General features: G+C 46.0%; 1 long non-coding RNA gene across 1 annotated transcript; it reads left to right on the forward strand.

Annotated features, from left to right (window-relative positions):
* Positions 1-6,652: 6,652 nt before the first annotated feature.
* LOC138504768 (uncharacterized) lies at positions 6,653-79,554 on the forward strand. Its single transcript, XR_011279957.1, has 3 exons — positions 6,653-6,934; positions 37,363-37,538; positions 79,011-79,554. It is a non-coding gene; the product is annotated as an uncharacterized lncRNA (long non-coding RNA).
* Positions 79,555-144,179: the final 64,625 nt, after the last annotated feature.

Genomic DNA, 144,179 nt, shown 5'->3' on the forward strand with positions numbered 1-144,179 from the left:
CAATTAAATGGAATGATGGTAGAGCAACCTCAAGAAAATGTGTGGAGCAAATACGCACACATTTTCCTATGCTCACAGCATGACAAACGCATAGACCTGTGTACTCTGGGTCGACACAGCCTACAGGCACAATCCCCCCCTGTCATATTTAGTTGGGATATGACAGCCAGGGGTACACGATGCACCTCCAGAAGGAGGAGGACCAAACCTTCCCCCTGCCATGTCCAGCCTGATTAACTAACAAAGGCTCCATGCATCCGCCCTGCTCTTTTGTTGGGTTCTGCAGTTGGTGGCAGCGATTCACATAGAGGGGAATTCAAACAAGCCCACATGGGGCATGGCTGCAGACGTTAACAAAGGAGACAGGAAACCCCAACAACATTTCATATGCAACTGTGTCAACCTGAAGCCAGTTCCGACCCTCAGTATCGATGTCAATGAACTGTCATGTCTGGCACTACCTGTTTACAGTAGTCCACCCCACAGGCAGGCCCCATTCGTAAGGTACAAGAATATGGTTTGCAGGAACAAGCAAGTCTGGTCTCGCCGCTGCTTCAAGGCTAGACCAGATGCTTTAATCAGTAACCACAGAGAGATTAATTGACCAGAGAGACTCTTTGATCCACAACAGACAAGAAGATGGGTGGGACTTAGTATCACATGTTTTCATCCCTTTATCTTTTCTGTTGCAAAGTACTCTGGTTATGACCTCACGCTTACAAGAGATTGTTCGTGGGGACCCTAGGATTGGCTCATTAAGGTTGGCTTAGCCCACACCAATCACTGTGGCCGATTTGGCTTTAAAACAGGGTTGAGCCCCTTTTGTTTGCAGATCATCTGAAGACTCTGCAAGGAGTAGCAAGAATAACTCATCATTGGATCCTGGCTGTAGTACAGTCTGCCTTACATCTTATGCTAGTGAAGGAAGGCCAGGAATTCTAAAGAGGGAAGCATGATCCGAATACAGAGGACCCTCCAACAGCTCCAGAACTGGTACGCAGCCAGCACATAACATGCCCTGCTAGGCTCTGCAGCAAGCTTCCTAGGTGGGAAGTGCCAGAAGGTCTCTGAACCCCTAAGCCAAGGACAAGGCAGCTGCCAGCAACACACTCCACAGCTTTGGGTCGTCTGCCCTAAAGGATGACAATAGCCCAGTGAAGAAGCTGGGAGACGTGCCTCAACGAGCATCTACCGATGTCCGCATTAAAAGAAATTTTCGAGCGAGTCGAGTTCCTCGAGCTGCAACAGACTACAATGCTGACCGTTGTTATGGTACAGTCACTTAAAAACATCCAAGACATCTCGGCCAGTGAATCAGAACCACCGACCAACACTGAGACAATGATTCCTCACCCTGGGCCGCTGTGTAGTCTCGCTTCGCCCACTGAACTGTCTTGCCGCCTAAAACCTGCATCTGGCTCCCGTCTTGATCTCTGTCACAGAAGCCTGTCAAGTGCATTGAAGCCGACACAGCCCTGTCGAGCACCAAGAACATCTACAGCACACTGTCATGCGCTATCCTAGCTGGCGCATATGGGATCGCTGGTGTGCTCACCGCCATTGATTTCCCCTCCACGTTCCTTTGCTAGCACCGCTCCACGCAGTTTAGTCTTTCCCAACATGGCCACCACTGGAAGGTTGATATCCACAACCTTCCTGACAGTCAGCGCATTGCAACCCTGCATCTCCTCCCACTTTTGTGTTTTCCTTTTGTTGCTCAGCTGAGCTCTGAATCCTTCTTCCTCTCTGCCGTACCTCTTACGGCACTGTTTTTCTCTCCTTTGCTCTTCGTGGGTCCCGCCATCCTCGTGAACCTGTGGCCGAGTTCTCTCTCTCTCTCTCTCTCTCTCTCTCTCTCTCTCGGTTCTTACGAGCCCTGGAGTGTCCCTGCCTATATCCCCGGCGGCTCCCCTGCTCGTTCTCACTCCCTCAGCTTCCCCTATCAGGATCTTCTCCTGCTGACATTTCCCTCAGAGTTCACCGACTCCCGCGCTTATGGTTTCTCCCGTATCACCATCTCCTGCTCATCCCAGGGTATTATTTCCCCTCCAGAGAGGATTCCCTCTGCCGTCCTGGCTCCGGGTCTCCTTTCAGTACAATCAGACCTGGAACCCATCCTCCTCCATTGGGGCAAACGCTGTGAAGACCACCTGTGGTTTCCTCTGGATTCTCTCCTGGACACCAGCCTTCAGGTTCTGGTAAGGATACAGCATTACTACGTCAAGGCAAAACTACCAGGGTGTTTTTGTTCCACTTCAGGCTTTTCCCCCTTTTTGGCCATCTCAGGAGCAGGGTCACTGGCCTGCTTGCCTTTCAAGCAACCACTGTGGTATCTTCTTGAGGTAGACCATACCTCCACAGAAAAAAAGACTACCCAAACTGAGGAAAGAAGAAGACAGCACCACTTCAGCCCAGCAGCTCAGGTGAGGAGGTGGGGGAGTGCACTGAATCAGAAAGTGAGTTTGATACACACGGTACATTGTGGTTACTGTCCCCCTGGTCCTTCCTGGAAGGCCTCTAGAGACATTTTAAGAACCATTGCTCCTTTTGTGCTGAAGCCAAGTAACCTTGAACTGTTGCGATTATTTCTCATACCGACTACCCTCCTGTCAGTATTGTGAAGGCATCATGAGGAGACACAGACAAATGAATGTAAAGTTTGGGTTACACAATTTTATTAACAAAAAGAAGTTCGAAAAAGGCCTACCTTGCCCTATGCTAAGGTGGGATTTCCCTACCTAAATAAACTAAGGATAGTCTGCGTCAGGAAGTCCAACGTTTTTCACAACACAGTTCTTTGTAATACTTTCCAGGTTTGGTTGTCTTTCACCAAGTTCACAAAGTACAGTTCCTTAATTTCAGTTCTTACCAACTTTCCTTTATATTCAATCACAAGCTTCTTTGCAGGTATTTTAAGTGCTTTCTCACAGATAGTGTCCTCAGTCTAGGCGCTTTTGTCGGACTACACGGTCCTCTCATTATTGGCCATGCAACAGAGACGCCTGTCTTGCCTCTTCTTCCTTATATGCTAGTTGCCACTGTCTCAGTTCTACAGTGGTGCCTGGTTTATTCTCATTTCACATCCTCATGATGCTTTATCATTGCTTGCTTTGCCACTATTACATTTTTGCACTTTCACATATTCGTACAGGTCTTGCCAAAGCTTTTTCTCTCAAAATGCCCAGTTCCTTAACAGCGTAAAATTCCACAAAATTACATTCATTCAGCTCAATATTCAACAGTACTTGCTTTCTTGCTTTCATTCAAATCGGTATTCAAACGTGTTTGCTTTCTTGCTTTCATTCATATTGGTATTTAAAAGTGCTTGTTTTCCTTTGGATCGGCATTCGTTTAAAGTTCAAATCAATGTAACATGCTTGCCTACCTCCCTGGTGTCCCCCTTCCTAGGTTGACTCACCGGTTTGTGCTTATCGCGCTCAAGCAAGACTTCCAGCCGCCACAAGTTCTCTCTCGTGCAGTGCCTTGCTCTGTTGCCGCAGCTGCTCTCCGTGGCTTTTCTCCCACCACTGATGCGTCTCTCGCAGCTTGGGCCTCACAATGAAGCTTTGCCTGGTCACGCTGGCTCCTGTTCTGTAGTTTGCCGCAGGCCTCCAACTTCTTTCAGTCTTAGTTCCCGCTGCATACAATCTGCATCGTCCTGGGGCTCTCAAGCACTTTGTCTACCACGCCGCTTTCCCAGAGAGGTCGGCGCTCCTCCAGCAGCAGGTAGTCCTGCTTCCACAGCGGACTCAATTTTCACCATTCTTGCTGCTTTTAAACTTCCACTAGGTTGTTTGGCCCAAAAAAGACTAGGCCGCTTTATTCTGCATTGCTCTTCCTTGCCTCCTCTTCATCCCAGTACATAACTGGTGCTTGTATGTGTGTGTGTGTCAATGAAGAGAGGATGTATTTCTCTAGTTGGTCTCTTCCTCGTCTCAGTACCTAACTGGTGTTTATTGTGAAATGATATACGGGAAAAGTAGAGAAGGGATTGACAATTGCCTATAAAGACTGGGGGTACATTGGACTCATGGTGAAAGGGAAATGAGGGATACCATGGGCCTCATTACGACTTTCGAGGTAGCCATGGTGCTACTAGTGCCATGGCTGCCTCCAAAATCGTGTCCGGGTTCCCTGAATGAGGAATTACCGGGCCATTCCAAGTTCGGAGGGCCCGGTAATTCCTCCTTCAGGGAACCCGGGCCTGGTCCTTCCCCATTCCCATTCGAGCCCCCATAGGGCTCAATGGGAATGGGGAGGGAGCTAACAACGGGCCCGTCAATTACGGGCCCGTTGTTAGCTCCCTGGTTCCCTCGAGGAACCCGCTATGGACGTCTGGAGCGGGTCCCGCGAGGGAACCTCGTAATAGTGCGGAGTGGGTTTAACGGCGCCGGCACCATTACCGGCGCCGTTAAACCCATTCCGCACTACTCATAATGAGGCCCCATGTCTCACCCAAGGGTGCCTCATCTCCACTCCCCAAGTCTCCCTCACCCAAGTAGTCATACCTCGCATATCCACCCCCAAGGTAAGGACCCAATAGCAATGGCCTTTCCCTGGCCTCCTGCGAGGAGGATATACTGGGTAAAGAAGTGAGGATTTTTATTTATTTTAATTTTATTGTATTGGACATATGTATGGTGACTATACACAAGTGTTTCCATGTGCCACAAGACAAGATGGTGGGTGGGGGAACATGGGAATCACGAAAGTAGAACAAAAACAAAAACGGTTACATTGGCCTTGCGACAACCCTACCGTGCAAGTGCTTGAAAAGGTGGTAAGTGCATGATGGGACGAGGTCAAGGGAGAAGTACAGAAGTGGGGTGCCCCCAGTGAAGGGTGGGCGGGAAGTGCTGGGTGGCCCAAGGTGGCAAGTGCCAGAGGGAGAGGGAGGATGAGTGCGATGGACAGGGACGACCAATTTGCGCTAGTGTAGGAAAGGGAGCCCAAGGACAAGTGCTGGCAAAGGATGCTGGGGGGACTGGTAGGGGTTGGTCTGACCCCTGTATGATTCTGAGGGGACCAGGACCCCATCACTGCGGTAGAGGCAGAGTTAGCATGGTAGGGGTGAGGGAAGGAAGAGGAGAAAAGAAAAGTCTTGAGAAGTTTCTGAAACTTTAGAAGATCTGCTTGAGTCTGAGGGGGAGGGAGGCTGTTCCAGATGAAGGAGCCAGCCGAGGAAAAGGATCTACCTCCCACTCTCTGCTTGGAGAAACGTTTGACCTGCAGAGAGTTGAAGCCAGAGGATCGAAGGAATTGCATTAAGGCAAAGATCATTGGCAGAGCACTATGCTTGAATAGCATTCAGGCAGTCTGATATGAGGGAGGAGGAGGAGGATGGCAGCCTGAAGGAGGGCTGTGTGTCGTCTGCATAACACTGGAAATTATGGGTGGGTGATGTGGGCTGGAGGGGCCAGGTAGATGTTGAAGAGCCATGGCGATATGCGTAGTGGAGGGGAGAAAATGACCCATTTGCACTTGGGAAGGTTTTTTGAAAGGAAGGAAGAAAGCCACGCCAGTGCCCTGTCCATGATGCCTAAGGTATCATGGAGGCGGTTTATGAGAATGGATTGGTCGACTGTGTCAAAGACAGAAGAAAGATCAAGGAGGATCAGAACAGAGGGAGTGTTAGAATCCAGGTTAGAGAGTAGGTCTTCACGGGTGTTCAGGAGAGTAGTTTCCATGCCTCTGGCTGCCCTGAAACTGGACTGGTGGTCATGGAGGCAGCCAGCCACTTTCTTGTGAAGATCAGTTGGGGGAAGACCAGCTTCTCCATGGGTTTGCCCAAAAAAGGGGTGATAGAGATAGGGTGATAGGAGCAAGAAGGATCAGCAGGCTGCCTTTATAGGAGAGGGTTCACAAGAGAGTGCTTAAGGGGTTGGGGAAGGAGCCAGTGGTGAATGAGTGGTTGCAGAGGTCAGCCAAGGCTGGGGCATAAGAGGTGATGTTGTCCTTGCAGGTTCTGGAGGAGCAGGGGAACACCTGGTTTGAGGAGACTTTCATAGAGCAGACAAATCTAGAAAACTCATCTGGTGCAATGGGAGAGAAATAGGAGAGTATGGAAGGAGCAGAGGAGGGCCAAAGGAGGTGAAAGAGGTGGTGGGGGGGCTGATGACATAGAGGACAGGATGTCCAGACTTTTGTAAGGAAAGGTGAGTGCCCAGTGCAGAGCAGAGGGTCTGAGCGGGAGGAGGACAGGAGGAGGCTGCGGTAGGATTGGCAAGTTCCTTGCGCATTTGAAACAGTTTAGCCGTGTTATTGGTGGCTCCAGAGATGCAGGGTTGGACATGAGCCTTTTTCTTGGAGCAGATGGAGAGACAAGGTATACATTGTTAATATCTAATGAATTTGTCTCGAAACACCTTATATTGAAAATTATTTATTGAAATTCATATACATCGAATATTTCTTATAGTGACCTTTCTATATCTTGAAATACTATAATTTCTAATATTAAAATAATATGATAACTTAGTTATCAATGTTAAAGTTACGTAAAGGTTTCTGTGGTGGCCATATCTTTTTTGGTCACTTGGTGTCGCTCTTTCATCCATTTTATTTCCATTAGGATGAATTGCATCCATTGCGGTCATTTTGGCTGTCTTTTGGCAGAGTTAAAGCAGCTTTCTGTGGCGTTCCTGTTTTTTCGGTTTTTGGATTGTTCTTTTGGATTTTTTTACTCCTGTTCTCGCATGTTTTTAACCTTTTTGGGATGGATTTCTTTTTTTATTTTTTTTTGCGAAGTTCATGCAATTGGACTTGGGTTTCTTTTTTTTCGATGGTTCTCATGGAGTGTGTCTTGGATCTGTTATGTTTCTTTAAACTTTTTTGTTTCTCAGATTATTGGTTTTTCGGTTCCCGCTGGATGGATTGCAGTATTTTGCATGTGTTTGTGGATTCCTGGGTTTCTCGTGTTTTCCAGTATGCAGTGGTAAGTCCATAGTCACTTTTCTAACATTTTATGTTGAAAGCAATACTGTTCAAGTATGCAATTTTTTCTAGAATCATGTTATCTTATGGGCAATTTACAATGTTTAAAATAACTCTGAACGTTCGGTATTCCCATCATTACTCTAGTCAAACATTCTTCCATAATAGGGTCATTTTCTCAGTTGTCTCTATGCTTTTTCAAAATTAGGCTTTTTCGTTAAACATGTTTCGGTATGTAAACTGCTTTCACTATGTTAATAGCAATTCGAAAAATGTGTTTTCGGTATATAATTTTCAGTAAAACAGTCATTCAATATATAATTTTCGATGTAAAGACATGTAACCGAGAGACGATATTGCCTTTGGAGTAGGCAGCAGGCCAGTTTGTCAGAGGATGAGCAAGATGCCTGCCACTTCTACTCAGCAGCTTTGCACTTGCGCTTCAAGGCGGCCAAGTACGAGTCATACCAAGATTTACATTTAGAGGCAGGCTTCATGTGGATCCTCATGACGGAGGCAAGAATCTCCATGGTGTTAGAGATAGAAAGGTGGAGGTTAGCTAGAACAGAGTCAGAAGGAGAGTCAAAGGAAGGGGGCAGAGGAGGGATGAAGGAAGAGGCAAATGCAGCAACTGACAAACGGTTCATTGGTGAATGACAGAGGAGACTGGCAGCGCAGGGGAGGCATCAGCGGACAGGAGAGGTTAAGATGGGAAGAGAGGAGAGGGTGATCAGATCAAGAGAGGGGTACGGAGAGGGGGATGTCTGTTGAGATGACAGCATTCGTGTCCGGCAGAGTGGGCTCGGGCCAGACGGAAGGATAGTGAGGAAAAGAATGTTGCAGAGGTCGCAAAAGAGAACAGTAGCCACATTGGGAGAGTTGAGACGGATGTTAAAGTCCCCAAGGAAGATAAGTTTGGGGTAGGAGGTAAGAAGAGAGGAGGACAGGTCGGCCCATTCGTAGAGAAAGAGGGAGGTCAGTCTGGGGGGCCTGTAGATGGTAGCGAGAGTAAGAGACAAGGTATGTGAGACAGAAAGCCTGCAGACTAGGCTTTCAAAGGATGAGTAGGTTTGAATGGGGATGATGGAGGCAGGAACCCACTCAAGGAAGATCAGGGCCACCCCACCACCAGACCGGGAGGGCCTGTGATTGGACAGGATATTTTAGCCCTCTGGGAGAAGAGTGTCAAAAGCAGTGACAGAGCTGGCCTTGAACCACATCTCGATGGGAGCAAGGACGTCAAGGTCAAGGTATTGAAGGAGGTGTCAGAGGAGTGTTTAATAGCAGAGCGTGAATTGAGGCTAGCTAAGTGAAGCTGGTTGCCCCCTTTAAAAGATTTGTGAGGTGGCACAGGGGTGGGGGGCCACCACTGGAGGGGAGGGTAGAGGGAGCATGAGGGATGGAGGGGTGGCATGGAAAGGGGGGAGTTGAAAGAGAGATGGAAGACGCCTTTCAAGAAGGAAGAGGTTGGGCTGACAGCACTGGACCATGATAGTGCCATTGTGATAGAGATGAATGGTGCATTTGGAAGATGCAAAGTGAGCCAAGAGCACTTCTCATCTGGTGCCACCAGTAATGGGTGAGGAGGAGAAAGGGGAGATAAAAGAGGCCATAAGGGGAGTCCATAAGTCAGAAGAGGGAACAGCAAAGAGACTGTCAGTGATAGTCTGTCTGGAGGAAGCATTGATGTAGGTGTTTGCAATGGGAAGACCAGGATTGGAACTAAGGAGTGCCATCTTAAGGATCTTTCTACCAGACTTCATGAGAGAGTGAGGATAGGTGATGGAGAAGCAGTTAGAAAACATAGGGGAGACAGAGAGCATCATGGGGGCAGAGACAGGTGGGGGGTGGGCTATCAGAGAATAGCAGGGGGGAGGTTCAGAAGCACTATGCAACGGTAGAATCTCACCAGGCAGACAATAACAATGAACACCCTGGAAATGCCCAGATTTACAAATCAATAAGAAATTGTAAAGCAACCTAAATTCGAATCATGCTAGGAATCACTAAAAGCAGTACAAAATGGTGAATGCACAGTTGGAAGCACGCCTAAATTCGAATTATACCGGGAAGCATTAAAAAGCAGCACAACATGGTGGATGAAAGGGGAAGGAGGCAAAACTCAATTTGAATTATACTAAAAGTACTAAAAGCAATACAAAAAGGTGGATGCACAGTTGGGAGCACTCCAGAGAATAGAAAAGAGCATAAAATATGTGTTTTATTGTTCATTTATAAGTAGGGCATTAAGATGCATTGTACAGAGGTGAAGAGATCAGTACAGAGGATGCCCTCAGATTTCTCACATACTCTTCCCTTATGTGGGTTGGATCTGGATGTTTCACAGGGAAACCGAGAAAGTCAACATTTCCTTGATCTCGACCCTTCCTGTGTTCCACTGTGAAACAGTATGGTTAGAGATCCAAGAAGCACTGCATAACTCTCGCATTTGCTTCCTTCTGTTTGCTAATCCACACTTATGGTGAATGGTCCGTGATGAGTCTAAACTTCCGCCCCAATAGATAGCATTTTAGGTGGAGAATGGCATATTTGATGGTAAGGGCTTCTAATTCTATAACAGAGTCGTTTTTGTCTCTTGGGAAAGGTTGTCTACTTATGTAGAGTATTGGATGTTGCAGGCCGTCGTTGTCTTGGGAAAGGACAGCTCCCAGTCCCGCTAGAGAGGCATCCATTTGAAAATCTGTCACTATAGAATGGAGCTTTGACAGAGGACTTCTTTCAGCGTGGTGTAACATTTTTGATCTTCTTCATTCCACCTGATCTTCTGGGGTCTGGCGTTTTTCAATTTATCAGTGAGTCTAGGGGTTTTGCTTGAAAAATTGGGGATGAAACAGAAATAATAGCTGATCAGTCCTAAGAAAGCACTAAGATCTTTTTTTGTTTTGGGTGTAGGGATTGTCTAGTACTGCTTTAACCTTCTCCTGTTGTGGCTGTACAGTGTCATTCCCCACAAAGAATCCTAAGTATTTGACTGCGTATTGAGACAGTTTACAATTCTTAGGATTATTTGGTAATCCATCTTCTTTCAAGATTTGCACAACTGTATAGAGGTGATAGACATGATCTTCCCAGGTCCTACTATGGAGCCCAATATCATCCATGTAGGCCCCACAGAAGTCAGAATATGGTTGTAAGACCTTGTCCATCAACCGTTGGAATGTTGCAGGGGCCTCATGTTATCCAAACGAGAGGACTTTAAAATGGAACAGACCTAAGGGTGTGGCAAAGGCAGTTTTCTCTTTACCATGGCCATATAGTGGAACCTGCCAATAGCCTTTTGTAAGGTGTATGTTATAGAGCTAGACAGCATTGCCAAGCCGATCAATGAGATCATCAATACAGGGCATCTGATAGGCATCAAATGCAGATATGGCATTGACTTTCCTGAAATCAATACAAAATCACCAACGTCCAATGGGTTTGGCCACTAATACAATGCAGTAAGGCCAGGGACTATGATATTAGCTTCAAGCATCTGTTGACTTCTTGGCTGATGGTCGCTTTCCTTGCCTCAGGTAATCTGTAAGGTTTTAGGTGTACCACTTTCACCACAGGGGTGCGGATGTGGTGGTATATTCCTTTCACTCTCCCTGGCTCCTCTTTGAAGACATCAGGAAACTGGAGGAGTAAATTATATGCATCTTATTTCTGGTTATTGCTAAATTCGTGAGAGATAAGCACCTTTCTATCAGAGTCATCAGGTAACAAACATGACAGAATAGTGGTAGTGGACTCTGTAGGTTTTTATCTTCTTTCTTTCAAAAGGTTGATATGGTATGCTTGGGTTTTCAATCTGTGATCGGGTTGGGCAATTTTGTAATTACAGGGTCCTGTCTGTTGTACTACTTCATAAAGCCCATACCATTTGGATATTAGTTTATTCTCAGAGGTTGGCAAAAACACTAACAACTTTTGTCCTACCAAGAAAGATCTTAAGGTGACCTTTCGATTATTGAGGTTTTCTGCTGTTCTTGCGCCTTGGCCATATGGGTTTGGACTAGAGATCTTGCTACAGTCATGTTTTCTTTAAGACTGTGGGCAGTTTGGGAGAGGGGAATTGGGACTTCCTCTCTTTCTTCTCAGGTCTCTCTCAACATATCCAGGATATCTCGGGGTTCCCATCTGTAGAGTAATTCAAATGGGGAGAATCCTGTAAAAGTCTGGGGGGTTCTTCCAAATAGCAAATAAAACCCAAGGTATCATCTGGTCCCAATTCCTTCCGTCTTGTTCCACTGGCGTCCGTAACATTATTTTCAGAGTCTTATTAAACCTTTCTACAAGGCCATCTGTCTGCAGGTGGTATACTGAAGTTCTTAAGGTGGTAATATATAATAGTTGTTTCACTTCTCCCATGTGTTTGCTCATAAATGTAGAGCCCTAATCCGTTAAGATGTCTTTGGGAACCCCTACTCTCGAAAAGAAGGGGAGTAAGTGTTTCAGAATTTGTTGGGTGGTGTTAGCTGTAAGGGGAAAGTCGTCTGGATATCATGTGGCATAATCTACTATTACAAGTATGTACTTGTTCCCTAACTTCGATTTCTACCAGGGGTCCTACAATGTCCATGCCAATTCTAGTAAACAGAAATTCAATGAATGAGAGTGGTTGTAAGGGCACAGGTGGTGGCATATTGGTGCTAGTCTTTTCGCAGATTTCACAAGATTGAACAAAAGTCTTGATGTCTGTGTGAATTTGGGGCTAATAGAATTTGTTCAGGATTTGTGCCAGTGTTTTTGTGTGCCCTAAGTGACCTGCTGTCAAATGGGAATGGGCTATTTCCAGGACAACCTGTTTATGACTGTTAGGTATAACTGTGTTCTCATCATGCCTTCTGAAGTGGTGTCGCCCCGGTACATCAACCTATGATTTAGAAAGAAAAAGGGTCCTCCTTTCTCACTGCCCTCTCATTCTGGTAGGATTTGTAGGAAGGATTCCGCTAACAGTGGGTCATTCCAAGAGTTTCTGGTTCTTCTTTCATGATCCTTCTGGTCTCAGGTTTTTGTGGGGTGTCAGTTATTTCATCAGCCTCCCCGAAACCTCGGGTACCTTGATCTGTTACTTCTTTCCCAGCCTCTTCTTTTACCCTAGGAAACATTGCTCTTTAGAATACCCCCTGTACAATTATATCTCTCTGACGGATCTGGAAGTAACACCTTTATATATTCCCTGAAGTCTGGGTCTATAACCCCTGATAACACATCAATTCCAAACTATCATGCTAGCCCCAACTTGGCAGTCAATCTGATGTATGTATGTGGGGTGGAATCAAGACCAGGTCAGTGGATATTAGTCTTATTACACCTGGGGGAATGATTTCTTCCCCACTGCTGCAAATATCAAACCCAATAGAGCCTTCTGTGGCTACTGAGGGGTCTGACGCTTTGGGACTTAGCTTCTCAAAACTTTGGGTTCCCCGACTTGAACCAGTTGAGCCGCATCCCACTCTGACACCATTTGTGAAGGCATCATGAAGTAGACACAGACAACTGAATTTAAGGTTTGGATTAGAAACTTATATTAACAGAAAAAAGGTTGAAAAAAGGCCTACCTTGCCTTATGCTGAGGTGGAATTTCCCTTCCTAAATAAACTAAGGATAGTCTACGTCAGGAAGTCCAAAGTAAAGGTATGTCTTTGTCCAAAACCTATGCTCGCTATGTGAGAAACTAGAAGGTGTCTCACCCACTAGTCACCGGGGATCTGTCATCCAGGTGGCCAGGACATGGCCATCACTTTTGAATCCAGTTCCTGGGGGTGGACCAGTGCGGGATGATTACCTGGGTGAGGGATCTTCGGGGAGTAGTAGTGGGACACCAGACGGGTAGACACAGTATCCCCTTCCCTGCAAAACCTTTACCCCATCCTACCCAGTAGGATATTTAGGAAATCTACCCCCCCCTTTTACAACACAAACACTTTCTCACTGACAGCCCACTTTAAGGGAAAACAGACTAACACCAGAGCCGTGTACCTGACATGTCCCAATACTACGGTCTGGCGAGGTCAGGAAATTATCGCAATCACTCACACCTGACTTCCATTACACTTCCCCACACGGATAAACGGCAGAGCACGAGAGCACACTCTGAGCGAGGCAAAGCACACAAGGAAATAGCAGTTTCGAGATGGCAGCAGAGCAAAAGGGGAAGGAGGCAAAACAGAAGGGGATTGCAAGGAGGGAAATTCCCTTGACCTTTTCGACAAGGAACCGTTACCTTCTCAAAAACCTGAGAGAAAGTGTAAGACCAGGAAATCAGGCTGAAGAATCCTGCATTGTGTGTCGGATATAACCAGGCCCCTCCCATGTCAGCAATCAAGGCATGGAGAATTTACAGTCACTGTGGTACTGTCCTTGGCGCCAGAAACAAAGTTGCTTCAGTAAAAGCAACGCAGCGTGTCAGATGGGGAGACTGATACAAGCCCGGTCCGTACAGAAGCCAAGGTTGCAGGCAGCAACATTGCATGGTACTGGAACTAGCATTGTTAAAACACGTGTGATAAGAGACGCAAATTAAGTTAAACTGCTGATTAGTGATTAAACTTTAAAGCAAGCTACAATGCCTTTGACAGAGTGGTCCTGCACCGTGTGGGTGCTCAATCGAAGTTCTTTGTAGGGTAGCCAGCTGAGAAGTAATAACAGTAGACACATTTGATCCGAGCCTGGCGTAGGGAGATCATTTGAAAGTGAACAAATAAATGTGAATCGAAGTGGTCCTGCGACGGGTCAAGCAAAATAATGCGCACAGTCCAAAGTCTTCGATCTTGGTGAAATAGAAAATGTTTCAAAAAGTATATCAATCTGGTCTCAGCCCAGCAGACAGAGACCAATTGAAGGTTCTGGAATAAAAGTGGGTCTGAGCCTGGCAGAGGGGAACCCGGGGTGAAGAGTAAATCACCTGAGAAGATTGTATGAGTGGAAATCCTGAGAAGGAAGGAACTTTAAGGTTTTGTTGTGTTGCATTAGGCCCTCTGGAATAAAAAAAACTTTGACTGACAAAGAGACTTTGGTACAGAAGACCCTGATACTGAGATTTGAACTGCATCCTCGTGCTAAAGAAGCCAGCGACTGTGCTAAGCTCAAAGTGTGCCTCCTTGTCCCCTGCTGAAAACGTGGGGAAGGGAAGCCAACAGCTTGAATATCCTGACATATTATTTCTTGAACACTTTTCTTTGGCATCATATTATTTCCCACACTATTTGTATTTAGAAGTAAGGATTGGCAATAGATTTATTAGTATAGGCCCTTTTGTTTTGAGAAGAAGACACCACTAGGGCTGAGTTATTATTATTTGATAGTTCTAACTTGCTCCCATCTTTAGATTTAGGATTAGACAGGCATTTTTCAAACCCAGTTGAAGTTCAATAAACACCCTTGAACTGTGATCACCTGTGTCTTTCTTACTATTTGATACCATGACTTCCTTACAGCCCTCACATCTATTTGTATACAATGTGTGGGGATATCATTGTCAAAATGAGAAGTGTTCAAATAAAAGTATAGAGCTTTTTCCAGCTCTTGGTTTGTAAAGGTTTTCCATTCCCCAGAGTTCAAATAGTTCGCAATGCAAATGGGTTCCCTCCCCAAGCTTTCAAGACTTTCACAACACAGTTCTTTGTAATAAGGTTTGGTTATCTTTCACCAGGTTTACAAAGTGCAGTTCCTTAATTTCAGTTTTCACCAACTTTCTTTTATATTCAATCACAAGCTTCTTTGTGGGCATATTAGGTGGCTTTCTCATAGGTAGGTGTCCTTGGTCTAGGTGCAGTTGTTGGGCCACGCGGTCCACCCACTACAGGTCACTAAACCTAGACACCTGTCTTGCATCTTCTTGCTTATATGCACGTTGCCACTGTCTCAGTTCTACAGTGGTGCCTGGTTTATTCTCATTTCACATCCTCATGATGCTTTATCATTGCTTACTTTGCCACTATTCAATTGTTGCACTTTCACATATTATTATAGCTCTTGCCAATGCTTGTTCCCTCAAAATGCACAGTTCCTTAGAAGTGTAAAATTCCACAATTTCATTCAGCTCAGTATTCAACAATACTAGCTTTTCATGTGATTCGGTATTCAAAAGTACTCATTGTCATTTGGATCAGCATTCATTTAAAGTTTGCATCAATGTAACATGCTTGTCTGCCTCCCTGGTGTCCCCTTCCTAGGTTGACTCACCGGTTGGTGCTTACAGAGATCCAGCGAGGATTCCGGCCGCCACGAGTTCTCTCTCTCTTGTTCGGCGTCTCAATCTGTCTCCAGAGCTGCTTTCCGTGACTTTTCTCCGGCCACCGATGCATCTCTCACAGCTCAGGCCTCACAATGAAGCTTTGCCTGGTCACGCCAGCTCTTGTTCCATAGTTTGACGCAGGCCTCCAGCTTCTTTCCGTCTAGCTTCCCGTTGCATACACTCTGCATCGTCCTGGGGTTCTCGGGCACTCTGTCTGCCATGCCGCTTTACCAGAGAGGTCTGCGCTCCTCCAGCAGTCCGTAGACCTGCTTCCACAGCTCTTGCTGCTTTTAAACTTCCCACCAGATTGATCCAAAAAGACTAGACTGCTAATTGTCGACTTGTTAGTTCTGCATTGCTCTTGCTAGCCTCCTCCTCATCCCAAAACATAACTGGTGTTCGTGTGTGTCAGTAAAGAAAGCATGTATTTCTCTAGTTGGTCTCTTCCTCATCCCAGTACCTAACTGGTGTTTATTGGGAAATGATTTATGGTAAAAGTAGGGAAGGGATTGACAGTAGTTTATAAAGGATGGGGGAACATTGGACTCAAGGTGAAAGGAAAATGGGGGATACCATGTCACACCCAAGGGTGCCTCATCTCCACTCCCCAAGTCTCCTCCACTCAAGTAGTCCTCCCTCACATATCCACCCCCGGGGTCAGGATCCAATAGCGATGGCCTTTCCCTGGCCACTTGGGAGAAGGATATATTGGGGAAAGAAGTGAGGACACCCTCAGATTCCTGACATTATCCAGAGGGCATCCCTTTTCCTTCTTTTCCTACACCCACGAAAACAACAATTGACTTAGATAGCCACACTGGGGTGGTAGCCCCTTACATCATATAATGTAATTTTCTAACAGTGATAGTATAACTACTAATTGAGCAGAAACATTGGGTTTTTCAAAAGAGGAAGCTACTAGAATTTGGAGAGACTGATTTGTAAGGAGATCAATCAGAAACTACATGCCTCTACTCTTATACAATATCACAAAGCACAACCGATACCGAGAGGGCTGAGGATTTCTCTACAACCAACATTGTGTAAGTATGACCGTGAGTTAATTAAACGTTGGAGGTTGATCTTGAATACATGTTCACTGGACCTTATTATTTTAATGACAGAGGAGTTTGCTAACTCTTACAGAAATCATAGTGTTCAGAGATAATTTGTCAAATCTGATGTCAAGAAGATATGAAATCGACTGTGGAGAATATAAATATGAGTCTTATCAAACGAATTGGGATCTAAAAAGATTAGGAAACTTCAGAAGAACACCTTAGGTTATAAACTAAATGTAGTTAATAAGTGGCAGGAGTATTATCAGCAGAGCGGTGGTTCTAGAGAACAGATTATAATACTGCGAAGAAATAAAGAAACGTCAATACAAAGTACATTATCTGAAGCTTCAAGGGTAGAATTAGAGGAGAATAATAGATTAACTGAAACAGATCAAATACAAGAGGGAATCACCTTGGTAGGGGGTATAGTACAACATATCAATATACAAGTAACTTATAACTTTTTCAGGCGAAAGAGAAGGACCAGGAGAGGGAAGAAGAAAATATCCACAGAAAAAGAGTTTGTCCTTTCAACAGAGAACCTAGTAATTAACATCTCAAGCTATGGGTTGTGTTATTATGTTTTGAAGTACAAACTTTACAAACAGGTTTAACATTTGTTCCACAATATTCTAGCACACTATTAAAAGAGGAAAATGACATTTTTTTTTAAATTATTGTATTTAATCTGTTTAGATTTTTACAAAGACGTTTTGGTCTTGAAGAGGAGTGTTTAGTGTTTTTACTATGCGTTCTCAACATTCTCGACATAGACCAAGAAAGTCAGGATTTTGCAAAAGAAAAGACTTCAGGCAGAGGAATAGTCCTGGTATCATCCTCGCCTTTTGGCTGAAATGGGTATTTCTGTATGCTACTCCAGTTGGATTTGGGAGGCCTTCTCCAAGGCAATGGTTAGAAGTTTGGTCGCCGCTATCAGCCATCTAGTTTGGGCTCCTGTAATAAGGCGATTCCACCAAATGTTTTCGTCGACGACGTAAGAGGTTATAAACAGGGGGCCGAGGAAAGCTTTTCTTTCTTGGTCTACTGTCGGGCAAACCATCAAGAGGTGCCTGATTGATTCTGTAGATTGTGGATCTTTACAAAGTCTACATGATTTTTCTTCGGACGCTGTACGAATTGCTAAGATTTCTTGGGTCGGTAGGAGGTTTAAGCGGGCTTTCAGTAGGCTTTTCATTAGCCGTTTACAGGGGTATTTTGTGCAGTATCCCATTGGCTCTTTGAGTTTGTTGAAGACTGGTGGTAGGTGGGCTAGAAGTTTATTCGAAACTGCTTTCTTCTTGGTTTTTATCCAATCGAGCCATTCCATTTTCGCTTTTATTCTTAATGGATTTTGGATTAGTTCTTCTTCAGAACACGATATCTCTTGCAGTGTGACCACATCAACACCCTTGCTCCAGCATCGGCCAATTTCTGCAATCACTTTTTTGCCACTGGAACCTTCCCTTCCCCCCTTAAGCACTCCCTTGTGCATCCTCTACTTAAGAAGCCCTGTACCGATCCTTCCTCCCCAGAAAACTATCCTCCGATCTCCATCACTCCTTTCCTGGGCAAACTCCTGGAAAAGCTGGCCATCTTCCAGCTTTATCTTCATACTGAATATGTTGTTTGTCTCCACGACCACCAGTCTGGCTTCAGAGCAGCCAGAAGCACAGAAACTGCTCTCCTGAAAACCCGTGAAGACTTGCTCTCTAATCTTGACTCTAACCTTCCTTCTGTCCTCGTTCTCCTTGATCTATCCTCTACCTTCAATGCAACAACTTGGGTATCTCTGGTCAATCCCTAGCCTGGTTGACTTCCTTTCTCACTGATCGACCCTCCCATGTCCAACTTGGGTCTTTCCTCTTTTCTATCTCTCTTTCTACTTGTGGTGTTCACGAGGGGTCTAACGTCTTGCCCTGGCTTTTCAACCACTATCTGGCACCTCTTGCCCACCGCATCTTCACCTGCTGCTCTAACTTTCCGTTGTATGTGGATGACACCCAGCTCTCCTACAGGCTCCCCACAGCCACTTCTGTTCCTTCTCTCATACCTGACTGCTTGTCTGCAATTCAAGAATGGTGTGCCTCCAACGATCTCTGCCTTAATGCCAGAGAGTCTAAAATCATCCTCATTGGGACACCTGCTCCCTTTCCTCTTTCACTCTGGCTGCCCATGCTGGGCCCTCTATCTGCTCCTTCCAGTGAGGCTAAGAACCTTGGGGTCATCTTCGAATCCACCCTCTCTTTCTCTCCTCACATTTCTGACGTCTCTAAGAAGTCACACTATCAGCTGCACCTCCTCAGAGGTATTCTTCATTTTCTCATTTTCCCCCAGAGGCTCACTGTCTCCAGTGCCCTGTGCCTCTCTAGGCTGGCCTACTGTAACGGATACTTTCTAAATCTACCTGCTTCTACTCTCCCCCTTTTACAACTTATTAAGAACAGGACTGCAAGAGTTGTCCTTGATCACAAGCCCAGGGATCATATCTACCCAGCACTGAAATCTCTCCACTGGCTCCCTGTGGTTGCAAGGATCAAGTTCAAGACCCTTTCCATCACCCACAAGGCTTTCTGGGGCCGGCCACCGCACTACCTCCAACTTTCTCTTCCTAAGCATCTTCCTTTTTTTCGAGCCCTCCGCTCATCCACCTCCAACTCTCTGAGGGTCAGACGCTTCTCCAGACAGAGAGTGGGGGGTAGATCTCTTAACTCTGCTGGGGCCTCCCTCTGGAACAGCCTCCCTGCCTCTCTCAGACTTGAGCAGGACCACCTCTGGTTCCAGAAGCAACTCAAGACCTTCCTTTTTTGCTTCCGCTTGCTCTCTCCCTCTCCCTTGCTGATGTCCCTGACTGCTCCACACACTGGTCATCTGGCCACCCACTGAACTTGGGGTCCAGGCTCCTGCATGTCCAGTTGCCACTTAGCGCCAGCACTTATGAGCTACCTGCACCCCCTAAAGACCCTTGGCCCCCTGGTACTTCTCCTCCCCCCACTCTTGCCCGATCTGAATGACAGAAGGCCTAGCAAGTTTTGTGGTGCTTTGCATATCAGCATTATTGAAAAGTACTGGTTCGGCTCATGAAATAATACACTGCCGAAATTTTAGCATGTTCTTGTGAAGCTAGAGAGGGCACGTTGGAGATGTGAGCTACTGGGTAAATAGGAGAGAGTGAAGCAGGTCGACTGAGCACAGATCCTAGCTTCTAAACTCGACCAACATATGTAAATCTGGGTAAATCACTTCACCTCATAGGGCCCAATGTTCTTGTTACCTGTCATAAAATGATTTGGGCGATTAATGCTGCACTTGGCATATGATTACAGCACTGGGGCTTGCATATGGGGACTAAACAATGCGAATGAAGCTTACCTTGGCATCAGATGGAACTGAGTATGTGAGGCTGTGCTTAGCACATTATAACAATGCCTGGCATATAAGGCAATATTTAGCATATTTAGTCTATGGGCCTCATTACGAGGAAGGCAGTACGGGGTTAACGGGACCCGTTAAGGACGCTTGGTTTTTTACGAAGCGTCCTTAGCGGGTCCCGCGAGCAGACCAGGATGCAAACAAAGGGCCCGTCATTAACGGGCCAGTTGTTTGAATCCTCCCCATTCCCATTGAGCCCTATGGGGGCTCGAATGGGAATGGGGATGTACAGGGTCTGGGGTCCTGGAATGGGGAAATACTGGGCCCTCCAAGGTCAGAATGGCCCGGTATTTCCCCATTCCAGGAACCCAGACCCGGTAGCCGGAATGGGGGTAGCCATGCCGCAAATAGCAGCATGGCTACCTCCTTCCTCGTAATGAGGCCCTATATCTGTTATGTGAGGCTTTGACAGATATGAGATAGCAGTGACCAGTCCAATGAGGCTGTACTGGCATAAGAAAGCAGTGTGCCTGGCCCATTATGGTTCTGCTGAGTTTTCTCTCAACACATCAAGACTGCACCCCTTACCTACTAAGGCAGTAGAGTTAGTATATGGTTAAAAATGAAAATAGCCTTTTATGCACTTGAATGTTATGTTACTTTAATAGTTGCATTTTATTTTTACTTTTTCACTTCTTGTGATGTCACCATGACCAAAGATCATATGACTTCATTTTCTGTGATCTCATCACGGCCAAAGGTCATCCGGAATGTGCTGTCGCTTCTTCTACACTTGGCATTTTGGTGAATTGACGACCCAGGTTAGAGATCATTTACACTACTCCACATCACCGCTTTCGGGGTCTCAAAGCTTGTCTGGAAATTGGTGCTCTATAAGCCTGCCTGGGGTATCCAGACCATACACAATCAATCGGCCTCATCCGTACCATTCAATACCCAAGAATGGCCAGCGGTAAACTGTTGAGCTGCTGCTGAGGATGTTTCACTGTAGAGAAATGCGCCTTCTTGACCCCTCAAAGATAACTGCGGATGGTGTCATGGTTGTCAGCTGCTGAGATGTCTGACTCTATGTGCGAAGAATCTGGCTGGTCTGCGCTGTGAGCATCTGCTGGCAATTAATCTCCCCCTTTCAGAAGCTCAAGAAGGACAGTTAGCAAAAAGGTGCCGGCCGTTTCAGGTGACACATGGTGCACTATTCTGAATGGATCACGGGTGGTGTCAGTGCTAAAGGTATTTCTCCATAGGGGCGTCTATGAGGATGAAGCAGTGGCAGGCAATAGAGGCCAGAGACCCAGTTCTCATCCTTATTGAGCAGTGTGAGATTTCCTTTAAATCACTGTCCCCGTTCCCCTGTAGTCACGCCCATAACGGTGGTGCATTGGACTGCCACATTAATGACATGTCCACATTCCACTGCCAATCATCCAGATACTGGCCGGACAGCTGTTGGTAGTTTTTGAAATGTACAAGAAATATATGTGTACCTGATACAATTTCGGAGACTGTTAATTTATTAGGAAATCAAAGTAGAGCTAAATTTTAAATATGTCTGATGTATGCTATTCGCTAATTGGGGAACAACTTACTGGTTATTGCGACTAATGTCTAATGGTAAAATAAAATGTGCACGAATGACCAAGGGACATCTTGCTTCAAGACATAGAGCGATGTGCAGGTGCTGCCCTAGCTAGTGTTTGATATTTTAGATGTGAACGTCCATGTCTGAATTTTCTTAAAAAAAGAAATAAATCTCATGATAGCTACCAGCTGCAAAGAAAGACATTGTGGCTCTTAAGTGGCAACATCAACATTTATTTTCGGTGGACATAACACATGGTAAAAGTGTTTTGGCATGTACGCAATGTCTAAGCCTGTTAGAGCTTCAAGGGCCAAACATGTTGGAGCATGTTGGTTTATGTCCTCATAACCCCTACCACCATTGTTCCTCTAACCTAAACAATGGAGTTAGGGAGCATTTCTCCCCTGGATCCACAGAGACAAGATGCAAACTATGGAATGGAATGTAACATATGCTCTGAGGCCTACGGCGTGTGGCGCATTATAATAATTAAAATAAATAAATAAAATAAATACATAGTTGAACCCACTCACAGAGGCTATGAAGCATTGTGTCAATCATTTCCACGTGATCAAGCGCTCAGTGCAGCGCGAAACGCGTTGTGTTGCAGGTCGTGCACCACAGCGTCCTGCCTCTGTCTGTCTTATGTTGCTGCCTGCTGTACTCAATATTTTTTGTATAACCTTCGCTTTTTTTAAAACATTAAAACAAATCCGTATCTACTACACAGTGTTTCTTTGTTTTTTCCGCCACTTTTGGAGTTTGCTACTTGCAATTGGCTCACGGGAGTGCGGTTCGCCTTCTCCTCCTTTCTCCGGATATATATATATATATATATATATATATATATATATATATATATATATATATATATATATATATAGCCATGGAATTCAACTCTTATTTTCACATTTAAAACCACGCGAAGGCCTTTGTGTTGCTCAGGACACCACATCCCATATATTTGTATTTTTGTATTTGTATTTTTTATGTGTAAGGCGATTTCGCCAAAGCGCTGCACATACAGTATTACAATGGTACAAAAAATAGAAGCATCACAGAGTACAACCAAAAGAAAGGGAGTTAGGACTTGGTGGAAAGGACATAGCTTTTGAGAGAAGTACAAAATAGAGAATATGAAGGAAAAGAGCAAATGTGTGATGGTAGAGCATTCCAGAACTTGGGGGAAAGAAGGCTGAAAGAACGAAAGAGAAATTGAGTGGAAGGGGGTTTAGGAACAGATAACAGGAACTGGGGCCGCAGAGGTCGAGAGAGGGCGCGCAGAGAAACCAAGGAGGAAAGGTAACCAGGTGCAAGCCCATGGACACAATTAAAAGTAATACAGAGGAAACAGAATTGGAATTGAGCTTCAACGGATAACCAAGGAAGAGAAAGGCAGGATAGGGGAATGGAGGAGCGAGGGGAAACACAACACAGGGTGCGAAAGGCAGAGTTAAAGATAGAGCGTAAGGGGGGCAGACATACACATTTCACCTAGGGTAGTATTTCCACCACAAAGAGAAAAGGCAGAGTTAAAGATAGAGCGTAAGGGGGGCAGACATACACATTTCACCTAGGGTAGTATTTCCACCACAAAGAGAAAAGGCAGAGTTAAAGATAGAGCGTAAGGGGGGCAGACATACACATTTCACCTAGGGTAGTATTTCCACCACAAAGAGAACATGTGCTATATCTTCTTTACATTTTTACATTGATTTCTATTAATTGTTCACAAGCATAATGATATAACATAATTTGGGCGGTGCACATTATATCATCCCCAACAGCTCCAAGTAGGTCAGTTGTATTCTGTACTACAGCTGTTGTGTTTACATAGTCCACCTACCTCACTCTCCCATACCCTGAGCTCTCTCTCTGGCGATTCCAGCAGTCCCTTCTTCCTCAAGGTACTTGACACACAAAAAAGTCGCTGAATTTGAGGTCCGTTTCTAGAGGTGGGAAAAAGGGAGAAGGCCTGGGGCACTGTTGAGGGTAAGTGGTACAGCAGGCAGTATGTTCATCTGCCCCCTAGAAGAGCAGGGAGCCGTCATAGTTGAGCACTACATGGACAGAGGTAGGAGACAAAGCCTGCCCTCATCCATCTACCTCCCACGATGCAGCAATGGCTTAGTATGCTGCCCAGAGGATCTTTAACAAGGCTCTCACCTCACAAATTCACATCACTTTGTAAAACTAAACATGCTTAAACAGTGTGATGGAGGGTTGGGCGGTTATGGTAAACTGAAAGGGGTCTTTTTTTGCTGGCTTAATCAAAAGGGCCCGAGATAGACTGCAGGAGTAGGCGGTTGATGGGGCAGGAGTGGGAGACCAAAGCAAATAGCTAAACAAAAGTGTAATATGAGGAGGGGAGGAATTGGCATACATTTATGGTCTTTTAGCAGGTGACTGGGCTCATTTTCATGTCTAAAGGAATGAGTGACTCTATGTCATCTGAACACCACTGGGGTTTCTTTTGAAAATCATTGGTTTCTGGTATTTTAATCCAGTTCAGACAAAAGACTACAAATCCCAGAATGCATTGATATGTTACACAAACAGCCAAGACTCTAAACATGTGCTCAGGTGAGATGGAGACACCTTGGCAAACTATGATTTTTAATGGGAGGAAAAAAGTTTTGAGTAAGCAGGGAAAATCAATGTTGTTACGCATTATGTGTATCAATGTCCCTTATGCTTAAGCAAAGGGGCCGGGAGTTGGAAACATTGAAGTTTGAAGGCTGAGGTGAGTGCGCAGGGGATTATTTCCCTTGTTTGGTTGTGTGTGTGATCTGTATTGACTGTGAAAACAAATGTAAGGGAAAGGTAGAAAACAATTATTGTAACAACAATAAATGACAAAGACAACTGTTTTGACGTGTGTAGTGAAATGTTTTTCTATCTTGCTACTCTAGGAATTGAAATGACATGAACATGTATATTCAGGATTTGTCCATGCTACTGACATTTGATAGGTTTTGGCAGGATATGTTAACATACAGCCTATTACAGGTATGGTCATCATACAGTAAGCAACTCGCATCATTGCCAAGTATTCACACAAATGGCAAGCGTTTGCCATCAGACAAGAGCAGCCGGCACAATTTACTAGGCATTTTCATATGTTGGCATTGTATTTGCATCATAGCATTAGAATTTGGTGATTTGTATGGAGCGGTAGATAGACCACGTCCAAGCTCTGTATTAATGTGCATTGTTATTACCCACTGGTACTCATAGTCGGTCCAAGCAGGGTTTCAAACTTGTTGCATGGAATTGTCCTATTCCCAAAACCTGTATACTTCACATGAGCTAATATCCATCGGGCATGCAACTATTTGCCAGAGGTGAGCATTATATGCCCAGGAACACGCACCATTATGCAGCTGTTGCCATCACATGCCTAACCCTCATGCCATTTTCTAGGTATTGCAACGCTTTACTCGGTTACTCTCATCATATACCAGGTGTTCCCATTAGATGCTCGTGCACTCACACCATTTGGCAGGTATTATTATACTTTGTCTAGGTACAGATCATATGGCAACATTGCTGCTCCATCTCATAGCCTACCTACGTCTCTGGGCCTCCACTATAGCACTTTGAAATAGCTTGAAGGAACTCTCTGTAACCTAACCTTACTTAATGGAGCTGTGAGCGGCCTCCTTTTGTACCGCTCCCTACCTCTTTCCATATATTTCACATCCATCTTCCAATCTTCTGCCCTAGCATCCGAAAAGGCCTATCAGCACTGCGTTCAACAACTGAAGAGAGCTAGAGGCTCTTGCTGCTCTTTCCATTGAGTCAAAATAGCGGGGAAATACCTCAGGAAACAGCACAAGATGCTTTTGCGGCAGCATCATCTAGGAGAGTGCTCTTCATTCAGACAAAGAACCAAAATATGAGTTAGAAAATGAATTCCTGTTTAAAATATTGCAGACATTTTCTACTTATTCATTTTAAGTGCAAGACAATAAAACAGTGTTTAAATTGCAATGCTTTTGTAGAGGGAGTGCAGTGTGGGTTAGCAGTACAGGAGGAGCAATTTGAGAGGGGGGCATATTCTGGTGTTTGTCCTGGGCACAATATTGTCTAGACACTACCCCAGTGGTACCCTACTCCCCCCGCCTTCTTCACTGCCTGCATCCTAACGAGATTAAGTCTCCCCACTTCACCTTGCAGTGGCTTGTGCACTCCAGTCAGTCCAAAGTGGGTCCAGGATCAAAGGGGCTGCAGTTACCACTCCCAGTTTATCAATCTGATTGTCCAATATCTTGTCAAAGGTTTCTATGGAATCCTTGGACAATGCTAGCTCTTTTGCATCAAAAGTCTAAGCGACTGGCAGTCCCCGTTACGTCTTTTCTGGGCCTCTCTCAGTGGGGTTCTTAAACCACTTAACATCACCATGAATCAGGCTTGCCACCTAATCGTAATCCACGATCTTCTTTGGCATGCGTTTAACGCTCTGGCCAGGGTGACAGACCTAGCATAGCCATCCATGATTTACTGCTCAAGCAGACATTCTGTATGCAAGCCAGGACACATTATGTCAGCAATGGGCCAGCTTCTTACAGCTCCACAACATGTTTACGTTTCCCTTTGACGTAGGTTTGCCACAATGTGCTATGCGCAAGAAACGTTGGGGGTGGCCCAGTAGTATGTCTTTGTAGGGTTCACCACTCTCCAGGTTTTTAATAAACCCATGTATCTCGAGTGTCTCACAAATGCCCCAGCCTGTCTCTCGGGACTGGTTCCACGGGGTCGTGTTCATGAGCAAACCCTGTCGGTTTCCCAAGTGGTACCCAGCCGATCGCCTAACTGAGTAGGAGGAACCAACCCGAGGAACACACTGGCTAGAGGTGGACACAGGCCCTACTGGAGAAAAAAACAAGAACAGAGTAAGGATGGGTATTGAGTGAAGACCCACTACAACAAAGTCCACCGAAATGGGATTACCTGCCTACCTTCCAAGAAGATGTTACAGGGAGAAGGCAAGGAGTCCGGAGAACTTGACCCGGAAAGCCAGTAAACCAACAAAGACGCAGGGACCTACTGGATGGCATGAGGGCTGAAATCAAGGTAAGAAAAGGGTCACCAAGGTGGTATGCATGAGTATTCCGATATTCCACCATAGAGGCTGCAGTGACTTAAAAAAGACATGTCCAAAGTTGACGGTAGCAATGGAGAGACAGAGGCAACCAGTAGAAGCGGGAATAGGGTGGTACACAGCAGTTCGGTAATAGGCTGGGGAGAGATGGAGGCACTCCATAGAACAGGCAATAGATCAGATCAGGTAAGCGACAAAGCCCTTCAATAATAAAGAATTAACACACTCGCACGCACAACTACACGGAGGACTTGCTGGAGACGTTGTTGAGCATGGCGTCTTACTCTGGCTCTCATTTCATCAGTTTGTTTTCCAGCGCCTCTCTCGCTGTTTCGAGTGTGTCGCGCTGCATGGGGCGATGATACGGTCATGTGACCATGAAGTATTCAGAGATATTAAGTCTTGTTTCCCAAACACCAAGGCAGGTGCGAGTGGCCACATAGCGGGACCGTCCTGTATTCGACTGCAGCTTGGGACCAGGGCAGTTTCTAGCCAACTTGGTGCCCGTGGCCAGGGCAAAACAGAGCAAAACATCAGAATGCGCCGCCCCCTCCCCTTCGACTGGCTCACTTCACTCCCAAACGACATATAGATGAAGATAGTTTCATTACATTGTAATTTGCATACTTCACAGAAGAATTCTAATGTGAAAACACAGCTGTTGCTGCCCAAGTACATGGTTTTTCTGTCACCTGCTCTTAGGGAAAGCCTTGCCTGAATGTAGTTTCAAACTGTCTTTACTAGCACACTGCAGTGTGATCAGCCTACGTAGGTCTGATAGGTCACTGACCACTGGCCCTGTGTTGCAGGTGTTCTGTTTGTATGACCTCATTATTTCCAAGGGGGAATATTAGACTAACCATATGAATTATTTTCTGATAGAAGGTTATCATTCCAAGATGGACAGTCTGGTACACTCTTATTGTACTCTTTCAAAATACATCTCGGAGAGTGAGAAAGGGGACAAATAGCACCAATGAGGATTCCTGTATGCTTTGCATTAAATCACAGAGCATTTCAGGACCATAAAAGTGATCAAGTCTGTGATAAAAGGATTGTATGTGTGAATCTCATCTGCATAACCGATGCATGGCTTGGTGCTCACATCACTGTTCACAATACTCACCGTAACATTACATTTGTTGTTATCATGAACCATACATGCTCATTTGGACAGCTTACTTTTTTGGATGCGAGTATTAAATGGCTGCAACATCAGCCACTCAAATGGGGTACAAGGGCTCTTTTGCTTCTTGTTTCTGAAACATTTTAGATGTGGAAGGGCTGGGTCTCACTGTGGGCATGCCCAACCCCAATACAGAAACATCTTTAGGGAATTATATCTATAGTCAGGACAGGATACCATAGAAGAGAGACCCAATAAACAATGCACAGAAAGGCTACACAGAAAGCATTGTACCTCTTACAAACTTGAGCCTGACCAGTAATAAGCTGATGAGGCGTTTTAAACAAAAAACGGCTTCTAATGCATGGTAAAGGGTCCACAGTTCCTCAGCCACTACCCCTCACTATTACGCATGCCTCAGGGGTTATTTCAGCAAAAAAAGAGCAGGGCCATGCTTTCTCTAACAGAGCTGGAATTAGCATTTCTCATTAGTGCTGGCCTGCAGCTAGTGAAAATCATAGTGTGGCAGTGTAGAAAGGGCGTTTGGACTACTGGATGTAATTTGAGGCAACTTCTTTGGTTGCTTTATGTGTTTAAGTGCGGGCACAGTATGGCATGCTCGTCAGAGCCACATACACAAAACATCCCAGTGTGCTCTTGTATGGACATTGGCCACATCAGACAACAACAGGTATATGTTCTGTTACATAAGGGAGCACCACATAGACACCATTAACCAACAGGGTGGCGACTTGTGTAGTGCACAAATCATTGCTGCAAACATATCACAGCATTGATTTGCCACGGTCTTTGCTCTGCACAGTGACACAATAAATCCTGCTTTCCTAATCAAGGTGCCAAATGACATCGCAGTGCCATCTGGTGTGCGCGCTACGCAGTGGCTTGTTTAGAAAATTAAAAGACCTTTGATGCTGAGCGGATGCTTTTAGTCCATGTCCCAAAGCAGCCACCAGAATACTTAAGCAAGAAAATAAACTTCCCAGAGATGCACCATATGTAACTAAAAAGTAATATAAAAAAGTTTTGTTGTGTCAAATAAAGAGATATGAGAATAAAGAAAATAGTTTTAAAATGTTCATGTGTGTCATTTTAATTCTCTTTGAAGAATGTATAGGTTTGGTCAGCTAACCGATACTTGTGCAGGCCTGGTGAATAAAAAATGCCCCATGTTCAGTTCTTAACACTGACATGTTGAGCGCACACTGTGTAAAAACAATGGCTCTTTAAGTGAGTCATCACTTATTAATTGCCTCACTTGAAAGGCTGTCAACACAAAGAATGAGGGGTACAGGGTGCATGACTCCAGAGCATCCCACACGCTGCGTTTGGAATATGCATTCCTTTGTTTGCATATTCTAACGCATTGCAGCCCGCAGAGAGCAGCCAGCCGCACATCACACAGGAGCACACACCGGCACAGCAGTGGGCCACTTACTGCGACCCCCTCCTGGGCTCTTTAGCTCTGCGCCCGGGTCGTCGCCTCCTCAGGCTGGGCCAAGAAATGGGGCTGACTGGGACCATGACAGTAGACCTCCTCAGAGCTGCAGTACTCAAGTAGCTCCTTAGTCTTCTCAATCTATTAGTAAGTGCACTTTACCCCACCCTGTCAACTAGCAAAATCAGCGATTGAGATAAGACACGTGGCGGTCTCTGCCTCTCAAGAGCCCCCCCCAATCTCCCTCAGCTCCCTATAAGTCTTCGATGCCCCACTTACCTGACGAGGGAGAAGGAGTGGAGGTGGCGGCTAATGGCGAGCCGGCAGCGGCAGCGCCGCTGAAGCCTCTGCAGTCTTTGCCGTTGCCGCGTCTCCTGGTGGGCGGAGACGCTCCCGGGACCTCTGCAGGGGAAGAGGCGAGTGCAGGTATGGGAGCTGAGGACAAGCCTGGGGGGGGGAGGGACAGAGGGAGGCCCGCTGTTGACTGTGGCTGGCGAGGCGTGCTCGCAGTGGGAGAGCCTAGCTGGCTCCGAAGAGGAGGACGAGGTGGGAGGGGTCAAAGCCCCAGCCGCAAGTACTGTTGACCGACTTAATGTAGTCAAAATGAAGTAAACAGCGATGTTAACACGGAAACCCCCCAAACAGCACAATTAACGCCTATAGTAAACTCAAGTTTAAAATCGTCATTAAATATTACTATAGAGGTTCATCCAGAAATGACAGGCCCTGATTTGAAGACCCCTGACAAAAAGATCCCTCTGGATGAATCTGTACCAGATGGAAAGAAGAACTCTCAAGAGGCAGAAAATGAGGAAACAGTGAACTTTGAAATGGGGTATAAAACCGGAGATAATAATCCCACCATAATCTGCTCCCCGCTTGCTTGCAAGGAACCACATTCGGTCTGCAGTGTGACACCGCCCACGAAAAACCCTTACAAAAACAAAGGGGTAGCAGAACAAAGATATTGTCAGTGACGAGGAAACCGACTCAGAAAAAGAACATAAGTGCACAAAATAAAAGAGTGGTGCGAAAAATCACACCTAGGCCAAAAATAAAGTTATGTTCTCCAAACTCTGTGGCCAGTTTTTTTCTAAAACCGTCGACCAAAGAAATACGCCAAACAGATGAACTGTCGGATGCTGACTTGTTGGAAGGTGACATCTCACCTGCAAACCACAGGCCTCAAGGATCAAGGTTTGTATGGTCAGGGATGAGAACGGACACCCCACGACCAGCTCTAAAAACAGGGATTCAATATTTTAAAGATCCAGAAATACTGGGGGGGAATGCCAGTTTGGGGTCTCCCGTGAAAAAAACAACAACTGGAGAACATAATGGAAAAAACAAGAGACATTTCCCCCAATAGTCAGAAGCAACTGGCAATAGGGGGTACTTCCATCCCACAGGTAGCCGTTGCAAATGACAGTGATAAGGAGGCCGCCCATAACACAACCAAGGAGAACACTGGGATAATCATATACGAAAATGATTTGTCTCAAGTTGAAAGTACCATAAGGGATATATCATACGAGACTCTGCCTCTGGAAAAGGATCTGAAAAATACACCAAAAGAAAAAGACCCATCTGGGTGAAAAAAATATAAGGGACACCTTATATGAAGCCTTGCCTGGGGAAAATGACCCAAACAACACACCAAAAAAACGATTATGGAAGGGGAACTCCTGCCAGAAAACTCATCGAAGAACAACGACTACGGACCAAGTGCCTCAACAGGCCCTCCGTCGTAGTCACCACCACGAAACAGAAGATCGTCAACCTGGTCAGTCAATGATGAGAAAGATACACCAATACGAAACAGAAGATCCTCAACCTTGATCCCTGATAACGAAAAAGAAACGGCAACAACAAAACAAGATATTTTCGCTGTAATGTCATCGATAACAATTGCCATGAATCCATTCTGCAAGCTATATGAATCCATTCACGATACTTTAAAGGATCAGTCAACTCTGGTAGCCATGCTCTACACGAAAATGAGCAATGTAGAAGGATATATCACGGCTTTGGATGCAAGGGGAGGAGGGCCCTGTACGGCGAACACCTCAACAAATCAGCTAAATGGAGAAATTAGGCAACAACACGACCCAGAAGTTGACGTTAATAAAGAAACATCCGGCAAATGGCTGCATGGTTTTGACTTTGGAAAAAGATGTCCTGAGTATGACGCCAATTGTAGGCGGAGGGGAAAGGGAGCCCCAAATCAAGACCCAAAGGGGGGAACCCCTAAAGACCCCTGAGCAGAGATACGATGAACCACTAAGTAAGGAACAAGTAACATACCCGCTCTTTGCAAACGAAAAAAGGCATATAAAAAAAGTAGGAAATAGAGTGGTAGCAATAGAAGCCCAACAAATGAACTCAGAGACGACAAAGAATGCAAAACACAACCAGAGCAAAGAAATGCAGACCAAGGAACAGTCGAGAAAGAGAACTGTGGTTTTGCGAGATCCAGAGCCTCCCAATTTGGAAAAAATAGATCAAGATGGTCCTCTAAACAATAAACGAATGGTGATTGAAGTCCAGGAAGACAGTATTGATCTTATGAACTTGTCGTGTACTCAGTCGAAACCCTGGACACAGAATCCTTACAAACGACGCAGCACCAGGGCACCCCGACTAAAGAGGCAAGAGAAAAATACAAGAAAATGTGGATAAAGAGCAAACAAGTCCATTTCTTACCCTGAAAGAAAGGCAGGAGAAATTATCAAGGGGCTCTACGAATAGTAAAACGGCCAAAACTCCTATAATAGGAAGAGAGAAAAGGCAGACAGATTCCAGAGAGAAAGCATTGGACTCTCGGGATATGAAACATAGGAGTAGATCAGCCCGTACAAAAAGAAACATGAAAACGCAGTTCTGGGAGGAAGTTCAATCTGTTAACAACCGAAAGAAAGAACAGAAGAGGAAATCCTTACCGGAACCAAGTCAAGAACGAGATCCAAGAAAGAAAAGAAACAACAATTCAGAAAACGGGAAAGACACTCACATCCCATATAGCAAAAAGATTGGTAGTGAAAGATCTTTCAAATTGGAACGTGCGGGTGACACCCGAGATAATCTGATTTTGAACAGGAAAAATATAATGGCTCTCATTAAGTGCATCCCTAATCTGAGACAGATCAACTCTGACAATATCAGATTTGTTGAATTTAGTTCCACAAGTAAAAGAGACTGTGTTTACTTACATATCCCATCCCCAATAATTAGGGCAATGATAATACTGGAACAGGAAAGCTTCCAAATGATGGGATATGACCTATGCGAGTGCCGTTCAAGAAGTGATAAGGCACAGCATGAAAAAAAAAATGTCTATGGGAATCACAAGAGAACACACAGTCAATAAAAGAGAATCTTCCGGCCCGTACCAACGAACCCTTAGCTAGAACAACTAAAATCCCGATCCATAAAGAGGCCGAGTCCACGAATGTGAAACGGACAGGCTCTTTAGAGAGGTTGGATAAAAGAGTAGAACAAACTACAGATGGAATGGAGGAAACTCCATACTTTGACCCATTGAATAACGGAAGATATCCAAAGGGACCTCTCCAGAGCCTAACAATTACATTTGCACAAGAAGACCCAGACAGGGACAACGAACAAACAACTACAAACGACCTCAAGGATGGGGAAAAAGGCGAACTTTCCAGATGGTCGTGGATTTCGAAAGCATTAACAAAGATGAGCTAGCCATGAATAGAAGAGAAGGACAGAAGTGAGGAAGTCCGAGGAGTTGGGGTCAAAGATGTGGGGAACGATACCATTGTAATGGGAAGTTGGAACACCAGAGGCTTCAGTCACTTATTGGAAATAAGCAATGTCAACCTAGGGGACTTTGACATCTTATGTCTCCAAGAGACATGGCTAATCAAAAAGCCATTTCTGGAGGGCTACGAAACTTACCTTTCCCCAGCGATACGCTCTGAAAGAGGCCGACCATCATCAGGTTTGTTGACAGCCAACAGATCGGGAGTGGGAATTCAATATATAAAAACCGTAACATCACACATCCACTTCCAAGTATCTGCCTTGAAATGGGCTAAGTTAACCTTGGAAAATAACAAAGATACTCTAAAGGATGAAACAGTGATTCTGATAAATACATATTGGAATCCAGCAGCAATCAAGAACGATGATTATCTGAAATTGGCTGATAACATAATGGAAAGAACATACCTGGAATGGGAACCGAAATTTATTATTCTATGTGGTGACCTCAACGCGGTTTGCCCCAAACTCAAAATTCATGAATGAACGACGAAAAAAGTGTCACTAAATATGATCCCAGGACATCTATGGATGGCGGCAATGTCTTCTTGGGACCTTCATAGTCTAGAAACATCAGCACCCAGTTGTGGTCCAACATTCCTGACATGGGAAAGAAATAATCAGAGTGCTAACTTAGACCATATATTTGTCTCAAACGAGATGTTTAAGATTGTTGCCGACTTTGAGGTGGTAAGAACAACTAATAGTGACCACAACCTTTTAAAGGTAAAATGGACTAACATGAGGAGCACCAGACCAACTATGGTTGCCGAGATTGAGGCATGTAAAGGAGGAACAAAACTGAGACTGTCTGCAAATGCAGTGGCAGAATTGACTGACACATACACCACCATCTGCAAGATAAAGCAGCAAAGGGGCTCGAAAAATGGCAAAGAAAATATTGACTATCAACCTTTGCTAAAAATCTATGAAAAGAAAAATAAACTTGGCCAAACCATGAGATAAAAATCCATGTACACGAATTCAACAAATGTATAGTGGAAGAGAGAAAAAAATTAAGGAAACTAAAACGACAAGCAAGTAAAACAAACACCCCTGAGTCCGCAAATCAGGTAAAAGTCACAGTGAGGACATATAAAAGCTGGCTACGACATCAAAGAGCGACTATTAACCAAGCAGACGCAGCTGCAATGCTAAAGACAGTCTGCAGCAGAAAAACAAGAGACTTCTGGACCCTGATCAGAACAACGTCAGGGACCCAAAATAACTCAATAAATAATTTTGTGGGAGAAGAAGTCTGGATGAAACATTTTACAAGCCTATTCGAGAAAGTAGGCCGCCATAATTCAGCAAACTCAGAGGTCCCAAACATGCCATGGGCGACAACATGGGATCTGGAGGACATTAAGAGAAAACTCATTCGATTAAACAACTCAAGGGCCCCCGGGCCGGACGGTATTACGAACGCAGATTTGAAAGAACACCAAGCAGAATGGGCAGATTTCATCCACGAGATAATAAAGAACTGCACTAAATTTAGATCCATACCCACCTCATGGACAACAGCAATCATTGTGCCAATTTATAAATACGGACCAAGAGAGGATCCAAAGAATTACTGCCCAAAAGCACTTCTTGATGTGGTTGGAAAGGTGTTTGGTTCACTACTTCTGGAACACTTTCAAAAATGGGCAAGATCTTCTTGTAATGAAGACCCACTCCAATCTGGGTTCGTGAAGGACGCAGGAACGGCTCCAAACATCTTACTGTTAAGTGCCTTAAAAAGCAAGATTCATGAAGGAAGCCCAAACATTCATCTGGCCTTTGTTGACCTGGTCCAGGCTTTGGACCAGGTCAACCGTGAAAATCTATGGGAAAAACTAAGAGCAAGAAGATGTCCGGAAGGTCTTCTGGAACCTATCAGGGCGCTTCATCAAGACACCTCTATCAGGGTACGACTAAATCGAGAAGGGCTGCTATCGGAACAAATTCCCATGGCCAGAGGAGTAAAGCAAGGGTGCCCCCTTGCTCCGAAACTTTTCAACTCATACCTTTGGGACATCAAAGAATGTGAAACGGAGATCCGCTCATTTCCACCACCAGTTGGCAGAACAAAAATCTCAAGACTGCTTTATGCGGATGATCTTATTTTATTGGACTATACTCCGATTGGCCTTCAGCGCCAATTAAATGAACTGGCATCTTATATAAAGAAGAACAATCTGGAAATTAATAAGGCCAAAACTAAAGTCATGACTATGGAGAAACAAAATACTCACACCGAGAATTTCAGATGGACCCTGGAGGGGGAGAAGATCGAACAGGTGAAGGAATTTAAATACCTGGGGGTAATCCTAAACAACAATAAACAAGAGTGCCCAATGCAAAACCATCTCTTGGGAAGAGCAAGGACGTTGGCAAGTCAGGCCAAAGCGATAGATGGAAGATTCTGTCAATTTACTACAATCCCCCTGATACAATTCTATAAGGGCAAGGTGGTTCCCTCCTTAATTTACGGGGCAGATGCTATGCTGATGATACTGTGAGATTTCTGGAAGCGCATAGAAGGTGTCTTCTGGCGAAGCACCCTGAATTTACCAGCATCAACGCTGGCAGCAACCATTCGCCAAGAATTGTGTCTGCAATCATTGGAGTCGATGGTTACCAGAAATACAATAATGCTATACAGGAAGATCATAATTAGCAACTGCCAAATGTAATGACCATGATCCACACATAACTCAAAGAGCAAAAAAGCAATTTACTGACGACCTGGGTGAAAGAAAATCTAAAAACTCTGGACGATATGGACCGTTCTGAGGAAGAACTAATCCAACATCCAAACAAAGTCAAACAAAAACTGTGGGAGCGAGACTGGATACAGACGACATCCTTGGAAAACAGAAGCAAATTAATAAGACATCAGCCACCAACGACAAGGAGCGTAAATGATCCACCAAACTATCTAAAAAAGTTCCCAAATAAGGTTCTGAGAAACATCTTCTTGAGATTTCGAATGAATCTCTTGCCAACAAACGAGATCAGAGCGATAAGAAAAATATCGCTGGATAACGGTTGCCACCTCTGTAAAAAGAAAGACCAGATTGAGACACTTCGGCATCTTTTATTGTCATGTACAAATTTGTCGAACCTGAGAAACACGCATTTGGGACATATATTCATAGAGTCGACAATATGTGGATTAGAGGATTGGTGGAACAGATTAATAGAGGGGGATAACACTTCATAGGTGATTGCAGTCTCCCAATTTTTTTTTAACTTGAAACTTCAAGACTGTGAATGAGATTTGACCGAGAGCCTGAGACCAAAAAAAAAAATTGAGGTATATCACCCGCCCCTGCCCGTCTTTCTTTCTTTTTAAATACCTTGTTTTAAATACCTTGTTTAACGTTAAGGAACTTTTAGTGGTATTGGACACACGAAAGATGAGAAAAGACAAAAAAGCTAATTTTCTTGTAAAGATTTCTTGTAAATTGAATCAAGTAAATAAAAATGTTTTTCAAAAAGTAAGTGCAGCTTGTCTCTGACATAACGCGTCGCAACCCCAGGATTTCACAAGCCTCAAATTCTTTGTTTCCCTGCACAGATATAAGAGCCGGTTTGACAAGGTGTCGAGTTTAGGTTTTGGCTTCTTTAAGTAAGGCAACGTTAAATAGGGGCTGGTTTTGCCAAATGTCTGGTAAAGTCAATTCCATTGCTACAAGGTTAACCACCCTGGTATTGGTTTAGGGACCTACATATTTCGGCATTCATTTCCTAGACACCAGTAGCAGAAGTTTCTGCTACTGGACACATCACTGGCCTTTGGAACTGAGGTATCCAAAGGGATATCTACAGGCAGCATGCAATGGTGATATTCATGACTAAAGATTAGGAAAACCCTTGTAGAGGTGTGCTGCATGTTGTTATATGTAAACTCAGCCAAAGGCAAAAGGAATGGCCATTTTATTTGATGCTGAAGATTAAAACACTGCAGATACTGTTCCAGTGTCTGATTTAAATGTTCTGTTGGCCATCATTCTGGGGTGGTAAGCGGAAGACAGCTGATGATCAATAGCCAAAAGTTGGGTGAGGCCCTTTCAGAACCATTCTACAGGTGGGATCCCTTGTCACATGCGCTGTGTAATTGTTTGTTTTAAGAGTTGAATGTCTGTGATATTAACAATTTCAGTGCAAGCCGCTCAGCAGAGGAGACAGGCCTGGCACGGCCTCTCTAGACTCCAGGTCTCCCGCATAACCACTGAGCAGGTTATTGTTACGGGGCTATTGCCATGATGGATTGTCTGAACCGAAGGACCCCACTGCAGTCATACCTACTGGCGACCGTACCAAATCCTTGATTGAGGGACCTCTGTCCACCATCTGAAATAGCGCCCTGCAACTTCGTTCATCAAGTAATACACTTTGCATACTGGATTGCCGTGATAAGGACCCAGGAGGGTCGAAACATGTGTCAGCTATAAGAATAAATATAGGCTGCTTAAAACCAACCAAAACTTTGTGTTGTCAATATCACAGACATTCCACTCTTAAAACAAACATTACCCAGCGCATGTTACAAGGGTTCCCACCTGTAGAATTGTTGGGCACCGTCCCACCAGAACCCCAACACACGCAGCAGGGTATCATATATTTCATCTGATCAGCGCAGTGATCCCCTTATTCTAGTGGCCTAATTTGCATTTTGTTCCTTTCAGAACCATGCCATGAACTGCGGTCCTCAGTCGGATACTGAGGCTGATGGTAAACCGAGAAACTGGAAGACTTTCTGCACAAATATGTTTGCTAGGACTGGTACGGATGATACTCATGAATTCGCCATGAAGTGCCCAGACATGGTGAAGCTATCCACAAGTACAAGAATGGTATTGAGGTGATTATTGGCTGGCAGATCAATTATGAAGTCTAGTGATATCATATGCCAGGCGGCGAATGTGGCACCAGTAGTGGTGTTAACAGTCCTTTGGGCTTATCCTGCTGCGTTTTGCTTTGAGCACACATGTTAAGATGGATTTCTGAACTCCGACCTGGTGGGCAGAGGTTTAGAAGGCCAGCCTAGTTTCTTGGAACAGGGTAGCCTTCTGGACAAGCCAGACAAATCAAGTTAGCATTGGCGGCAGTCAAGGCTAGGTCTCAGGAGGGGTGAGACTGATCGAAAGCCCACAATGATCACACACAGTAAACAACACCACAAATTATTCTCAGTCAGGTGAATATATCAAAAATACATATACCTTTATTAAAAGCATTTTAACTCAAACACAAAGTAAATCTCAGCAATATTAATCAAACTATCATAACACTAACTAGGAAACATATATACAGTAAACAGTGCCCTAAAGGAATATTACACAAGTAGAGATCCACAACCTGCAAAGAAAGGGGTCATACAGTGCGAATATATTTTAGGCAGTCCTTCAACAAATCAAACCCTAGCTAATAGGCAGTCCCGTCCCTAAGAAGTGTGGAGCCTTGTGCTCAAAAGTACATTCAGTGCCGGAGCACTCGATTGTGTGGTTAAGTTCAAAACGGGTCTTCTTCAGGAGGCTGTACTGGCTCAGGAAGGTGGGTGATGAAGAATAAGTTCCCACTATTGTCATTGGCCGTATTTAAACTGCATTCTGTTACCAAGCCTTTCTCCCCCTATACAGGACTCTCAGACCTAGGTGTGTTTTATTTAAATTGCATTGTGAAAGTATTTAAATTGCATTGTGAAACCTAGGCCTTTATCCTGCTATACTGGACTCTCAGACCCAGAGGCGTAGGAGACACATAAAATCTGGGGGGGACAGGGGACATCTTGGGGACTTTGCTTTATTTATTTATTTATTTATTTATTTATTTATTGTGTTTTAGACAAAGAACTCGACTTTTCACAAAATTAGAATTAAAATAGCGGTACGTATTAAATTACAAATATCACTGTATAAAACAAGAGAAAAGAAGAAAAGAAAACAGAAGAAAATTAAAGGACGCAGCAGCAAAGAACATGTCTTTGTATGTTGCATTTCTGGATTTTTCATCTGACTATGAGCTCATGGTAATAGAGAGGAAATAGCAATTACTTCCAGTGGGCCACAGCTAGGGCGCCAGCTCGTTAAGAGGCAGATCACCTGTAATTGGACTCCTGCCAATTAAAGGAGTTGAAGCCTTTTCTACCAACTGCAAGTTGCTACATTTTCGTGTGGGGCAAGGGGACGTGTGTGTCTCTTGGAATGGAAGGATGGGGGTTTCAAAGAAAGAGGAAATCTTGTTTGTACCTCTGAGTAAGCCCTGTAATGGGAGTAGAGGGACCAGGTGTGTGATGTTGCTGCTTTGACTTTCCTCGGGGGGGGGGGGCTGAGAGGGTACAGCAAACAAGGAGGATGAGCGATCGCAAGCCCACCCCCTTATAAGCACTCCCCAGGTCCGCGGCCGGATATGTCGGACACAGGGAATGCCTAGTAGGTGGGGTGTATGTGGACCCAGGGGGGTGGCCAGAGGGGCAGCCCGCTATGTGGACTGCCCCTCTAGCGCCCCTGCGAGGGCCTGGCCAGCCTCTCACGATGAGTCTGGTGCCTCTTATTCCATCTCATGCTGGCTTCAGACCCTAGCCTTTCTTTTCCTTTGTTATTCTGAATGCAGAGCTGGACTCTGTTCCTTTCTCGTTTAACATTTGCTGCAAAGCCTGATCTATTTGATTCTCTCATATGTTACTAGGACGGCAGAACATGGGTCCCCTGCCCTGTTACATTATTCAAAGAACCCCTCTGGCCTTTCTTTTTCTCTCACTGCTTGCTTGCTTAATACATACCTCCTTGCTTGAACACTCAACATATTCTTCCTAACACAGCAATGGCAGCTGCAGTCTGTCTTAAATTCTATTAGTTCCGTGTCTTGAATTGGCCTCTTATTTCCGCTTTTCTGTCTGCAGGGGAAAGGCATTTGCCAGTCACTGCCATGATGGTTCTACCAGGTCATAAGAGGGCAACAGCTAGCCAATATTGGAAGAACATGGGCATATTATGCCAGAGGCTGGCAACTGCCTTCCTAATGCCTACACAAGAGACACAACTCATGCCTTTGTTTCTAACAGTAATTCAGTGGATGAAGAAACGCGAGAACACACATATTGCTTATAAATGAAGGGGATGATGTCACACTTGATTAAGACATTTTGATCACGCCAGGAGCTAATTTCCAGCTGCAATTAAGCGATTACCTTTTAGATTTCTGGCTTTAAATAACGTTAGTATCACCTGGAAAGCACAGAGGTTGCTCAACAGGGTTCCTGGAGCATGAGGGGTACCCTACTCATGGACATGCATGATTGGAGGGCATTCCTGCCCTGGTTTGGAGCCTGGCCCCTACAGCCATGATGGGGTGAGCGGTATATTACATTTGGTTGTACGTACCCTTTGAGGGGGGGGCAGACATTGCCTCCTGCTTTAGCCCACTAACAGCTCTGCTTTGCAACTTTATCACACATACCTGTCAGGTGGCATGTAACTCAATGCTACTAATGTTATCAGCCTTAGAAGTCTGGAATCCCTTGCCACATCAACTAGGGTAGAGGCTTGCCACCCGAGACTTACCCATGTCTGAGTCGGCATCTGTTGCCCTGTGGGGAAGACACACACAGAAAGAGCAGGGCACAGTGCCCTTGTGGGTTCTTCACACTTCTTCCTTGGGGTGGGCACAATTAACTCCACAGAGAAAGTGGCTCATGCTGGGCAACATTCTGCCACTTTGACAATGTCACCCAAAGAGCGAAATTGGCCATTTGAAATACCTCTGTCGACTGCTTAACGCGAGATGGCAATTAAGGGCATTTGCCAACGCACTCAAGAAGCACAGGAGACGCTCTTACCAGCAACATGCCATGCTCACTCATTCTGATTACAAATTGCCATTTATCTGGGGACATGTTAAATGTATTTATTTATTTATTACATGTGTAGCATCACGCAAAAAAAAAAAAAGCATCAAGGAGCAAAGTAAACTGCATGGAGTGGACCATTTCCATTGGCGCACGTTTTTACTTTTCCGCCACAAAATGGAAGATTTTAGCATAAAAGGCAAGTGAAATCACATTGCTTTTCCACTTTGGAAGAGTGTAAATACCTCGCACAATTAGCGATTGCTGGCGGAATTGACAATGGCTTCCTCTGGACTCCGCCCACTTTTACCAGGTTTCATTTCCAAGCAGATCCCAGAGGAATCCCTTCCCTTATTTCCAGCATGAGAATCCATGCTGGCAGTAAGGCCGCATTTGTCTGGTGGAGTGGGAAATACAGGGGGTCCTGGTGTGTCCTCTCGGCTCCCGAACTCCACCCAGAAAATGCACCAAAATCTGGCCAATTAGAAAAAGTGACAGTAATAGTGTTTTCCACCACTTTTTCTGAACCAATTGACCTGGAAAATGCTGTGTTGCATCGGAAGCTGAATGCATTCACTCTGCCTATTATCCCACCGGAAGCTTAAGCCAGGTGCTGAACACAGGTGTTACATATTCCTTTGCACAATCTGCATTTGGAGCATTAACTAACTGAGCTACCTTACACATGATATCTCCTCTGGGGCTTTACTGTCTTAAACCCTTAACTGCCATGGGTATTCCCCCCAGTGCCAAGGCCTTTTTTGGTGATTTTTGTATGTTGCCATTCAATCCCTTTTAACTTCTTTGTTACATGAGATATCTCGGCCAAAGTTGGCCCCTTTTTTCCCCCACATGTAGGCAACCATAACCCCACCCAGGAATCCTAGTTTGCTGTAGGGGGGTGAGAGAAAATAACCAAAATGGAGAACATTTGTTTTTTTTCTTCAGAAAATGCCAATAAAATGTTGTACAGAGAAGCCTGTGGTGTTTTCCTTGTAAGAGCTAGGAACAAATGGTTTGCTGTGCTGGATTCGCCATTTTCCAGGCTTTCAAGAACAGATTGAGTGGAAACCAAAATAACATATTTTGATATATACATTTCTGAAAAATAGACAATATTCCAAGTTTAGAAAGGGGTGATTTGCGAAGGTCAGGCAACAACTATGTAGGGAAAGATTCCATAGTTTGGGGGTAAATCGGGAAAATGACAGAAAAAAACACAATTTCCGCACATTTCACACTGGTCACCCACCGAAACACGCAGCCAACAACACTGAGCGTACCTTCCCGTGTTCCCATAGGTTTCCCGACGAAAACGGTACCTCGCGTGTGGGTGCACCTACTTGGGTGCAAAGGAAAAAGCCCAAAACACTGGTAACCCCAAGTCTTTTTGCACAGCAGATTTTCAGGAAATTTGCTCATGTGGACAACCTACAGATTTGGGCCAAGGGTGTCGAAGCCACGAAGGAAATCAGGGACCCCCATACATTTCCGAAAAGAAGACACCCGTGGGAATCCACAGAGGTCTGACTTGTACGAATCGCCCCATAATTTATGACCCACAATCCCTGACAAAGTCTGAAATTTGGTGGAGAAAACACAATTTTCACTTTGTCTGGGATTGTGGGTAATACATTCTGGGGTGATTTGCGCAAGTTAGACCTCTGTGGATTCCCACGGGTGTCTTCTTTTCGGAAATGCATGGGGTACCCTGTTTTCCTTCGTGGCTTCGATACCCCAGGCCCAAATCTGTAGGTTGTCTCCCCAAACCCTTTGGGGGTTACCAGTGGTTTAGCCTTTTCCCTTTGCGCCCAGGTAGGTGCACCCACACATGTGAGGTACCGTTTATGTCGGGACACCTGTGGGAATGCAGGAAGGACATGTGGTGTTAGCTGCGTGTTTCGGTGGGAGGCAAGAGGGAAATGTCTGAAAATTGTAGTTTTTTCACCAAATTTCAGACTTTGCCGGTGATTGTGGGTAATACATTCTGGGGCGATTCACGCAGGTCAGACATCTGTGGATTTCCACGGGTGTCCTCTTTTTGGAAATGCATGGGGTTCCCTGTTTTCCTTGGTGGCTTCCACACTCTAGTCCCAAATCTGTATGTTGTCCACAAGAGCAAAATCTGCTCTGCCGAAACACTTGTTGTTACCAGTGGGTTAGCCTTTTCCATTTGCGCCCAGGTAGGTGCACCCACACATGTGAGGTACTGTTTTCGTCGGGTACTGTTTTCGCCCTCTCTCCCCCCACCTAAGTGGATGGAGGGCATCTCATGTACCCCTTTCTAGGGGCAGAAATCTGCCCCCAGGGAGGGCTACATAAAGTGCCCTCCATCCACTTAGGTGGGGGGAGAGAGGGCCACCCCCTTTGCAAAAATCCCTGGGGGCTAGTGGTCCCATCCGCACCCACCCCACCCAAAACTACGTTTTAAAAAAAGATCTTTTTTTTTTGTTAGCCCTCCTTCCCTGGGGGCAGATGATCACCCATCTGCCCCCAGGGTATTGCCCCCCATGCTTTGGGGGCCAGGGGGGATAGGGCAGCTTATATAGTAAGCAGCCCCTCCCCCCACTTCAAAAACAGATCCCTGCAGGACACACCAAACACATATTCTGGGGGGGATACATGATATTACATCCCCCCACTTAAAATTGTGGGGGGGATTTGTCCCCCCTGTCCCCCATATGTTCCACGCCCATGCTCAGACCTAGGTGTGTTCCATTTAAGTGCACTGTGAAAGTAGTGTTGTCTTTGGTTTTGCCCTCTTAGCAAAGCATTCATCTAGAAAACTGTTCTAATATTGTCTGAGCCCTTGTTGTTTTGTTTAATTGTCTTCTATTGTCTTGTCTCTCCTTGTCTCATCTAGTTGCACTCCTCCCTGTGTCCTTCCCTAATGTTCCCCCTGCCCCTACCCCCCTCTCGATCCCCCCTTCCTCTTCTCCCCTCTCCCCACCTACTCTACGGTGCTCTCTGTTTCTCCTACCTTTTCTAACTGCTTCTCTATCAACTATCCTGCTCTCCTCACTAAATCTGGTAGGAAGAACTTTAAAAAGGACATCCTGGTCTCCAATCCAGGCATCCCTATTGCTGACACCTATACCAGTGCTTCGTCCAGGCAAACCCTCACCGACATCCTCTTTGTGGTTCCCTCGCCAGTTCTATGGACTCTTCATATGGTCTCTGTGCTTTCTCCTTTCTCTTCTTCTCGCATTAATGGTGGCACACGGTGGGAGGCACTCCTGGCCACCTTCCACTCCTCTTAGGTCATCATTAATGTTTACCTGAATGGTACCGTCTTGGTCTAAGTCCCTCAGACCAACCTTCTCTGATAGACGCTTCCTGCGCCTCATCAATTTCCTTTCTTCTCCTGCTGTCCCCTCCCTTCCCTCCACAGCTTCCTCTCCTCCGCCTGCTGTCTCCTCCTTGGCTACCTTGCCCTCTCCTCCTTCCTCTTCTGCCCCCCCTCGGGCTTCTGGTATACCTCCGCAGGGCATACCTCTAATTTGTACCCCTCCCTGGAAGTCTTTCAAGGATGGCAACCTTCTCTATATTGCCACTCTAAACTCTCGCTCAGCTGTCAAACACTCCACTGACATCTGCCGCCTCCTTGAAGAGCTTGACTTCGATGTCCTCGGTCTCACTGAGACATGGTTCACGGCCAGCTCTGTCACAAGCTTTGACACTCTCCTACCTAATGGCTATAAGATCCTCTCTGCGCCCAGGCCCAAACGTTCCAGAGGGGGTGTAGGCCTGATCTTCCCAGAGTGGATTACCTCCTCTGTCATTCCTACGCAGGCCTACTCCTCTTTCGAATGCCTCGTCTGCAGGCTCTTTCTCTCTCCTAGCCATTCCCTTACTGTGGCTACCATATATCGGCCACCTTGTCAGATCTTCTCCTTCCTTTCTGAGTCGGCGGACCTCCCCTCTTCCCTTCTGGCCTTGACCACTGAACACCTCCTTCTTGGAAACTTTAACATCCACCTGGATGCTCCCTGTCCGTCCTCTGGACTCTTTCGCGACCTGTGAGACTCTCTCTCACTCTGTATCCTCCCCTCTGGCCTGACTCACTCTGCAGGGCACACTCTGGATGCTCTGATCTCTACAGACCTTCGCTTTTCTATCCCTCTCACCACTCCTTTCTCCTGGAGTGATCACTTTCTCCTTTCCTCCCAGCTCACTCGCTTTACCCGTCAGGCCAAGCCAACTCCAGCACTGCCACCTACATTCTCGGTTATTCGACCCATGAAGCATGTGTCAGTTGAGGCTTTCGCCACCACTTTCTCACCCCCCCTTCCCCCTTCATCTGACTCACACCTTGACACAGCCCTTTCTATGCTCCACTCTGCTATATCTGATACTCTTGATGTTCTTGCCCCTGTCATGAGGATCCGCCTGAAGCCCAAAGCCAAGTGCAACTCCTGCTACAACTCAGACCTCGTCACCCTTAAACGCAAGTGCAGGGTGGCTGAGAGGAAATGGCGTGCTTCCTGTACATCCTCTGACAAACTGGCCTGCAGCCTGCTCCAAAGGCAATACTGGCTCTCTGTCCACACCAGGAAGAGAGCCCTCATTCAAACCCGCATCTCTGCGGCATCCAACAATTCAGCCAAACTCTTTACAATCTGCAAGGAGCTGGCCAATCCTGCTGCAGTCTCTACCTCTCATGTACCCTCCCAGGCCCTCTGCACGGCCCTGGCTTCTCATTTTATCTCTAAAACTCAGGACATGCTGTCCTCTCTCTCTCTTCCTCTCCTCCTCCTTCCTCTACTCCCACCACTTCCTGTGTCCAACCCTCCCCCCTCCTTCTCTGCCTTTTCCCTGTTCTCCCCTGACAAGGTTTCTAGACAAGTCCGATCAATGAAAGTGATCACTTTCTCCTTTCCTCCCAGCTCACTCTCTCTACCCGTCAGGCCAAGCCAACTCCAGCACTGCCACCTACATTCTCGGTTATCCGACCCATGAAGCATGTGTCAGATGAGGCTTTTGCCGCCACTTTCTCACCCCCTCTTCCCCGTTCATCTGACTCACACCCTGACACAGCCTTTTGTATGCTCCACTCTGCTATATCTGATACTCTTGATGTTCTTGCCCGTCATGAGGATCCGCCTGAAGCCCAAAGCCAAGTGCAACTCCTGGTACAACTCAGACCTCGTCACCCTTAAACGCAAGTGCCGGGTGGCTGAGAGGAAGTGGCGTGCTTCCTGTACATCCTCTGACAAACTGGCCTGCAGCCTGCTCCAAAGGCAATACCGGCTCTCTGTCCGAACCAGGAAGAGACCCCTCATTCAAACCCGCATCTCTACGGCATCCAACAATTCGGCCAAACTGTTTAAAATCTGCAAGGAGCTGGCCAATCCTGCTGCAGTCTCTACCTCTCATGTACCCTCCCAGGCCCTCTGCACGGCCCTGGCTTCTCATTTTATCTCTAAAGCTCAGGACATGCTGTCCTCTCTCTCTCTTCCTGTCCTCCTCCTTCCTCTACTCCCACCACTTCCTGTGTCCAACCCTCCCCCCTCCTTCTCTGCCTTTCCCCTGTTCTCCCCTGACAAGGTTTCTAGACAAGTCTGATCGATGAAAGTCTCATCAAAACAGGTTCTCCCCTGTTCCTCTAAAACTATCAAGGACCACATTGACACCCTGGCTCCTGCTCTGGCTGACTTCTGCAACCACTCCTTCGCCACCAGAGTCTTCCCTTCCCCTCTGAAGCACTGCCTTGTGCACCCTCTTCTTAAGAAACCCTCAGCCGACCCCTCCTGCCCTGCTAACTACTGCTCAATCTCCTTCACTCCTTTCTTGGGCAAACTCCTGGAAAAGCTGGCCAACTCCCAGCTAAATCTTCACACTGAACCTGTTGGTTGACTTCATGACCATCAGGCTGGCTACAGAGCTGCCAGAAGCATGGAAACTGCTCTCCTGAACATCTATGAAGGCCTGCTCTCAAACCTTGACTCAAATACTCCCTGTGTCCTCATTTTACTTGATCTCTCTTCTGCCTTTGACACTTTTAACCATGCCATCCTGCTCAACCATCTCCGTGATAACCTTGGTATCACTGATCATGCCCTGACCTGGCTGACCTCTTTCCTCTACGATCGACCCTCCCAGGTCCAACATGGGTCCTTCCTCTCCTCTATCTCTATCTCTACCTGTAATGTTCCCCAGGGGTCTAACCTCTCTCCCTGGCTGTTCAATCAAAACCTGGCACTTCTTGCCCACCGGATTGCCGCTCTCTGCCTCAACTTCCAGTGCTATGCAGACGACACTCAGCTCATTCTCATGCTGCCTTCAGCCATCTCTTCTCCTTCTCTCATTTCCAACACTCATTCCACTATCCAGGAGTGGTGTGCCGCCAAAGATCTCTGCCTTAATGCCAGTAAGACTGAGATTCTCCTCATCGGCACACCTGCTCCCTCCTTTCCTATCGCTCTCTGGTTGGCCTCTCTGGACCCTCTTCCTTCTCTCACCTTTGAGGCTAAAAACGTCTGAGTCATCTTCAACTCCAATCTCTCCTTCTCCCCTCACATCTCCGACGTCTCTAAGAAGTCGCACTACCAGCTGCACCTTCAAAGAGGTATTCTTCCTTTCCTCTCCTTCCCCCAGAAGCTCACTGTCTCCAGAGCTCTGGTTCTCTCTAGGCTGGACTACTACAACAGCCTCTTTCTAAATCTGCCTGCTTCTACTATCTGCCCTCTGCAACTCATCCAGAACAGGACTGCGAGACAGGAGCTGTTCACAACCCAGCAATAGCCTGCTGTTTGCCATCAGCTAATTCTCTCACCCTTTTAACGCTGTGTTATCTATAATTGCGGCCTCTCTGTAATCCGGTCCTTCTGTAACTTTGGGATCCTTCTACTGTCACAGACCATCCTGTAAACTGGTCTCACATGCGATTTATTGTATTCTATGACAAGACGGAGGCGAGCAATATGCTTATCTCTTTAATTTGCCACCAACATAGCAATTCAACTTTTAATAAACTTTTACAAAATAAATGTTTCTTTGCTTCCATGAAAAAAGAAATCTTTAGTTTTAAAGTTTAGAGTCTTTGTAGAGGCTCTTCCCTGGTCTCCTACAAGTCCCATGAGCCTCCTGGTGCTCAGTAGTCCTTCCTCCACCAATCCGGAGTCTGACACCCCTATAAGGACTCTCCACACTAGGTCCTTTCCTCTTTCTTTTTGCTGCCAGCATACGGAGATAAGTGATTTATATTCTCTCAGTATGAACATATTTTTAGTGTATTTTCCTTTCATGAGAAAGTTATCTATATATAACGTGAGCGCAGCACATATTTATTTAAAAAAAAAAAAAAAAATAGTTATTTATACTTAAGTAAACTTCAGCATTATTACTTTGTAAGCGTTCTCGTCAAGCGGCGCTCCGCGTCCGCTTCAGTTCATTCTTAAGCGGTTCAGCTGACCCGCGTTTGTCATCCGCGTTCCCGTTAGTTCGAGAGCTGAGGAGGCGGAGCCGGAGCCGCAGGCGCTCTCGCCCGCGTTAGGCATCCGGCCCGCTCCTCAAGGCATCGCACGGCAGGCGTGCGTTAGGACCCTGAAGGAGTGGGAAGTTGTAAGCCTTCCCGTCGCTCCCCAAGCCCTTCCGGCATTCTTCTTTCATCGCGTACGCGAAGGGAGTGCTGCGTGTTATCTGTGCCCTATCTGCTTTCTACTGCAAAAAAAAATAAAAAAAATAAAAAAGGGAAATTAGACAGATTGCCAACCCAGACCCCCTACCCCAGGGGTGAATATTCTCGAGGACATAGACCAGGGCTACTCGCCCGATGACGAAGCAGAAGAGAATGATGAACCCTCAGGGCACACAGCAGCAGATGAAGTGATCCTTGATCAAGAGGAAGACACGAACGATATGTTCGACCCGGATACTATTAGGCATCCGAAATCTAAGGACTGGGTTCCTTACCCAAAGATAGCGCTTTACATAGCGCAGCATATACGCAAACCGCTCGACAGAGAAGTAAGGTCTCGCATGAGATCGGAATGCCCCTGCCCAGATCTCCCAGACAAGTTATCGGAAACCCAAGATTTAGCCCCAAAGATGGTTACTTTTGTGACAAAGTCTGCCAAAGATATCAGGAAAGGCGTAGACAGAGCCTGGCGAGGGTGCCAGGATAAAGTCCTTGATTTAGCAGGCCCATTGGCAAAAATTATGGACCTGGCGGAGCAAGCCAAAGACACGGGATCCCCCATTGATCCTCTAGTCCTAGCGAACTGGGCACAGAGGGCAATGTGCTTCCTGGGGAATGACAACTGCGCCCTCTCGTCAGAGAGGAGAAGAGGGGTGCTCCTGAAAATCGACTCAAAGCTAAGCGACTTATCGTCTTACGAAGCGGGCCAAGGAGCGAAAGGCCTCCTCTTTGGCGAGGCATTCGCGAAAGAAATGTCCCAATTTGTAGGAACGTATTCAGCCCTCGAAAAGGCCCAGAACTCCATCAAAAGAATCTTTCCCGGGCGAGTTTTTGCTGGGACCGGACGCCAGAGGGATCGGGCGTCCGGTCGATATTCCTATCATCGCAGACCCCAAGGAAACAGAGCACAATATTGGGAGGGAAGACAGCAAGATTCCTTCTTCCCCTCCCGGCCGAGGTTCCCAAGAGGTCGCAGACAAAGAGGAGCCTTCAAGCAGGCAGGCGCCACTGGCGGTGAGTACACCAAATGTGCAAGTGGGGTGCAGGACCCTGATATTTCTGAACGCTTGGCGCGCATTGTCCAGCGATGCTTGGGTTTTACAGGCCGTAGCAGGTTTGCGCATAGAGTTTCTAGGCGACCCCTTTCAAGCCCAAGAGCCGCAAGCTATTCACCTAGCAGCGCAGGAAGCAGCGCTTCTTCAGAACGAGCTAGTAAAGCTTCGCCAGAAAAATGCGATAGAGCGCGAGTCGCAGTCTTCCCCGGGGTTTATAAGCAACATGTTCCTCGTGCACAGAAAAGAAAAAGTGCGCCCGGTTATCAACCTAAAGAGCCTAAACGAGTGGTTAAAATACAATCACTTCAAGATGGAGGGAATCCATCTTCACAGAGACCTTCTGCGCGTGAGAGATTGGTTAGCACGTCTGGATCTGAAAGACGCATACCTCACAGTGCCCATAGCAGAAGACCACCGCCGATACCTTAGTTTCCGCTGGAACAAAGAGGTGTGGCATTTCAAATGCCTTCCCTTTGGCCTCGCTTCAGCCACATGGGCCTTCACCAAACTGATGAAGCCAGTGGCAGCGGCCATAAGAGAAAGAGGTATTCGGATCATAATTTATCTAGACGATATCCTTATCCTGAACCAGAGCAAGGACGCCCTGATCACCGATATTCGTTGGGTTTGCACCTTACTATCTTCCCTGGGGTGTCTAGTGAACCTCGACAAGTCTCAATTGCAGCCACTTCAAAGAGTGGAATTCCTACGTTTCACCATAGACACAGTAAAAGCAACTCTGGAACTTCCGAACCAGAAAGTAAAAGCAATAAGGAAGGAGATCAAGTCAGTCCTAGCGAAAAAGACCATCTCGCTACGGTACCTAGCCAGAATAGTGGGACTTCTAGCAGCTTCTATCCAAGCGATTTTCCCAGGGCCCCTACATTACAGAGCCCTCCCGAGTCTCAAGATCAGACACCTGCAAGGAGGTTTAGGATACCATCAGCTAGTTACCTTAGACAGCGAGGCAATTTCAGAGCTTCACTGGTGGCTGCAAAACATGGAAGCCTGGAACGGTCGAGCCATCTTCGGCGACGTTCCAGATATTACTATAGAATCCGACGCGAGCAGAGCCGGATGGGGAGCAAGGTGTGGTCAATTAGAAACAGGAGGGAAATGGTCAGAGATCGAGTTACAACTCCACATAAACTGTCTCGAGCTTCTAGCAGGCTCCTTTGCAGTCCAAACTTTCACCAAAGACAGGGTCAAATGCTCAGTGCTGCTGAAGATGGACAACATCTCCGCAGTACGATACATAAACAAACTAGGAGGTACCAGATCGAGAATGCTAGCGGAACTAGCGAAAGATTTCTGGCACTACTGCCTTCAACATCAGATAGCAGTAGCGGCGGAGTATCTTCCAGGAGCCCAAAACGAAGTGGCAGACTGGAACTCCAGGTACCTGACAGATTCCAGCGACTGGAAGCTGCTTCCCCAAGTTTTCCTCAAATTAGATCAATTATGGGGTCCATTACACACAGATCTGTTCGTATCCAGGCCGAATGCTCAGACAACCAAGTACTTCAGCTGGAGGATGGACCCGGGGGCAGCAGGGACAGATGCATTCCTCCAGTCATGGGCGGGAGCAGTGCACTACGCGTTTCCACCCTTCATAATGATCACGAGACTTCTACCGAAGGTTCGCAGAGACCAGGCAGAGCTAGTTCTAGTGGTCCCCCTTTGGAAATCTCAGCCCTGGTTCCCAGTAGCGATGGAACTTTCCTCGGATTTCCCAAGGAAGATTCCTCATCGGCCAGATCTCCTCCTCAGCCCAACCGGCCAGAGCCATCCTCTGATAGAGGTGGGCTCCCTGCAATTCATAGCCTGCCGAATTTCAGGGAGAGATGGGAACTGCCAGGAATTTCGCAGATCGCTGCGGACTGTATCAGAGATTCCTGGGCGCCTTCCACCTTCAGAAGCTATAGTTCGGCATGGCATGCCTGGGCTAGATGGTGCTCAACCTAACAGTTGGATCCAGTTTCTGCACCTATAGTACACGTCCTAAATTTCTTAGCAGGCAAATTTCTCGAAGGGTGCGCGTACAGGACCTTGGGAGTGTATAGGTCCGTGCTATCTGCAGGACATGCGAAAGTGGAAGGAGCACCAGTAGGTGAACACCCGGCAGTCCACAGGCTTTTGAGAGGAATCAAGATGAAGAGGCCGCCAGAGCCCAAGTATTCTTCTCTATGGGACGTCCGTGACGTTCTCAGATTGTTCTCTAGCTGGCCAGAAAACAGCCAACTGTCCAGATCCCAGCTTTCTGGGAAGTTAGCGATGTTACTCTGCCTAACAGCATGCAGGAGAGTTTCAGACGTGAAAGCCTTGGAGATAGATAGAAAGATCCTTTATCCGGAGGGTATAGCCTTTCCCATAGTGCAAAGGACTAAATCAGATTCCAGGGTGATCTCCTACCCTTATTTTCCAGAAAACTCAAAACTATGCGTAGCGAAATGCATTAAAGATTATGAGACCGCGACTATGCTGATTAGGCCGCAAGGCGTTACCCAATTACGAATAGCGCGCAGGAGACCTCACCATGCAGTGGCTACTGCGACAATTGCTAGATGGGTGAGGGAAGTTATGCAGTGGGCTGGCATAGATTTGACGATATTTGGAGCACATTCTGTTAGAGGCGCCATGGCTTCTAGAGCTTTCTCCGTAGGTGTGTCCTTGCAAGACATCATGAAAGCAGCAGATTGGTCTTCAGAATCCACCTTTACGACATTCTATTTTAAGCCAGTTTCAGAGATGGCTAGTAGGGTGGTTCAGAGCTTTGAACAAGCATAATGCTCGCCTCCAAGGAGGCGAGCATTATATCCCACCCAGATGAATGCGATAAAGTTATTATACTATTGAAAGTATTTGGTACCAGAGCTGTTTATCAGTACATCGCATTCCCTCCCTCATTGTTATTTCTCTGTTTCTCGTAGGAGACGAACAGAAGCCTGCATGAAGATGCCGGGATCTAAGTGAAAGCAAAATCAGTTGTCCCGTTGGACCTTATGGATAGCAAGCTGCGTCCTCAGTTGTCTCAAGGAGAAAGTTGATGTTGGACAGTTATACAGACTCAGTTGTTGCGGCAAGCAAAGAAAGAGGAAAGGACCTAGTGTGTAGAGTCCTTATAGGGGTGTCAGACTCCAGATTGGTGGAGGAAGGACTACTGAGCACCAGGAGGCTCATGGGACTTGTAGGAGACCAGGGAAGAGCCTCTACAAAGACTCTAAACTTTAAAACTAAAGATTTCTTTTTTCATGGAAGCAAAGAAACATTTATTTTGTAAAAGTTTATTAAAAGTTGAATTGCTATGTTGATGGCAAATTAAAGAGATAAGCATAATGCTCGCCTCCTTGTCTTTAATAGAATCAAGACTGACCGGTGCAGTTAGCATGGGCAATCTTCATTGTATCGTCCTCTGCTGTTCAACCTTCTGTAACCTATGTTGTTCCACAAGTTTAATGCGCCCAGTTACCCCAGGGTTTGGCTGCGCTATACAAAGAAACAAACTAAACTAAACTAAACTTACCCATTATGAATCCATCCAGTCGGGTGTTCCTTGCCTTTCTCATCTACCTGAGATAGTACATCACCTATCCCAGTGTCAGAGGCATATGTCTGCACAATAAAAGGTCTTTTGTAGTCAGGGGGCCTGAGAACAGGGACCTGGCACAAGGAGTCTTTTAAGCCATTGAAGGCCTTCCTACACTCCTCTGACCAAGAGACCTTCTTGGGTTTCTTAGGAGTTGTGAGAGCAGTCAGATGGGCAGCTATGGTACCATAGTCTGCCAGTGAGACCTAAAAATGCTCTCACCTGGGTTTGAGTAGTGGGGGTAGGCCAGTCTTGTACTGCTTGTACTCTACTGGGTTGAGGCTGAATCCTCCATCCACCTACTTCATGTTCAAGGTAGACCACTGAACCTTGACCAATCTGGCACTTGCTGGCCTTTATGGTCAAGTGGGCCTTCTGAAGGGGCTGCAGCACAATTCTGAGGTACTTGACATGATCCTCCCAGGTGGCACTGAAAACTGCAATATCATCCAGATTTGCAAAACAGAATTGATCCAACCCATTAAGGACATGATTCACAAGCATCTGAAAAGTGACAGGGTTATTCCTCAATCCAAATGGCATTACCCTGAACTGGTAAAGGTCATCTGGGTTTGAGATTGCTGTCTTCTCCTTGGCATGTTCTGCTAGGGCTATTTGCCAATAGCCTGCAGTGAGGTCAAATGTGCTGAGGTACTTGGAGGCACCCAAGGTATCCACCAGCTCATCAGTTCTAGGCGAGGGGTGTTCATCTGTCTTGGTGACAGCATTCAGAACCCTGTTGTCCACCCAGAACCTCAACTCAGAGGAACCTGCCTTTGGTACCAGAACCACAGGACTGGACAAAGGACTACTGGAGGATTCAATCACCCCAAGATCCAACATCTTGTTGACCTCTGTCTTGTTGTAAGATCTCACCTTATCTGACATCCTGTATCCCCTACTTTTAGTAGGTACACTATCTCCTGAGTCAATGTCATGTTTGCACCAATGTGTCAAACAAGGAGCTAGGGAAAACAAGGGGGATAATTGCCTCACCTCATCTTGCTGACCAGAAGTCAGGCGAGGGGCCACTTTGAAACCCTCAATGGAGCTGTCTGAAGGACTGCCTTGGAACAGGTCAGGAAGAGGTTCTGACTCCTCCTCCTCTACATCTGATGCCAAAAGCAGTGCAGCAATTTCAACCCTAGGGATGAAAGCCTTCAGCCTATTCACATGGAATACTTTTGGAACCTGACCAACCGTTCCAAGGTCCACTAAATAGTTTACCTCACCCAGTCGCTCCACTATTGAGTAAGGGCCTGATTATTTATCCTGCAAAGCTCTAGGCCTTATAGGGTTCATGATCAAGACTTGCTGGCCTGGTGTAAAGTTGACAAAGGAAGCCTTCTGGTCATACCAGTGTTTCACCAGAGTTTGCTCAGCCTTCAACTTATCACTGGCCTGAGCCATCAGGAGGACCATTCTCGTTCTTAGGCCTAGAACATAGTCCACTACATTGGTAGTCACGGGGGGAGTAGGCATCTCCCACCCCTCCTTGATTATAGCAAAGGGTCCCCGAACAGGGTGACCAAAAACAAGCTCAAAGGGGCTGAAGCCAACCCCCTCTTGAGGGACCTCTCTGTAGGCAAACAATAAGCATGGACGAAGGAGATCCCATGTTCTCCTCTGGGGCTCTTCCAGAGCCCCATTCATGCTTTTGAGGGTTCTATTGAACCTCTCAACTAAGCCATTGGTTTGAGGGTGATATCCTGAGGAAAACCTATAAGTAACCCCACACCCCTTCCACATGGCTTGCATGTACTTGGACATAAAGGTGCTGCCCCTTTCAGACACAAATTCTTTAGGGAAGACAACCCTAGTGAATATACAAAGCAAAGCTTTAGCAACTGACTTGGCAGTTACTGTTTTTAATGGGATGGCCTCAGGATACCTGGTGGCCTGGTCGACTAGCGCAGGATAAACCTATTGCCTGAGGATGTCTGAGGGTCAAAAGGACCAACAATGTTAAGCCCCACCCTTTCAAATGGTACCCCCACCACTGGAAGTGGTACCAATGAAGCCTGGATGGTTGTGCCACTTTTCTAAGATAACTGGCAGGTGGACAACTCCTGCAGTGACTTTCTACTTGGACCCCCATCTTGGGCTAGTAGAAGTGCATGGCTAACCCTTGCTTGGTTCTCTTAATGGCAAGGTGACCAGCAAGTGGGACCTCATGTGCCAGCTGCAAGAGGAAGGATCTTACATGAAGGGGAACCACCAACCTCCTATGGTCTCCTGCTGTAGACTCTGTGGGCTCACTGCAAAGGAGCCCACCTTTCCAATATATGCAAAGCTTCCCAGGAGGTTCACCCGCAAGCTGGGAGCAGGCCTTCCACTTAGGCCTTCCAAAGATGGACACTCACGTTGGCCCTTACTAAACTGAACCCTATCAGGACCACCTTCAACCAATAAACTTTGGAGTTCAGGGTGGTCTTGTGGAATGAGAATTTCAAGCAACACCTCTTCCCTGTCAGGTTCAGGTGTTCGGCCAACTACTTCCACTTCAGTGGTATGTGAGTTAGGGGGAATGCTTTCTTTCCCTCTCTTGTCTTTCTTGACTCCTTTAGCCTTGGGTTTCCCCTTTGGCTTAGGCTTTGCCTTGGTCTTGGCTAGGGCAGCCCTTGTTTTTCACCTTTTGCATGATCTCTCTGCTGTGTCACCCACAAGACCTACGTCTCTGAGATCATTCCCCAGCAGGACCTTACAAATTACTCTCAGTCGGGTGTATATATAAAAAATACATATACCTTTATTAAAGGCCTTTTAACTCAAACACAAAGTAAATCTCAGCAATATTAACCAAACTAACACAACACTAACTAGGAAATATATATACGGTTACCAGTGGCTTAAAGGAATATTACACAAGTAGAGATCCACAACCTGCAAAGAAAGGAGTCACACAGTGCGAATATATTTTAGGCAGTCCTTCAAAAAATAAAATCCTAACTAATCGTCAGTCCCGTCCCTAAGAAGTGTGGCGCCTTGCGCTCAAAAGTACATTCAGGGCGAGAGCACTCGATTGTAAGGCTAAGTTCAAAGCGGGTCTTCTTCAGGGAGCAGAACTTGCTCAGGAAGGTGAGTGAGGTGATGAAGAATAATTTTCCCACTATTCAAGAAGAGTGTCCACAAGAGGGCAGAGCGATTTCCAAGAATCGGGAATAGCTTGGTAGCACAGGCTACCTTCACAAAGAAGAGTGGCCCTCAGGGGACACTCGTGCGTAAATGTCTATGGATGCGCCAGGGGTCACCAATAAGGGATGCAAGTACTTACCGACCCTCGGTGCCCTCCAGACCAAACTTTGTCAGTCAAGTCCAGTTTGTTCGCAGGTTCAAATCCTGCAGTTGCGCGTCTCTGTGGTTTTCAGGGCCTGCATTCCGGGACCTCAGTCTGTGGCGGGACAGTGGCGATTTCTCCGTTTCTGATTAAGGGAACTGGCCAGTTCCACTGCAGCTCATCTTAGGTCACAGGGGGGCATAGCAACAAGTTACCCACCACGTTCATCACCACAACAGGGTGACACAGTGACCGCGTATGTTCCGGTTCAGGTGGACTCTCCTAATTCCAGACTACTGGCTCCTGAAAGGCTGGTTGGTGAACCTTCTGCTTCATCACGTGGAGACTACCTGTGCCCTCCTGAACTCCTTGGGCTTCCTCGACAACTAGACAAAGTCTCACCTACAGCCCTCTCACAGCCTTCAGTTTACCGGGGCCAGGTTCTGGATGACAAGGGGTCGAGTGCTGCTTCTGCTTGCAAGAGCTCAAAAGTTGAGGGACTGCCTGATTCTTCTTCTTTCACAGAAGGTGGCTATGGCCAGGGACTTCCTTCAGGCACTAGGGAACATGACGGCATGTGTGTTCCTTGTCCTTTGGGCCAGGCTTCATCTTCGTCCCTTGCTGCTCCACATCCACAGGTTCTGGAAGGAATGCTCTCTGGACTTCAATGCCCCGATTCCAGTGATTCCCTATGTGAGAAACCAAAGGGTGTCTCACCTGCTTGTCCCCGGGGATCTCTCTCTCTCAGGTGGCCAGGGCACGGCCATCGCCTTTGGATCCAGACCCTGGGGGTGAGGCAGCCGGTAGCTAGACGTGGTATTCCTCCCTGTCCCGTACACATGATCCCTCCAATTTCATAGGATTCTCTGGTGTCCCAATTCCCCCCCCACATTCCATACAAACACTGGGCCGAGGAAGAGACTGACTGAATGTAATAATGCTAACCCTTACACATCACATCGGATGTGTCACGCTAATTGAGTCAGGCAAAGTCAGGCACTTGACTCTAAGTGCATACATCTGATACCAATTAGCTCCCCTCATACGGATAAAAGGCGGAACATAGAGAAACACTCTGAGCAAGGTGGAACACGAGTAAGAGCAGAACTTCCAGGGCAAAGGGGAACTTACTGGAGCAGAACAACGGGCCGAGGGACGAGAGCCATGGGTGGAGAACCCCAGGAGTTCCCGGCAGGAGGTTGTTGCCTCCAGAAGGCTGCGAAAGGTACGTGGAGAAGGCTGATTCCCAAACAAGAAGGCTGCATTGTGTTTCAAGGATGCCAGCGACCCTCGCGGGTGACTGGCAGAGTTGGGGAGGCGAGACCAAGCCTGTGGTACTAACCTTGACTCGTAAACTGGAAGACAGTAAAGACAAGAAAGAAACGCACACAGCCGGTGAGTTGGCAAGAGACGTGAGAGACCGGAGTGCACTAAAGAAAGATTGAAGTGGCAACATTAAATCACACAATTGAAGGCTGCATGCATTTGGGTGAGATGTGAAGAAAGGTAGACCTGCGAATAAACCTTGAAGTAACGATAGCTGTAAAATCAGCGATACTGAGTAACGGAGTAGTCTGGCAAAAGGAAGCAGCCCGCTAAAAAAGTCTCTGTGAAAGGTGAAAAGTTTGTAGCGATAAAGTGAACGAACTGTAAAAGCGAAGTGATGGAAATTGACCCAGAGAAAAGGGGGAAGTAAAAGGTGAACATTGAACTTTGGTGCATAATACAGTGAACTACCCAGACCAGAAAGCACTGGGGCAAATAACATAGGAGCGTGAGTTGAAAGATAGAAAGTCGAAGTGGTCCTGCAGAGGTCTGTAGAAAAAAAGCCACGCACATTCGAAAATCTTTGACATCAGGAAACGGTCCGAGCCCGACTGAGGGAGAAAGAAGTTGTAATACGTTAGGAGAAGGGAACCCCTAAAGGAGGTGAATTAAGCTTGGGGAAGGGAACCCCTGCAAGTGTTTTGTTTTGCTTTTGAAAGGTCCGAGCCCGACTGAGAGAGGCCGATGTGAACTTTTGCTGTGAAAGGTCAGAGCTCGACTGAGGGAGATAGACGTGAACTTTTGCTGTGAAAGGTCCAAGCACGACTGAGGTAGACCAATGTGAACTTTTGCTTTAAGAGGTCTGAGCTCGACAGAGGGGGACCGATGTGAACATTTTGGTGAACTGTGTTTTGTAAATTGGAAAGTAAGACTTTAATGTGGAAGACCAGGCAAGCCTCGATCCACATCTTGAACTGCCTTTGCGTTAAGAGCCTGAGCCAGAGTGTGTCATCTCGTCTACAGGGACTGCCTTACTCTGTGCTGTCCAATGTGGGGAGGAAAGCTGACTCAGCCACATTTATTTTTATATTTGAACACTGACTTTCCTTTGCCTACATATTCTCCTTTTTACACTTTTTGTACAAGAAATAGGGCAGGCATTTGGTTTTTGTTAGTATAGGCCAGTTTGATTTGATAGACTCAACTAGGACTGTTTTATTTATTATTTGACGGTCCAGACTACTCCCATCTTATCTATAGGGCAAAGTAGGAGTTTCTCTAACTCCATTGAAACTTCAATAAAAGTTATACAAATTGTACCTTTTGTGTCAGTGACATACCATGCCTCCCTTACACCTCCCTCTGGGACATGCTCCAGTGGTGGCTCCATCTGCTCAATATGCTCAAGGCGTTTCCTCTCTGTCTGGCCTCTCCGATCATTGTTTACAAATATGCCAGCGTGTTAAGGTGGGGTGTGGTTTCTTTGGGACAGACTCACCTGGAACTGTGGTCCAACGAGGAGGTGTCCAGGTCTTCCAACTGGAGGAAACTTGTGGTGGCCTTCAGGGCTCTAAGGGCCTTTGCCCTGGTGTTGCAAGGGGAGGCGGTCTTCTTGCGATCAGACAATACTGCCACGGTAGCCTGTGTCAACCGTCCGGGGAGCTCCCGTTCACGGTCCTTGGGGACTCTGGATCTCCATCTGTGTATCTGGGCAGAGACTCACCTTCTGTCCTTATCAGCATGTCATGTCAGGTGTCGGTACAATGCGGTGGTGGACCACCTCAGCAGGGTGTTACCTTCAGAGGAATGGGAGCTGCAGGAGGTGGCCTTTTCGGAAGGTGTGCAGGGCGCTGGGGTCTCTGATTCTGGATCTGTTTGCCTCTCCCCTGTCCGCCAGGGTTCCCCAGTTCTTCTCCAGGTTCCCCTCCCTGGAGGCATTGGGGTGGATGCCCTGTCCTCCCCATGGCCAGTGGGGCTTCTATATGCACCCCCCCGCCTTCCCCTCATACAAAAGGTGTTCCTCCGGATCTGGGATTCTCAATAGGAGGTCATCTAGGTTGCTCCTCTTTGGGCCCGCTAGTGTTGGTTCACCCTCCTGCTAGACCTGGCAATTTACCCCATGTTGCTCTCTCAGGGGGTCTAGATCCGGTGCTCTGCCCACCAGGGGTGGTGGGGCCAAAGAACCTGGTCTAGGGGGCTTGGAAACTGAGAGGGCTTGCCTAGTTTATGTGGGTCTCTCTGCGAAGGTGGTGTCCTTCCTTCAACGGGCCCGGGGACATTCCACCTTGAAGGGCTAAGAGCATCACTGGGGGCACTTCATGTCATGGTGCCTGGCTCAGGGCTGTTCCTCTCCATTGAGCTCTGGGTCTCCCATCCTACAGTTACACCAGGAAGGCTTCAACATGGGTCTCTGTCTCCAACCTGAGTTCTCAGTTGCCATCTGCTCCTTTGGGGGTCCTGATGTGGGTGTTCACTCTTTGGTGGGGAGACTTCTGAAGTGTTCCCCTTGGCCGCCAGGACTATCTCTGCTTCTGGGTTGCCCCCCTAGGATCTCCCCTTGGTTCTGCGGGTGCTGCAGTCCTCTCCTTTTGAGCCATGGGAGGAGGTACATCTTAAGATTCAGACTCTTAAGACTGTCTTCCTGGTGGCTATCACCTCAGTGGGGAGGCTGGGTGAGATTGGCGCCCTAACCGGCGAAGCACCCTATCTGGTTGTCTCTTCTGATGACTTCTTCCTTAAGTGTCACCCTCCCTCCTTCCTAAGGTGGCTTCCAAGTTTCACGTCTCGCAGCAGATTGTCCTTCCTTCCTTTTTTTCCTCTCCCTCCTCCCAGGAGGAGGTCCGCTGGTCTACTCTGGATGTCAGGAGGGCTGTCCTGGTATTTCTGGAATGCAGTAAGGTCTTTTGTTCCTCCTCCAGCCTATTTGTCATGTTTGGTGGCGCTGCACCTTGGGGGGGAAGCTTCTATACCCACTATCAGTCGGTGGCTGCGGGATGCAATCTCTCTGGCTAATTGTCACAATCCCTTCCACGCACACACCTATACATCATGTGGTCCCCAAGGCGCTCCCCCGCCCCCGTCTCACTCATCCTTTTCTCCCTCCCCTCTCCGGGACTCATGTGGATACTCACACGCCTTGCGCGCGCGCCCGCGCCTGGTCCGTAACAGGACTGCTGTCAGGCTACGGCCGTTTCTTCACTGGCAGTTACCTTGGCGCCTAGGATCGCGAAGGACTAGCATTGAGCTTCCGCGTCGCGGGACTGTAAGGTCACGTGACGCTCTTGCCCGATCACGTGACTCAGCCGCGCATCACGTGATCAGAAGCGCGAGTACTTAAACACAGAAACCCAGGTACTCGTTGCTTCACAGCTGTGCTCTGCATCCTGTTTGGCGTTACGTACCTTTGGATCACTGACTCCTCACGGAATCGACCTGGCCTGCTCTACTGGACTCTTCTTGGATCTACCCTTTGGATTTGTTTGCATAGTGATATTTGGCTCTCGACCACGGACTGTTATTGGATTGCCTCCTGGATCTCCTTCTTGCACCTTGGCTCTTTGGACTTCTTGTCTCATAGCTCCACAGTTCCTGCTAACAGGCGAACAACTGAGGACTACTCCTCTTGGGGTACTTCAGTCCACGTGGGTCCCGAACCTCTCCACTAGGTTCACCACCTCTTCCTTGACCCTTATTGGTAAGACCTGTCTGTTTTTCCTAAACACTGTGGTTACTGTTTATTGCTTGGTACTTAATCCGCATTTTCTTGCAGCAGCGTGGGGTCCCAGAGGTTCGCGGTCCCGGACTTGAACATCTTCGCCTGTGGCCTCAATGGCTGCACAGAGAGTGACTTTAGGTTCTCTCTGTGCGCCATTTGGGGACGGAGGCCTCTTCTGCCTACACGACACAACACTTATTCTTCTGTGGGCTTTCCCTTCCTGTCTGGGGTGCAGGGTAGGTCCACTCAGGGGATGGCTTCCTCTTGGGCAGAGTCGCCCAATCCTAACACTCAAATTCACTCCTTCACCCACCTGCACATCACTATCCACCTTATCTACCGACTGCCTGGACCCACTCAAAATGTCCAGGCTAGCCTCCTTCACACTCTCCCAAGATAATCTAAAAGCCTCTTCTAAAATCATCCTGTTAGGTGACCTCAAGCTAGGCTTACTTGACCCAAGCGACACACAAGCCTCATTGGTAGCTTGTCAGTGTAGCACTAAGCCCACCCACTGCAAAGGACATACATTAGATTGGATCGCTGATCACAACTGCTAGGTCTCCTCCAGCATCACAACCCCATGCCCCTGGTCAGACCACTTCATCGTCCATTTCACCATCCCACAATCCACTAAACCTAAAATCACACCAAACCCACTACCTCCAGCCATGACAAGAAGCTATCGGAAACTCACCAGAGAAAATATCTTGCCCATTCTTAAAATCTCAGCCCTCAAACCCCCTTTCACTTCCAACCCTAACACAATAGTGGACACCTACACCTCCACCCTCTCAAACGCAGTGAACACCATAGCCCCTCTAGCCCATCAGAAATCCCAAAATGTCAGACACTCGAACTTCTGGTTCACCCCCAACCTACTAGAACTGCGCTCCCAGAACCGACAAGCCCAGCTAACGTGGCTTAAGTACCCAACTGACTCTCTTAAAAATGACTTCAGCATAATAGCTAGATGCTACAAAACTGCCATTATCGCAGCCAAATCTAATTCTTTCAACTCAAGAATCAGTAATGCAAAACCTGATTCGAAAGAAATCTTTAAAATATTCAGAGAACTCAAAGCTCCTGCCCCACCGCCCACATCACTTATCAAAGATGAGTCTTGGTGCGCAGATATCCAGGCAGACTTACTAGGTACAATTAACACCCTTAATTCAAAAATTATCGCTCAACAAACCCTTTTCAATGCCCACCCCATACCCTCCAATACCAGCTGCACTCTTCCCCCCTCTTCACCATCCCCTACATAGTCTGGCTTCAGCGATCTCTCTGAAAGCGAGTTCCTTAAACTGATTAATAGCCTCAAAGCCTCCAAATGTAAAGGCGACATTTGCCTGGTAACTCTCATCAAAGATTGCACGGACGTGCTAGCCCCAGTCATCACTGCCTTTATAAATGCATCCTTCGCTACGAGTACCGTCCCAGTCAGCCTCAAGGAATCATGGGTCCTCGCTTTTAATAAAAAAAACTACCCTTCAGCCGGCAACTGCATCTAATAACAGGCCAAACACCACAGACCCTTTCCTTTTAAAGATCCTAGACCACACAGCCTACCTGCAGGTTCAGCGCTATCTGGAAGACAACCACATTTTAGGAATGCACCAATCTGGCTTCCGCCCAGGTCACGGGACTGAATCTGCCCTGCTCGACCTAAAGAATCAACTTGACGAGATCAGGGACATAGGAATGTCTGCCCTGATCCTCCTCCTAGACCTATCTGCAGCATTTGACTTGGTCAACCACCAAATCCTTTGCCACCACCTGACCACAAACGCCAACTTCTCCCGACCTGTCACGGCCTGGATTGCCTCCTTCCTAGAAGGTAGGGTCATATGGGTTTTCTCAGAAACTGCAAACACATCACCCTCTCCCGTTCCCTGCAGCGTACCCCTGGGGTCCTGCATCGCCCCTACCCTTTACAATATATTGACTAGGCCTCTCTTCAACATCCTTGATTCACTTGGCATAGCCTACACTAATTATGCTGATGACATGCAAATCCTCCTCCCTCTCTCAGGCAATTACCTAGCTGACTCTACCACACTCAACATCATGTACTCAACCATACAGGCTTGGATGGCAGCCAACCGGTTTATAGTGATAATGTAGAAAGACAAAATGTAGAAAGTCAAAATGTCGAAAAATAAATGTAGAAAAAAAAATGTCGAATTTTATTTTATGACATTTTTTATTCGAAATGGGGGGGTTCCCCCAACCCCCCTTTTTTTTCTTTTTTTTTTTGTTTTACCTTTTTTTTTATTCCCGGACCCCGAAATAAATATATAATTTAAAAAAAGGGAATGTGACATTTTTTTTTTCTACATTTATTTTTCGACATTATTGTCATTCTACATTTTATTTTCGACATTTTGACTGACCACCCAGCCAACCACCTCTGCCTTAACAGAGATAAGACAGAAATAATAATTGTCTGCCTTCCAAATGCCATGAAATCAATGGAGAAACAGTACTCATCATTTACGATCGACAATTGCACTATTCTCGTCTCTTCAACTGTGAAAACCTTAGGAGTATACCTGGATGCTTCACTTACCAAGTCCAGGCAAGTAAGCGCCATTGCCTCCTCAGCAGCCTACCCCTCTAAGGTCCATAATGCAACAAGACTCTTCCTCACCAAAATAAACTGCCTCACAGTCGCCCGCGCCATAATTGGCTCGAAGATCGAGTAGTGTAATGTGTTTTTCACAGGCACCTCAGCAAGAAACATAAAAAGACTACAAGTGATCCAGAACAATGCATTGAGAGCAGCACTCCACACCCCTATAAGAGAACACATCACCAGAGCTAGAAGAGAAGCACACTGGCTGCCCATCCAGGAGCGCATTAGATTTAAAGCTCTCTCCATCACGCACAAGTGCTTATCAAACACAGCTCCCCCATACCTCACACACAGAATTACCAAGGCAAGCTCTTCCAGACCCACCTGGTCCCCATACACCGACCGCCTAGTCGTGCCTAAAATCAAAAGAAGCTCAGCAGGAGCAAGCTTCCCCTACCTTGCTGCAAAACTGTGGAATGACATCACCCCCCCTGCCCTCAGGGCTGAGAAATATTATTGGATCTTTCGCATAGCTCTCAAAACCCAGCTTTTCTCCTGACATACCACTCAGCTTTTAGTACTGTAAATATCATCAGCATTCCTCTCAACAACATGCCTGTCACTACTTTCTCTTCTGTGCAACTGTTCTTTTTTTCCTTTTTTCCTCATCATGGATGTAATCTGCTAACTGTATGACAAAGTATGCTTCCTGAATTGTACCGGCAACAGCGCCTCAATGCCTCAGGGTTGTTTTTGTGCTCTATAAATGAAATAAAGAAATCCAGGACATTTGTCGAGCTGCCACCTGGTCTGACCCCAACACATTTATTCATTACAATCGTTTAAACCGTCACCGTTAGGAAGCTGGGGCTTTCGGTGCTAGGGTTTTGAGTGTGGCATTTCTGTGAAATGCTTTTTGTTGCTACTGTCTTGGACTGTGTGCTTCAATAAATTGGTGTTGTTTGTGTTGCATATCCCAGTCTGGTCTGTGGTCTTTGTGATTTCTGTCCATTCTCTCTGGAGTTGGCATGCCTCATACTTGAGTACTGGGACAAAGAAGAGTGGATGTAGAGGTAATGCCTGGATTACTGTATTGCTTGCCAAGTGCACAGACAATTATTTATCACCAGTACATTTGCAGAGCACAGAAAATATTTTGAACGCAGGTAGACGGATCAATAACTCACAACCAGATACGCAGTTAGAAATAATGCACACTTATACGGCTATTTATTCATAGCTAAGAAGCAACAAGTGATAAAACAGAAAATAATCACAGAGAAGATAGAGAATTCAAAAGAAGATAAATCACTGTGGGCATAACTGAATCCCTCATCTCACCAGAAGCGGCTGAAAGACCCCGGTTACAGCCAGGCAGAGAGCACAACTGAGGTCTTTGTGTTTTTTCCCCCTGACCTCTCCAGAGCCTACCAATATATGCCCTCCTAAAAAGGGGTGGCAATTTCTCGAACCTTCTGGCATTAGCACTTACGCATTGTTGAGTGACCGTTGGTTGCCGGCCGGGTGAACCTACAGTAACCCCCAAGGAGCAAAGCTTCCCTCTTCTAAACACCATGGAAAAACAATTCCATAACTCATAGCAAGACACAACAAAACCAGCTTCCCAGCACACTGTCCTTGACCAAATTCTGCATACCAGGCTCAGCAACGGATAACATTGAAAGCAGATATTTTATCAAAGCAAGTGCAGTTTTCACTGAGGCATGGAATAAATATCCATTATTGCTCTGAGTGCCCCCAAAATGCACTGCGCAACAGCGTCATGTTTTAGCTCAAGCATAACAATTACTAACTGGTAATCTTCATTGCTCCTAGTCCTACTCGTCCTCGTCCCTGTACAAGTTTCCCATCTCACCCTCTCCCGTTGTGGAAAGGGACTTTCAGGCAGTGTTATTTACTCTTGTGGCTCGGGGGAGGTGGGCTATTATGCCCGGATGCAGGTGGAAAAGGGCGTGTGACCAAGGGAAATAAAAATAGAAAAGGTGTTCCTTTAGGAGGTGAACCATCTCATACTTGAGTACTGGGACGAGGAAGAGTAGGATTAGGAGTAATGAAAATTACTGGTAAGTAATCCATGCAACACCTGACAAGGCCGGAAAAAATAAGAGGATGTGAGGATAACAAAAGAGAAAACAAGAAAATACATCTAAAATCTATGTCAAGACTCGGAGGCTCTAATTATGCTCAGTTCTAATCTTTACTTCCCGAGCAGCCAACAATAAAACTCATTGAACAACAAACTGACAATTAACTACATTAACATGAGAACATGAGTGAATTTGTAGTTTGTGCTCATAGGTTTATTCCTCCACGTGATCTCTCTAGTCCAATCACGTTCCACAGTTCACAATAAACACCATCGACTTCCTTATTTACTCCTCTTTCTTTGCTGCTTGAGCAGCTGAGCTAAGTGAACTTTACAAATTCTTTATATAAGGCGTGATTGTGCACGGTGATATTGAATGAAATTAAGTAAGACGCGCAGCACAACGTCGGGCGCGCAGCACGGATGCTCTTGGCGAAACATATCCACATGTAGGACGCGAAAGGGCGAATGCTTCACCGCGAATGCTCCGGCGTTCTGAGCCTCGGTATGATTCAGTGCCGCACGGAAGTTCGCGCTAGGCGTGACGGGTCCTCAGAGGTCCCAGCGCCATAACAAATCTTCCATGGGTACAGTTCAGGGTTTTGAGAGCAGTTGTTATATAGCCGAGCACAGAATATAAAATATATATATATATATATATATATATATATATATATATATATATATATATATATATATATCTTTATATAAGCAAACAGAGCGGTCATGTAACGTTTCTACATTCCTCCGGATACCGGGGAAGGGGAAGTTCGCGCTAGGCGTGACGGGTCCTCAGAGGTCCCAGCGCCATAACAAATCTTCCATGGGTACAGTTCAGGGTTTTGAGAGCAGTTGTTATATAGCCAAGCACAGAATATAAAATATATATATATATATATCTTTATATAAGCAAACAGAGCGGTCATGTAACGTTTCTACATTCCTCCGGATACCAGGGGAAGGGGAACAAAGTTACAGCACGCCACCTAGTGGCTTCAGAAGCGCACCGCACAATCTTCTGATACAAGATGCAGGGGTAAACAGACAGGCACAGTCCCAAAAGAAACTGCAAAAAAGGGGCATTGAGACTGCCTGAGAACAAGCAATTACCCCAACGAGGAGATGAGGCTCTGTATACTGACGGGCACAGTCCCAAGCAATACTGTCAAAGCTGAAATTAGACCTGCCTAGCTACAAAGGAAAAGAGAAATTGACGGGGGTATCCCAGGCAAACTGCATAAGGATATTGCACAGGGCACAGGCTCTAACATGAACAGATACTCCAAGGAAGGTTCTGAAGGCCCACATGTGAGTGGCATGAGAATGAGTCAGGCAGTGCAAAAAGTCCTGAGTGCCAGCAGGGACCCCATGCGAGAAGAGAGGGGCATCATGGAAGACCTTGTGGCTTTATCTCAGGGCATGGCGGAACGGAGGAAAGCATACAGGAGCAAAGGGGGAAGAAAAAAAAAACCTGTTGGGTTATTAGCGCCCAGACGCCACCAGGTTTGCCACAGAAGAACAAAGGTGGAAAAAGAAAGGCACGGTCAAGAGCCAGATACGACCAGAATGGCTCAGAGGACACCTCTGAGAATGACTGCATGAGCAGCGAAAAGTTAGACGAGCAAATTAAATGAAATGATATTTTATTTATATCGCGCTCGTATACAAGTGTCAGCAGAGATTGCTAGAATCACAAACATCATCCTTGAGCGAGGGGCAAAAGCCCAGGGGCAAGAGAGGCAAACCTGTGAATGAGGAGCCTCAGGGTGACGAGTTTGACCCAGATGCCTTGGTGCACCCTAGGTCTATGGAATGGGACCCCCAGAAAACATTACGGCCTACTTAAAAAAGCGACGCAGAACCCCACTGGGTAAAGAGGCTAGGAGCAAGATGAGGACGGAATGTCCCAGAGTCCCGGACGGTGTGGCAGAGACACCTAAAATTGATGATCGGATGCTGACCTTCATGGGAATGTATGGCAAGGACGTCAAGAAAGGCATAGATCGTTCATGGAGGTCATGCCAGGACAAATTACTGGACGTGGTCGGCCCGATCACGAGAATATGGCAGCTGGCAGAAGAGGCTAAGTAAGGAGGCTATTGACCCAGAGATACTCTCCAGCTGGGCTCAAAGGGCAATATGTCTCCTGGGAAATGTGAATAGCTCCATAGCCACAGGGAGAAGATCTATTTGAATGAAAATAGATTCAAAGTTGGGGGAACTGGCGCCATCAGAAAAACGGCAGCAGCGGCCAAGGGCAAACTATTTGGTGAGATATTCATCAAAGATATGGCGAAGTTTGCCAGCACTTATGCTTCAATGGACAAGGCACAGGCCTACCTCAAGAAGATTTTTGGGAGGAAGTTTTTCGATGAGGCTGGAAGAGGCAAGGGATGCTCGGCCAGCCGGTATACATATAACAGGTCCTCTGGCCATAGAACACACTGGAGAGAGCAGGAAAACCGACAGTCCAACCCCTTCTTCCCTTGCAGGGGAAGAGGCAGAGGCAGAGGCTGGAGAGGCAGCGACAGGCAGCAGCAGCAAAATGGCACAGATGAGAAAAAAGGGAGTGCTGGCAGAGGTGTTAAAAGCAGGGATACCTTCGGTGGGAGGGAGAGTAGCACTGCACATGGAAACAAATTACTACTAGACAGAGAGGTAGAACCGCTAAAGCTAAAAAAGGCCATCAGCCCGGCCAACGGAAATCAAAAGGGATTTGTAAGCAACTTGTTTTTTTTTTTATTATTACTTGTATATAATCAAAGAAAAGATTTTTACAAGGATGCGACCTAAGAATGTGGGAAGCATCTAGAGATTTGGGGACAAAATCAGAGTGTGTCGTGTGCATTAGTGGTCTCCAATGTTCTTTGTGGCGCGGACATCAGGTGCTAGGAGCCTTGCCACTGGAAGTGAATGGCCAATGGAGCGCCTAGGTTGCAGCGTTGATTTTGTTGAAGGCAGCTTCCATTATTTTGGCCGTTGCAGCAGCCCAGCGGGATTTTTCCCCAGATATCAGGCGGTACCACCATGTTTGCTCATCGATCAGTACCGAGTCGAGCCATAGGGGAGATAGAAAGGCTGTCCGAACTTGAGTTAAGGCGGGGCAGTTTAGGAGAAGGTGGCGAACGGTCTCGGTAGAGTCCGGAAGTTTGCACAGTCTGCATGTAGTATCGGTCGCCAACCTTCTCATCGCTAAGATTTCCCGCGTATGGAGCAGATTTAAGCGCGCTCTTAGAAATATAGAGCGAAGCTTTTTGTCTGGGAATCTCAGACAATACGCCATGGGAAGTTTCAATTTATTGTACGTCGGTGGAAGATGATTAAGGAACTTGGTTGCCGCCGCTTTGTCAGAAGTGTTAATCCAGTCTTGTAGTTTCAATTTTTCACTGACTCTTTGTGGGTTTGAGATCAGGTCGTTTACTGTACAGTGCAAGTCTTCCAGTTTGGTTTTTTGAAGGTGAGTCCAATTTTGGACAGCCTTACAGTTCGATGACTCGAGTTCTTGGCCGATGATGTTGGAAATTGGCAGGTCGTCTTTAATAAGAGTCTTCCTGAAGAGGGCCAATGAGGCCCCACTGACGGAGGCACTTAGTGATAGAAGGCCCAGATCTCGTCTGATGGCTTCGATTGGAATGGCGGTGGGTAGGCCTAGGAGCGATTTCCAAATGTAGGCTTCCAAGGCCCGCCACAGTGTGGACGGAACAGTGAACATGGCGTCCATGCCATAGGTCAGGGTCGGTACCATTTTGCCTTTGTAGAAATTAATGGCCGGTACTAGCGAGAATTTGCCATACTTTCTGTCGATCGCTCTTAGTTGAGATGTAAGTTGTTTAGTTTTAGACCACAGACGTTGTTGCATTGTGAGTTCCTTCGAGGAGCCATCGAAGATCACACCTAGGTATTTGAAGTGCGAGACCACTTCAATATTGGTTTTACAGACTGACCAAGGTCGAGTTTTTTTCATGGAGCGGCCCGATCTGGAGAGGATCATGATTTTCGTTTTCGTCTGATTGATCTGAAGATTGTTGGTGGTCATGTAGGCTTCCAGATTGTCCAGCTGCCGCTGGAGGCCGATCGGGGTTTGATCGAAGAGAATCAGGTCATCCGCGTAGAGAAGGCGTGAGAGGGAACTGTTGCCAAACTTCGGCGGGAAGCTTCGGACCTGGGCTTCCGAGTCTTTGTAGTCCCCCAGGAAAGCCACGAACAGAGCAGGGGCTAGAGGGCAGCCTTGTTTAACTCCTCTGTGAGCGGGGATTTCTTTAGACAGTGCTCCCTGTCTGTTCAACCGGACACTGAGTGTATTGTTGGTATGGAGGGCTATTATTGGTAGTAGCACGTCTTTCGGACAGTTCCAGTTTTCCAGCTTTCTCCACAGTTTACATCTCTCAACTTTGTCGAATGCCTGAGAGAGGTCGATGAACGCCACGTAGACTGTGGGGGACCCTTGTTTTATTTTGGCTTTCAGAATGGTGAGTATGAGGATGTTTAATGCGGTGCCGCCGTTTTTCTTGAAGCCTAGTTGAAATGGGTCACTGCAGGGGGCCAGTTTCGCCCATCGATTGAAATGGTACAAGAGGAGTGACGCAAAAAGTTTACCCATTATGTCCAATAGGGCGATTGGGCGATAGTTTTGAGGCTCTTCCCTGCTTCCTTGCTTGAAAATTGGGATAATGATTGCTTTGGACCATGATGCTGGAATCTTTCTAGTGGACCGACAGTGGTCAAACAGAATACTGATGAAGCTGGACCATTCCAGGTGATGTTTCTTTAGGTCTATGTTCGTCAGGCCGTCTGGGCCCGGAGCTCGTGAAGATTTTAGTTTTAGGATGGCTGCACTTATGTCTGCTGGAGCTGACAGATCGATCCAAGGGGCGGCCGTAGTATCAAAAGACGTGTTAGTGGTAGAAGGCGGACTGGCGAAGAGATTGGTGAAAAATGTGACCCAGACTTGTTCCGGGACTGCGTTAATCATAGTTGAGGTTGTGATACCATGGGAGGCGTTTACCAGGGACCAGAAGTCCGCGGTTTTCTTTGACATTAAGACTCTCATCATTGATTCAGCGTTGTGCTGGTAAAGTGCGGCTCGGCGCGCTCTGATCCATGATTTGTAGATTTTATTTTCGTCTTTCCATCGGTCCCATGCAACCATGGTGTTATCAGCCTTGGCGCGTCTTCTGAGTAGTCTCAGTGCTTTTTTTCTTAGTGCTATTTGTTTATCATACTGATGAATATGGGCTTTTGGGGACGCCGGCCGTTGTTTCACATGATGCCTATGCTTGAGAAGCATAGGTAGGTAGTTCGGCCTTGGTGATGAAACGAGAACCGTTTCTGACTTAATGTCTGAGACGTACTGTTGAGTGATCATTTTGATGTTGGCCGATGACAAGCGGAGACGCGTTAGTTGGGGATTCGTTTCAATCGATGTCAGGTAACTCGGTGCAATGCGGCCGGATGAAGGCCAGGATACTGTTAGCATGTTATGGTCGCTTGGTAGAGTTTTGACTACGCGAAAATCTTGAATAATTGCACACAGTGCTTGGGAGGCGAAGATGTAATCTAGAGTGGCAGAAGACCGGTTTCTCTCCCACGTCGGTAGATGTGGGTGGCCTTCTAAAAGCCAGGCAGCGTTATGCAGGTTCCTTGATGTCATCAGAGTCATCCAAGCTTGGCCCCTGAGCTCCGCTGCTGTGGTGATGGTCGAGTTTCGGGGAATATTTTGTGGTTGAATGCATTTCGCATTGAGGTCCCCGCAGATAAGTAGGTAGGGGGTGTTCCATTCACTAAGAATCTCGTCGATTGCCTCAGCAATAGTTTGACAGAAGAGTGGCGTCGAGGACCTTTGTGGATTCCAATAAGTAGTAAGCAGAGCAAGCGGTAGGGCTGAGGACTGCTTTGCTTGTGGTGTCGGGAGTTCGTGTGCCGAGTTCCATTCAATTAAGACCGCCAGCACCTCGTAGGATCTTGCCGTTGTTTTGATAAGTTTTAGGTTTTGATCTGACCGTATCCCAATCAGAAGGCCAGCTGAGGGGCGGCCTAGTCGGCCTTTTACCGCTGGCGAGATCACAATGTCATAACCGTCCATAGATGGTTTTTCCTGGAGCCATGTTTCCTGGAGACAGAATATGTCAAATTGACCTAGATCTACGGTATTGTGATCCGTTAGGTGGGAGTGTCCTCTGGTGTTCCAAGAGGCCAGCGATAAGGCCTTTTGATAGAATTGGGTATCAGCTTCTTTTGGTAATTGCTATCTAGTGCGCTTTAATGATAGAGCGTCTTTTATCCATTCCCATGGGCCAGATGGAGTTGTCGAGTTTGTGCTAGCCGTCGGCGAAGATGGTTTCCGTTGCGCCCGGGGGCTGTAATTAAGCCGGCCTCTTCGCGGGGACTGGTCTCTCCAGCTGAGCTTTCTGTTCTCCCGACGTGATCTATGGGCTTGAGAATGGGGCGGGCGAGTCTTAGCAGGATCTTGTTTTCTAATATATTGGCTTTTCTGTGGTGACCGGTTTAGCTCGGGATGTTCACAGACTGGTCGTGTCGAGCGGGCAGGTGAGTCTAGGCGCGTTTTCGGGGTCCCGGGTGAAAGTATGAAGTGAGATTTCAGTTCAATTCTACGGTTATCATGTCGATTAGATGATGTGTAGGCGCTTGCCCTTCCTTTGTTATGGTGTGTTTCTCTGGTAGAGATCTTGGGATCCATAGTTGGTAATTCCGATAGCCACAAGCCTTGGGCTTTTAAGTCTTCACCGGCTTGGCGGCAGATGTCTTGTATTGCGGAGGCATAGATGTGGAGGTAGGCTTTCGCCTTATTGTCTTTGTGATAAGGCTCAATCCACTTAAAGTCAGCCGAGTTTAGGTTCTTTAGAGAGGGTAGGGACGATGTTATCCTTAAGACAGTACTTCTGTTCAAGATGATGTATTTGTCTTTGCTAGAAATTTGTTCTAGCTTGAAGAGGCGGGTGGGGTTGGCCCTCATATTGTCAGCATGTTTTGGTGCTTGCTGTCGGGCTGGGCAGGTGCCTGACGCAGGCGACTTCGTTGATCTGGTTCTTGGACTTGGTCTTCTTTGTGTGGCCGTCGCATGTCTTGGAGGGTCTGTATTGCCAACGCCCTGAGTGGGCTTGTGGGGACTCTGAATCGTCAATGGTTGGAGTTGGGGAACCTCTGAATGCTTGAGGGTGGTGGTAGACGGAGATGATTGTAAGAGGATGCCTTTGGAGGGGCCTACCTCAAGCACTGCTTGAGCGTCGTCAGATGATTCCATCAGTATGAGACTTGAGTTTAAGGGGACTTCTGTTAAGACCGAGGCCTTGGATGGGTCCGTTACGCAGCTCACTCGAATGGGCCCACGAGCTGGGGGGCCCGCGTCGGTGTGATGGTTGAGCGTCAACACTCCAAACTCATCCTTTCGTTGGGTCCGTTGGTGGGCTGGGACAGGAGATTGATCGGTCATAGCTAATTTTAGGACTTTCTTAGCTGTGGGCGTGTTTATGCTTGACGATGGTTGTAGCTTGTTCGCGAATATTGTGGCAGATTCGTTAAGATTTTTCGGGTGGGAAGTCTGCGTTGATTTGTGTAGTCGTATGGTTGGTGCAGAGCCTTTTTTCAAACAGGAGCGAGCTACGGCCATGGGCGACACAGAGCCTGCCTCCTGACTTGTTGTATGCATTAGGTCATACTTCAGGTCGATAGCTGTTATATATCCTTCTAAGAAGGTAAGCTTTGACTGGATGTTCGCCAAAATGGCCGTATTGTCCTTTGAGACGTCGCTTAACGTTTCATACAGCTTGCAGAATGGGGCCATAGCAATGGTTATGGCTGACATGATTGTAGTCAGATCCTTTCTGTTGTTAGGGGACTCTTTGTGGGGCGGTGAAGGAAGGTCCCATCTTCTTCCCGTCCTCAGTGGCGTGTCTCTAGTTCCTAAGGATGCGGGGTTCGCCAAGGAGTGTCTACGAGTGGGATTGGTGGATCCAAAATCCAGCGTAGACGATGGTCTTGAAGCTGGTGGTCTCGTTTCGAAGATGGGGTCGTCCCGACAGGCGAACTGGGATGCGGAGACTGGGTGACTGAACTTGGGCGAGGGAGGGGTTAAGACGGGCTTTGCCTGCAGGTGGGGGGGCGTTTCTCTGTGTGGCCCTGCTATAGGTTGTAGTAGGTCTAGAATGTCCGTAAAGCCCTGAAGTGGCAATCCGGTGGTATTTATTGGATCAGCGTTTGCGGATGCCACCCGCCCCGGGGTGGGTGGTGGTTGGGACCTCGCCAGCAGGTCAGAAGGTGTGACCGAAATGTCCACAGACGGGCAGTCAGAGCCCGGATGGGAATCAGTTGGTGCATCCAGTAAGGGTCCAAGGAGGTGAGTGCTCAGAGGCGGAGTTGGCCCGACTGAGGATAATTGAGGCTCGGTGGAAGCTGTGATTTTCCTGGATTTGGGCACTGGAGGGGTCTCGTCAAAAACTTCCAGGATTTCCGCGTCTGATAGTTCAGAGTCATTGGATAGTTTTCTTTTGCCTTGTGTCTTGAAAAAGTTCATCAGAGCGTTGGACAAACGCGGGGTGGAGAGGGCAAGTTTTGCGTAGCCCTTTTTCCTTTGTGTTTGCTGTGAAAAGACCTTTTTATTCTGATTGCTAGCTTTATGAGAGCCGGGCGCTGGATTTTGCTGTTTCTTTGTCGGAAGAGATTTGGAGGTTGTGGCTGCAACCGCCGTGGGCTTAAGTATCAATTTGCTTTTATTCCTATGTGGTAGTCTTTTTGCAGGATGGTTGGTGGAGAGTTTGGAGCTGGAGTTATCCAGTGTGTCAGGGGAGATGTCGGAGTCTAAATCCGGACTCTCCTCGGGGAGGGCAATCGCAAGTAAAGGGTCAATATGGGTGTGGGAATGCGTGGGATCGTAGGCCCTGTTTTCCGGAGCTCCCGTTGGGTCTAGAGGGGGCGCTGTGGTCACTGGCATCAGAGGTGGCGTAGACGTACTGGGTGACAGGTGTAGGGTAGTCTCTTCGGCGTCCATAGGTGTGGTTAGGTTCCGTGAGTGAGTAGCGTCACCCGTGCCAGGTGAGCCCGGTTGGGCTTCCTGAGCCAGGTGGATCTGGGCCGTGGTGGTCCGAAGAAACGGGCTCTTCCGCCGGTTGCAGGGATTCTCCAAGTCAGGAGAATTAATGGTCCGCAGTGTAGAGTTCGCCGCTTCTGCAGCGGGCAGGGCTGGTGCCCGTCTGCCCGTATCATCCCGGGTACTGGGCACTTCAAAGGTGGCCGCTGGCTTTAGGGTGATAACCGAAGATGTCGAGCAGCGGGCGTCGTGCACCGTCAGCGATGTGGCCACCCTCAGACCCCCTGGCGGAGGCCCTCCGGCTCCCGCACAGCCTGGGTCGCTCGCCGAAGCGGTGGGGGGGCGGCCATCATCGGTTGGTGCTGACGGGCCTTGTCGTTGGTCTTGGAGAAGACCATCAGTTAAGACTGAGGAAACCTTGTGGTTGAAAACTAGAGGCTGACTCGAGGGAAGTAGGGTCCTTTTCACGTGGCTCCTTAATAAGCGTTGATCTGGATCTTCCTCCATCTCAGATAAAGGATGCTGGAAAGGGACGGCAGGGGGGAGGGGGGGAAGGAGAAGGGGAAAAAGGAACGGAGAACGGGACGAAGGGCAGACACAGGACCGGGGAGGGACGAAAGGGAAGGGAAGGAACAGGTAGGGCGGGATGGGGTGGGATGGGGATGGGGATCGGGAGGATAAAGTGTCAGTGACAGCAGATAGCAAGATCGGTCGACTGAGCAAGACCAAGGGGGCTCAGAGCACGCTTTTAAGCTCCACACTCGCTACGGTATACTGTTTCTGTTGAGGACAGCTCAGTTCAGTTCAGATCAGATTAGGTTCAGACAAAAGGCGAGCCCCGGTAGGGGGGTAGGTGGCAGGTAGGTGACAGGGCAGGACAAAGAGAGAGTAACCGCTGGGCGGTAAGGGCACTGAACGCCTACCTCTGTGTCCTGGCAGTTCTCATGCAGCGCTCTTATGTCGGTGGGTCCGCCCGACAGCCCCAGCTCCCGGAGCGGACTGGAGCAGACTGGAACTCTGCCCGGAACTCTGCGCGCGCTCCGCGCGGAAGAAGGGTTTTTATGGAGGTTGGGCTTGTTTTCTCCAAAGCCCAGCCCCAGCCAGAAAGCAGAAAAGCAGAGGAAGCAGCACGCACGTCCTCTCGTGGTGTGGGATGGAGCAGACTGGAACTCTGCCCGGAACTCCGCGCGCGCTCCGCGCGGAAGAAGGGTTTTTATGGAGGTTGGGCTTGTTTTCTCCAAAGCCCAGCCCCAGCCAGAAAGCAGAAAAGCAGAGGAAGCAGCACGCACGTCCTCTCGTGGTGTGGGATGGAGCAGACTGGAACTCTGCCCGGAACTCCGCGCGCGCTCCGCGCGGAAGAAGGGTTTTTATGGAGGTTGGGCTTGTTTTCTCCAAAGCCCAGCCCCAGCCAGAAAGCAGAAAAGCAGAGGAAGCAGCACGCACGTCCTCTCGTGGTGTGGGATGGAGCAGACTGGAACTCTGCCCGGAACTTGTTCTAGGCGCAAGGACAGGCCAGTGATCAACCTCAGAGCACTGAATTCATTCTTGGTGTACAGACACTTCAAGATGGAAGGAATTTACCTACTGAGGGACATACTTCAAAAAGGGAACTGGCTAGCAAGGATAGACCTCAGGGATGCTTACCTGATGGTACCTATTCATCAGAGTCAAAAGAGGCTGCTACAGTTCCCCTGGAAGGGGCAGAGATGGGAATTTATAAGTTTACCTTTTGGACTAGCCTCAGCCCCTTGGTGCTTTACCAAGCTGATGAAGCCAGTGGTGGGGCACCTCAGGGAACAACGAATCAGATTAAGTATATACCAGGATGATATATGCATAATGTGCAAGAACAGGGAAATGACAGTGGAAAAGGTCAAGATTGCGACAGAATTGTTGCAGCAGCTAGGCTTTCTGATCAACTGGGAGAAATTGGAATTAGCCCCAGCCCAGTCAATGGAATTCTTGGGTTTCATTCTAGAAACAGTACAGGGCACCCTCAGTCTGACCCTAGAGAAGGTGAACTCTATCAAGAGAGAAATAAAGAACATGATGACAATGGAAATGATTTTCCTGAGAGAGATAGCCAGACTGGTAGGCTGGCTGTCATCCTCGAACCAAGCCATTTTTCCAGGCCCTCTGCATGACAGGGTGTTGCAGCAGTTGAAGATAGAACATATCAGGAAGGGATTATCCTACGAACAGAGGGTACCCATTTCTCAGGAAGCAAGAACAGAGCTAGAGTGGTGGTATCACCACATGGAGGCTTGGAATTACAGCGCGATATTTGGCTTCTCCACTGACATTGTAATAGAGTCAGACACCAGCCGCTGGGGCTGGGTAGCCAGGTGCAGTGACCAGTCAACCGGAGGGAGATGGTCGAACGAGGAACTATCCCTCCATGTCAATTGTCTCGAACTGTTAGCAGGATCCTTTAGAGTCCGCTGCTGGACTCGAGAAGGGGCGCCATCCTGCTCAAGATGGACAACGTCTCAGCAGTCAGGTACATACATTGACTGGGAGGGACAAGATCCAGATTGCTGGCGGAGATTGCCAAGGACTTTTGGCATCTATGTCTCCAGAGAGAAGTCAGCGTAACGGCGGAGCATCTGCCGGCAGATTAGAACCAGATTGCGGACTGGAACTCGAGACACTTGAGAGACTCCAGCGATCAGCAGCTGGAGGAGTCAGTTTTCCAGGAGATAATGCGTAGGAGATGTCCGTGTCGAACGGACCTGTTCGCTTCAAGGTTGCACAGGAAGCTCTCCAGGTATTTCAGCTGGAGACCCTACCCAGAAGCGGTAGCAACGGATGCCTCTCTCCAGGTCTGGGGACCAGTGATAAAATACGCATTCCCGCCATTTGCCATGATAGCACAAACTGTGGTTTCCAGACCTGTTGGAAATGGCTTGCGACATTCCAATTCTAGTGCCACACAGACAAGGCATTGTGCTGGGCCCAACAGGAGAGCGTCACCCACTGGTTCAATCAGGGAATCTGAATCTGATGGCCTGGGCGATTTCAGGAGCTCCTGGGCCAAGCTGGGTCTTTCAGGAACAGCTCAGGAATTCATCTGAGAATCATGGGCCCCCAGGACTGGGAAGGTTTATAGAGTGGCATGGCTTAAATGGAGTAATTGGTTCATGGAGAGGGAAGTGCATCCCGTACAAACAGATGTGATTCACATGGTGAATTTTTTGGCCAGTCGGCGCAAGCCAATGCATATAGAACAATTAATACTTACATATCGGCGATATCGGCCCGTCATGATTATGTAGAGGGGAAACATGTGGGAGAACACCCCTTGATTTGCAAATTACTGAAGTGATTTAAGTGTACGAGACCTCTGACTCTGAAATATTCCGCATTTGGGATGTGAGTGTGGTATTGAGAATGTTCGAGTCATGGCCGGACAATGTACAACTATCTAGGAAAGTGCTTTGGCCGAACCTGACTACGTTATTGTGTTTAATGTCCTGGAAGAGGGTGCCAGAGGTCAGGGCTTTGGAGGTGGACAGAAAGTCCTTTTCACCCACAGGGGTTACATTCTACATAGAGAAGAGGACGAAGACTGGTATTAGGACTGTAGAGTATGTGGCTTTTCCAGAAAGACCTAGGGTGTTCCCAGTCAGGTGCCTTAAGGCTTACGAGGTCATGGCAGAACAAGTCAGGCCCATAGGGGAATCTCAACTGTTAATATCGGTGAAGAAGCCTTTTAAATCATTGGCATCAGCCACGTTAGCAAGATGGGTGAAATGGTGCATGGGCCAAGCGGGCATTGATGTGGGTCAGTTCGGCGCTCACTCAACTAGAGGGGCATGGCATCTACGCCCTTTAAGCTAGGAGCACGCCTGGAGGACATTTTGAAGGCGGCAGACTGGTCAAATGAAACGACTTTTAAGAATGTTTATTTTAGACCAGTAGATCAGATGGCTTTGTTGGTGGTAAGTAAGCTTTAAACGAGCATAATCAGAGCCTCTGAGTGTTGACATAGAGTACAGATTTTTAACACATTAGCTATAGAAAGTCATGATTCTGTTAAAGACCCGGAGGCGACGGATTATTCCACCCATTCAATCGCTAGAGAGTGGTATGAATGATAACAAGATGTTTAACGGTGTATTGTTGATGATATTAAACATGTCACATATTATTTATTATATGCGATTGCCCACCCGTCTGGGAAGTGTAGTTTCATTGATGTTATATATGTTTTGACAGGTGCAGAGGCTAAACCAGCGGCTTCATGAGGAGGGATCAATGTTGTTGGAAAGAAATCAGACTTCTACCGGTTGGGGCGCAAGTTTCAGTTGTCGACCAGCTTCAGAAAGAGGAGGAAATAAGGAAGTTGATGGTGTTTATTGGGGACTGTGGAAAATGATTGGACTAGAGGAGGAATAAACCTATGAAGCACAAACCACAAATTCACTAATGTTCTCATGGTTAATGTAGTTCATTGTCAGTTTGTTGTTCAATTAGTTCAATTAGCATAAGCCTCTGAGTCTTAAACAGAATCATGACTTTGTATAACGAATGTGTTGAAAATCTTTATTCACCCTTGGTTTAAACGGGGTATTGGGAAGTGTGGCCTCGCTATCACTGTGTGCACTGGGAGGTGTCCTGAGTAGTAACTAAAATGATTTGTTAATAGCGCCATCAGCCCATTCAGCAAAATAAAATTCACGCATAATCAGCTACGCGCACCGCATTTTGTCTATCATGCATGTTAAATTTGCTACTATTGCCTATCATTAAAAACCTGCGATTACGCACGTGCATCACAGCTATTTCAGTTGGGAAGAAAAGATGTTTCTTAAATAAACGTCGCCTGACCTTTTAAAGTCTCATCCTTTCATAAGCTGCATCCTCAAAGGCCCCTCTCCACAGTCGTTTCTTGTTCGTATTCAAAAAGCCACACACAACCAGTGGCCTCAGTCTATTGTTGCAGGCGTGGTTGTGATGTCATGTCATTGAGATGTTATTATGCTCTGTGAAATGCGCATGTAAAATTAGCTCAGGGTGTCACCCCCATCGTCCAAAATTATTGGCGCTGCTACATTCTTCCAGCATTCAATGAGCAGCTTAGTTACGTGGGACGTCATGGGCAAAAACGTACGCGTCAGCAAAACACATGCTGTTCTCGATTCATTCAAGGCTAAATTATTCCTTCTTTTCAAGTGTTTTCTGAAAAGGCGAGAAGGGAGTTAAAAATGAGCATTCAAGGGTGGGAGACGTATGGCGTGTTTCACCCTCTGTGACGCCAGAATAATCCCATGGGCATCTTCTCCTCTGCATCAACCAGCCTTTGTTCTGCCAGGGTCTATGTTACTGCGGGTTACACAGATTTAACAAGGAATACAAAATGGAATGTATGCCTCGTGCAGTACAAGCTATAAGCAAAGGTTGGCTGGATAAATGGCCGTCAAATTAAGAAGCTTCCTGCGTTATTTTGACAACCTCTGTCAGTCTTCCATTTGTACGGCCATATTTGAAATGTGGAAATAAGCAAAATACAAGCCCCAAAATTAAAAGTTTTGCTGGCGAAAAAAGCAGATCTAGCAGAAGATACTAATAATGGCATAATGCTGCTTGGCAAACATGTAGATTACTAGTATCTAGCTACCAGATTTACTTTAAACAAAAGACCAACGGATTAAGCGGAGCACTGGGTATATCAGGTAACACCTACAAGTCCCTCTTGCTCGTCCCAGTACTCACTAGAGACCACCTCTCCCCAACAGAAACTTTTCGAACTTTTCCCTCTGACACTGCCCTTCCTTACCTGGAATTATTATAATTCGCCACACCCACAATCCTTTGTTAACATGTTTTTCTTGCCATGGACACATCACAGGAGCAGTGCTTTAAATGGGAAAAATGAAGTGCAGGTACTCACCAAACTACGAAGCCGAATATTCCGGGCAGCGCTTTTGGCGTCGGTCGTTTTGGCACGGCACCTTGGGCACAGGACCCTTTAGGTACACCCTGCTGCTTGCAGGCAATGCCCATTGAGATTAAATGATGTGCCAAGGAGCACCCACTTTGGTAAAGCAATGTATCTGAGATCCTTTCATACAAACTTCCAGTTTATATTAAATTATACTTTCTTTTTTGCTTATCAAACTAGCCGATATCAGAGCTGTAAACCAAGCTTTGGAAGGGGAGTTGTATTATTGCTCGCTTTCATTACCTAATAAGAAATTCGTTAGGTAACTGGAGCTGTGGGCGAGATTTCAGTTCAAAACGTTCCATCACAACTTACTTAAAAATGTGCATATTAGAATAGGCACTGCTAATAACAAAGAAACATCTTAAAATAGAAATGTCCCTGGCTTTCCAAATCAATCCCTGCTCCATCAAGGGACAGCCATTGTAAAAAGTGGAGCCTACTTAGCGAAACAGTGTTTTGCGCTTAGTGTGTTGAGAGCACAGTAGCGGCATGTTTGTCTCTCGTTTTGTTCTGCAAGATGGACCCTGAAGGAGACATTATGGGCATTGCGGGTGGTGTAGAAAGGAGGGAGGGCACCGCTGCTTCCCCCAACAAAGGCTGCAGAAGTTTAGTCCTTTAAGTTACGATATAGTGAAATGAAAAGCTTTCAGTTTCACATTGCAAGATAGTTGAGTACTGGTACTCCCTTTCAGGCATCGAGAAGTGCAGGTACTCAAATGTTCAAAAAAAGAAGTGCAGGTACTGAGTGCCAGGTCGGACCGTCCCATTTATAGCACTGGACAGGAGCTATCAAGGAGTGCAGCTACTCCCTCCTCACCGTTCCACTGCAGGGCTTTAGAAGAGCAATGATCCAGGCCTCGCCCAGATCCTATTTCGTGGGGGATAAGGGGTTGTCAGTGCAGGAGATTTCGCGAGGTCCCTGTGGTACTCAGGGCTTTGATTGAGCATGGAAAAGGGTCAGGCCCATGCAGCGGTGGGGGGCACAGTAGTAGCGTGGCAAGTCGATGTCCCGATGCAGAAATTGGTCTTTGCTTGGGACATAAGGTACGTCCCGGTGGAGTAAACCCACGTGGAGTTTGTTTATGTATGCCTTGCCGCCACTTTGGATCAGGGCCTAAGAGGCAAGTTGGAGTGGCGCGCATGGGCGGCCTCTGCGTATGAATAAAACAGAGCAGCCTGGTGCACTGGCACCGTTCCCAGGCTGCCACCTCTAGATAAAAGATTTGCTGAGGGAAGATGGGGGAAAAGGAAGGTGAAGTGTAAACATTTGGAGAACAGAGTCAAGAGTCCTCAGATGAGCACAAAAAGGAGAGGATAAGGAGACGTTTTAAAATGCTATAGTCACGTTCACATTCACAGAAGGAAATTAATAACATTGTCAGTCAGGTTATATGTGAACTGAATGCATGAAAAAGGCAAGCCTTCGTCTTTCTCATCTTAATCCTCCATAGACAATTCCTCATCTTTGGAGAGTTCCTTCTGCTTCAGGAGATGAATATAAGGTTTTCTGAAACTGTAGCTCCTGAGACTTCAAGAGATCTCAGGTTTCAACAATATAAGCATACCCACAAGAAGGGCCTTCCTTCCACTCATATCGGACACGAAGGACAACATCTTGAAAGAATTAAAACACCAATAGCATATTGTGATGCCACGGTTTATGATGAAACTCTACCCTTTGAAGGGGCAAGACTCAAGGCTTTTCAGTGCAAGACTATTGAGTCTGGTTGGCAGGTTTTTCATGGCGTCAAAGGAGGCTGCTGTTGTCTGTAGGCCGAAATACGAACACAGCCTTGAAGAAATCTCGGGTGTACATCTGGCAATGAGAGTGAATGGTTTGGTACTGGCAGGTTTTAAGAAGCTATTCAAGGCTATAGAAGAAGGGAATGATTGTGCTGCTATCTTATCAGGTGTAACTCCTTGCTGAACCGCCCAATGAGGGGGTTAGAGGAGCAGCAATGCCGATAGAAGCAGCATGCATTTCAGACAGACGCCGTATTCATTTAAGAGACTGGCCTCTAGAGGGTTCACAAAGGCCCTATCCCTTAAGATACCCTGTGTGTGAAATAAGCCGACTGCTGACTCTTTAGAGGACAAGGTCTATAAGGTCTTCCGAGATGATAAGCATGCGGACAAACTGAGGAAGAAGAGTAACCCCCCAGCAACACAGGCTGTTGGGATCCAGGAGCCATACTCAGTCATCGGGAAACAAGTCCAGGATGACCTACAAAGTCCATGGGTTTTGGCCTGGACAAGTAAGGCCAAAGTCTCTGCATAAAAGCCAGAAATCCTGACAGCTGCAGAGGGCCAGTGGGTGGAAGACACCAGCAATTTTGCAGGGTGAGGGAAAGTGATCTGCAAACATGTGGAAAATCAAACGATGGATCTATCTGCGAGACTTCTTACCCCCACAGGCCCAGTCAGGCATGATGCCTATTCCAAGAGGCAAAGTCAAGAAGGCAGCCATGAAGAAGGTTTCACAGAATTGCTTTAGAAGAAGGTTATTGTGAGAGTGCCCCTGGAAAGGCAGGGGTTTTATTCCATAGTCTTCCTTGTCCCAAATCCATTGAGCAAGTTCATATTGACATTAGACAGAAAATCATTCCGCTGGTGGAAAGGGGAGAGTGGTTGGCATCAGTCGATCTTCAGGATGCCTACAACCACATTGCAATATAACCCAGCCAGCAAGTCTTCCTCAGGTTTGCTATAGAGGGTAAACATTATCAGTTTCAAGTGTTAGCATTTGGTCAGAGGATATGCCCGGGATCTTTACACAGCTGGTGGCCCCTCTAATGGCCAGGATCATTCTTGAGGGAATCTTGGTTTTCCCGTATTTGGAGGTCTGCTTGTTCAAAGCTTCCCAGATAGGGCAGCAGTGGCTTACCTGCAGAGAATCGGTGAGTCTCTGGCAAAATGGTAGTTCTTAGTGAATTGGCAGAAAACTCTGTTATTTCCTTCCCAGGATTTGACTTTCATAGGAGCCCAGTCCTGTACCATGCAGGGGAATGTGTTCCTTTCGATGGACAGGCTAGTACTTCTGTAGATAGTATTAACCTGGGCCTTAGCAAAATAATAGGTATCTGTAAGCGAGCGCCTGATGGTACAGGGTCACATGGCTTCTTGTGTTTTTTTCCGGTGCCATGATCAAGACTGCTGCTGTGGCATCAGATGTCTCACATTCAAAGACACTAGCTACCAGAGACTCAGAAATATGTGGCCTTGATCCCCATATCCCCAGGTGTGAGGGAAGATCTGGTGTGGTGATTGAACATGGGAAATCTAAGGAGGTGTTTGGGTTGCGCCCACTTAAAGACCATTCGTAATACAGATGCCAGCAGTCTGGGATGGGGTGCCACACTGGGAGAAACATCTTATCAGTAGAGATGGTATTAGGAGGAGATATGTAGTTCCTTAAATTTGAGGGAGCTGGTGGTGGTTGTCAAAGCCCTGACGGTTTCATCATTAATGGCAAGCTGTCCTGGTCAGACAGACATTTCCACAGTGATGGCACATGTAAATCGCCAGGGATGCAAGATTAAGGGCATTGGAGGCCTTCGCCCAGGAGATAGGGATTTAGGCAGAGGGGCATCTGAGGTCCTTCGAGACAGCTCAGATCCTGGGGGCGAAGAGGGTGGAAGTCATGGGGAGACATAGGACATTGAATATGCCCAAGGAAATGTGCACAAGATCACACAGTGGGCGTGATACTTATCAAACAACATGCACTCAGGAACCAAGAAACACGCATGCTAACTCCAGGATGTGCAAGTGGAACGTGATACAAATATATGAGAAGGTATGTGGGGTAAGCGCTTAGAAGCTTCTTATGGTTACAAAGAAAGTCTGCAAGCTCCTCTCCCACAATTGCTGTTACATCTACTGTCAGTGCTAAACCCACATTCAGGACAAGCAAAGACAGGTCTGTAAGCTAGCACCCTTGATGGTATTGTATAAGGCAACTTAAAGATAATACTCACGAGCACAAGAAACTGGAATCCCAGCAAAGCCCACGAACCCCGTTGATCAAACAGGAACCCAGAAGGGCTATAACAGCAATGGGAGGAAAAGTTAATACATAAGACTCCTGACACGGGACAAGTAGGAATAGTGCTTGCAGAATAGCGAGGAAACCATAGGCATTCACACAGGAGCTGAACACAACAGCACATCACATCTAACACTCAGCAGGTAACAAAGAAAGAAGTGCAAAGGAAAACCAGGCACAGACTCCAAGAGAAAGTCAAGGCACAGGAGCAGGGAAACGAAATTGCAAGTGCAAAACCGCCACACTGCCTACCCAGGGAATGAAACAAAAGGGTGAGAAATAGGAAATCTCTCAATGAGGCGTGTCTAAAAGATCAATGTTATACTGCAGAACTGGGCAAGGTCAAAGGAATAAAGAACACAGACAAACGTTGCTGCACAGGAAAAAGAAAGCACTGGTAAGTGCTGACTGCAAAACAGAGGAAGACAGAAAGGGAATCCAGGAAGCAGAACATATTAATAAGCACACTAAATTTGAAATCCATGGTTCCAGGAACAAGAAATAAGAAACTAGGAACTAAAGCCTAAGCATAAAAAGCAGATACAAGGGACGGTCACAAACAGGAACACTGCAACAATGTCCAGTGCTGGACTGAAGCAAACTGAGACTTTTAAAGCTGGCTAACAATCACATGCCTCAGATGTGCTGTTTTCTAGCACCTGTCAGCCAGGTGCTCCTTATCCTCCACCCAACCTTGTCCTGAAAGGGCGGAGATGAAGCAGTTGGCCTGGCACTCTGGGAAGCATAGTTTTTTGATTGAAGCAGCATACTAGCTGCCAAAAACCTAGAATGGATCTGGAAGGGAGGCAAAATGGAAAATATAGACTTCGAGCTCCCAAATCACCACAGTACTGCCTAGCAAGGTTCGGAAGAACATGTAATAGAGAATAAACCCCAAATCAGGCCACAATATGGCGGGAACAAAAGCAAAGGGAGCAAATCGTGGCAGTAGAGGGAGACACGCTCAGCAGGGTTTTCCTACGGTCTCGGGAGGTAGCCATGTCATCGGTAACCTTTCAGGAAATATGTTGAAGTTTCAGGGCCCTGAGATAGACAAGTTTGTCTTCCCAGTATTGGTGAAAGCGGATCCCTTTTGCTCAAGATTCTAGACAGAATGGGAATGGGGAGTGGATACGATGCCTCTGGAGTCACCTCAAACATTGGTCTCTCCATCTCCTCCCATTCCCATGATCCCCAGAGGGGTCAGGAAGTTCAAGGACAGTAGGGCCTCAGGGATTTTGTGACTACGTTGATGGCCAAGGAGTGGTTGGTTTCCTGTGTTGCTTGAACTGCAGAGGCAGGAAGTGTGGAAGATTCCAAAGTAGCCATACCGAGGGACATCATTTTGGGGTCACCAGGGGTCACAGCTGCGACTCCTGTTGTCTCCCTTGCTACCCTGAAAAAGCTTTTCTTTTTAAAAAATTGTTTTTAAATGGAAACTCCTGGGCTGTGGCCAGCGCCCTGTGGCTCCTTGTTTCCGGAGTGGCTGGCTTTCTTGTTCAGGTGTAACACTTTGAGCAGTGACCCTAAATAAGAAAGAATAGGAATAACAAATAGTCTTTCTGGAATTCTATACAATAATTGCTAGACTCATTAAAGGTTTATTTCAGGCACACTTCAGGGTGCGAGGCACAGATTTTGTCTGATTTTGTCTGTTCTTAAACATTTCAAATTCACAATGCAGACAAAAACTATATGTATTTTGCTTTTCGTAACTTGCAGTTATAGCATGTTTTTTTCTGCCGTTATCTTTGTTGCGATCATCACAACACATTCCATCTCTGTGTCCTCTGTCATTTGACAAAATCCTGGTGCCTAAAAGCCTGTGTACAATGTAGAAATGTTTGACCATAGCACATCAAGTGGCCCTTGATTTCATTGTGCCACAATTAATACTTTGTTGCAATGTGTCTATCTTTCCCAACTCCCTGGCATGCTGTTCAGGATGTTTGTTTCCATGTATGAGGTAACAAGTGCCCAGAATACGGGATGCCATGCGAGTGAGCTGCTTTCCCTGCGCAACTCTAAATCCAGGCAGGCTTGACATGTGGCTAATTTTGCACCAGACCTGCAGATGAAATGGCCTACTGTTAAATCTCAGTTGCCAGTTTATTGGCATCCACTACAGAGCGTAATTTACTTTCTGACTTTGAGAACATTCAGACATGTAATTGGTCATTTTACTATAGCCGGTAAGATAGCTATAGCTGGTAAGATAGCTCACTAGGTTGAGCTGCTGCGATGTGTGTGTGATCTGCAGGTTGAAGGTTCAAATCCCGGCAAGGCCCTCTCAGCCTTTCATCCTTCTGAGGTCTGTAAATGAGTACCAACACAGGTTGGGTGATATTGTATGTGTATTTGTTCTATATAAAGCTCTTAAGCGTAAGTGCTATATAAAAACACATTATTATCATTTGGCCTTGGATGACTGCTTGCATTCTTAATTGGTAATATGGGCCTATACACACTGAAATTAATGATACATATGGTGATTCATTCTTGTATGAAATGTGTATCACATTACAGTGATATCGTAACCATATTTATCGTGGTGTACTTAGGAACAATGCTATGTGATGCCACTTCCTGTTTTCTCAAGGGGTGAAAGGTTGTGTTCCATCACTTCCTGTGATGTCTCTTCAGGGTGGGGTCAAATGACATCACTTCCTGTGATGTCATCAGAGGTCAAGGGTCATGTGATGTCACTTCCGCTACCCTTGAAATTTTGGTGAAATGACATCCCTGGCCATACCCTCTGCAGATAGGCAAGAAATTGTGCCTGCACAATTTAGTCGTCAGTCTGGATATTGAGAGAGCCAGGTTACTATATTTAGGGTTGTAGAATCAGTTTGTGAAGAAAATCTTCAATTCTAAACATCTAGCCACAATTAGGGCATATGATAAGCATTGGGCCAATTGTTTGTTGTGGCGCAGTAGAAATTATATCCCCATTACAACGTGGGATATCTTCTGTGAAGAGCCAGGCATGAGACACGGACACAGAGGACTCATGTTTGGGCTATACATTTTTTAAATTTTTTAATTTATTGTATACATTTGATCATATAAAGAATGTGAACACACTTCAACCACATAATCAAAAAAATAATTTCACAGTCTGAAATAAAACCAAACTAATAAAACATCAAATATCATATAGTTAATTCTCATTCGGTACATCAAATATCACATCAGAACATTTCACAATATAACACATTAACTTAAAATAATTTCCATTTAAAAATTGCACCCAGAGTAATTGCGTATCAACAGTAGAGCAATTATTGCAGTATTTCCTCAGGTAACTCCCCCTTAGCATTTCCAGACATATACAATCCATTATTAGGTGGTGTGTTGTTTCCAATACCTGCTCGCTGCACAGTCAACAATATCTGTTCCCCCTAGGAATACCTATTCACCCACCCAAAAACCTCCATTAAGGGCATACATTTGAATTTGATATCTAGGTACTTCCTTATGATGTTACCATGTGGGTATGCCTAAAGATACATAGCCGGGGTACTATTACCTTCAAAATTGCAAATAAATTCAACACTATTGGATTTTGTTGCAAGTACTGCAATTTGCCGTTGTCTATCCTGGGATTGCAAAACACTATGTAAAACTGATTTAAAGGTCCCAATTGGCAATACAATTAACTCTGCGTCCCACCTTATTGCAATAGTCTCAGTATTTCTCAGCAAACCAGGTCAAAATGGAACATTCACAGATTTGAAGGCTGACCATAGACGTTTGGCCAATGTTTCTCCATCAGCAGTGACTAACTTCATGTGCATCAATATCAACTTTTGCATAAGCGCTGCTTTACAGCTAATAAGGTTGGGTTCCAAGGTTAAGTATTCACCAGCAAAGTAGGATGTGTTTTTACCAGTTTCCTTAAAGTTCTTACCTCCAATTTTCCTAAACAGGAGGCAAACTTCTCGCCCCAAATTTTGACCCCATAGGTCATAATCGATCTAAGTTTGGTTTTATACAGTGTAGAAATGGCTTCCAGACTATGACCATCATGCATACCAGAGAAAACATGAATTGTTCCCGAAATCTTATTACCTTTTACATTTTCTGATTTCCAGTGTTTATCTAATTTTTAACTGGTCATCTACAATTAGGCCAAGATAGTTGTAGTCTCTTACCACCTCTAATTTATTGTCCTAGGGGTACCACTTATATTTTTTCATTCTTTTGTTCCCTTTGCTAAAGACTATTATCTTGGTGTTCATTGTATTAATCATCAGATCATTGTTCTTTGAGTATGGTTCCAGAGCATGCAGGTTGTGTTGTAGTCCATGCAGAGTATAGTCCATAACAATCAAATCATCTGCATAACCTAGTCAGGATAGCACCAGATTCCCAAATTTCACAGGGCAAACATCTGGAAATTGTATTGCTTCCTGAAAATCTCCCAGATACAGGTTAAATAAGCAGGGTGCCGAAAAGGAACCCTGCTTGACTCCCCTGGTTGTGTTCACCCAATTAGTAACCTTGCTAACCCGATCCATGCGCACTCAAGCCCTAGTGTTTGTATATAATGCCACAATCTGTTAAGAAGGATTTCTGAACTCTGTCCAGGAGGGGCAGAGGTTCAGACGGCCAACCTAGTTTCTTGGAACAGGGTAACCTCTGGACAAGCCAGACCAATCAGGGTAGCTATGGCAGGCGGTCAAGACTAAGGGGTTCATTGCGACTTTGGAGGCAGCCATGGTGATATTAGCACCATGGCTGCCTCCAAAGTCGTGTCCGGGTAGTCGGAATGGAGACTTACCGGGTCATTCTAACCTTGGAGGATCCGGTAAGTCCCCATTCTAAAAACCATTCCCCATTCCCATTTGAGCCCCCATAGGGCTCGAGGGGAATGGGTAAGGAGCTAATAACGGGCCCGCAAATAGCGGGCCCGTTATTAGCTCCCTGGTCCCTTAGCGGCTCCCGCTAAGGGCGGCTGGTAAAACCAGCCGGCCTTAGTGGGGCCCGCTAAGGGACCTCGGAATGCGGCAGTAGGGGGTTAACGGCACTGGCATCCTTACCGGTGCAGTTAACACCTTACCGCCACACTCGTAATTAAGCCCTAAGTCTCAGGAGGGGTGAGGGTGACTGAAGGACCTCAATGAGCACACAGAGCAAGGACACTTATAAATTACCAGGCAGGTGTTATATTAAAAATATAGACACATTTATTACAATTCCTTACAATTCCTTTGTAACACAGACTATAGCAAAGTATCACAGTAACACTAAGTAAACCATTACATCACACTCAATACAATATATATATATACAAGACCAGGGGCGGGGCTGCTCTAAAGGGGTGACTGCACGAAATATGTTGACAACCTAGAGGGGAAGAAAACAGGCAGGGCAGTTAGTCTTTAGGCCAAGTTCACCATCAGATATTCACCTAACCAAGAGGCAGTCCAGGCCCTAAGAAGAGGGGAGCCTTGTGCTCAATAATACATGTATGCCAATGCATGTGGTTGTTCCAATAGGCAAAAAAGGGTCTCTTCAGAGGGCTCCAGCAGCTCAGGAAGGTGGATAAGGCGATGAAGAGTAAGTTCCCACTATTCAAGAAGCACCTCCAGTTGAAGACAGAGGCAGTTCGAGAGTTTGGGATGGAATCGCTATTTCATAATAGCAGTGGACAGGAGAGGGCCCCCCAGGGGCCACTCATGTGTAAAGTTGGGCTCTGGTGCTAGGGGCCACCAGTTGGGTTAAAGATTACTCACCGGTCCCTAAGGCCTGGAGACCCAAACTTTGGCAAGTTAGTCCAATTCGGTTGCAGCTTCGACGGTGGCAAAAAGGACGTCTCTGCACCCTTTAGTTCCTGAGATCCAGCGAGGATTCCCAAACGGGACTTTGGCAATTTATCCGCTCCGGGGGGATGAATCGCCCCAGTTTCACTACAGCAGGCTTCAGGGGCAAGAGGGTCACAAATGCAGCGGACTTGTAAAGGACGTCGCCGCAGCAGGGCAACATGGTAACCGTGTTTACTCCGGTCGGGCGCACTTGTCTCACTTCAGACCTGGGAATGCCAAGTGTACGAAATTCAGTGTGAGAGTGCCGTGGACACAGAGCTAGCAGTATACCAAATTTCGAGGGCCTCCTCGAAACAACGGCGGAGACAGAGCAAAGGTCCTGCGTAAGCCAGTCAGCCCACTGGCTGGCCCAGGGACACTTCCGAGAAAGCTTACTTGCAGGTTTTGGTGAAGGTGCCGAGAATAGTTGGTCCCACTATTCTAATGGGTTGAAGCGTCTTCGCAGATCTTCTAGGGCGACCAGATGCAGAGGGGTCCCACGGGACGACTGCGGGCTCAGGGTGCCAAACCTCCCAGCGGGTCACCAGCGGTTCCTCGACTCAGCTGCGTAGTTGCAGGATACTTGGATCCTATCCTTTGTTCAGTGTGAACTCAGGAGATCGACATGGTAGTGGTGTTTCCAGCCTCCTCTTAGCCAAAGTGGCCGTCGCACCAAAACGGAGAGGACCCAATGGGAGATCTGATCACAAACACTCACTCCATACGTGGACCAATCAAAGACGACGGTGGTCTCAGGCATTCAGGACACTCCAGACTCTCTGGCACCCAGGATGTGTATTGGGACCAGACATCCCAGCCCACATCCTGGAGGCACACACACAAGGCATGCAGAAGCCCGCAAAAGCATTGGGATTTGCGGGAAAATGCATGACCAAGTAAGGACTAGCCCGGGTCGACTCGACCTGGGGAATGTGAAGGGGCAAGGTGGCCAAAGGACAGGACTAAGAACCTCGTGGCATGGCCATTTTGGAGCTAGGCCACCTATTTGTGCCAAACGCGGTTAACACGGTTAACATGGCAGGAAAGGGTTAAAAATAATGCGAAACGATAGCTGCCACCAGTCCTGTCCATGATACATCTGCACAGTTCATAAAAAGCCCAGCGAGACTTTCTAGGACCTTTGGAAATGACTATAGACCCAAGTGTGCTGTATGGTAAGATACATTGCACACTTGTTACATGTTGCACAAGAGTTGCAACATGAGAAAAGGACTTAGGGAAACAAAGTCCCCCAGTACTGACTGTCTTAAGGGCATGTCAGTTTCCCCATAAAAAGTGAGCGAAACCCCAGAGGAGTAGAGCTGAAGGCTGTGCTTCTCTGACAAAGTCAGTCAGTGGTGTCTAAACAGCAGCAAAAAGTTTGGGGGTTGACACCTGGAGGGAAAATTACATACACATATCAGAGCCGGTGTTTCCATGTCCGCCTGCAGGCGGGTGGTGCTATTTCTGCCATGTCGGACCTGGCGGGAGTGACACCTCCCGCCTGCAGGACTCGGAATCAGCCGGTCCGGAAACAACGGTGGCGGCAGATTTACCGCCACCGTTGTTTCCGGACCGGCTGACTTGTAATGAGGCCCAGTATGTAGTCAGTGGTGCCCATTTCCTTACGAAAACCGGGTTGAGTAAAAGGTAACCTTGTTGCACTCTCACACCAGACCATAAGTTCGTCAAGAAGGATCCTGGCGAAAGCTTTTAAGGGAATGCTAAGCATGGCGAGCATCCTATAGTTAGCAGAATAATTTTGCTGTCCCTTTTTATACACTGGCAATATAGTGCTGTCCTGCCAAGCTTTTGGAATTTTTCCAGATGTACTAATTGCTTCCAGCACCCCAAAGAGTGCACAGGCCTATAGTTGGGGATCCAATTTCAGTAAAGCATTACAAGTCCCAACAGGCCCCATGTCTCGCGAGACCTTAAATTCTTTCATTAGTTTGGAAAGGGCTGCAATAGAGAGATTAAATGGCCATTCACTGACACATAAACTTTTCTCATTCTGTTTAGGCAGAACCACTTTACCCAAAGAGGAAATAACACTCCCACATTCGACTGGAAGCTCCATTTATTAGGGTCCATGGATTTTTATTTATATTAATATATTGCCAGAACCGCCTGTAGTCTTTATCTTTCAGTGCGTTAGCCATACCCAACCATTTATTACTAAAATGGGCTTGCAACCATCTCTTAAATTGAGATTTTCTAACTTTCAGATCTTTTCCTAAGCTTTTACTATAGGAATTTTACCCCTGATTTTTCTAGTTGTACTAAACCATCATAATCTTTCCTTTTGGATTTGGATTGTTCTTTATATTGCCCTGTTATTTTATTCCTGCTACCAAACTGAAATACCAAATCCTGAATTTTAGTCAACACCTTCTCAAACTTCTCGATGAGCCATTCAGCTCTATTATCACTGGACAGGTGTTCTGGTTTTAGCAGATAGCTATTCAGCTCTTTCTGCACCACTACTCTTGCCTGGTCTAATTTAATGGCGCTCCATTGCATTCTTTTATGACCACAGTTCACACTTAGTTCTCCCACCTCTGTCACTTCTCACGACTCCTGTGTGACGTGTAGCAGTGCACACAGTGGCATGTGATCACTCTCCTCTCTTACAACAATGGCCATATCCATTATCTTATCTACATGGGGTAGTCAATTGCAGAAAACTATTTCAGATTGATCTGAGTACAGCCCCTCTGTTGGTCTCTTTCGAAATTACCATTCAACACTGAAAAACCATTGAGCATCAGAAAATTGGCCCAAGAATGGCCCTTCTTATTATGCTTCAATTTACTAGAAGTGGCCTGTTCTTTAGTGTATTATTCGCTGAAACCCAGTGTATACTAGCATTGAAATCTCCCCATATAATGATAACCATATTTGCCTCTATTGACAACATGATTTTAATAGTCTTCAGGATAGTTTGGTGCCATCTGATCCATGGAGGGTCATATATGTTAATCAGAAAAATTATTTCCTTCATCTTCCCCTTACCTCACTCAAGCAGGCCTCCAAGTACGGATTCCATACTTTGGAGATGTTTTTCGATGTGTCACATGTTATCCACTGAAATGTGAAGATCTCCTTTGGGCCTCCCTCTACCCTTGGTGGCTGTGATGTTAATTGATTGCCTACTGTGACGGGTCAGAAATGTGAGGCGGACAACTTTGTAAAGATTTCTCAACAAATGCCATTTTTTTTATTAATTTAAATTGATAAACAATTTTTACAAAATAGCAATCACTTAGCAAATTCGTTTCATAACAGTAGCCATAGGGAGTTCTTGTGTGTTGTTTTTTGTTTATACGCCGTCCGGCGTGTGTTACTGTTGCTTTGAACTTGTCTCATCCCTCACCATACCTTCTGCTACATCAAGTCCACGATGCTCCAGGTCAATGTATCTGAAGAATGTGGCTACTCCAATCACACAACGGGTGTCGTCACCACACGTCAGGATTGACCACCAATTTTCTTCGGTTAATGCGGTAAATGAGTTCAGAATTTTTCCCAGAGCAGCTTCCCTCACACTGTAGTTCCCTTTGAACCCAAGGAGAAGATGTCTGCTTGTTTCTATCACATTCTCTATGTTTCAATATCTGCACTTATTCGTCAGTGAAAGGTTTCGTGTGAACAATATCTCATTTGTTTTTAGTTGGTTCAAACAAAAGCACATGAAGAGCCTACTTAGATTTTGTTTTGGAAACTTTTCCAAATAGCTTCTTACAGCATTTCTCTTCATCTGGGTGGTTGGAAAAGTTTTTGTCAACTTATATTCATTTGCCATCTCTCCCGTAGGTATCCAATCAGCCTCAAAATGTTTCTTCATCACTTTGTCAGGATTTGTCAAAAGTAGTTCGACTGATGCATTTATAGATTCTAGAATTTTAATGTTGCAGTTTTTCCAAAGTTCTAGAGCAGGAATATTTCCTCCTTCCATCTCTCTGCTAACCAGTTCTAATGCTTTTGGTTTAGTGTCCAAGAGGAGTTTTCGGTATAACTTCAGTGTGTTTCTCTCTTGGATAGCCTTCAGTGAGTTCAGGCATAGTTCCCGTCTGATGAGCGATATTGGAGATGATTGTGCCAAGCTAAGTACTTTTCTCCAGCAAAACCTCTCCAGATCAATCCACAATTTCTCTGGAAGTGAGAGGGTAGCATTGGTCCCATATAGCACAGCTGGAACTGCCTTCACTTTACAGAAGTTAAGTACGGCCACTGCCGAAAATCATCCATATTTACGGTCCATTGCTTTAGCTTGGTTTGATAAGATCTTTATTTTGGACCACAGCAGATCTTGCATTTCTGTTTCCTTCATAGACTGGCTTATCATAACTCCTAGATATTTAAAGGAGCTTACTTTTTCCAGTTTCAGTCCTTCAGCAAATCAACTGGCCTGCAGATATGTCTTACTGCCCGGGGGTTCCCATGCCATTACTTTCGTTTTTGAGGAGTTCAGTTGTAAATTATTTGCCTTAAGATACTCACTCAGGTTCGTCAGCTGCCTCTGGAGCCCTACCGGGGTCCTATCTAAAAGAATAATGTCATCCGCATATAAGAGACGGGAAAATTCCGTTCCCCCTAGTTTTGGGGGGAACATTCTGACTGTAAATTCTGTATCCGCATAGTCAGCCATATAGGCGTTGTATAATGCTGGTGCCAATGGGCACCCCTGTTTTACGCCTCTCTCAGTGGTAATTACTTTCGACAAAAGGCCTTGTTGACTCAGTCTTATGGTCATTGAAGTTTCCCGATAAAGTTCTTGAATCGGTGCTACGATGTTCTCTGGGCATCCCATGTGTTCCAGCTTTTGCCATAAGAGGGCCCTATTGACCTGGTCAAAGGCCTGGACCAGGTCAATAAAAGCCATGTAGGTCGATTGGCCGTCTTTAAAAGCCTTAGCCTTTATTGTACCCAATGTTATAATATTAACAGCGGTTCCTGAGTTCTTAACAAAGCCCGTCTGAAAAGGGTCACTACACTTTGCTGAGACCAGCCATTCTTGGAATGCTTCGAGGGAAAAGCCTGCAAAAATGTTCCCAATCACATCTAGGAATGAAATTGGCTGATAATTATTTGGATTTTCTCTGTCCCCTCATATGAAAATCGTGACCACTGTGGCTCTGCGCCATGTTGGAGGGATGGTTTGTTCCTGGTTGCAATTTTGGAATATTTTGCTGATAAAGCTCGCCCATAATATTGGCTGTTGTTTCAGATCTTTGTTGGTAATTCCATCGGGCCCTGGAGCCCTAGACATGCTCAGTTTTAAGATTTTATCCCGCAGTACGTCTTCGTCCCATGGAATCTTACATGTCTGCCCATTTCCGATTTGACATTGTGTCAGCGTGGTCTGGACTCCCTTCTCGTGCACCACTGATTTGTACAAATCGGAAAAATGAGTCAGCCAGGCCTCTTCTCCTACACCATGGGTGCACAACATACGGCCCGCGGGCCAGTTGCGGCCCGCCATGCCCTTTTGACCGGCCCGCGAGGCACAAAGACTTTCCTAATGGAGGGCGGCCCGCGGCCGCCCTCCATTAGGAAAGTCTTTGTTGTCTTCTGGGCCGGTGAAAACACTGGCCCTCATTGGCTCAGCACACACACGCATCACGTCGTTCCTACGAGCCACGTAATGCGTGTGTGCTGCACCAATGGAGGGCCAGCACTACGGCTGGCGTGGTCCATAAGGCTTGATGCCGGAAGGCATTTCAGCCTTGGACCACGCCAGTCGTAGTGCGATTCCAGCGTTCCAGCTTACCTGCTGCTTACCTGCCTGCCTTCCAGCACGTCTCCGGTAAGTGGTCTGTTTGCGTTTGTGTGTCGGGTTTGTTTTGCTTTATGTTTGTGTGTGTATGTCGCGGGGCGGGGTGTGTCGGATGTGTATGAATGTTTGTGTTTGAATGTATTTTGTGTGTATGTTGAGATGCAGGGGTGGGGGGGTGTGTCGGATGTGTATGAATGTTTGTGTTTGAATGTATTTTGTGTGTATGTTGAGATGCGGGGGTGGGGGGGTGTGTTGGATGTGTATGAATGTTTGTGTTTGAATGTATTTTGTGTGTATGTTGAGATGCGGGGGTGGGGGGGTGTCGGATGTGTATGAATGTTTCTGTTTGAATGTATTTTGTGTGTATGTTGAGATGCGGGGGCAGGGGGGTGTGTCGGATGTGTATGAATGTTTGTGTTTGAATGTATTTTGTGTGTATGTTGAGATGCGGGGGTGGGGGGGTGTGTGAATGTTTGTATTTGAATGTATTTTGTGTGTATGTTGAGATGCGGGGGTGGGGGGGGAGAATGTTTGTATTTGAATGTATTTTGTGTGTATGTTGAGATGTGGGGGGGTGTGTGAATGTTTGTATTTGAATGTATTTTGTGTGTATGTTGAGATGCAGGGGTGGGGGGGTGTCGGATGTGTGTCGGATGTGTATGAATGTTTTGATTTGAATGTTTTTTGTGTGCTGAGTTGGGGGGTGGGGGTTCGGGTCTGTATGGGTGCTTGTTTGAGAGTTTGCTGATTTGGGGGGTGGGGGGTTCGGGTCTGTATGGGTGCATGTTTGTGTGTGTGCTGAGTTGGGGGGGTGGGGGGTTCGGGTCTGTATGGGTGCATGCTTGAGTGTATGTGTGCTGAGTTGGGGGTGGGGGTTTGGAGTTGGGGGGGTGGGGGGTTCGGGTCTGTATGGGTGCATGTTTGTGTGTGTGCTGAGTTGGGGGGTGGGGGTTCGGGTCTGTATTGGTGCATGTTTGTGTGTGTGCTGAGTTGGGGGGTTTGGTTGAGGGGGCCATGGGGCATAGTGTTTGGTTGGGGGTGAGGGGGCCATGGGGCATAGTGTTTGGTTGGGGGTGAGGGGGCCATGGGGCATAGTGTTTGGTTGGGGGTGAGGGGGGCATGGGGCATAGTGTTTGGTTGTGGGTGAGGGGGCCATGGGGCATAGAGATTGGTTGGGGGTGAGGGGGCCATGGGGCATAGTGTTTGGTTGGGGGTGAGGGGGCCATGGGGCATAGTGTTTGGTTGGGAGTGAGGGGGCCATGGGGCATAGTGTTTGGTTGGGGGTGAGGGGGCCATGGGGGATAGTGTTTGGTTGGGGTGAGGGGGCCATGGGGCATAGTGTATCTAGGGTCAATAAAATATATATAAATTAATTAAACAGGCGAGATACAATAACTAAATAGAAATAAATTATAACAATGGAAAATGTGTAGTACAAAATGTAAGTTTGAAATGCAAATAAAAATCGTTACCCCTCAAAAACATTCTTTTTCCATGTGTTTAGTACAAATTGGGGGTTTAAAAAGCCTCCTGCCACGCCCCGCCTACCGCCCTGCCCACATTTACTTTTCGGCCCACTATAGCCCTCATGTAAGGTACTTTCGGCCCTCTGTCAAAATCAGTTGTGCACCCCTGTCCTACACTAATTTGGAGGGCGTTGTTGTTTGCCGTTGCAGTTCCTCTTATCAAAGACCAGAATTCACTAGCCTTCTTTCTGCTTATCCTTTTCAACATCAGTTCAGCATCTGCCTGATATAATTGGTGCCTCTTTTGTAATATCCATGTTCTGTATTTCTGTTGGGCTATTTTCAAACGTTCGTCATATGCCGGAAATCCTGTGGCCCTTGCCAGTCTTTTTAGTTTATTTACTAAGCGTTGCTTGCTGCCAACTTCTACGTTATATGTATGTTGGTGATTGACAGACGACTGATTAGATTTGTGTACAGGTTTTGTGTACTTTTTTAACAGCGGAGTATAATCCACTGCTCCGACGTTATCCTCTGGTGTAGTGGTGTTTTTTGAAGATGGTAGTGTATAACTTTCCAAAACTTGTTTAAGTGCCTTTTCTGAGAGTTGTAGGTGAGTTCCCGCTGTGCTTGCTTCTAGCTCGTGTTTGAGGCCGAAATGCTGTTTCTGTAGTGTTGTCCACCTTGTTGATAGTAAGTTGTGGTCACTGTTAGCAGTCTTCACTACTGCAAAGCTTATGATTAGGCCTAACAGTTCTTTCGACACATATGTGTGGTCGATTGTCCCCGTTTGGGATTTCCTTTGCCATGATGGAATCATTCCGTTAGTTTCTGTGCGTAACCAATGCAGGTTATGAAGGTCTCTGGCCGTAAAAATGTTCTCTAATTTCATCCCTCTTTCCAGGATGTGTTTGATAGATGCACTCGTTGGTTCCCGATCTCTCGACGTATTGCATTGAAATCCCCTGTTATTATTGTGTGATCATGTCTATAAGTATCATTTGCCTCTTCCATGATACTTTCCATTGATTCACAAAAGGCGTCATCTGTGATTACTTCAGGGGTTCCAATATACATTGACCAACAGTATAATTTCTTCTTTTTCCTTATAGGTTGATAAGTCTATATGTCTCCAGGTGACGATTAATGCTTGGATTAAATGTGATGACTTTATCTGATCCATCACTTCCAAGCCACATCCTGATCATATTGCTGTCAATAAACCTGCCGTAGGATGACCCAGCAGGCCTTTTTTAGCTGGTATGTTGAAAGTCATGTATCCGTCCATCTCAGGTTTGGTAATCTGCCAGGTCTCCTGAAAACAAAGGATATCCCAGTGGCACAGATTAAGATCAGATCTTGCTGTTAAATGCCCAAAGCCTTCGGTATTCCAGGATGCCAAATCAATGTAGTTCTTGAGTGCAGTGCGATTAGAGAGGCCTTTGGGTGAAATGTCCCGAGGCATTTCCGGCAATTGCTGATGTAGTTGCTAATTCCAAGATTTTATATACTGAGCCGTTGAGTTCCATGTCCATCGATCTGGGGATTTGGTGGTTATGTCTCTTCCTTGGGTCATGATTTTTCTTTCCTGGTTATTTAAGGTCATACGTGATTCCTGTTTGCTGTTACGCTGGTAAGATGGTCCCTTTGGATTCCGAGGAAGGTTTAATTCATCATCTACTCTTGGTCCGGTGTTATCATTAGCCGGAGATCTTCTAGGCCCGTTTAAGTTTTCCTGACGACGATGGGACCAGTGGACCTGGTCGCTATGTGCTTCTGATTTTTTTCCTCCTAGGTCCATGGGCTCCTTTCGATTAGTTGTGTTTCGTTGTAACTTGCATTTTCTAACATCACCATCAAAACTCCTAGTTCTGTTATGGCCACTTCTTTCCGATCTACACGGACTTCTTTGATCTTTCTTGTGATTTCTCAATACTCTCTCATTTATCAGCTGTAAAACGGCAAGCTCATACCTTTTTCTTTCCATATTATCTCTTTAATTACCAGAGACCTGATGTGTAGATATGAGACATCTGCCCTCCGTGATTCACATGGCTCCACTATCCATAAATCGCTGCTCTGCAGCTGGCGAGGACTTGGGACCTGCTTGAATAGTTTTCTGATTGTGTTCCTGTTAAGAATCAAGCTGTCATTCACCCTCATGATACGTTTCAGTCTAAAGGTATATGCACTTTTAATCCTAAGTAGATAAACTTTTTTCACCTCCTTTGTTTGGGGGCTGGAATCTTGCTTCTTTATTGACAAAAATCTGCGCATTCTTGCCGGTTACACTTTAGGAGGCTCCTTTCTAGTCTTACTTTGCCCGTCCCTAAGCACTATATCTAGCCTCACGAGGATTTCCCCTGCCAAAAAGAAACACAGGGAAACACTCTAATAAAGCATATATGTCCCTCACACTTGTACTTACAGAAAATAAACAAGGACATATATAACAATTCTCAATAAAAAAAATAATAGTATTTGAAATATAACCACAGTCTTTTTTTAAAGTTGGGCAAATTCCCCTTCCCCAAGTCTTAACGTGATCTTTGTGTCACAGATCAGGAAAAGGATACAAGGAAATCCTGATCGACAATAATGTTCAACCACAATCCACCACTTCAGTTTGTCTATATAAAGTTCCAAAGTCAGTTTGGTATAGGTCCACTTTGTTAACAAAGGTTCCAACTTCACTTGGTTTAACTTCGCTTTGCCAACAGAGAACTTCAACTTAGAAAATAGAACGTTTCTATCTTTCCTTGAATAATCCTTCAATTGATAAATAGACATAATAATGATCTTAGTCAGGATGACTTGCCACAATCTCTTTAGTAGTTGACTATTTCAATCTGGTACACCTTTAACAACTTCTGCTGGTTAATTGACAGTTTCCATTCACTTTTGTATACCGTATGTATCACAACCAACATAGATTGTAGTTCAGTTAAGATGATTTGCCACAAATACATTTAGCTTCACATTCAACATATATGGTATTAGGTAACACCCCCTAGTAAGCACTTCTTCTACTTCCACCTGATGTGGTCCACGCCAGGCCCACTTCTTCAATAGGTTGCAGTACGGGTTTACTTCTCTGCCCAAACAGCAATTTACAACCACTTCTGCTTTGGGGTTAAATATCATCTGATTAATGTTTTACCACAACTTCGGTTTTGTCAACAAATGGCAACTTCAAAACTTCCAACAACTCTTCAGGGAACACAAGGCTTAATTTAGTGATTTGTGAAACTCTTCTCACAATAATGCTCCTCTCCCTCTGGATTTCTCTATCTCTCTCAGAAGGGCATCCATTATGACACTCTTGTTTCCCCACTACACAAGTTACCAATGACTGACATGACAAGGGTCTTTTCCTCTTCTCCCTTTGAGTTGGATAAAGTGAGTTTACACCACTTTCACCACAGGTTGGATAACATATGAGCAACACTTGCCACTGTCTAGCAACCTTTCAATGGCTTTTTCCTGCAATTGGCAATATTTGTTATTATGTAGTTGCCTGGTTTTAGCTCTCTTTTGGCTCAGGCAATGCTTGTTCCCTTTATGCCAGATTACCCAGTTATAATGTTGAGGTTTCCATAAACTCACATGTATCACATTTTGTCTGATGTAGAATTGCTGCTTTTTAGCACTTTGATATTCAACAGTACTTTGTAATGCTTCCTCGCTCGCAAGCACTGCCTTCGCTTAGTTTGGAGAGCGCAAATTTCAAAAGTGCTTTGAAAGTCATTTACAATCATACATGAGTGTCCCTCACTCTCTGGACACTCTCCCTGCATACACGGACAGGGAAGGAGCACTCCGGGGTCACACGTAGGCTGTGAACACACCGGATAAGACAGGCTCTCCTCTTCCTCTCGTCGCTTGCAGGATTCTTCTTTGTTTGGCTTCTCACTTTGTGGTAAACCTCTCCTTTGAGTTCACAGCCATCTAGGCCATTGGGAAATAGAGTCCTTGTTGCTCAAGAAGTTATTTGGTGCATGCCAGCCACCCGAAATCTTGAGGCCCGCAGGTGCACAGCAACCACCTGTAATGGCCTCTGGGAAGAGAAAACTTCCCTTGTCTTCGCTTCCCACTGTGCAGCCTGTGCAGACTCGTTCGCCAGAGGGCAAGCCGCCCTCTCGAACACTTCTTGCTGTATGACCTCTGCACTTCAGGATTTGAGAGGCACAGACCCTCTCAGGACCAACAGTTGCTTTCTCCCAAGCAACCGTCCTGGCATCGTCCCACTCCTCCCGCAGCTTGCACTGTCCGTCTGTACCATGCTGTTTCTGCCTTCACTCCCTCCTGCCATTCCTGCTGCTGCTCTCCTTGGCCTGCACCATAGGGGGCTTTTTAAGCCTCACAGTCTCCCTCAGGTGTGGGTCATTCAACTTAATGAGCTGACCACTCCTATAGTACTGAACCTCTTCAGTCATCTTCCTCGTCCCAGTGCAGCAACTTTGGCCACAAGAAAAACAGGGCACACAAGAAGTGGCCTCCCGTAAGATGTGTTACTGCATACGCCGCGGTGCATACAGAAAAGAAAACCACAGACGGCTAGAGAAAAGATTCATGTACCAGCTAAACTCAATCACTACGTGAACTGAAAGAAAGGTGACCAAAGAAGGAAGGTCTTAGGAAATAGAAGCCCTCTTTGATTTTTCTACAGAATAAAACGAACAAAAACGAATCAACACTGGAAACCGTGGCTGTTTCTACTTTGAGTAGATCAGAGGACAATTATCCTCCGGATTCCAACTAAAATATGCTGAATTAGAATACTATATCCTGCCACTCCTGATTCCACTGGATAGGAGATGGTGTGGCCCAAGTTAATATACGTGCCTGAAAAATGGGTTGTTTTGTCCTGAAGAAGGTTGCCGTACAGGTTGCCGTAAAGAGAGAGTACTAGTGATGATGCTCGCAGAGAGCAACTGAAACACGTGTCCAGATGCTGTAATTGCACTGACAGCTATCTCACCATCATCCAGATTAGGGTCTGGGATAGCGTCCAATAACTCATCCATCTCTTCTTCAGAACTGATGGAGTAGCGTTGATTCTAGTATTCAAATAACATTTTGCATAGGAATCCCCAAAGGCACTGAATGTTATGGGAACGAAGCCAGGCTGTGACCACCTGCAATTTCCTCCTGTTTGCCAGTGTCCGGGGTGAGAGGTCCTGATACAAGGAGACCTTTCCCCCCTGGAATTCTATTGGCTCTTTCTTCCGGGCCGCCAGCATAATCTCTTCTTTCTTCAGGAAGTAGTGGACTCTTGAGAGTACATCGGGTAGTAAATTACGCTGTTGTTGGCTGGAAGAAAAGACTCAATGGGTCCTATCTGGTTCGAGCGCTGCAGTATTTGGGAGGTCGAACACTAAGCAAAACAGTTCTTGGACATACTCTAGTTAATCTTGATCCTGCACCTGGCGGGGCACCCCACGGATGCAGATATTGTTTCTCCTCAACCTGTTTTCCAGGTCCTCCTGTTTGGCCCAGATCCAGTCTAACTGCTCCTGAACCCGCAGCATTCTATTCGAGAGCTCTGCTTGGTCATGTGCCTGTTCACAGATCGTATTTTCAGTGACGTTCACCCGCGATTCTAAGCCCAGGAGGTGCAAGTTGAGGTCTGCAACCGTCTTGACCATTGTGAGATCATGTTTTAAAGAGGCAAGCATGTCCATCATGTCCTCCTTGGTGAATGAGGGATTTGTCTGGGGAGGGGCTGGGGGAGGTGAATGGACCTCAATGCAAATCTCCCTAGCGGTCTGCTCTCTGTCAGGCATTCCCAGGAGCGTCTTGATGTCGCCCCCTTTTGTCCTGGTTTCAAAATTATTCCAGTGTAAAATCAATGCTCAGTAGTGCCACACTCCCCTTGTCCGTCTCCCAATTCCACCGCCCGAGTGTCTGTTCACATGGCGCTTTGCCTGAGTGTCCATATGTAGTTAAGGGTTGGGGCCCCAAAGACAAGGAAGATATCACAAAGCCTTCCCTTGGTCCAGGGTCGTCGCAGTAGAAGGGTAGTGTCCACATACTGTGGGTTCACACCCAGCCCGCTGACTCTGAGCTCTCCCTGTGTTCCCAACAAGGCACAGGAGTCACTGGAATGGGTTTGCTCTTAGGGCCTGATTCACAGAAGCAGTTTATAATGGTGCAATCCCATAGGAAAACGTTCTGTGAATCCGGCCCTTAATATCACAGGACCTTGCCTCTAGTATTCATATACGGCAGTATACCATGGTGGGTGGAGGTCAGATAGTCCGCTGGGCCTCAAGGTATCCATTGTTTGTGCCTGTGGTATAGCGTATGATCAGGATGGCGAGGAAGCTCTCAATATCCACTGTGCCACAAAAGTAGTTCAATTTACTGTCTGTTGCCTACTACGCTTCAGACTAGGTATGCGTTCATGCTGATGCCCAAGTTTATTTGCTAGACCGACAGACCGACCTGAAGGTGCCTCTCCGGGTGTAGCTTTCTTGGGTTCTGGCTCCTCCGGCCACTAATTCACGCTGCACAGTCGGCGCTTGTCCCGCTTCTAGCCTCAGGGTCAATCAGCAAGTCCTGCCAGTCACCGCAATGCTCCAGTTGGAAGGCGTGCTGAGCGGTTGTCGGGCACAGAGGTGCTCAATCTCTGCACCTGGATCTGAATGGGGGAGAGCGCCCCCGCCTCTTGGCAGATGCCGGTTCTTCCCGCTGCTCAGCCGCTCAGGTCCCCTGGGCTCCTCGAAGCAGTGTTCCAGGGTCTGGTGCCTGCGATGCCTCTCACCCCTGGAGGTCACAGAGTCGGTCCCACTCTCCAACTTGGGGTGGGCTGACAGGCCCAGCAATCCACTACGGGCCAGAGCGGGGTCGCCCCAGAGTCACTCCACAGGCTTTCAGGACTCTGGGGAGGCCTCCATATTTCCGGAGCTCAATCGCCTCCAAAGGTATTTGATTGCTGATCGCTATCTTCAAAGGTTCCAAGATTCGCAAAACTCAGTCACCGCAGGCAGGGCTTCTTCACATCACAGTAGGGGAAATTGTTAACATGAATAATGTGATATTTTTTGGGTTTAGGAATGTAGTTCGACGGAGCCTGCAGCAGACACGTCTACATCGAGTGATGCTTGGCCACGCCCCCATTGTATTACTTTTTAAGCAACACTTCACTTTTCTAGGCCACATTTGTAATGCATTTTATTAACAACTAGCTGGGGTACCCGGCGTTGCCTGTGTCCTGATCGAGTGGTGTCTCATGTGCCCTGGAGGTTGTTGTTCTTGTCCTCTTGTCGGCAAGTCTTGCTTCAGTTTGCTCTGGCATCTCATTTGCCCTGGAGGAAGTTGCTCTTGTCCTCTGGTCAGCAAGTCATGCTGCTGTTTGTTGTTGTGTTTCAGAAGCTCTTGATATTGTTTTTCGCTTTGCATCAGATGGAGCGTTTCCAAGTGATGTTCATTTTTGTGTGGCATGTTTCAGTCACTCAATGGCTTCAACACATTTGAGAAAATGTCCAAGAAAGATTGATTCATTGTGCTCTCTTCTCGTGAATGAATTTAAGTAAACTGTAACCTTGCCTTTTACCATATTTGGAGTGGCGTGATAAAACAAATTACATTTTTTGTAATTCCCTTTAAAAATGCTTTAATAAACACTTTCATACTGTATGCAGTAGTAATACATTCCAAAGGAATAACCAACACATTCAACATTTTTCTTCAGACACTTTTCCAAATGTTGCCTCCTTCTAGTACCTAATGTAGTGAATCGGGCTGAGCATCAGTAAATGAGCGTGTCTACGTAGTGAAATGTTTGCATCCAAACATAGACTACAATCTTGCCCAAGACAAATGAGGAATCCATGCTAAATTTGGTAGCAGTGGGGTTAACGGTGTTGATTTGTATAGCCGGACAAACATATATACTTCCAAAAATATTTTTGCATATAAGATTTTTGCACCCAAACATAGACTACCATCTTGCCCCAGACAAAAGAGCAACCCATGCTAAATTTGGTAGACATGGGCTCAACGGTGTGGATTTGTATAGCTGGACAAACATACACACATACATACATTCAGCTTTACAAATTAGATTCCAACTTTTTTGTACCACAAAAGTCTGTTTACTCTTGTAATTAACAACCCCAACCTTTTCACAATATAAACTCTTCAATTGCTGTTTTTTGGTTACTTTCAATAAACAATTGCATTGTTTCATTGAGCCACATTATATATCAATTAAGGTACACGCTAGAAAAAGTAACTTTACACAGACCTTCTGAAATATATTTATTATTTTTCCCTCGTGAAATTCTGGGGAAAAATAATATTTCCCAGCAGTTTCATCAATTTAAAAATAGGTAATACATGTCACTGCCCCTAATTGGCCCTGTGTTATGTCAAGTTATTTAAGTTGATGTCTAGTGGGCGGGTGGGAGATTTAGTGAGAAATTAGTGAGCATCTGATAAAGTGAGTGAGTTAATAAATGGGGAGCAGAGTGATGCGTAAATGAGTAGCTGAGTAGAAGATAAATGTGTGAATGAGCGAGCGGGTGGGTGACCAGAGATTGTGGGGGATAACTAAGTCCCAGGGCTTGATATATGCATCATACATGTGCAAAATCACTTTCAGGAGCTCCCCGTACCATAAGGCGAGGCCTTCCAATTTATGCTTACAAATTTATGTTGCTTCTTACCTACCTGTGAATGCATGCTTTGATGTAGGTCCCTGTACCATGAGGCGAGACTTTCCAATTTGTGCACCCAAACTTATGTCGCTTTTAACCTATGTGCAAATGCATGTTTTGATGTAGTACCCCTACCATGAGGTGAAGTTCCCCAGCGCAGATGTCCTATAACTAATGTGAGCTAACTCTGCAAGCTATTACCTCTGTGAGTTAATCATGCAATGACTGTAACCTGTTACCTCCACAAGTTACCAATGGAACCTGTTACCTCTGTAAGTAACGAATGTAATTTACTCTCTTAAGCTAAAAGCGCCTAAATGCCTCTGAGCTTTGTGCACGATACATATGACAAAATAAATAAATAAATAGAGACACTTTCTGAAGTGGAACATTTGAAATCTGAGAATTGTTTTCCATCGTTGATCACTTTATAGTGAGTTATTTATTGCTTGGATTTCGAGAACAAATCCCAACCCCTCCAGTTAAAGCTTCCAGCGGGCAAACAGCAAATGAACAAGCGCTCTGATGTGGCAGGCTGTTCAGAAGCATTTATCATTAGTGATGGATTAGTGATGGAATCTCCTTTTTGTTTCATAGAGGTTACAGACATTCGTCCATGTAAGAACGTTCTCTCGTCCCATGTAATATTCAATGTCTTGCGTTGCAAATGTCCATTTGATACAGGGAAGCCTTACATGGATGTTAATGCATCCTTAGTTTTCATCTCTCTGGTTAGTCTGCGTATGGATGGTTTACAGGCTGGTTTATGAATAACCTAATAGACATTGATGCATAACAGACTTATGAAGCATGTCTCCTCAGTACGGTATGCTGTACAAAGACAACTTAGATGACCTGGCTTTCCTGGGACTTCGTAAATACTTTACCACTTAACCCTCGTAAAAGAATGTCTTTGAAGCGGATGTTGTGAAACTGAGATATACTACAATAACCATGTAGGGAAATTGAAAATGGGCATCTTCAGACCGGAAGAAGGTTGCAGGTGATGTTCAGCATCAGTAGTAGCATGAGCCTACCAAGGGATTGCACATACTTCATGCATATACAGGTTTGATACATGGCCAAAAAATAAATTGAAAACAACAAGACATTACTACAAAAGAATGAAGGGATTTAAAACAAAATACACAACGACTAGAGTGCTGAGCTCATAATCCTAGGACAGAGAAGTAATGTTTGGTGGATGAGTGTTTAACCAACCAATAATATATGGTCAAAACGTTATGCTATTCAATTTCGACATAAGTGAAGCAATGTAGCAAACCGTGGTGGAACGTTTATTGGGGTAGGTGGAGCTCTATGTCCCATGTATGCAGCCAGTCAACAATGAGTTAGTCAATTTTATTTCTTGGAGTAAGATTGAGGAATGAGTCAAGTAAACTGCACACCTTTAAAGCTGACCCATTGCACAGGCACGCTGGGTATGTTTGAGGCTGCGGGTGAGGGTATGGTGCTTTTCCCAAGGCTGGAATTCTGCCAGTGTTTCATCCTCTGTGTTTTGTCACACCAAGCCCTAACAGTTAATATTAGGACAAAAGTGGGGCACAAAGACATGCTTAGATCCTCAGGCAGGACATCACCTTCTCTCCCCAGGAGGAGCTCCTTGCATTAAACATAGTGTGAATGTGAGACATGGTCGTATTGGGTAGTATGTATCAGTGCCTGCTAATTAGAAGATCTATTGATCTCTGCCTCAGCTACCTGTGCCCCATTATAGTCTGGCTGTTCTTTGTTCCATAGCTTGCTGTTACTGTCGCTGCTCAGATACAGGCTAAATCAGACAAAATGGGCTCCTTCCAGCCCACCCTAAGGACTGGAGGTGTAAATGACCAAATGGGCCTACACTGGGCCATACTAGGGAATAGGGGCAATGAAGAGTCACTGGTCTGGCCCCAGACATGGTTAATGAGGGAGAAGGAGTGTGTGTGTGTGTGTGTGTACATGTCTGCTTGTGCAACTATATCTGTCAGACTGTGTGTGTGTGTGCATTTCTGTGCTTATGTGTGTCTGTCTATGTCTGCCTGTGCATGCCTACGGGTATCCTCTCTCTGCGTAAGCGTGTGCCTCTTGCGGTTTTCTGCATGTATGCATTAGTCTGTTACTATCGTGTTATATGATAAGTGATATTTGCAAACCAGAATGGCTGTCTGTTTGTGTGTGTCTTTGTGTATGTATCAACTGTGTGTCTTTGGCTGAATGTATGTTTTTCGTTGTGTTTGTGAGATCATGAGGCCGAAGGCAGCCACTACATGGCAGGTATTGCCATCAGATGCACAGGTTATTCTGCTGGCATAGCAATATGTGCTTCATTGAGACATTGTGAAATTGTCATCACAATTTAGAATATACCATGGGAACATGGAAACTACCATGTCAGTTTTCATATGGCAATGCAAAACTTGCATGACTGTAGAAATTGGCATGTCGATGTGTGTTTTAGGTTGACAATGTGAAACTGGCAAGGCAATGTGGAGACTAGGATGAGAGAGTGGAAACAGTCATGGCAATTTTCAGGGGCAATGTGAAACTGGCCTGGCAAAGTGGAAACAGGTGTGGCATTTTGGGGGAAATGTGAAACTGGCATTGCACTATTTAAACTGCCTAGGCAATGTGAAAAGTTGCATACCAATTTGATGTAAGGAGTGTAAAACTGGAATGTCAATGTAGAGATGTCCATGTCAACATGTGCTTAACTTGTGCAATGTGAAACTATCAGGAGAATGTGGAAATGCATTGCAACGTGAAAACCTGTAAGGCAATTCTTCCTTAACTGGGGGGAAATTTGAAACTGACATGGCAAAAGGAAAATGGCCTGGCACTTTTATGTGGGTAATATAATATATTTTTCCTTTCTATTTCTGTAAGTGTAAATCACCAGCATTTTATGGTATCCTGGAACAGCATATGGGAGATGAAGACATGGATAACCCAAAAAAAGAAAAAAATCACAGAGGGCTTGGGAAAGCAGCCTGTTATTCATCAGGAAAGGTCTTCCAAAGTGCACGAGTTTGAAAGATGGAACAACGAGTAGCCGAGCCACTGAAAGGGCAGTTGCATGGCTGGTGTATTATGTATTCATTTGTCAGCCAAAAAGCAGGGCACTTAGCACAAAGCACCTTGTAAAAAAAAGCACAAAGCTGTTTATTTAACTTGCCTCTCCGATTTCAGTCAGTGCAGAAAATGAAGAGTTTGAAAGGTATGGGGGTCATATTGAAGACACTTTGCACCAGTGCAAGTGCAATTAGCAGTAGGAAAAATGTCCTAGTCCCCAAAAATATATTCTTTCAGCATCAGGCTGAAACATTGCTGCAGTAAAAACATCAGTTGAAAGAATATTTTATTTGCACTTCAACAATTATTGCACCGGATCAAAGTTTATATAATACCTCTCATGATCATCAAACTTAATTTTCAAATATACACTGTCTGTAGAATCCTACATATACTGTAATTTGTGAACAGTGTCCTTAATAAGGACTAAACAAAAAGAATTAAAATAATAAAGGCACCATGACACAAAATCGTTCCCATTGGTTATCTGAGCAAGAAGAATTTTCGGATATGATTTATAACTCTTGTTTGTCAAAAGCATGAAGGTATGACCATTGCTATTTGAGTTATAAGTGAACTAAGAATCCATTTATTTCCCTTTTTTGTTGTGAACTGTGGCCTTGGCACAGACCCAGTTGAGCTAATGCTGCTCATAAAACATAACTCATACAGTGGTCAAGCACAGAAAGGAAATCCCTGATTCCAAGATGGCTGCCGACATGTAAAGTTGCGTCACTACGAGCTCCATACCTGTTGAAGCTCAGCTCGGCCAGGAAGAGCACAAGCCAGCCCGGCGCGGGTGAAAACCACTCTGGGGAGTGGACGGCAGGCCCCGCACATGCTGCTAATACTTAAATCGTTGGGGGTGCTCTGGATACTTTCTCCATAGCGGGCACTATGCACAGCTGCCTTGACTCTCGGTGGGCCCTGAGGCGGCTGCTAGCACACCCGCACATGCAGCTCTGGCTACTGCGGGGGACAGGGAGGTCCAGACCCTCTCCCGCACTACACTTGGCTGCGAAGACGAAGGCAATCCCAGGCTCGGCTGACACTGTCGGGCAAAGAAAGCTGCTGCATGTCCGGAACCCGGCCTTCGCACTGCAGGCCAGCATATCCCGGGAAGAACCAACAAAGGCAGACACCGTTCGATCCCACTATTAGCCTGCCGGATTTAACTCTGCTCCAGCCCTGCAGGACTCACCGGCTTCCTTGGCGCCATCAAAGGGCATGTCTGCAGCCCCTACCTTCATAAGGTAAGCAGGATCAGGCTCAGGCCACAGCGGCAACCCGTCCCATCCTGCTCGTGTGCAAGACATATACATAGTAGGAGAGGGGGGCACCATGACAGACTTTAATGGTACCAGTGGGCACTAGTTGTATAGGGCATTTGGGGAAGGACGGCGTCCTATGTCGGCCCCTGGTGCACGGACCACAGAACGCATCACGCAGTAGAAGAAGGGGCTTGGACATTGACCCGAGCCCAGCTGTAACAAGGGCACTTGAACAGCAAGGGGGTAGAGGTGAGCCTTCGGCGCAAAACAACCCACGCCAGAAACAAAGAGGAGAATAACACTGTGGACACCTCTGCAGCAGCCAACCCCTAAGGCAAATCCATTGCAAGAGTGATGGGCAAAGTCAGAAGGGACCCAGCTTGGTCCGGATCCCACATTGGACGCACCGGGTCCACCCCCTAGTACACCATATCACGATATGGCTGCCTCCAAGGAAGATATGGAGCAATATTTTCAGGACTTTCAGGAGAAGTTCTCCACCTCACTGCAAATGCAATTTAACTTAATTACCAGTGAATTCAGGTTGGAACTGGCAGCGAAGGGGAAAGGGTCGATATAAATGCAAAAGCACTTCAAGACCTGGCCCTTGACTCTTCTAAATCAGATGAATTACTGGAGCACGTAGCCAGGACAATGCATAATATTAAACTGCAGTGTGAAGACCTAGAAAATGGGTCGCAAAAGTCTAACATCCGCATCAGAAACCTACCTGAATCAGTACGCGATGCAGACTTGAAAGCTGAAATGTCAAGTATTTTTAGAGACCTTCTCAATGTGGAAGCCAAGGTGGAGATTACGATCAACAGGATCCATAGGATTGGTCCCTTACGCAAAGACCCAGGTGCACGCCCTAGAGACACCTTGGCTACACTGGCATGCCGATCTCTTTCAACGGCAGCGAAATTCAGGACCTGTCTCAACGGAAACTACAGAAGCGTAGGGACATGCGTGGGCTACTGCAGCAACTATCGGCCAAAAAGATCCCATATCGGTGGACCTTCCTATTCAGACTTCTTTTTACCTGGGAGGGTAAGCAACACATGGTGACAACAAAAGAAGAGGGTGCTGGATCATGCAAATCGAACTTGATGACCGACCCAGTACAACCATGCCTTGTGCTTATGCACCCAGATGGCATTGCTCCTGGGAATGGACAACCAAAGAATGTGCTAGTAGGATAAGCAGGAGAGGCTTGCCGGACCATTTTCCCCTGCAAATTCCATCTACCAAGTTCACTCCTGCAACGATATGACCATGTAGGCTTCAGCCAATCAAACCGAGCTGCATATATACTGTATAATGAAACAGGGGTACGATTAGAGCTTGTCTTGGAATCTACCTTTAGTCATCATAGGGGTTTTAGGATACCCTGCATCTGTCCCTGGTCAACATGGTAGGCTATCTCTGAGGTCCAAGTACGAGGATTGATTAGCAAGGGTGGCCTACACCAGGGTGGGAGGGGGAGTTAAAGTCAAAAAAGGGGGTGAGTTGGGGTTGTGGGGGCTGACGGGGGGTTGGGGTGTTACAACTGTTGGGTGGCCAGGGAGTACATGTGGGACACTTTCAAGGTACTATTGAGTTTGCACTTTGCCAGGATATCCCTAAGAATGCATATCATAAATTCAACATACCTTCCAGTGCCTGACACTTATTATTCAGGGCTTAAATCCCCTGTCAAAAGGAGAAAATTAGATCGTCTCCTGTCCATACACCACCCTGACCTGATCGCAGTTCAGGAGACTCACATCAGGATACCAGGTAGACATAGATTAAAACTCAGACAATACCCTAAGATTATGCAAGCTAATACTAAGGAGAAAAGAGCAGGGGTACTTCTTGCGTTTAAAGCTGGCACGCAGGTGATGATTTTGAAGACGGAGGCAGACAAGGAGGATCGTTACATTTTCCTTCTCCTTCATCTACGCTCGTTTAACCTTGTGGGGGCATCGGTCTATGCCACGAACTCAGGCCAAGAGGGATTCCTGAAAATGGTCATCTCGAAATTGGAACATTCTAGCGTAGGCGACACAATATTACTGGGAGACTTAAATATTGCATGGGATTCCTCTAAGGACAGGAGTTCTAAAACTAAATATGCCCAACCACCAGCATCGTGCACCCTCAAGGCAAGATTTCCACAACTTTAGGGATGTCTCGACATCCCTACGGGGCGACAAAATCACATATACTCACTATTCACATGTCCATAAATCATTTTCTAGGACAGATTATATCTGGGCCTCGGCCACGTTGATAGGGAAAATTACACAGATAGACACCCACACCATAACGATTTCTGTTTCTGACCATGCCCCGATAACCCTCGCTCTCAACCTTACCAGTTCACACTCCAGGTTGTGGAACTGGTCATTCCCGAGCGCACTATTAATGTACCAAGTCATCTGCAATGATTTAGAACACAAAATGGTAGAATCTTTTATAGTTAATACCAGTGCCAAAACAAAGAGATGTGTGACCTGGGATGCATTCAAAGCAACGCTTAGGGGGAATTTAGCACACAGGAGGAAGCTCAGGAGAAAAATAGAACTAGATCTCTAAGTCGATGTTAAAAATATCATGCAGTACATGGAAACGGACACCGGCCCGAAATGACGATGACAATTCAGATGTGTAAAGGGCAAATGAGACCTTTTTCATACCAAGCAAGGCGAAAAGAGTTTGCACTATTTAAGGCAGAAATAGTATATCAAGGCTAAAAAAGACGACAAGCTATTAGTCAGACAACTAAAACAAAAAAACGCAACCCAAACATTCCTGGGGATTGAAGACCCAATGGGTGAATGTTAGGCAGAATCCTGTGCAGTTCCCTTAGGGAGCACTACAGAAGATTAAGACTACAGGTATGATCAATAAATCCCCTTTGATATCAGTCAGTACCACAAAGATTTAGTTGGTAGCTGTGGCTGAGCAGTCAGACTTATCTCAAGAGGGAGTTGAGCAGTATTCAGGGTTTAAGCAATAGGACTACAATACTAGGGTACAAGGAAACACTGACCAAAGCTTATTTTTTTAAACATTTTTTTTAAATGTTATAGTTTCATTCAAAACTTTTCATTTATCCATACAGCCATACATTTCCAAAATTTACAATAAAAAGTTTCAACACAAGCATTCTTTCATTGACCGTACTCTCCATACTTTCTTATTTCATTTTCCTTACTACTTTAAATACTGCTTTAAGTTCACCATTTCAGATGTTTATGTAATCTTCATCATAATCGGCGGACCCACCATCTAAGGACTTCAACCAGGCAGCAGGCTGCACGAGCAGCATCTCCCCACCGCACTGTATCGAGGATGCACAGGTAGGCCACAAGCATATTACCAGCTGCTGTGTGCCCTTGCGCAAAATCCCAACTGCAAGTGCCTCAAACCCTTATTATTAACTCTGCTTTACGGCATTCCTCCTCTGCGCCCACAGTGCTCGCCTTTCATCCGTAATACCCAATGTTTTGAGCCCTCTCTCCCTCACTGCGCCCAGCTGAGCAGAATACACTCCAGGTGGCCCATTTGCATTTGCGACACCCCCCCATTACGCTTGCCTATAGCCAGCGTGCTACGCAACCAGTTCTTCCATTTCTGGCATTGTCCCAATACAGTGCGCCCATACCCAACCTGCGGTACACCGCTCTGCCTTCTAATGGTCACTGTGCAATGCACAGCCTGATGCGACACTCTCCTTGAACTATGCCTGCATACGTTGCAATGTCCATTATCTGCTGTGTCCCATAACTCGAACTTGAGTCTGCTCGCCCACAAGTGCTACCAACCCAGCACAATGTATTGCCTAATTTTGCACCTATTAGCCTGTACCTTATATTTGCCTCCTGCTTGTCATTCTAGCTCTGTAGCGCTAGGCTCAATCCTTTATTCCATGGTCGCCCTTTAGCGTATTGGCCTAAGAGTCCTCTTTTACCGTACCGAGGCGCTGCCTAACCCTGCCCATGTACTTCAGATGCTAACAGACCACATTTAATTAGTGTTGCGCCCGATGGTCACCACTAGACCACACTTGATATGTGTTGTGCCTTATGGTTGCTAATAGACCACATTTGAGCTGTGTTTGTGTCATATGGTCGCTAATAGACTAAATTTGATCTGTGCTTGTGCTTTATGATCGCTAATAGACCATATTTGATTTGTGCTTGTGCTTTATGGTCGCTAATAGACCACATTTGATTTGTGTTTGTGCTCAGTGGTCGCTAATAGACTACATTTGATCTGTGCTTGTGCTTTATAATCGCTAATAGACCACATTTGATTTGTGTTTGTGCTCAATGGTCGCTAATACACTACATTTGATCTGTGCTTGTGCTTTATGATCGCTAATAGATCACATTTGATCTGTGCTTGTGCTTTATAATCGCTAATAGACCACATTTGATTTGTGTTTGTGCTCAATGGTCGCTAATACACTACATTTGATCTGTGCTTGTGCTTTATGGTCGCTCATAGACCACATTTGATTTGTGTTTGTGCTTTATGATCGCTAATAGACCACATTTGATTTGTGCTTGTGCTTTATGGTCGCTCATAGACCACATTTGATTTGCGCTTGTGCTTTATGGTCGCTAATAGACCACATTTGATTTGTGTTGTGCCTCATGGTCACTAACAGACTATTGATTTGTTGTGTCCTAGCCCCATACGCTATGTTAGGTACTATAGTCACTGTTTGTGTGCAATATCAAGGTGCCCTCAGTCCCTGTATTTTAGCCTACCATGCTTTTATATATTTTTATTGTTATATATACATATTATTATATAAAGTATCATATTCACTGTTTGCCACATCTAGGTGCCTTCAGTCTCTATAGCCTCGCCCTGTTGGAACAGGTGCACTTAGGTGCCTCCCTTGCTATGTACTCTAGACAATGCCCACTCGTGCCTCATATACTTGTGCCCTACCAGTGAATGGTGCATAGACCTATAGATTTAGCCACACAGCCTAGACACTATTACTGACATGTAGTACTTGATGGCCAGCTACCCTAGTCCACACACTCTAAGCAGCACTGCCAGCCAACAGGAATAGCTTCACACTATGTCTAGCTCACTCAACATTTACTCTCTAATGATCAACATTTACTTTCTAATGATCATGGCCACACTACACGCCTCATCTAAGAACAGCAACACTGAAGCTCCCCTTTGCAAGCCAGCTCTCGCGCCTCATCTCTTACTCACCACACCCAAGATACCCAACTACCTTGATCACATCAGCCCCACGCACCAGACCATGCCAGGCCGACTAGTGTACACCTCTCAGCCTACCCCAACTTACGAGAGAAACCTTAAACTACGCGCCAGACTTAATAAACTCTATGAACCTCTTAGAAGATCCCTCCCCACTATAAAATGACCAACGAAAGACCAACACATTAAAACATGCTCTGCACCCCCTCAATCTTCCCCATCAGTGAATACAAACATGCCTAAGACAAATACCAATTCATCCAACTCGGCCATAAGCAAAATGGACCCCAAAGGTCACTCCCTCATGGGAGCACTCCTTAATGTAAGATCCCTAGTGGCACACGCCATTGACCTAGCTGATTTAATCACAGAAGCCAATCTAGACTTTATTGCTATAACTGAGACATGGCTACATAATGCGGCAGGCCCATCGCTCATGCTGGCCATTCCGGACGGTTACACCATTTCTAGGCAGGACCGAGAAGGCTCCCGCGGAGGTGGAATCGCCATTATATCCAAAATAAACCTATCACTACGCCTAGTCCCTACTACAACTATGCAATCCTGTGAAATTCTCACTGCCAAAATTCCCATAAACACCACCCAAACTATCTCAATTCACCTAATTTAAAGACCACCGGGTCCACTTGCAACCTTCGAGGAGGACCTGCACAGCCTTCTGTCCAACAATACCAAAACCACCTCCCAATTGCTGATATTAGGGGACTTTAACCTTGGCTTCAATGACCAAGCAGATGCCCATGCTGCCACTATCGCCAATACCCTTCACACCTTAGGATTTACCCAAAAAGTTAACACCCCCACACATGTAAAGGGTAGAATACTTGACTGGATTGCTGATTCCAACTGTTCAGCCACAGTATCCTCTATTACGCCCCTCTCCTGGACAGACCACTCCTTGGTGTCCTTTAACTTACTAACTACCAAACCACCCAGCCTTGACCCACAGGCAGCTCCACCATGCCCTACAAGAAATAAAAAGAATATTACAGCAGATAATATTATTCCCCTGATCCTTCCTACTTTAAATGCACTACCAGACAACCTCGACCCTAGTGCATTGGTCAACGAATTTAATAACATCATGCGCACCACTATGGAAAAAGTCGCCCCCCTCAAAATGCGATCAAGCAAACCCAAGGCACACTTAAACAAGTGGTTCACGCCAGAACTTAAGGCCTTGCGCCTAGACAAAAGAAAATGCGAATCTGTCTGGAAACTATGTCCATCCGAACAGAATAAAGCTAATTTAACTAACATCTCTCGGCATTATAAAAATGAAATCTGCCTAGCGAAACGTAATTCCTACAATGTTCGCATTGCCAATGCCAATTCAAGTATGAAGGAACTCTTCTCTATCTTGAAAGAACTTGAGTCCCCCATCGCCACACCAGATACCTGCATTAAAGACCAGACTTGGTGCACAGATATCCAAACAGCCTTAGCAAATAAAATCACCACACTGCAAAATAAAATTCAATTAAAAAAGACTCCCTAAACCTCATAAACAAACCGCCACTTAACAATACCATTAAAGACCCAACCAACAAATTCGCCTTCACTAAAACTACCATTTTCGAGGTAGAGAAAATCATCCTTTCCCTTAAACCGTTGAATTGCAAAGGCGACATCTGCCCAGCGCAACTAATAAAAGGCGCTGCCAGAGACCTCTCACCGTTCATTTCAAAATTGATCAACTCCTCCTTCGCCACAGGTATTATCCTGGCAAACCTAAAACAATCATGGATGCTCCCTCTTCTCAAGAAGCAGACTCTTGACCCCTTCATCCCCACTAATTATCGGCCCATCACCACCGTACCTTTCCTTTTGAAGATACTAGACAAGGTTGCCTATACACAAATTCAAAGACACCTTGATTCTAACAACCTACTGGGAGCCAGACAATCTGGTTTCCGTCCACTCCACGGTACTGGAACTGCACTCATTGACCTAAAGACCCAGATAGACGATCTGAGAGACCAAGGCAAGACGGCACTCCTCTTCTTACTTGATCTCTCAGCTACCTTCGATCTGGTGGATCACAGGGTCTTTTGCAAACACTTGGACACTGCTGCACACTTCTCCACGCATGCCACCAAATGGATTGAATCCTTTCTGAGTGAGAGAACAATGAGAGTCTTCTCCCCTTCAGCAGCAGCCGACCCTCTTCCTATCACATGCAGCGTCCCTCAAGGCTCCTGTGTTTCACCAACCTTGTACAACATATTCACTAAACCCCTCTTCGATGATCTGGACCTTCTAGGTATCACCTACACTAACTATGCAGATGATACACAGATTCTCCTCCCGCTTTCTGGGGATCACAGCAGGGACAGGGAGTTGGTGAATAGGGTGTACCTCATTATTCAGGCATGGCTGGCATCACATGGCCTCTGCCTGAATGATGATAAGACTGAGTTGATCATTCTGGGCACGCAGGCCAATATCAACAAACTAGGCAAGGACTACTCCACATTTAACATAGATGGCAATAGCATCAAGGTTTCGAGTGAAGTAAAAATACTAGGCTTCTATCTTGACTCCACCATGTCTTTTGCCAAACAAGTTAACTCCTTAGCCTCCACGACAGCCTATACCTGCAAGTTAATAAGAGCAGGTAAACCCTTCTTATCTAATAACAGTTGCATGATCCTAGTGAGAGCCTTTATACTATCACGACTCGATTATTGCAATGCCCTTTACAGTGGCGCTAACAAAACCATAACCAAAAGGCTACAAATCCTACAAAACAACGCCCTCAGAGCCGCCTTAGGCATAAACAAAAGGGACCATATCTCATCCATTAGACAACAATACAAATGGCTCTCCACTGACAATAAAATTCACCTAAAAATGCTCTCCCTGACGCACAAAGCCCTCAATAACGCTGCCCCCATATACCTGATGGACAAAATAAAAAGAAAAATCTCCAGCAGACCTACAAGAACTCCCAACTCCAACTGTCTGGAAATTCCTAGATTTAAACTTGCCAAAATTGGCGGCACAAGCTTCATTGTGCTAGCTGCTAAATGGTGGAATGCCCTACCACACAATCTAAGATCAGACCAACCTTTCCTCCACTTTAGAACAAATCTTATCAAACACCTCAATGACAACAATGTGTAAGGTTTGAAAGACTCTAACCTGTGTTATGTTACTTATCTGTATGTATATATGTACCATCAAGATTTATCACTATTGTAAATTTTAACTATGCAACACTGTAATTTGCTGTAATACTGTAATTTCCATGCAACATTGTAAGCTTTGTATATTCAGTTCACTGCGCCTGGTCACCCTTGGGTCTGGCGCGCAATACAAATAAACAAACAAACAAACAAACAAACAAACATAATGATATGATTCCAAAATTGAATAATGACAGTAGTAAGACTCCTATTATTCCCTGACAGCATTAGATTCCATCTCTCCTGGCTATTGAGTTTGGGGCCAGTTGTTGATATCATTACTCAAAACCAATTTCTTTTTTCAACTAACGCAGTGCAAATCATGATGATATGATGGATATTCTCGAGCATCTGTTTGTTCTCACAGTATCGACAAAAGGCTTCCTCTTTAGCGAATTGCCTGTTATTTGCCATGAGTTCCCATGTTGGTAATTGATTCAGTCGTAGTCTAATAAATTGGTCCCTGATCTGCCTATCCGGAAATTGCTTCAGATAGGCGGGTAGATCATTAAGTGCATGGCTAAGAATTTACAGTTCAGATTCATCTGGTATTGTGATTTCTCTGTCAGAGAACGTATCCAATCATTTCGCTGTAGTCTTTGTTTAGCACATTGAGGGCGATTCACTAGCATCTCCATTCTTATGCTATTTGCTGCCATCACGCCTTTCATGACGTTCTTCCATAGTGCTAAGGCCGTGTTAGCCACTGTATTATTTATTTGTTGAAATAATTTATATGCTGGGATTTCATCCTCATTAATCATCTTTCTGTACAAGTTGATTTTTTTCCACTCGACTATTGATCTTAGCAATTGAGAATATATATACGTATTACACACTTCTAGTTCAACACATTAATCACAGGTATTAAAGCAAGTTAAAATCAGTAAAGAAAAGTATACACAACTCCCTAGTTAAATTGTAGACAAGTTTGAGCAAGAGTGAAAACTGAGAAAAACGGCACAGTGAAAACCAAACACAAATGGCACGCTATCAATTTCTCACAAGGAAAGGAAAACACAGGTTATACAGGAATATCTTCTTACACACCCTAGCAACACTTCCCATAAGTTTGTGTACACGTTTAGGCAAGGCAACACTTTAGTTTGTATAATACTTAAATGAAAACCGAGCAAAATGGCACTTCACAAGTTTTAAAAGTGGGAAGAAGAAGGTGATTATAAGAAGTGGGTGCACCAACACAGTTCTAGTTGAGAAGCAATCTAGAGAAGGCAGTTCTAACAAATTCAACCAGAGTCAATAGGCCTGTGCCAGAGTCAGTGGTACAGGGCAAAGAGCCCAGGAGCATAATGTTCTTGTAGCTGCAGTCAAGTCTTTGTTAAATGATTCAAAAAGGTGGATGCAAAAAGGTGAAAGACAATGTTAGAGGATAGGGACGGCCAACCCAACAGTTAGAAAAAGGATTTAAAACACCTTTAGCACTACCACGTGGAAAGGGAGGCCTGGCAGAACAATGTACCTTGAAATGTAGAAGAGGCTCCTGCGGTGGCGGTTGTTCCTGGCAGTTCCTGCAGTTAGGGAGATCCAGCAGAGGAGGAGAGGCTCTCGTCGTGGAGGAAGGTTCGAGTTACTGCACTGCCCAGGGATGAAACCAGCCGCGTTGCTGCCCAACGAATAAAAGGTACGCTCCTTTAAATCGCGGTCCGGGTGGACGGGTGCCTGGCTATCCGGTCTCCAAGTACGGGGTACTGGCGATTCGACCAAGGCAGGTCCAGAAAGGCGATTGGCAAACTGGTTGGCCCCACCAGCTCAGATGAAGATCTTCTCTCGTCGTGTGGAGAGAAGTGGTGAGACGCTGCAGCAGGGCTTCACCGGTGGTTCAGTTGTTGCAGATGTCTTTGGCTTCTCTCCTCTTTGGTTTCTTAGTTCCTGTGGTGATGTCTTGCTCTTCCAGTCCTCAGGACCCTGCTTTTATGCAAAATGATCCCCATTAATACAGCCTAGCTGTCACTCACATAGTGGAGTGGTCATCCTGGCGGGAGACCCTCCAGCCTATCAGGGCAGAGTGCGACATGGGTTGCTGAGGCAACCCTGTCCAGGGGTCCTACTCCCCCTCCCACACAATGGATCCACTCCAGACTCAGTGGCGCCGAAAGGAGGGCTTCTTGGCAGAAGCCTGCCAAAAGGATGAACAAAGAATCCCCGACCTGGGTTAGGAGTTTAGAGAAAGACACGACAAAGAATTTATATAAAAGTTCTGGCAGATAAAACCTACTGGAGTAAAGTTAATATAAAAATAAACCGGCGGTATGTTAGAGGCTGTCAGTAAATGTGGTAGCCTCGAACAATGGGAAAATCCCATAGGGAAATATTTGCGGTCGAATATATTTGGTAGTAACCACTGCCACCAGCCAGAAACCTTTGAGAGAGGGACTGTACGGTACCCTCTCAAAAATGAACATAAGGGAAAAACTATTACCCCTTGCCAGTACCTCCATAATAAGATGGGTTGTACTGATTTTGTTCATAAAGATTGACTAGTAAAGTCAATGGGGACTTTACATGCCCTGGGAGACAGTAGTCAGTCCCAGGGTACGGAGTCTATGTTTGGGGGTCGCTACGACACCCCTGTGTCACTGCACAGAGGGTGCTGTGTAACACATGTGGATAAAGATGGTTCCTATGGGCGTGAGATAAACCCCATAGACATTAAACACAAAAATAGCCTAGAACACAAATAGCAAATATGCCTAGGAGTGGGAAAAAGAGTCACACTCTTAGCAGGAGAAGAAAACAAACCCTTCAGATCCAGCAAAGCTACTGGGGGACTCTATAGGTAAGGGAAATCAGCCATAGAATGATAATTCTCCCTAACAGTGAAAGGGTGATGACATCGGAACAAATCGCTAAACAGTTACATGCATTTTACTCAACCCTCAATACATTGGACCACCCCGACCGTACACTTCAATGTGAATACTTACAGTGAACAACACTACAAAGCCTCTGTTAGGGAGAATTCTCCAGAATGGCTAATTTCCCTTACCCACTGAGTCCCTCAACAGCTTTGCTGTATTTCTAGGATTTATTTTTTCACCTGGTAAGAGTGTGAGCCTTTTTCCCACTCTTACATGTATTTTGCTGTGTGTGTTTTAACATTCTTGTGTCCATAGACTGTGGAGCCTCACCTACTTGACAGGCATCATCTTCTTACTGTGTGTTACACAGCACCTTCAGTGCAGTGACACAGGGTTGTCTTTTAGACTTCCCAACTCAGACTCCATTTTCTGGGACTGACTACTGTCTCCCAGAACATGTAAAGTTGCCATTAACCTTATTAGTCTTTTAAAATCCACAGACCTAGTACACTCTATCTTACATAGAATACTGGAAAGGGTTAATACTTATCCCTTTTGTCTGTTTCTCTTGGAGCATTGTTTCGCTCCCTTTTCATCAAGACTTGGCTGGTGGCACTGGTAACTACCCTATTTTTCCTACCGCGGTTATCTTAAATAACCTTGGTATTGTTTTAGGCTATCTTGGTAGCCTCGAACTTAAACCCACTGGACCGTATACGTTTTTATACGGTTCCGGCTGGGTTTATTCGCCATTTCTTTTTGAAAATGTCTTTCTCGTATTTTACTCCGCGTGCCAAACCAGGTTTGGTTCTTTTGTTCATCATATTTTCATGGGCTTCTCCGCAGAAGTCCTCCTTAGGCGTCTGAAAGTCTGGGTAGGCAGGATGTGAGGGAGTGGTTTTAGGACCCCTGGCGTGGGTTCCTTTGGTAATCCAAATCGCACTCCTGTTTTATTGGCTGGGTGACTGTCCGGGCCAGGACAGCCACCCTGCTGTGTGATTGACAGCCAGGCTGTGTGAATGGGGGAAAACTGCATAAAAAGCAGGTCTCTGGGATTGGAAAGGCAGAGTCGCCACTGGAACGACGAGGAGCTGACAGAAGAGGACCCCTACAACGACTGAACCGCCCGGTGAAGCCCTGCTGCATGTCTGAATCTTCAGACTCCAACGACAGAGAGGATCCTCCAGGAATCTTCTTCCCCTGAGCTGGTGGGACCAACCAGTTCGCCCAAACTACAAGCCAGGACTCCCTCCTCTGGTCAAATTCGCTGCGCTGAGCTACAGTGGGCCGGATAGCCAGGAAGGTTGAACCCTGCTTGGGTTTTAAGGAGCGCACCTTTTATTCGTTGATTTGCTCTGCTGCTGGTTTGTTCCCTGGATAGTGCAGGACCCTCCAGTCTTCCTACTTCGTGTCAGTCCGACAGTCGCTTCAGGAACTGTGAGCCTGCAGGAACTACCAGGAACGTCGGCCTCAGCTACAGCTTCTTCTCCATTTAAAGGTACTGTGCAAATCCGGTTGTTCGTTTCATTCAGCCGTGGTGAAGGTGTGTGAAACCTTTCGCCAATCTGAGGGCTTGTCCTTCTCTTCTCTTTGAACAAACTTTTCTACTGACCAACTTCGTCCAGAACTCTTGGCAAAGACTTAACCACGAACTACCCTGAACTGTGTGATCTTAAGCAAACGAATTTTGTCCTAGTGACTTTGGCCCTAAGCTGATTCGATTCCCTCACTGTAGTTCCTCTTTCTAGATTGCCCTGCATACTTACCTGTTGGTGCTGCTCAATTTTAGCCTAACTTTGTTTTTCTCTCCCTTTTTAAATTGCTGGAGTGCCATTTTGCTTACACTTCATTTGAGTTTTACTTGTCCAAAATCTATTGGGAGTGGTGTGGTGTATTAGTAACGTGGTTTTTCAACTGCTTTACTTTAGTGAGATATTGTACAACTGATGTGTAAATAAATTTAAATTCTTTTACTCAGAAACCTTGAGTCAGTGTTTGTTTGAATCATAGTAATTGCTGTCCTTTGTGTAACTATTTGATACTGCTCACTTGCTCTTGAGATAAGTCTGGCTGCTCAGCCATCGCTACCACTTTACTGTGTAGTACAGGCTTGTACCAAAGGTGAATTTGTACTCTCACTTGTAGTCTTAATTGTGTGTGGTGTTCCCAAAGGGTACTGCATATAATTCTTCCTAACAGCCTCCCCACCCCTGATAGGAAAAGCTCGAGAAGGACATCACCGGAGAGGACGTGCTATATGTAATATCGAACCTCCCGATTAATAAGTCACCAGCTCCAGATGGGTATCCTGCCTCCTTTTACAAAAGGTTTTGTACATTCCTAGCCCCTAAACTCACAGACCTATTTAATTCATTTGCTATATCCAGCAAAATAACAGACTCCATGGAAGAGGCCAAGATAGTTCTCTTCCCCAAATCAGGGAGAGACCCAGGCAAGTGCGGGTCTTACAGCCCTCTCGCACTTGTGAATATAGACGCAAAGATCTGTACCAAAATCCTTGCAAATCGGCTGGAACATCTAATGCCAACACTGATCCACTCCCATTAGACTGGGTTCATAAAAGACCGCCAAACTCATGATAACCTCAGGAGGGTGTGCCATTTGTTAGAAAGAGTGTCGAAGAATGGGGATGCCACAGTACTGGTATTTCTCAATGCGGAGAAGGCCTTCGACAGGGTCGAATTGTCCTTTTTCTTTAATAGCCTGCAGGAAATGGTATTTGGCCTAATGTTTATTGCCAGGATACGAGCTAACTATGTCAATCCTAAAGCTAGACTTATGATAAACAGCCACCTGTCCCTCCCAGTCTCCTTTCCAAGGGGTACAATACAGGACTGTCCTCTTTACCCCCTTCTTTACGCTTTACACCTAGAACCGCTTCTGTCACGTATACATCAACTGGAGGCAGTGAAAGGCATAAACTTTGGTACAGTGGTTCATAAACTGATGGCGTGCACCTTACAATCATAGACCCGGTCACCTGGCTCCCTGCGGCACTGCAAGAATTGGAATGGTTCTACGTGGTGGCTGGCTTCAAAATTAACATAACTAAATCAGAGACATTAAACTTATCGGCCAAACAGAAGGAATGAATACAACCCAAGGAAGTGACACAACTTAAATGGGTCCCCAAAAGCATTAAAATCTTGGGAGTTGCTATTACATGTACTCTGAAGGAACTATACACAGAAAACTTCATTCCACTTATAGAGAATATCCAAGAACAATCTCTGCATTGGACCCCGCTCTCAGTATCGTGGATGCATGAAATTCCGAGTTATTTTCTTGGAGGAAGACATCAAATCCTTCAATAAATGCAAAGACGAACTGGGTTTACATGAGTCCCAACACTTCCCATACTTCCAGGTACGGCATTGGCTAATGGCCACACCGAATAGATTAGCTGTACAAAGACCGCTTACAGCATTCGAAAAATTCCTCACTTCAAACTCAGGGGATAAACACCTGATTTCTAAAATATACACATTTCTCACAGATATGCCCCCACAGACGAAACCACCTTATCCAACCAGATGGTAAAACACTCTTAGGATGACACTTTCAGAGGAGAGTTGGACATATCTCTGGGCCAATATCCCCCGTCTTACAAGGTCTCTCCAGATTAAGAAATTCTGGTTTAAAATTATGTTTCAGTGCCACTACACCCCTGAGAAGGTACACAAAATGAACCCAGCCATTCAAGACTCGTGTTGGAGAAGTTGTGGGGGTGGCGCTGGAAACTGGCTTCACATGTGGTGGTTTTGCCCTAAGATACAGGGGTTCTGGGAAGAAGTAAATGAGAATATGAGGGTGATGTTCCAGACGAATGCAAAGTTTCCTAAGGGTGAAATCCTCCTAGGCGTAGCGGAGCCAGACAACAGACTATGGCCAAAACCCAGATGACTCGTTATAGCCCACGAATGGAAGTCCATGGACCTCCTGCTTATCGCGGACTGGTGTAATAAACTATGGAACTATGTATCCTTGTAATGGGTTACTTACATGATACCGGGGGAACAGTCCCGGTTTTTGACAGAATGGGCATCCATTTTGGACCTCCTTTATGGAGACTTTATAGAACAATTCTGTCCTCAGAGGCTCCGCCTTTTGGGAATATTCTGATCTACTCATATTTTTGTACAAGGTCCCACACGTGTACTGGGGTGGGCGCGGGGGAATGGGGGTTAATGGGAAGGAGCTCTTTTTGTTTTGAATTTGTATGTTTTGCAATATCAGAAAGCCCCAAAAATAAAATAAAAAAATTTAATAAAATAAAGGAAATCCTTGAAATCTGAGCTCACAATGCCAAGAGCTTCATCCCTACAGTGTGTATTTGATATGTATTTGGAACCTTAAACCAATGTATTCTTACAAATCTGTGTTTTATATACCTAGCTTGGAAGCAAAGAAGCACTGTACATGCGCTAGAGAAAACAAGATGAGTACATTTACAAGACAATCCCAGAGCAGTGATTATCTGGTCACAGATGATCCCAAGTCACACCTAGTAATCCCCTAAAAAAGCAGGTATTATTCTGTGGAAAGCAGGGCTGATGGGCATATCCCATCCATAGTGGAAATACTTACAAATTAAATCGTTACACTGATAGTGCAGACGCTTGTTTCTCCACAGAGGTAAAAATACATGTGATGGAGATCCTAAAGGGGGAAGATCTGCTGACTGACACCCGTTAGATAGATAGGATTCAACAGAAGTAGAGTAAAACGAGCAGATTATCTAGATTTGAGTGAGACAGTCAATGAGCAACCAATAGTTCTGCCAAAAGGCGAGGGCAACAAAAAGTATTAGTACCTCCACACTGCTACTATCGGCTAATATAGTAAGATCATCAACCACCGCCAGCAGAACTGCCTCAATAAATATGCTAGGCTTCAACTCAGCTTTCAGAGGATTCGGAAGCGCTGATGCCTTGACATATGAAAAGACTGCTTTGCTATTGCACTCTGTAGAACCGCAGCAGGAAAGTGGAACCGCCAGTTGCTCAAACATTTGAGGGAAGAGTCGAATCAAGTGGGGTCTTCTTTACGGTTGGCATGGCCACTTATGACTTGATCATATGGGCATCTTCCAGTTCTTAATGATGAGTTTATGATCCATTTGAAGTCATTGCTAACCACTAAAAGAAAGTATTTGCCTTGATGGGACAAGGATACTGAGGCAGGGTTCTGGCAAATCTGGGCAGCATCATTGCATACTTGATCAGAACCCACTGAAGACTGTCAAATTGAGTACCACATTTTTAGCAGAGCCCTGGAATAGTTTAACAACATGCAAATATGCATTGGAAATACCTTAGAAATTATAGCAATTTGGATGCCATTTTATTTTCTGGGACATGAATCATGATTTTGTGTTTACTAATAGGGTCACAATGATGTGCATTATATTTCCTGGCAGTGTTTAAAAGTGGTGAAATTGTCTCTGATATATGATTAATTATTGTCAATTTCCTTGGTGGAGTAGAGGGTATCCAGTGATCAAGCACGCTCATCAAACATTTTAGGACTCCAGCATATAATAGTAAATAATACCCACCCTAGAATATGTGTGGGAAGGCTTTTAGGAGTGCAGGAAAAAGTCACATACCTGGTGACTTTTTTTTACCAGGCAACATTATCACATGGAACCGGGTAGAGGGCCACTTTATGAGCCATTATGTAATTTATGCCCTGCACATATGAGATGTGTCCAGTGTTTCTACCGGGTGGACCATTTTATGATGGGTGCATACATAATTTGTTGCTGCACATAATTAATGTCAATGGGCCTCGTTACGAGAATGCTGGTCCAGTAATAACTTATGTTGTAACCGGACCGGCACACTCCGAATCTGCGGGCGGCTGGCGGGCGGGACGGCACCTGCCCGAAGACTTTCCAGGAAGCATCTGCACCGTTATTAATGGTGCCAGTGCTTCCCTCATCCCCATTCTCATTAAGTCCTATGGGACTCAAATGGAATGGGGATTTCAATTTTTCCGGTCGTAATCCCCCGGTATTTCCGTGTAGCCAGGCGCCAGAAAAAATCACAACTCCGGCGGCAGCCTGCCGGTTTTACCGGCACGGCTACAGCCGGTGTTGTAAAGAGGCCTAATGTGTCCTGTACATGACCTACCCTACAGTATGTATAATTTTCTTCAGTTCCTCTTTCGACCTGGCTGTAAAACCCAGGTCTAATGTAGCCAGTTCCTTTATAGTATCTTGGCCCAAAACGCTCCATAAAATTGCATCTGATACATCATTTTCTCGTGGGGGAGAACCCTGTACCTGCAAGCTGGACTAGGGAGATGTTTGGGTTTGATGAACAGGAATTGGAGCAACACAACATTTCATGGGTGCTCCTTTGGAACTACTTGTAAAATCCTGGGGCATTTTTGTCAATTTCCATGGACAATTTTTTGTTTGTTTGTTTTATTCGTATTTATATAGCGCACAACAGCCCGTGAGCATCGTGGCACTTGTTGCAGGAACAAAGCTTAGTTACATACAATATAAAATAGACATTTGTTACATATTGGGCAATTGAGTACAGAGGTGCAACATATATACAAAGATTACATTCTAATATATTACATGTGAGTTTATATTACAATTACATGTTAGGCGCAGAGGCAATGGTAGAAGTGTTAGTTAAGGAGAGTGGTCTTAAGTTTATTGCGGAAGACAGAGATGGAATTTTCAGCTCTGAGGGTGGCCGGGGGTGAGTTCAATGGTTTGGGCGCAATGTAAGAAAAGCCTAGCCCTCCCGCTGTGGCTCTCTTAATGCGTGGTATGTGTAGCTGGTTGGAGTACTGAGTTCTGGTAGGGCGCGTGGAAGTGGTTCTTGATATGGCTTCAGATAGGTATGTGGGAGCAGTGTTGTTGATGCATCTGTGCGTGATAGTAAGGATTTTGAGAGTAATGCGGTCTTTGACCTTTAACCATCGTGCTGTTTGTCTATTGAGCTATAAAATGCACCTCTTTGCCGCATTTTATTTTTCTAAATATTTTCAGTGGGAGATGCACACTCGCTAAACTTAACTCAGGAAGGAGTGGTGAGGGTTTGCTCATCTTGTGTGCTGTGCAATTTAAGGAGGGTATGTATGGCTGACTTATTTCCAAGTTTCCCACCTGTCAGTGATAGCAGCATTCAATCTAATAAAAAAAAAAGGCCTGTGGTTGACATGGAAGTAGACCAGGAGTGAGAAGAGAGCAGATTCTCCTATCTGTCATTTGTGGTTCATAAAGGCTCAACCTCTACCCTAGCCTGTTGCAAAGAACACAGCTGAATTAAGAAGAAATTGGTAATGAGTTTTGTTATATAAGGTCGAGCTACAATACTGACTTTATTCTTCTAGCCAGTCATGGCTGCACAGTCACTGAATTTAAGAAGAATACGGGGAGGGGTGAGAGAGCGGGAATCCATCATCAGAAGACGCTGATAGAAGAGCCCCGAGGGGGCAAGAGTGGGAATGTTGGGAAGGGAAGATGGGGACTCAAAATAACAAGCTTGAATAATGGCCCAGCAAATGGCTTGACTAAAGCCTTGAAAGGTCAGATGTAGAGGTGTAGAGTGTAAGGCATGATTCTCCCTGCCAGTGGCATGCATTGCAGATGTGGTGATTCATGTTTCAGACTGTAAAATATGCGGCTTTCCCCGATCTCTCCCACCGGGAATCCGGACTAGTACAGGTAGGGATGAGCCAGGAGAACATCTTGGGTCAATTTGATCCAAAATCAAGCGCCTAATGATATGATATGATATGATATGATATGATCATATTAACCCATTTATAATGCGCCTATAACGCGCCTATACACAAGTGTTTCAAGGCGCGACGAGGCAAGGGGGGAAGAAACAAAGGGAGGACAGACAACGATCCTACTAGGCCAGGTGTCATTCAGGGGGCGCAAGTGCATGGGAAGGGGGGAGAGGAAAAGTGCATGGGGGGAAGGGAGAGGGGAAAGTGCAGTACATGGGAAAGTCGAATAAATAAGATAAATAAAACAGCCAGCTAGTGGCAAGTGCAGACATAAGTGCTGGTAGGGGGACTGTAGGGATACAGAAAATGGTCCCCAGGTGCAGGGGTTGCCAGGGAGGCAGTGCAGGTGGGCAAATGATGGGGCCTGGGCAAGAGATCAGAAAGGGTGGCCAGGTAACCAGTGCAATATTCAGTCAGGAATTCAGCAGGGGAGGGGAGGAGAGAAAGCAGAAGCAAAGAGGAAGGTTTTGAGGTGCTTCCGGAACCGGAGATGGTTCTCCTTGAGTTTCAGGGCGACAGGAAGGCTGTTCCAGAGAGAGGCCCCTGCCGAAGAGAGTGATCTGCCACCAACTCGTTGCTTGGAGAAGTGACTAACCTGCGGGAGTTGGAGGCAGAAGAGGGAAGACCCAGAGAAGGAAGATATTTAGGAAGAGAGAGTTGAAGGTATTGCGGCCCCAGACCCCAGAAGGCCTTGTTTACAATGCAGAGGGTTTTGAACTTAATCCTCACAGCCACTGGGAGCCAGTGCAGAGATGTCAGGCCTGGAGAGATACGATCCCTGGGCTTGAGGCCAAGGACAAGTCTCGCAGTCCTGTTCTAGATAAGTTGCAGAGGGCGGAGAGTGGAGGCAGGCAGATTTAGATAGAGGCTGTTACAATAGTCCAGCTTAGAGAGGATCAGGGCTCTGGAGACTGTGAGCTTCTGGGGGAAGGAGAGGAAAGGAAGAATACCTCTAAGGAGGTGCAGCTGGTAGTGTGACTTCTTAGAGACGTCAGAGATGTGAGGGGAGAAGGAGAGTGCAGAGTCGAAGATGACCCTGAGGTTTTTAGCCTTGCAGGTGGGAGTGGGAGGAGGGCCAAGAGAGGCCAGCCAGAGAGCTGCAGGGAAGGAGGGAGTGGGTGTGCCGATGAGTAGAATCTCCGTCTTACTGGCATTAAGGCAGAGGTCGTTGGCGGCACACCATTCCTGGATGGCAGACAGACAGTCAGAGATGAGGGAAGGGGAGGAGGAGGAGACCGAGGGTATCCTGAAAATGAGCTGGGTATCATCCGCATAGCACTGAAAGTAGGGACAGAGAGCGGCATTGCGGTGGGCAAGGAGTGGCAGGTATTGGTTAAACAGCCAGGGAGAGAGGTTGGATCCCTGGGGGACACCACAGGTAGAGAAAAATATGTCAGAGAGGAAGGACCAAAGTTGGACCTGGGAGGGTCGGTCGGAGAGGAAGGAAGTCAGCCACGGCAGAGTCTGACCAGTGATACCCAGGTTATCACGGAGACGGTTGAGCAGGATGGCATGGTTGACAGTGTCAAAGGCAGAAGTGAGATCAAGCAAGATAAGAACGGATGGGGTGTTAGAGTCAAGGTTGGTGAGCAGGTCTTCATGGATGTTCAGGAGACCAGTTTCCGTGCTTCTGGCAGCTCTGAAGCCAGACTGATGGTCATGAAGACAACCAACAGATTCAGTGTGGAGATTGAGCTGGGAGATGGCCAGGTTCTCCAGGAGCTTGCCCAGGAAGGGAGTGATGGAGATTGGGCGATAGTTAGCTGGGCAGGAGGGGTCGGCAGAGGATTTCTTCAGAAGAGGGTGCACAAGGGAGTGCTTCAGGGGGGAAGGGAAGACTCCAGTGGTGAAGGAGTGATTGCAGAAATCAGCCAGGGCAGGAGCCAGAGAGTCAATGTGGTCCTTGATAGTTTTGGAGGAACAGGGGTGAACCTGTTTCGACGTGACTTTCATAGATCAAACTTGTCTAGAAACCTTGTCAGGAGAGAAAAGGGGAAAGGCAGAGAAGGAGGGAGGTGGGGTGGCTGCAGAAGGGCCAGAGGAAGAGCAGTGAATAGCGGGAGGGGGGCGAGAGGAGGAGAGTGAGGACAGGATGTCCTGAGTTTTAGAAGTCAAGTGAGAAGCCAGTGCCATGCAGAGGGCCTGGGAAGGGACAGGAGAGGTAGAGACTGCGGCAGGATTGGCCAGTTCCTTTTAGATCTTAAAGAGTTCAGCCGACTTGTTAATTGCCGCAGAGATGCGGGCTTGGATATGAGCTCTCTTCTTGGTGAGGACGGAGAGCCGGTAGAGCCTTTGCAGCAGGTGGCAGGCCAGTTTGACAGAGGATGAACTTGAAACACGGCATTTCCTCTCGCCACCCTACACTTGCGTTTTAGGGTGGCAGGGTCAGAGTCATACCAGGAGTTACACTAAATGGTACACTAAATGTCCTTATTCAATAATGTATTATTTCTGTGAGCTGGTACCTATATCGACAAATATTGGGAACACTCAGAAAAGAGCAAATTGTGAGTATTAAGCGCCATATTTAAGAGATGGACTGGGTGAGAACTGTGCTGTGGTCAGGGATGAAGTGACACAGTGGGCCTCATTACGGGTCCAGCGGTAACCGTGCTGGTGCTCCCGGCAGGTTGCCACCAGACCCATAATGATTTACCGGCTCCTGACTTCCCAGTAACACCAAGGGATTACAACCCAGGCAGTCCGGTAAGTCAGGCGCCGGCAAATAGTAAGTCCCCATTCCTATAGAGTCCTGTGGGAATAGGGACCACCGAAGTACCAGCACCGTTAATAACAGTGCTGGTGCTTCCGTGAAAACTCTGCGGGAGGGTGCCCATCCGCCCGGCAGGTCTGACCTGCCTGGCGGGACAGCACCCACCCGCACAGTTGTAATATGCCAGTTCGGAAACAACGGTGCTGGTAAGCTTACCGGCACCGTTGTTTCCGGACCGGCATAGTTGTAATGAGGCCCAGTGTTTGGGACAATCCATGGCATTTTGGGCTTGCGCACCTTACACACACAACCTTTTGGGGATTCCTTATGAACAGGACTTACGCTTGGCAACGATTTGACGAGGCAATCTTCACTTCCCTTTAATAAGCAATGGGTGCCAAGTATTCCTTTGCCCGCAGCGAGTGTGAGGGTGAGTAGGTTTGAGGCAGTAGCAGCTGTCCCATTTCCAGCATGAACTCATCAACACGCACCTTGGCTTGGACATTGTTTGGCTTTGCTTACACTTGACTGGCGTGACCGCCATGTGGCTGTGAACCCTATGGGCAACAGGCCCAGGGTGCAGAGTCCAGAGACAGTTATGGCACGCTACCTGCTGTTTTTTGTTTACAGGAGGATGTTCACTGTTTAATTATATTGATTAGTAGGGTTTGAGTTTTCAAAATCCTCATCTTCACTTCCATCGGTAAAATGCATTAACCATACACAACACTGAAACCGTGGTTCTGCTTGCCCCTGCTCTAGATTACTCACGTTTTTATTTTCACTCCAGTGCAATTCTGACAAGCATGTGCAAGATCCCTTTTAAAATGTCTGATGTCACTTTTTAGTGTCTGTTTATCCCGTTTGTTTGATTTCTATATTTTAAGAACAGACTAAATTGAGCATGAGTATATCACCCTGAAACGCTGAACATCGGATGTAGAGGAAAACATTGATTACTATGGGCCTCAATCCGAGGTGGGCGCAAAGGGATGCCAGGCACCGTTAAGGACATCGGTGCCGGTTCCCTTTGCGCCCTATTCCGAGGTCCCTTAGCGGGTCCCGCAATGGGTGCCTGGTTTTACCAGGTGCCTTTAGTGGGAGCCGCCAAAGGACCAGAGAGCTAATAACGGTACCGCAAATTGCGGTACCGTTATTAGCTACTTCCCCATTCCCATTGAGCTCTATGGGGGCTCAAATGGGAATGGGGAATGGATTTTTCAATGGGGACTTACCGGTCCCTCCAGGGTCGGAATGGACCGGTAAGTCCCCATTGAACCAGGTCAGACCCTCACCCGGTATGGGAGGCAGTAATGGCGCAAATTTCGTTTTCACTGAAGCACTAGCACTGATCGCAACGGTGTCAGTGCTTCCGTCTCCCCACTCCCATGGAGTCCTTTTTCCGGAGCCTGACTTCCCGATCTGCCGGGACTTGTAATGTCACGGTGGCACTGGGAGGTAAAGTGTTACGCATCCAGCAGCAACCCGCCGGTAGCACCAGCAGGTTACCTCAGACTCATAATGAGGCCCCAGTCCGCAAACACTGCTAACATGTAATAATTGATGCCGTCCAGCTTCACCACACATGAAATAAACATTCATACTGTGGTTTCTCGGAATCTAGATGGACGTTAGAGCATTTTTTTTAAAATATCACCCCAAAACCCTAAAAGTTTTATAACATGTTCACATATGTTGTTTTTAAAGCTGCAAATCTTTTGAACTATTAGCCAGTAACTTGATGACCTTCAGGTATAAATGTCGAACAGGGTATGATTTTTTTTTTGTATTCGCTGATTATAATTACTTTGTGATTTTTATAGTGTTTCGTGTAGACGCATTGCTTCTACGCAATGTAATTATTGGTTTTATTATTATGTAGCCCAGGCCTTTTTACTCTGGCCCGCTCGCTGCCCAATGCCACCAGTTTGGAGGGGTTGGAAAAACTATGTACCACTAACTTCCCTCACCAGGCCATCAGTGAAGGAGGAAGGTGTTAGGCAACCTGCAAATCCAAATCAGAGTGGTTAATGATCCAGCACCACTTTCAAGGAGCACATTTTACGGATTGGATCATCCAAATCATTTTCCACCATTTGACTGACTCCTTACATGAAGTTACATGAAGATGATTTACTGAGTATCACATATATCCGAAACCCGCCAATAGGGCCATTGGTATTAGATAATGACGCGAAGTAACGATTTGATTACCAAATCAAATAAAACTGACTTATCTACAGAAGGTCACCTATGTAAGTTAGACGTGTTGTCCTGGAACATAGCTGGTTTGGGTGGTTAACTAGTGCAAGGGGATATTTGAACTGTTATTAAATCATACCCTATGATTTGCTTGCAAGAAACCTGGTCTCTGAAAGAAATATACCTTAATGGCTATCTTTGCATTAATGTGTTGGCTAAGTCCAACCCTAGCAGCAGAAATGCAGGTGGTTTGGCAAGTCTGATTTCTAGGGATTGTTTAGTAACTTGCACCGGTGTATTTGATTCCCAGGAATTGTTGGTTTAGATTTGCTTTTAGAGCCTGTTGAATCAACTTTATGTTTCACTGACGTGAAAAGAGATGGTTCCTTAATCAAGCAATTGACCTTGGTGCTGTCACAAGTGTACGCACTTCGTGAGTACAACGTCTACCCTTAATTGTGTGTGGTGATTTTAACACCAAGATTGGTAGTATTATTGAAAATGTAGCTGAAGACACAAAAGAGGACGCCACTTCTGGCATCCCGTTTGGCTACATTAAAAGATACACTGTATGACAGTAATGGTAAAAAGTTATTGAAACATACCATGGAGTGGAACCTTACGTGTGAAAATGGCAGGGTAAAATTGGATACCCCGTGAAACTTAACGTTCTTCGGTGTAAGAGGTTCATCCACCATTGACTATACCTTTATCTTCGTGGCAGAATGGCATTGGGTAAATGATGCGGGGGTGATTAGGGCAGATAGCGACCATGCAATGTTAAAACCTTCTTTACTGCCACCAGGGTTAAGGGGTGGTGATTCTAGAAATCAGAGATGTTGTGGTGATTTATTTTTGGGCCAAAGGCAGCGCTTACATTGGGAGAGAGTGCTTAGTAGTAATATAATATCAGACATAGAAAAGGACATTTCTTCCTGTTTTAACTCATGTATAAATGAGTCCTCCTGGACAACTTGCTGATTAATTTGAACATCTTGATCTTCTCTTTTCCCACCTTCTCCCATCTTCTCCACCTCTCTTTCTTCTTGGGGATTTCAACATCCCCTCCTCTAATGCATCGTTCCTTTTGCTGCTTTTACTCTCCGACTTTTATCACTTGCATTTCCTTTCTTACCCCCTTCTCATCAGTCTGGTGCCTGCCTAGATTTCATTTTTTCCTCACTTCCTCCTCCCTCTCCGGTGTCTTCTTGCCCCTTTTATGTCTCCAATCAGTAAATTCTTTCCTTCTCTGTTTGCCCTCCTGAAAGAGAGGAGGGGAAACTTCTTACTTGACTATTTTCGCTCCCTGTAACCTTTCTTTATTTGACTCTCCATCTTTTCTTTCCTCTTTGCACTCTTCTCTTCCATCAATCCCACCTTTCTCTTCCTTTTCCCACTGATACAGCTGCTAGTGCTCTACTTTCTTACGTGCTGCCTGTGCTTGACTCAACTTTTCCTTTGCACCCTTTTTCTCCTAATCGTGAAATTCCAAAGCTCTGGCTTTCTCCCAATCTAGTCTCTCTTTGACGCAGCTTGCGCAAAGCCGAACAGCAATGGAAACATTCTAGCTCACATCTTGATCTTGTCATACTCTCAACTTTGCACTCCTACTTTTGCACTCCTCCTTTGACATTGCTTTGCTCACGGCAAAAAAACATATTTTTCAGAACTCACACGTTCTCTATCTCACATCCTGTGCCGTGTTTGATAACAGCCGTTGTGCCAATTCCGCAGCCTGTGTTCGAAAGAAGATACCCGTTAAGACAACCGTACCGAATGTATCCCCGAAGTGAGGAACTCCCTGAAGGAATATGAGGAATAGCAAAGAAAAGAAGCTAGTGACGTCACAAAAAGTATGCACAACATCTCGAGATACTGACTGAAGAGGATGTATAGATCCTAAAGAAACTAATGACGAAGTAAAGAATCAAGTAACCTTTTAAATACGAAAAACAAGATTACATGAGCACATAGTGCTGCAGAAAATGAACCGTTCAATAAATGTACAGATGCTGAAATGCAAGGTAGACCAAGTCATCATAGAAGCTGGCTATACGTAGTGAATAGAACGCAGGCAAAGCTGCCATTATATAGAAGCTGGACATCAGTATCATGAATTTAGTAAGCCAGGACCATTGAAGTGGGAAGGGAAAACTCTGTCGCAGCATGAATAAGCAGAATCGTGGAGCTGCAAGACTAGGCTGTCTGGCTATGAGTCAAGACTGAAGCAGCCAAGGCCAGCTAACTATTCTGGAAATGAGTGAACGTGTGGAGGATGAATCATCCCTTGTCAAGGAGCAAAGAAAGAACACCAAGGGTGCCAAGTTTAATTCATTTAAAGCATTTAGAAGTTGCAAAACGGACCAAAGCATGGTCTAATGTCACGTGAGCCAAGGATGAAAATAGAGTTCGAACTTGGAGTCCCAGAACACGATAGTGAGTGCTCTCACTCCCGTGTATTCTAAAAGACAAGGATACTTTGCCTGGGCAAGTTCAAAGACAATCTTCATGGCAGAAGGCATGGGTGAGGAGAGATGCTGGGCGAATTGGGTGGTGGGTAGCGTCATGCCCCATCTCCTTGCACCTGGGTATGGGCTTACATGCTGCTAAGTGAACCGAATGTTCCAAACCTGGCACAAGCATTTTATTAGTCCATATAACAAAGGACCTTATGGTTTGAAGACCAATGAGAAACTGTGTATCTAATGTTTCTGAAGATTACATGTTTTAGAGGTAGGCATATTTTGTCCACCTGATAGTGGCCTGCCAATCACAATCCTAGTCCCCATAGAAAAGTATACTTAGATGTTCCCCTTAGCGAATCCCAATCCTTGATAGGTTTTTCATTATTGCCAAGTAGTATGACATCACCTCTGACGTATTTTTGGTATAAAGACTATGCTTTGTGAAAAAATCGCTCAGAGACTGAGCGTACGTCCGTTGATGTTTGTTGTAAACTCCCTGTTTTAGATAATTGTTAATAAAACAGTACTTTGCCATCTTTCTGAGTTGGTTCGGTTATTTGGACTCTGAATTATTCTGTGTGATCCCATCCATTACATATGTACATTCCTAAAGGGCCCTAAACTCACGTGGTAGCGGTGCAGATGGTTCAAAAATCCAAACTAGTTCTGCTCCAGAGTTTTCGGATGATCGGGCATCCTCCACCATTAGCTGGAAGATTGCAGAGTTTCCTGTGGAGAGCGGCTGAATAGAAATAAACTTGCAAGAAGATCCGAGACGGTGGGCAAGTCCCCCCTTTGAAGAAATCCTTGCTCAGTTTCCATGGCCACTCTGCAGACAGAAGGCGAAGTGGTCGGATTGAAGGAGGAGTCCATACCGAAGGCCTCGAGTCGGTTAATGAATGGGAAGTAGACTAAGTGGAATGCCAATATAAGGGGACGGGAATGTGATAATTTTGACTAACTGGAAATATTGTGAAGATAAGAGAGACCGCCTAGGAGTCCTAATTCAAGGGAATTCGAAGGAGACATTTCAAACTCCAACTAGAGTAGAAGTAGAAAAACGCACAAGTCAGGACCATGTAAGGTGATGTCTCAAACCCTGTATAGGGTCAAGTAAAAGTGAGAGAAGAGTACCATGTATTTATAGATGAGAAATAAATAAGTGGGAAGATGATCACAGTGTTTTATAATGTGTAATGGCTGACTAGCCTAAATGTTGTTTGTTGAATAAAGTATCGAGGACCGATAGAATTGTGAAGAGTTGGAAAAGTAATAGTGATTAAAGATAAAGTGTAGCGAAACGATTGGCGCCAATCAAAAGAATAGATAGGTTATTGAAATAAGAGTTTTGAGCAGCGATTGATGGTGCTTGCTCAAAATTGTTGTTTTAAAACGTTAAAAGTGGTGATTTAAGTCAAGGTAAAAGGTTTATTTAACGATCTGGTAAGTATTGACAGTCAATTGAGACTTGTCATTATGGAGGACACTCCTCTCATGCACGTATGCAAGACACTGCCGAAACACCTGCCCAAACTCAAACAGTACAGTGCAGAATGTGTAAAGGGCATAGCAGATAAAATGTTCATGCCATGGCCACAAGGGGATCATTGTCAAAAGCGGTTATGCAAGGCATAAGCACATACTTGCACGCTGCATACACAGGGAAGAAATTAGAGAAAAGATTAGCCATTTTAGAACTTTGGTAGATGTACCAAGAGGAAAAAGAAGACCCGCCACCTGAGGAGTGGATGCTTAATCAGCATAAAAGGGAAGGCATTGAGCCCTTAGCTCCCCTTACCTTGCCTGAAGCAAAGAGTGTTGCTATGGAAGAGATAGGGGTGTATCCTTTAAAGCAATTAAGAGCAGCAACAGGTTATAGTAATCTGATATATGAACTCCTCACTTACAGTAGTGACGATAGTCTGGAAGAGAATAAAAGAAAGGAAGATGTTTGTAAATTCATACAAGACAAGGAAGAAAGAAGCAAACGGTTGAATTTGTCGACAGATACAGACAGAGAAATTGAGAGATGGAAAGGAGAAAAAGATAAGGCTGATGAGGTAGCACTCGTACAAAAGAATGGATGGGAGGCCAGATATTACTTAAGAGAGATGGGAATAGTATCGAAGAAGTTAGGAAAAGAGAAGATAAGGATGAACAAATGAGGAAGGACAAGGAATGAAAGAGGATATTAAAGGAGGATAAACAAAGAAAGAAAAGTAGGGGTCAACGAGAACAGATATATCAGGAGGAGCAAGAAAAAGACAAAAAAACAGGCAGAGGAACAAAGAAAGTACGACAATAGACAAAGAACGATAGAAGAGAGGGACAGAAAGGAAAGAAAGAGAGAAGAAGAGGAACAAGCACAAAGGGCGAGGGATAAATAATTACAAAGATGAATGGAAGAAGAGGAAAGTAGGGGAGGAGTAAGGAGGGAAGAACAAAGGCAGGACAAAGAAAGAGTTAGAAGAGATGCGAGAAAGCAGATGGAATTAGATGAAGAAATACAGCGAAAAAGGAGACAGCAAGGTTTGGATACCAGTCTTATTCGTATAGAAGAAATGAGGCAGAGGCCAGAAATTTGATGGGATAGAGTGGAAGAGATTCTCCCGATAAAGGAAGTAACGTCAGCAGCATCTAGAGTAGCACTAGAGGAAGAAATAGATGATGCGGAAAGCATTGGAGAAAGGATTGATAAGGTCTATCAGCAATTATGACATGATAGCGAGTATGGAACTTGAGGGAACGATGTTTGATCCCCAGTACTCCAATCATGAAGTGAGGAAGGAAACATGTTTAGTGATGTATGTCGAGTATTGTCCTTGAGTAGACTAGATTTAGACCGAGAGGGGGTTGATAGTCATACTAGTTGGGATCTGGAAATGTCAGACAAGGATAGAGAGTTAGGTTGTGAGGCAGATAGTGAGGGTGCTTACGCCCCCGTGAGAAACCAACAGATGGATAAAGAAATAAGATGGTCAGATCTGGAACATCCTAAAGAAGGAACACCAGATCCCATAGCATATCCTGAGCATCCGTGAGGACGATCACATAATGAGAAGGGAGAGTCTCCACCATATGTAAGCAGGTTAAGGTCATTGCCGGCGAGAAGACGGACAGGGACGATTATCCCTGCCATGGATAGACTAATAGTGGGATCCGACTATGGGGTGGGGTTCACGCATTTCCCCTTGTAAGAGAAGTGGGGAGCTAGGCCGCAATATATTCCATGGCCACAGATGGACAAGGATAACTTAAAATATAAGCTCCCTAGTTTGACTTTTGGGCCTGGGAAATGGATATACGAATTAGAGAAAATGACAGGAGGAAATACGCTAGCCATAGGGGACATAAAATATTTCCTGGCAGCCCTTCTTGGAGAGAGGGTTGATGACATATGGAGGAGAGCGGGATATTTAAGCGTAACTGCACAAAACAGCGCATGATGGAGCGCCATTCAATAATCATAGAACAGATATTTGGAGGGCTCTCAGGGTACAGTATCTTGACATTTCGGATATGGGTGCAATTATGACACGTAAATGTAACGCTCACCTGGCTCCCACGGAGGCGCTGGTCTGGTCTGGGTTGCTGTGGCCTCTTCAAGCGTGATGCGCAGAATTCGGACCACCAATTGAACAGGACCTTATGGTTTGGAAGGATGAACTCTCCATCCTGCTTCTGATGCAGGGGCGCGCGTTCGTCCAGTTACTTCACTGGTTTTCTGAATGGCGCTGGCAAATCCACTTGACTTTACTGCGTGATACGCCGTAAGTAGGAAGATGCCAAAGTTCAAGTGTGAGCCTCCATTTATGTTGTCTTTTTCTGTCCTTTTTTTCAGGTGCAGAACAAAGGCGATGCGTTGAAGGGTTAAATTGCCGGGGTAAAATCCGGTGAGTCAGTGATGAGGGCGACCCCTCCAAATGTCTTTATAATTCCCCAGTAATGTCTTTTGTCCTTTCCCCATAGGGGCCGGGGTGCGGTACCTGCCAGAGATGTGGCGCCAACCCGAGAAGTGGAATGGCTCACCAAGAATAGCCGGTAAGTAATATGGCTGAAAATCCGGCTTTCCTCTTGTGTTCCCTGGCTCACCTTTTGTCTCTTCTTCTCTCCCTTAGGTGCGGTGCAGAGATGTGGCGACCGGCACTGAGAGCCGCGATGGAGCCGGGCGGCGTCTCGGGAACAGGTGAGTGAAGCGCGGTGCTGCAGCGAGCAACGCGGTGCTTTTAAATGGAAGTCTTCCTTCAGGAATGCTGGCGTGAAGATTCTGGATGCAGGTAAGAAGGTTGAAATAGTTCTTGGTTTTCACCTTTCTCTTCTCTTATTCTCTTACAGGTGTTCCAGGTTCGAGGCGGACGTGGCTGGAGTCCAGGTGCAGGAGTAGACACGGTGAGCGTTCAGCTGCTGGGATGCAGAACAACGCGAAGCAAGTGTGGCTGTCCGGGTGTGGCTTAAATAGCCTTGGAAGAAGTTCCAGGTGAGTATTCTTCCACAGCCCCACCCAAGTAACAAAATAGTTCCTTCAGAAAAATAGTCCCTCCTAAGCCTCATTTGGCTTGGTTCTTCATGCAGCATGGTCTGCATCAGGTGAGTGTGCAGCATGGTCTGCTTCAGGTAAGTGCACCAAACACTTCCCTTTATGAGCCTGGCGCCTATGGCGCCAGGACTGATGTCCAGCATGAGCCTGGCGCCAACGGCGCCAGGACAGAATCCAAAGAGCCCCTATAAAGGGCCGCTGGGCTTTTACCCGGGGGCGTGATGCCTGCTCCCGGGGGTGTTGGGCCTGACCTGGTGCTCCGGGGGTAGACATCATGACAGCACTCCCCCCCAAGGCCCCGCCCAAGGCCTTTTCCCCAGGAGGTTTCGATTTGTTCGGGAAATTCCGATGGAACCTTTTTACTAGCCGAGGTGCATGAACGTGGTTGCTGGGTTCCCAAGATCTTTCCTGAGGCCCGTACAACTTCCAATCAATTAGATAGAAAAGTTTTGATTTTGAGATCTTAGAGTCCAAAATGTTCTTCACCTCGAATTCAGGCTCCCCATCTATCTGGATTGGTTCTGGTGGCTTTATTAATCTGGTTCCTGGTTGCACTGGTTTCAAAAGCGACACATGAAAGACGGGATGAATCCGCATGTTAGCTGGTAAATCTAGTTTGACTGCCACTGGATTAATTATAGCTTTGATTGAGTAAGGGCCTAAATACCTTGGATTAAAAGTCCGAGGTCCCTTGAGTTTGAGTGATAAGTGTTTGGTAGCCAACCATACTTGATCCCCTATTTGGTATGGAGGCACCTCCTTGCGATGCAGATCCGCATTCTTTTTGTATTTCTCTTTCGCATGTTGTAAGTGTGCAGTAGCATCCTTGAAGGCTTGAGTAATCGTAGAATGCAAATGGTCGACTGCGGGCATTTCGAGGCTCAAAGGTGAGTCCAGGTCTGAAGTACGAGGGTGATGTCCATATAGGGTATTAAAGGGGCTCTGACCAGTTCCAGAGTGTATCGAGTTATTGTATGCATATTCAGCCACCCATAAAATGTCCTTCCAATTACCCTCCGATTGGTGCAACATACATCGTAGATATTGTTCAAGGGTCTGGTTCGTTCTCTCCGTCTGACCATCGGTCTGTGGGTGGTGACTGGTTGAGAGTCTTACGTCGATTTGTGCCAGTTGACAACACTTTTTCCAAAAACGAGAAATGAACTGGCTTCCCCGATCAGAGATTAGTATGGACGGGAATCCATGCAGACGGATGACATTTTCGAGGAATTCCTTGGCAAGAACAAAAGCTGAAGGTAATCCTTTCAACGGAATAAAATGGGCCATCTTGGAAAATAAATCCACCACAACCAGAATAGTATTGTATCCATTACACGAGGGCAGGTCCGTGATAAAATCTAGTGACAAGGTGTGCCAAGATGCTGGTGGAATGTCTAAGGGTTGAAGAAGACCGGCGGATTTTGTTTTTTGACCTTTGTTTTGGGCGCAAACTCCACAGGACATCACAAACGATTTAATATCCTTTCGCCAGGACGGCCACCAGAATTGTCGTTTAATTTTCTCCTCAGTTTTGGCAATGCCAGGATGACCTTCCATCAGAGTATCGTGATGATTGGAAATAACCAGTTCTTGCAATTCCTTTTCTGGCAAAAATAAACGTCCTTGGAAGTAAGGTAAGCCATCGTTGATTGAAAAGGCAGACCCCTTTTTAATCCAATCCTGCAAGGCTGAAGAGTCCAGGAATAGTTTTACCCATGCTTGAATGTCTTCAAGGGTTTGTAAAGTGGTTATCCCCAAGATTCTTTGTTCGGGAATTATCGGCATAGGTTCTGAGTTTGTGTCCATTTCTCCCATTCCGATTCGAGATAGCGCGTCCGCTTTGCCATTCTTACAGCCAGGACGGTAGGTGATTACAAAATCGAACTCAGCAAAGAATAAAGCCCATCGGAGCTGTCGTGAAGACTGAGCCTTGGCAGTTTTTAAATATTGTAAATTTCGGTGATCAGTGATCATGGTGATGGTATGCCTGGCGCCAAGAAGATAATGCCGCCAAGCCTTAAAGGCGGACTTAATGGCTAATAATTCCTTATTGGTGATTGCATAATTTATCTCCGGCGGCGAGAACTTTCTGGACCAAAATGCTACGGGGTGCAGTTGGTTGGTTTCGGGGTCTCTCTGAGACAGGACAGCTCCCATGGCTAAGCTGGATGCATCGGTTTCGACTATATATGGGAGATCAGGACGCAGATGTTTCAAAATAGGTGCGGACGTAAATTTAGCTTTTAATTCCTGAAAGGCCTGTTCAGCTTCCTCGGTCCATTCAAAACGTTTATTCTTCCGCAAGAGTGCAGTGATGGGTTGCACCACCTGTGAAAATTCTGGGATAAACCTGCGATAAAAATTGGCAAAAC

This window comes from Ambystoma mexicanum, chromosome 11 (genome assembly GCF_040938575.1).
Source record: "Ambystoma mexicanum isolate Mex_15411 chromosome 11, UKY_AmexF1_1, whole genome shotgun sequence".
NCBI classification, from domain to species: domain Eukaryota; kingdom Metazoa; phylum Chordata; class Amphibia; order Caudata; family Ambystomatidae; genus Ambystoma; species Ambystoma mexicanum.